At 39.2% G+C, this 144,179-nt stretch overlaps 6 protein-coding genes, 1 long non-coding RNA gene, 1 other non-coding gene and 1 pseudogene across 10 annotated transcripts; 2 read left to right on the forward strand and 7 right to left on the reverse strand.

Moving 5' to 3' along the window:
* Positions 1-4,739: 4,739 nt before the first annotated feature.
* Positions 4,740-8,359, reverse strand: LOC148367621 (protein phosphatase 1 regulatory subunit 3E). Its single transcript, XM_088334618.1, has one exon. It carries the CDS (start codon positions 8,189-8,191, stop codon positions 7,280-7,282), a length of 912 nt encoding a protein of 303 aa, XP_088190744.1. The 5' UTR covers positions 8,192-8,359; the 3' UTR covers positions 4,740-7,279.
* A 3,372-nt stretch (positions 8,360-11,731) lies between these two features.
* On the reverse strand, positions 11,732-22,775 carry LOC148367622 (uncharacterized). Its single transcript, XR_015850352.1, has 4 exons — positions 22,592-22,775; positions 17,850-17,919; positions 17,665-17,769; positions 11,732-12,350 (listed from the first exon to the last, which is right to left on the reverse strand). It is a non-coding gene; the product is annotated as an uncharacterized LOC148367622 (long non-coding RNA).
* Positions 22,776-22,954: 179 nt separating this feature from the next.
* Positions 22,955-25,499, forward strand: LOC148367623 (uncharacterized). Its single transcript, XM_088334620.1, has 3 exons — positions 22,955-23,123; positions 23,809-23,988; positions 24,077-25,499. Exons 2-3 carry the CDS (start codon positions 23,821-23,823, stop codon positions 24,515-24,517), a joined length of 609 nt encoding a protein of 202 aa, XP_088190746.1. The 5' UTR covers positions 22,955-23,123; positions 23,809-23,820; the 3' UTR covers positions 24,518-25,499.
* Positions 25,500-25,640: 141 nt separating this feature from the next.
* Positions 25,641-42,528, reverse strand: atmin (ATM interactor). Its single transcript, XM_088334619.1, has 4 exons — positions 42,226-42,528; positions 31,501-31,626; positions 29,266-29,465; positions 25,641-29,186 (listed from the first exon to the last, which is right to left on the reverse strand). The coding sequence occupies exons 1-4, from the start codon at positions 42,454-42,456 to the stop codon at positions 27,440-27,442; spliced, it is 2,304 nt and encodes a 767-aa protein (XP_088190745.1). The 5' UTR covers positions 42,457-42,528; the 3' UTR covers positions 25,641-27,439.
* On the forward strand, positions 42,420-61,296 carry cmc2 (C-x(9)-C motif containing 2). 2 transcript variants are annotated; one of them, XM_088334622.1, is made up of 4 exons: positions 42,420-42,551; positions 60,652-60,746; positions 60,818-60,889; positions 60,970-61,296. In XM_088334622.1, the coding sequence occupies exons 2-4, from the start codon at positions 60,666-60,668 to the stop codon at positions 61,051-61,053; spliced, it is 237 nt and encodes a 78-aa protein (XP_088190748.1). In that variant the 5' UTR covers positions 42,420-42,551; positions 60,652-60,665; the 3' UTR covers positions 61,054-61,296. The 2 variants fall into 2 exon arrangements, with proteins under 2 accessions (XP_088190748.1, XP_088190747.1); XM_088334621.1 differs by lacking the exon at positions 42,420-42,551 and adding an exon at positions 58,382-58,591.
* Positions 45,486-56,450, reverse strand: cenpn (centromere protein N). The gene is made up of 10 exons (XM_088333288.1): positions 56,128-56,450; positions 53,482-53,527; positions 53,335-53,394; positions 51,863-51,936; positions 51,209-51,382; positions 49,542-49,643; positions 49,393-49,447; positions 49,205-49,314; positions 47,298-47,421; positions 45,486-45,681 (listed from the first exon to the last, which is right to left on the reverse strand). Exons 1-10 carry the CDS (start codon positions 56,296-56,298, stop codon positions 45,560-45,562), a joined length of 1,038 nt encoding a protein of 345 aa, XP_088189414.1. The 5' UTR covers positions 56,299-56,450; the 3' UTR covers positions 45,486-45,559.
* A 6,993-nt stretch (positions 61,297-68,289) lies between the features above and the next one.
* LOC148367627 (chromodomain Y-like protein 2) lies at positions 68,290-94,125 on the reverse strand. 2 transcript variants are annotated; one of them, XM_088334625.1, is made up of 7 exons: positions 93,801-94,125; positions 81,482-82,040; positions 74,053-74,270; positions 72,733-72,905; positions 70,217-70,427; positions 70,001-70,144; positions 68,290-69,924 (listed from the first exon to the last, which is right to left on the reverse strand). In XM_088334625.1, exons 1-7 carry the CDS (start codon positions 93,822-93,824, stop codon positions 69,766-69,768), a joined length of 1,488 nt encoding a protein of 495 aa, XP_088190751.1. In that variant the 5' UTR covers positions 93,825-94,125; the 3' UTR covers positions 68,290-69,765. The 2 variants fall into 2 exon arrangements, with proteins under 2 accessions (XP_088190751.1, XP_088190749.1); XM_088334623.1 differs by lacking the exon at positions 93,801-94,125 and adding an exon at positions 93,429-93,726.
* A 6,194-nt stretch (positions 94,126-100,319) lies between these two features.
* On the reverse strand, positions 100,320-100,480 carry LOC148367628 (U2 spliceosomal RNA; annotated as a pseudogene).
* A 6,681-nt stretch (positions 100,481-107,161) lies between these two features.
* On the reverse strand, positions 107,162-107,349 carry LOC148367629 (U2 spliceosomal RNA). Its single transcript, XR_015850385.1, has one exon. It is a non-coding gene; the product is annotated as a U2 spliceosomal RNA (small nuclear RNA).
* Between the last annotated feature and the right edge of the window lie 36,830 nt (positions 107,350-144,179).

Below are 144,179 nucleotides of genomic sequence, written 5' to 3' on the forward strand. Positions count from 1 at the left end.
TTTTATTCTTTAAAATCTATTATTTTATCAATATTGAGTGATCGCGTGTCAAATGATTTCTTGTATACATCATGTTTATGGTTTATACTGGCTGAATAAATAAATACAAAACAATACAAAAATTTGGTTTTGAGAAAGTACTCTACAATGAACAAGGGAACATTGCCGAGAAGTCCAAATCACTGACAAAACACTGATTGTTAAGTAAATCCATCCATCCATTATATGCACCGCTTATCCTCAGTAGGGTTGCGGGAGTGCTGGAGCCCATCCCAGCTATCTGCTTATAATTTCATTGTTTCTGTGATATAAAACAGGGTAGTGATGGATAAATCATTTATTCTTTTACTATCTGATGCATGCAAAGAGGTTTGCCCAGGACTCCTGGGTTATTTGTTGTTCTATTATTATTGCCATTATTTACTTGTTATTTTGACTGATATGCACTATTTCGATAATTGCCATGATTTTCCATTCATGTTAATGTTCTTTTATTTCCACACACTTTAAGGCTGACCTGCTTCTTGCAACCTAGAAGATTTTATAAAAGCAAGGGCTCAGAGAGGAATTTCTTTATCTCAGGTTTGGGTTTTCTACCAAGTTTTACTTGCAAGTTAAAAAAAATCATTGATGTCTTCTCTTCTCAGTTTGAGTGTCTTATTTATACAGTCATCACAGATTTAGAAAAAACTAAAACTAAAAAAGGGCTATAGTTTGGGATGGAAATACGTACCATTTACCAAATAATGCTTGCATACGCCTTGAAAAAATGATTGAAATTCACCATAAATCAAAGAACTGAAACCCCTATAGACATTAAAATGAAGTCTTTGGTTTTGGGCATATTCTAAATGAGGGTGTTCTAAAAGCAGTGACTCCACACTATTAGATATGTTAATCATACCTAATCTACCAAAAGATGTCACAGTAAGGCAAATATCAAATTTTGGTATTTTGGTATCAATGGAAAGTATCAAAATTAAGCATTAAAATGATATCATAGTCAAAACTGTATGATGAACTGTTTTGAAGATACGGCAATTGTCATTATTACTGATGCGAGACACCTGTGCCCGTTCCTTGGTGCCAACAGTCCTGGGCGCTGATTGGCTCCCTGCCTCTTTTCAAACCCCCACCTTCCTGTCATCATTTGTCCGATTTTCTGTGAAACTACGCTACACGCTAGGCAAGCTTTTGTGACTCCCTGACTCTATCCTGCCCTGTTTTCCGTCTGATTCCTGTTGCCGACCTCTTTTCTTGACCCGTTTATGTTTTTGCTCCTCCGCCTCAGCCATCTCCCTGTTTTTCCTCGCTCTCGACTTCGTCTTCGCTTGATACAGAAGTGCCACTTCCGCGTTAACAGCGATCTGCTACCCGTGACCGACCATCACCGAATCGTGGGTGCAAGACCTTTCCTCATTCTAAATAAAGCTGAGTAAAACGAACGCAATTCGGTCCCGTCTCCATTCCTCGTCCGTGACAGCAATTTGAATTACGGCCTTCCATCCACCTTTTTCTGATCAAAGACCAGAGAAAATAACGTTCAGTTTTCTTTGCCTTTTGGGCGTGAACTCGATCGAATGTTTTTACAGTTAAAGGGATAGTCTAATTTTAAAGTTTAATTTTAACGGAGGCATTTGTACATTAGACCAGGCTGAAAGACATTTTTAGCACATATTTCTTTAAATACACTTTAAAATAACTTTCATTTTGTTTTCTGTTTTTGTTTGTGCAGTCCCTTCTCAAGGTTTCTTTATTTTCCTCATTTTCAGGTTTTTGAGTTTTTCCTTGCCCTCATGTAGGTTTTAGATCGGGGATGGTGTAATAGTGGTCTGTGGTTTGCAATAATCTGTGGTCAGTTCAGCCCTTTAAGACTCCTTGTGATTAAAGACTACACAAATGGAAATGGAAATATTGAACCTTAACTTTTTTGTTACTTTCCCTATCTATGCAGATTATCAAACTCGGGGAAAGTGTTTTCGAACGTCATGTCTTTCAAAATAGCGCAAAATCTAAAAAAATGTTTTTTTTTCATGATTTTCTTCGTTTTTCTCTCGGCCTGCAGCTAAAAATAGAACGTTGCGACTCTCAACTCAACTTTGGAAGAGCGGGTCACATTTGTCAAGTATTTAACAGAAAAAAACTTTGTCCATACACATACTGTTTTTTGTTTTGTTTATGTAAGGTTTCTGGGGTCCTTCTTGCTGGGAGCTCTCAAGGGTTTAACTTCTTTAAACACTCAGTACATGTCAAAACAGATAAAAAAGTAAATCAAAGGATAAAAAAATAAATGCAAAGCTTTGTAAAAAAAAAAAAAAGAGGAATATCTCAGATTTGTCAATCAGTGTTACAACAGTAAAACAATACGAAACCGAAGTAAGAAAACATAACAAATTCCTGTTGTGAGACTGTAAAAGATCAATTTGCAATGTAATCGTTCAGGTCCAGTGCTCACAACAAGGACGGGGCAGCTGCACGACAGGAAATTCGCTGGATGCCTCAAATGAACCATTTCGAGAGAAGTATAAGAGCTTGCGTGCAATAATTCTCAGGGGACAACATTAAAATTGAAGGACATATCGAAGATGAAGGGAGAAAAGTGGTGCAGGTTGGGTGTCAAAGAGCTTCATGCTTACAGACACACAACAGTGGATCCCCCTCAGGCAACCCTGCGACTAAAAACAGGGTTTGTGTATGCAGCTGTAGCCCTGCTGCATGGCAACACTACGGATTACGTATCACACTCACTTGACACAAATTTCCTCTCATCAATCGTGTTCGGTGTTTACATGGAAAAATGTGGATCCTTCATTATAATTTTTAAAAATGTTTGATAATGGAAAATGATATGGTCTCTTTAGGGGGATAAATAAGACGTAAACATTTTTAACCTTTTCCAATTAACACATATATATATCGGATAGATATAAACAGTGTGTGTGGTAACTTCCTTATACGTATAAAGCTTTTATTTTGGGGGGATAAAACCATGATTTTGCTTTTGGTCCAATGTGGCTCTTAAAAAATGTTGGCTAGCCAACTTCTAATATAGTGCAAAACCTTAGCGACTCAATGAGCTAAGTGATCAATTATTTGGTACAGCATAGCTTAACTCTCCCCCATTGTTCCCAAATGCAACCCAGCTTGGTCCCAAAACTAACATTGCATTTATTAATAGCCTTGTGTATTCTTAGTACAACAATATGCTATTTGACGGGTTTTTTTCAGTCATTTGTTGTTGGCCAACAAAATCATTTTAAGACCTTATTTGGAGTACCACATGAGATTCTCCTTCTACGTATTTTATTCATACGTATTTTATTCATAGGAGTTAAAATTATTTTGTTTTAAAATGTGTGTTGTGTTAAATAACTTTGCTATGTTTAAGGTGTTTTGTGTTTTAATGGGGTAAAAACAACTATTTCAAGTCAAGTCATGTTTATTTGTATAGCTCTTCGATCCGCAGGTAGGAGAGCGTTCTCCATTCAGGATCCGGTGCTGTGGAATGTTCATCACCCTGAGATTCGATCTGCAACCTTTGTGGAACTGTTTGAATCTAGGCTTAAAACACAATTCTATTCCATAGCACATGAATAACCTATATTTTATGTTAACAATATCTGTTTATTATTAGTTATTGTAACAACGATTGCAGCCTGGCCATCCCGGTGCAGTCCCTTCTCAAGGTTTCTTCATGTTCCCCATGTTGAGGTTTTTGAGTTTAATACAAAACTTCAACAAAATGAGTAACCAAAAAGCTACCTTCCCAAAAAATTAATTACATTCAAGACATTAATCACATGTCGACAAAATTGACGTTGATGTCAAAGTAATGGCCTGCGGGCAAGATCCGGCCTATGAGGTTTTCTGAGATCATTTGGATTCACTATTGTATTAAACACCAATAATTGTATGATTTTTTTTGTTTTTTTACTGTGTGTTACTTCTCCTAGAAGAAACTCCTGTTTTTTTATGGATTTTTGCATTTTTTGTTTCAATTCAATTCTAAAAAAATATTTCAGTTGAGTGAATGATTAAAAAAAATGCTATTACTTTTGTCTCTAAAATAAATCAATGCCACTTTTGCTAAAATAGAAAATAGAGGCTACTGGTGGTGCCTGAAAAATTTTTCACGTTATCGGGGCAATTTCTTTTTGCCTGTTGATGATTGAAGACGACTGAGAGATTTATTACTTTATTAATAGGATTTAGGTTCACTAAACAATATGCTATGTTTCAACATTCAATCAATCTGGCCCTCTGCCTGTAGCCAGTTTTTATTTGACTTTGGCACCCCCGCCCCTATGTATATAATTTACAAACTTTAACAAAATCAAATTTTATACGGCTACTATGTCTCAATTTTTAAATGAAAAAGATTGCCTCAGCTCAAAAATATTGAGTAACACTGAAGGCATTTTAGGTGGATATCAGCTTACTCTGTGTCCAGGACCAACTACTCTCCCCTTTTTCTTACCCCAAAAAGGGGGTCGGGGAGCAGCAGCGCGGCCTTATTTCCAGGACACGACTGAAGCAATGTCTGCAATGGCGACTCTATTCTGCGGCACAAGAGCAGCTTGACCGAACAGCCAGCAGGATGCTTGGGAAAATTAGGTACCGGGTACTCCAATGACCAAACATTCGCATACTAGACTGTTGCGCTATATCACACACTGAAAATATTTAAGACGATACCAAACGTAATAAATTCAGCAGCAAAAGAACAACTATCAAAAGAATTTCTTTCAACATTTTATTGATTATTTAATTATCAAAATAGTTGTTCTATTGATAAACTAACAGAAAAATAAAGGTTTCTGTTGTGCATGCACATGATTAACAATCAGAAGACACAGAACATGTAAAGTCATTGCAGGTGACAAAGTAAAAAGAATCAGTGACATACAATGTTTCATATGTGACCCAGAAACAATGTCAAGGCTTCAACTCCATGAGGGAACACAGCAGTGAACGAGGAAGGAAACCATTGCAGAACAGTGTTACGCGAAAAGCTATTTCCCTCTGCACATTTTATCAACCCTGTCTTGTAGTTCCTTGCCATCCTTCGAAAGTGCAATAAAGTGACACTGAATCAACTCGCCTACCTACAGCTACAATCATAAGTCGCTCACACTCAGTCTTTTAGCAATGGTCACCGGACATTCTTCCTACCATCTGCAATTATTTTTACTTTACAAGCACTTACAATCTTCCACCCCTTTCAAACCTTTACACCTACAACAATAAGGCGCACAGATTCGCATTTCTGACTTGGTTCTATTTCATATGAAATTTCTCGGAATTATTTCAAGATGATGTTATGTGCTTGTAGTATTAAGTGAAACTTCACAGGACAAGAGTGAACCAGATACAACTGAAATCTACTTTACAGATGCTTTGTACACACATTACATAATGAACACATTCAATATGAGACATTGACAATACAGTAAATATATATACACACACACACATCAGTGACGGCTGAGGAGACAAATTACATAAACTCTGAATCTGACAGCCCTTTATTAGGGATGCACCAATAACGACAGCTGGCAAGCATGAGTAATAATTTCCCATCCAGTATTGCAAATTACAGTCAGTGTTTTTACTTCTACTTAAAACCTGCTAATCGTATTTTCAATAACGATTCACCGCTGCAAGATAACAAACATACGGGAAATCTTCACCAGACAGTCTAGCTCTCAGTGTTGTAGGATTATTCCAAACCGTCAAACACTTCTCATTTCAGAGAGTGACTCGGCACTTGATAGTGAAAGTACTTCAAAGGTAAGTGCTTACTGGAAATGTTTTTGTTGTTTATGTGCACATCAGCCAGATTGCATCATTAAATGAAAGAATTCCCTTCTGAGACTGCTGCAATGTAAACAAAGCAGTGTTCATATTGCAGCCATAGAGAATTCCAAAGTGCTCCGACTTGTACTTACAACGATAGCATCATACCGAAACACAAACCAAAGGGAGCAACACATATATCAATAACAAGGTGAAAGCAATTTGGAAGACAACTCATGAGTGAATACAACTTTTCATTTTGTATCAAAGTTATGATTTTACTGAAGTGATTTGGACCTTACCATTTTTTGCAACCTATCCAGAACAAAATGTTGCTAGAAATTTGTAGCAGTCAGTTACTTGGAAAAATATATAATTCGCTGTGATAGTAAGAAAACTAAAATAACGCTGATTATCATAAGTTTGATAGCCAGTATCCATTTGGACGATAGAATTTAGCACACTTTCTTCACGGGAGGGGAGACATTTTAAATACGGAATGTAAACTGAAAAGTCCAAGATACAATTGTTAAAGCCCCAGTGTGTAATATTTGACCACTAGATGGTACTGTATTGTCTGATGCAAACGAAAACCAGTGCTACAGGGCACAGTGTAGCAGCAAGTTGCAAGACAAAAATGGCGGCGACCTTTCGGAGGGAGTCCACAATGTCAAAGGAGTACAAATTTCTCGATCTATGATTTAAAAAAAAAAAATCAACATTGTCATGATAGAAAAACATGTTTATTTCTACCACTAGGAGACACTAAATTTCACACACTGTCCCTTTAAGCTACAGTGCCGTGTCATGCTCTATTTCTTCCACAAGACCGGGGGTCAGCAACCGGCGGCTCTCAAGCTACATGTGGCTCTTTAGTGCCGCCCTTGCTGCTCCCCTGAGTATTTTTTCCCATAAATGCTTGGAAATCTGAACAACAGGGAGGGAAATATATACTTTTAAATCTGGTTCCTGTCCGAGGATACCATGAAGCTCTAGGCTCAAAACTAAACGCTTTGTTTCCCTCATTATGCTTTCTGGAGGCATTTAAGGCATCAAGTAATAGATACAAGAGTTAGTATATACTAAGTAGAAGCGATTTGGAAAACGTGTGAATCCATTTTAACTCAGCCCCATTAAAATAAACTATTTTTTGTTACTATTAAGATTAGTGCAAAAATATATATAAAGCAAGAATGTTGTTTTATGGAATGCAAAGAGCAATGCCGCTCGAGGTCAGAGTGGCCCCGGCACGTTTTCATCCCGTGACGTGTTTCCATGGTTACATAATGTGGAGGTCCCTTGCCAAAGGGCACGGAGCTGCACAGAGCCCTGAAATCAAGTCAAATAACACTCACCTCAGCGGGCACCTCACATGCTCACATTTTCTTAGTGTGTATTACTCCCTCAAGGCACAACTAAGAGGCCAATTCCTATAAGTTAGTCATGTTAAAAAGGTTTAAATACACGGACGCGGTAGCGGTGCCTATATAAAGTGGATCCATCCGTTTTCCCATTCCTTCGGCGGAGACATCTTGAAGCGGTGACGTCGCACTTTGTAGTTTTTCCCGTGATTATTGTCCCAAAACTCCTCGCCGTCCACGCTGTACTTGATGGCGAACTGCAGCGTCCCCCCGTTCTCCATGTAGGTGGGCATGACAACCTTAAAGGAGAAGCGATCGGTTGCGCCGTCGCTCGAATGGGGCACGTAGGTTGCCAAGCTGTCCATGAAGGTGATCCAGTTATTGAGAGAGTAGCGCAACGAGACGCTTTTCTCGAAGGCCAGGTTCAAGACGCGCACGAAGCCCGAAAGGCTGAACTCGTCCGTCTCCACATTCTCCAGCAGCACCTTCACCTCGCGGACACGCTCCTCGAAACCCGGGAGCGCTCCCGGGCTGGTGAACTGCAGCTCCATGAAGACAGACTGGCCGAGGGGGCGTGGGAATTTGGTGTCGAAGTCCGTGCATTTAGGCAACTTGGCCAAAATGCGCTCCGGCACATCAGGTTCGTCGGAGTCGTCGAAGTGTTTGACGGAGATGAGTTCAAGACCCAGCGAGTCGGCGAAGCGCACCTTTTTCTGACTTGTTGGACTTCGGCTGCGGCAGATTTCTAACTTGGTTCTGTCGGTGGGCGTGGGCAGGGACTTGCACCTGCGGCGCAGGTTGGGGCTCTGCGGGGGCTTGAGGAAGGTCTCCCGTCCCCGCGGCCTCTCCTCCACGACGGGACTCTCGACCGGCTCGCAGGTGCCGTTCATGATGTCCAAATCGTCGCCGTCATCGAGGCGAGGGTTGGCCGCCGCCAGGCTGCCGAACAGCCCGGCGATGCAGCTGTAATTCCTCGGCAGGCAAGTCTTCGGGGGAAGCATCTCCGCGGTATGGTGCACGCGCTCTGCTTCCATACACCGCCTCAGCCCCTGCACTGCAGCGACCGATTTGGTGGTCGTGAGGAGACCCGTGACCGGGGGGGTGGGGATTAGGGGGGAAACGGGCTTCCAGGTGTCAATATCCCGCTCGCGGATTGGCCAAGTGCTGAGTCCTGGACCAATTGTGACGGATGTTGTTGAGCGCCGCTCGCTTCATCAATAGGCGGCGGATGAGAAAAAAGAACTAAGTGTTTAGTTTTTCCGATTTAACGCATTTCAATGGCGGTGAGACTGCCCTCTCGCGTGGTATTGGTGTATGATTAGGGGCGTTTAGAACGATCCAAATATTGATATTACGTACCTGTCAACCCTCACGGCCCCATGCCTTTACAATATGTTGTATTTTCCCTTACAAAATAATCCTACACCATATTTTTTTCAAACGTGTTTATTTATGTAGTTTAACATCTTATATTGTACATGTGTTTCCTTACATCATATATATTGTTAATTAACATTTTGTTGTGAGATACGGAGTTGCTCGACATGAATGAGGTTTATTATAAAAAAGGTTAAAAATTAAGCAGCTTGGACGTTCACCGTAGAAGGAAAAAATACATGCAAATATAATTAAGTAGAATAATACATTTTCTTATTCAAATTATTAATTTGTTTTCTACATTAAATTATTGTTGGCAGTATACTGATTAAAGGGATAACCACAAACCTGTCTTTTTCATTTTCTCCTTTTATACATCTTTTTTTTCTTAATTTAAGTGAGCCGTGAGAGCCGGCTCTCTTTAATGAGTTGAGCCGAAAAAGCCGGTTCCCTAAAAGGAGACGGACTTCCTTTCACTACATAACTACTACATGAAATCCGAGGCTGCAGACGCTTGCGCACAGTACATTAAACCGCTCGCTTCGTTTGCAACGAAAAGAAACGATACCGAGATAGCGGCGAACTCGTTTGACTTGATTGATTTGATGTTTCGTGATAGTCAGTGTATACCGGATGGTACCCATAATTGACAAATTTGCGGTTTTCCGTACAGATTTTCTTTTACGTCGTACACGTTTTAAAATGCATAATAAACGTACTTTGTACGGCAAAAATGTACAGGTTGACAGGTATGATATTATCGATGCTGAGCATATACTTGGATCAGATCGATACGATTGCCCCGGGGTCGATACTTCGATCCTCCACCAAAGCACCTATTCACTACAGATAATAGGATACACTTAAAACTTTAACCATTCTGCCAATTATTGAATGATCATGTAATTTATAAGTAAAAAGTCTTGTATCAGAACGGTATTGATCGATACTACCCTGCATCTACTTTGCTCGGATCAATTCCAACATTCCCTGTAGCCCACTCATAGTATACTGTCCTTGGGATTGATACTTAACTCCACTAATTTTCTCAAAGCACCACTTCTCCATAGATGCCACAGCCTTTCCCTTTTTTCTCACTTAGCATCCTCCACCACTCTAATGCCGGAGTTATGACTGACAGGCGCACTTTTAGCAACTCTCCATACATAGCCTGCTGCTGCATCCTGCGTCCCAGGCAGGAGAGTGACCAATCTATGGGCAAACCTCTACCAGAAGCTAAAAATGACATAAGCAAACATGAAACGCAACACAGTGTGGATTATTTTTTCGGACCACAGAAAATGTCAATTCCAAGTTTAGTTTGTGTGGTAGTCTGCTCGTGTGGCAACACCAAAAATGTACATTAAATCGTGGGAAAAAAAGCTCTTCCTACGAAGAACAATGGGCTGCAAACATTATTGTAAATATGTTCCTGGCCCTGAGCAAAAACCTACAAATCTACTGTCACTATGGCAACAGAGCCAATGAGAGAAATTTGACACTTGATTTGCATAGTGAACTTTATTTTCAAAATATTGTGCATTGAAATGTAGTTTAGTTCTCTAGTTGATCGTTGTATAATATTTCTATTACATTGCTGATTCTTTATTTGACACTCTTGGCATTAGTTCTGAAACAGTTGCAATGGAAATAATTGTATTTTTTTTATACTGTTAAAAGTTTCCGATAAAATAATTTAATTGAAAAAAGGATAACATTTTAGTGTGTAAAACAATTGTGCTGTGTTTATTGTAATAATAGGCGAACTCAAGGGGCAGGGATTTAATTATTCAATTGTAATGAAATTTCTCATCAAAAAGTATTGGATCGGTATCGATCAATACCGACCCTGTATTAACGTGAATCGGGTAGATACCAACATTCCCTGTATCACCCACCCCTAGTGCATTTGACGTGGCTTGGATTCACCGAGGTCTACGTGCAGATCTGAACGTCGCGTCGCTGGAAAAAAAGAAAAAGAAAAAGCCGGATCACACGTTACCAGACGCAATTTTATGGTCTGCAAGCGTTCCGAGATTACAAATAAACAAAACAAAACTCAGTTATATTAAAGTTTTCACACGTATTGATGGCTTTTATAGTCAGCATTCTTCTGCAGGGAAGCCTCCGTCCCGCCCATTTCTCGACGTCACAGACTGCAAGAGAAGGGTTGCCATGGCGACAGAGTTTCTCCGGAGCGGAAGTCAATCTGCCGCACACTAGACTGAAACTGCACAACGAGCCGTTAAATAGACTTTAGTTTGACGCGAATATACATTTATTGCGAAGGAACTGCAATCCGCATGCTGCAGCGTTGTAGATTTGTGGCGACGTCATCCTGGTAAGAGGAAGTTGTGAAAGCTCTTGTAGTTTTCTCTCTGTATTTTACCCGAACTACAAATAAAAGGTATTCACATGTTCTGGGTGTCCCTGCTAGTCCAAACTTGATTGTCGTATTTGTAGGGGGAAAAAACACTTTGTGAAAATCGGCATCAGGAGGCAGCCATTTTGCCACTTGCTGAAAACCACACATCTAGACCAGGGGACTCCAACCTTTGTCAAGCTGAGAGCTACTTTTTGTTACAAATTAGCGCAAAGGGCATCTAGTTTGTCATGCATTTCTAAAATAACAACATATCTTGTCATTACTATGTTATTACCAGGGTAATTATTGAAAATAGGGTTGAAAAGACTCGACCACTAAAAATGTAATTTGACTAGAAAATCACAATGACCCAGCAATGGTGAGCTATTTAAAGAACAGGTCCGCAGGCACCTGAGCTGCCCCTGTGGGGGAACCCAGGTGCTCGCAGGTACCACGTTGGAGACCCATTGTAGACAATAGTTCCTCACCGCTTTTAGGGTTTGTTTATAAGACGGTTGCTGAACGAGATCAGATACTACAATGTTTTTTTTTATTCAAGAGAAACATGAATTGAAAGATGATTTGTGACTGAAACCAGCTACGAATAAGAAATTACATTCCAAATCACTACTGCAAAGCGTAGCGCAGTGAATAAATAAGATATAGCAATCTTTTGTTTTTCGTACATGACTTGATTTTTTTAAAAAAGTCCTGCAATCGTCAAAATCTGCAAAGTAGACAGATTTATTCATTTATTAGATATCAGTAACTTAATATATATGACTGTAAAATAATAACTACAGATCTACTAATAAAAACACAGAACACAGAATTACAGTTAAATGGATAGTCTTTATTGCCATGACATAATTGTACAAATTTATTGGGCTTCTCTTTTCAGTGCAAGAAAGTGATGTAGAGAGCTGCACGCTAGCATCGGGGATACTTAAATTGAGCCAGGTGTCTGTGATTATTAAAATACAATTGTCACGGATGTAGTGGTTTCCCACGAGTTGTAGCACCAGGTCATCCGTTTCATGGGTAATTGACCTGGGATTTGTGCGATACAGGCTTGGCAGGAGTGGCTTGAGTTGTTACGTAGCCAGAGCAGTCAGCCAGAGCAGTCAGCCAGAGCAGCATCGCTGTTGTATTACCTCCTGACGTTGCCTCGGTCTATTCCCCGACTATTTAACAATTCACAGAGCAATCGATGGTGTTTGGCATTTATCAATACAACGAACCCCTTAAATTCTAGCTTTCGCCCTGCTTTGCAGTTTGTTTTGGGTGGACCCATCGACTTGTGTGACCCACCCAGCTGTTTGACTGACAGCATACATCAGCCTATCACAGCGGTGCACACAGTCACACCCTCCCAATGCGCACACACAGCCCTCTTCCTTGGTGGTGGCATTTGCTGTCGTCTGCTGCAGATAACAATCCACGATGAAAATCTGTGAAGTATTGAAACCATGAAAAGTAAACTGCATTACAGCTAGGCGTATCTGTACTGCATGGTTTCTTTCCTATGTAAAATGATGGCTGGACATTCAAACAAAGTGAAGCCTGAAAATGATGAGCGAGTAACTTGCAGGGATAAAGTTAAGGTGTTAATTAGCAATCGCTTTTTAGAAGATGCGTATGTCCAAAACCTCGAATGGGGCGGCAGTGGCTTAGGAGGTAGAGCGCTCGTCTTGGGATCAAGAGATCGCAGTTCGAATCCCGGCTCCCGGATGTCGAAGTGTCCTTGGGTAAGACACTGAACCCAAAATGCCCCCAATAAGCAGATTAGCGCCTTACATGGCTGCACGACCGCTGTTGTGTGAGGCACATTGTAAAGCGCTTTAGGAAGTCTTGACTTGAAAAGCGCTATATAAATACGGATCATTTCATTTCAATTGGCTTTTGCAGATATGTTTTGGCCCAAATTGTTATATGCATTTTGTTTCGAGACATATTCTGTTAATGCAATAATAGAGTTAATGTAATCCGTTGGAAACCATTCTACATGTTTCTGGTTTCAGCAGAATGTTTGTATCCAATGCCTCACATAAACATTTAAGTATGAGTCAAAATAGTACTAATAAATAAAGATAGCTCTTATGTGTGTTTTGTTTAATAAAGCACATGTAATGTGTTTTAATTGTGCCAAATTATTCGTCAGAAAGTCTGCATATTGATTATTGGGAAAAAGACACCAGGGGTAGAAAAGATAGTGATTTTAAATCAGGTTGGAACACTAAAAAACAATTAATACTTTTTTCAGCTTCTAAAAAATAAATAAATTTTAAAAAGAAAAACAATGGACATTATATTTTTTGTTCGGTTTTGGGGGACATACACTCCAATATATTCGCTGTTTAACATATTTTTTTATCTATGGAAAAAAGGCAAGAACTGATCAATTTTTAGTGGGGATCCGCAATACTCCATTAATCATTCTGAAATATCGATACCGAAATATCGATATTGAGTAGTCAATAATAATACCAGGTACTTATACCCCTAATTTGTACTTCATAATTCTAAAACATCCACTTGAACTTTGCTCATGCTGGTATCAGCCAGTCTCACAAGCAAAGACTCCTTAAAAAGGGTGGCATCAGCACCAAAACCCCGTATCGGCACATGCCTATCTTGGGTTTTTAGTGAAGAGGTGGACTGTATTGTAGGGTGAGCTCAGGGGAACACAGGTGACTCATTTTAGCTTTTATTTAACCAGCCTAAAAACGAAAAACAAAACAAAAACTCTTAATAATATATGATACATCTATTTTACCCAAAGAGCCTTGGACTGCAATTTATATTTTATGTAACACCAAGACAATTAACTAGTCCTGCCTAGCCATGCATGTTTGAGAGGAAGCTTAATGTGTTAAAGAAAAAATATTCACACTTGTTAGTCTACTTAATATTACTGTTTCACTAAAGAAAGTTTTAATTTACCTATAACATGTTTCGTCATCTACAGGACTGTCTCAGAAAATTAGAATATTGTGATAAAGTTCTTTATTTTCTGTAATGCAATTAAAAAAACAAAAATGTCATACATTCTGGATTCATTACACATCAACTGAACTATTTCAAGCCTTTTATTATTTTAATATTGCTGAATTTGGCTTACAGCTTAAGAAAACTCAAAAATCCTATCTCAAAATATTACAAAACTCAATTCCAATGAAGTTGGGAAAGTGTGTTAATTGCAAATAAAAATTGATCCAAGTAAATTGCAAATTCTTTTCAACCCATATTTAAATGAATGCACAGCAAAGACAACATATTTATTGTCTTCACTCATAAACTTTATTGTTTTGGGAGAAAATCATCAACTCTGTAATTTGATGACAGCAACACGTGCCAAAATAGTTGGGACAGGTGTCAATAACTACTCAGAAAGTGGATGAATGGAAATCAACCAACTATTTGCAGGTGAACAGATGAATTAGGAACAGGTGAGAGTTGTTACTGGGTATAAAAAAGGGAGACCCGAACAAGCTAAGTCATTCACATGCAAGGATGGGGCGAGGTTCACCTCTTTGTGAACAACTGCGTGAGCAAATTGTTGAACAGTTTAAAAACAACATTCCTCAAAGTACAATTGCAAGGAATTTAGGGATATCATCATCTACAGTCCATAATATTGTGAAAAGGTTCAGGGAATCTGGAGAAATCACTGTGCGTAAACGGCATGGCCGTAAACCATTATTGAATGCCCGTGACCTCCGAGCCCTCAAGCGGCACTGCATTAAGAACCGACATCAATGTGTAAAGGACATCACCACATGGGCTCAGGAACACTTTGGAAAACCACTGTCAGTCAATACAGTTCGACGCTATATCCGTAAGTGTGGGTTAAAACTTTATGTTGCAAAGCGTAAGCCATTCATCAACAACATCCAGAAACGCCGCAGGGTTCTCTGGGCCCGAGCCCATCTAAAATGGACTGATACAAAGTGGAAAAGTGTTCTGTGGTCTGATGAGTCAGTTTTCCAAATTGTGTTTGGAAATTGTGGACGTCGTGTCCTCCGGTCCAAAGAAGAACAGAACCACCCAGACTGTTATGCACGCAAAGTGCAAAAGCCAGCATCTGTGATGGTATGGGGGTGCATGAGTGGCCAAGGAATGGGTAACCTGCACATCTGTGAAGGCACCATTAATGCAGAAAAGTACATTCAGGTTTTGGAACAAAGTATGTTGCCATCCAAACAGAATCTTTACCATGGGCGCCCTTGCTTCTTCCAGCAGGATAATGCCAAGCCACACACTGCACGTCTCACGACAGCGTGGCTTCGTAGTAAGAGGGTGCGGGTGCTTGACTGGCCTGCCTGCAGTCCTGACCTGTCTCCCATTGAAAATGTGTGGCGCATTATAAAGCGCAGAATAAGACAAAGGAGACCCCGGACTGTTGAACAGCTGAAGCTGTACATAAAGCAAGAATGGGAAAGGATTCCACTATCAACGATTCAACAACTAGTCTCCTCACTTCCTAAACGTTTATTGAGTGTTATTAAAAGGAAAGGTGATGTAACACAATGGTGAAGAAGCCCCTTTCCCAACTACTTTGGCACTTGTTGCAATTATAAAATTCTAAGTTTATCATTATTTGCTTATGGAAATAAAGTTTATGAGTTTGAACATGGATAATCTTGTCTTTGTGGTGTATTCATTTAAATATGGGTTAGAAAAGGTTTGCAAGTCATTCTATTCTAATTTTACTGACATTTTAAACTTTTTCCCAACTTCAATGGAATTGACTTTTGTAGAATATCATGAAAAAGTATCCAAGTAGGCTATTCAACTAATCACCTGAATCATCTAATTAACTCGAAACACCTTGCGAGGGTTTCCTGAGCCTTAAAAACACTCAGCTTGGTTCAGAAAACTAAATCACAAGTATGGGAAAGACTGCTGATCTGACTGCTGTCCAGAGGACCATCATTGATACCCTCCTGATGGAGGGTAAGACACAAAAAGAAATTTCTCAAAGAGCAGGCTGTTCACAGAGTGCAGTTTCAAAGCATATCCACAAAAAGTCTGTTGGAAGGGAAAAATGTGGCCGGAAACGCTGCACAACCAAGAGAGATGACCGCAGCCTTAACAAAATTGTGAAGAAGAGCCGCTTCCAGAATTTGGGGCAGCTTCAAAGACAGTGGGCTGAAGCTGGAGTCCAGGTATCAAAAGCCACAGTTCACAGACGTGTCCGGGAAATGGGCTACAATAGCCGTATTCCCATGGTCAAGCCACTTCTGAACTCAAGACAACGGAAGAGGCGTCTGACTTGGGCTATGGAGAAGAAGCACTGGACAGTTGCAGAGTGGTCCAAAGTCCTCTTTTCAGACGAAAGCAAGTTTTGCATTTCATTTGGAAGTCAAGGCGCCAGAGTCTGGAGAGGAGCAAAATCCAAGTTGCTTGAAATCCAGTGTGAAGTTCCCACAGTCAGCAATGGTTTGGGGAGCCATGTCAGCTGCTGGTGTTGGTCCACTGTGTTTCATCAAGTCCAGAGTAAATGCAACTGTGTACCAAGAGATTTTAGAGCACTACATGCTTCCATCTGCTGAAAAGCTCTATGGAGATGAGGATTTCATTTTCCAGCATGATCTGGCACCTGCCCACAGTGCCAAAACCACCAGTAACTGGTGCACTGACCATGGCATCACTGTCCTTGATTGGCCTGCTAATTCCCCTGACCTGAACCCCATCGAGAATTTGTGGGGTATAGTTAAGAAGAAGATGAAAGACACCAGACCTACAAATGCAAATGAGCTGAAGGCCGCTATCGAAGCATCCTGGGCATCAATAACACCTCAGCAATGCCACAGGCTGATTGCCTCCATGCCACGCCGGATTGATGCAGTAATCCGTGCAAAAGGATTCCCAACCAAGTACTGAGTGCATCAATGGACATTTTCAAATGTTTGATTTAGTTTTGCTGTTATAAAGTTATTTTTTTTACTTGGTCTGAGGAAGTATTCTAATATTTTGAGATAGGATTTTTGAGTTTTTTTCAGCTGTAAGCCAAAATCAGCAATATTCAAATAATAAAAGGCTTGAAATAGTTCAGTTGATGTGTAATGAATCCAGAATGTATGACATTTTTGTTTTTTTAATTGCATTACAGAAAATAAAGAACTTTATCACAATATTCTAATTTTCTGAGACAGTCCTGTAGTCTTTCCTTCAGAGCTCCATGTGACGCATCTTGTTGATCTGTTGAATGGCTTCATATGAATCTAGTAAAAGTTGCTGGAATATGTAAAGAAAATGCAACCTCTTAGTCATAACCAAATAACAAGAAAGACACTTAAGGACAGGGTCAGTTTTAGTCTTAATATGTTCATTTCCATAGGCTGTCAAAGCATCCCAAATCAAATTTCAAGTATTGTCTTTCAGTAGGGCCAAGTGTGTGAAAGGGTTAAAACGCGTCTCTACGGTGTCAGTTAAAGCAACGGTAAAAGTTTCACAACATGAAACATTGAACAGATGGGCAAAGTGCTAGTCAGGAAGAAAGATTAAAAGCCTCAGAAGAAAAAGAGTCAATAAAGCCATTCGGAACAAGATCAGCTCGTTTGAAAGAGGTAAAGCTTAGCATTGCGTGTTTACTATCTAGTTTTCTATTGAAGAAAAACTGAACCCCGTCCCCTAAACTAAAACATTTTTAACATGTTATGATCCGCCCACCTCAGGTCTTATCCTCACCAATTAAGGTTCTCTGGCAAAAATCCAGGGAAAAAAGTGACATTCTGTTTGATGTCATATCATGTTACATACCTGTGAAACCCTGCTCTTCTGCTGCCAACTGTGCTTGCACTCCATCTTCCAAAATGTCAGCGGTTTGGATTTATGTGTCATTACAGGCATTAAATTGTATTAATTCTGTAAGCAAATGGAAATCAGCGTAATGTTAAAAATAACACAACGCACATAGTGAAATAAAGTATGACCAATTGAACAACCTTCTCAGTTTTATGTGTAAAAGCTGGTTCACATGTCAAGATGTTTAAATTGCAAACTGACTGCGGAACTCTGCGAAACATGAGATGACACATCACATTAAATACAGTAATGAACCTGCAACACATTCAACAAACCACACACTAACAGATCGACCTCAGAGTCCCAAGATAATACCTCAGGTTAAAAAAGGCATGGTCTGGATGGTTGAAAAACAAATGTGGGTGTAATTCGTTCCGGATAAAAAGTAGCACTAAAAGAAACAACGACTATGTTTACATGCAGGCAATAGTCAGATTTGAATATTGGATTTCTGGAGTAATCTGGATAAATCATTTACATGCCCAGAAAGACACAAATAACAGCGTATACATGGTATTTGCAAATATTCAGATTACAAGGGTGAAGCACAAACGACATGACACAAATGAACATTGTTTCTACATTTAACTTTTGACATTAAACAAAGGATAGTTTTAAGACGATCGCCTAATCCAACTAAGTACTGTGTTTGTTTCCTCTGAGCTCCATTAGTAAGCTGCATCTCGTGTGTTTACAAGATGAGCTTGTATGTGGCTAGCCAAAATGGTAGACTTACATTATGTGTGGATACAACTGTGACATCCATTGTATTTTGATGGATGCAACCATCGCAATTTTGCCTTAGGGGCAGAAAATAAAATGGAAATATCCAATCGAAATCAATCAATACATATAAGGCTTTTTGGCATACAAGATGGAGTTTGCGTGCACCTTCCGTGTGTACTACGAGTCCCACAGTGCTTTGGCGCATAAAAATGTATTGGACAAGGGCAACGGCATGTGCACAATCAATGTGGTTACTCAAATGTGTATACATGCACAGGTATTGTCCTAGCGTGGTCCTTAATTGCAATCAGAATACTCGGAAGTTGGATTGAGACTTTTTAATTGATTATTGTACGCCTTTACATTGTTTTACCTAATCAGCATACGGGCAACATTCAGTTTCCAATCAGATTATTGCCTCCATGTAAATATAGTTATTCTTTTAGAATTAACATGGTCTTTATTGTCATTTAGAAGAAAATAATAAATATTGTTTATAACGTGATTCAATGTGGCACTTCAGAATAAACATGTAATAAAACACTGGGAGAAAATTTGATGTAAAATGTTGTTAGGATAAGTAGGCAAGTATTTACAAGGTAGTGCTTCTAGATTTGCCTAAATTGTTGGTTCATCAGAATAATACTGTGATTGAAATAGTGCAATGGCATTAGCAGTAACATATTTCCAAAACCAATGTATCTGGAAGCTCTGTGGGACACCAGTGGCAAATCAGAGGAGAATATCAAATGTAACCCCATTTTTTCTAAAAATGATAATTTGGTTCATTATAAATATATCACTTAATCCGCATGCATTAAATATGTATAAACAGCACAACATTTATATGGACACTGTAATATTGTGTAGTGCAACTAAAAACGAGTGCTACAAACTTCAGCGAAGAATACAAACTACAGAGACTCAAAGCGACCAAACCGCACCTTTTTTCTGAATTTTTTGCTCAGTGTTCCACAATGTTTTTGGTTTTGTGAGTACCCGTAGCAGCAAGATGGCAGACAATCATGTCAGCTCCTTACATAGCCTCAGGTTATGTAAGATAAATGCAATGTTTTAACCTACATGTATTTAAAAAAACAAACGTGTGTCATAGTTCATATGCAGTATTTTTTTTACGACCAGGAGACGCTAAATAATAGACAATATCCCCTTAAATGTACTTTCATTAATAGAGGTTGCACATGATGCCATTCATACAAGCAGGTCTGTTATAATTATGCTTAGAATTTTCGGGTTAAAACACATTATGGTTGGGGGTCCCTTTACCACTAGGGTTGTAGGAGCACCATTTCCTGTGGTGTGTTTTGGGCAAGCACACTCTGGTGGTGCCCATCCCTCTCCAGGCCAACAAATGTTTCCACCCTGGTCTCGAACCGGGAACCTGTTGCATGTGAAGTGAACCACTGCACTACAGAAATTTGGGAAAATGCCTTACTTTTTCATAAAAAACATTTTTTAACTAATGCCATTATAATACATGCCAACCTTTTGACTTTAAAAAGCGGTAGATGACATACTCTATTGTTATGTGCAAAACAATCCGTTTCAGGAATATTTAAAAAAACAACAACAAAAACCCCATCGCTTGGTTGAAAGCATCAGTGGTAAACTTTTTCCAAAACGTAGATCTAATGCGATCGTTGGATAGTGAGGTGTCGTGCGTGAATGACATGGCTCTATGTGCTGCCTCTTAGAAATGAACTCCAGGAGCAGGCCCCCTTCGAGATGTTTTTTTTCTGTTGGGATTAGTTAATATTTTTTTACAAGAATTCTATGTTGTTGACTTTAAATTTGTTGAGTAAATCAGGGTTATATAATTTACCATTGTAGGTCTGTAAATATTCAAATTGATATTTCCTATGTTTTTCAGGGATCCAATGTTTCACAATTAGCTTTATAAAATATAACACATTTCAAGTTAATTCTTGGATTTCATAGTGTATTTGTTGCTCTGCAGTCAAAAGTTTTATTTCCATTTTGTTGTGTCACATGTTTTTTAGGCATTCCGTGTTGCTTGACTTTAAAGTTGCTTTTTATAAAAAGTTAGTTAAAATGAACTAAAAGTTCACTGCAGGGTGAAGAAAATAAATTCTATTATAATTCAATAGAATTTTTGGGGGGGTTTATTGATTCATTTGATTATTATTAAAAAAACAACAACATTATTTTCCTTTTTGTCTTTTTTTACTTTTTTTTCACCGCTTTCTAAGTGATTTTGTGCATGTTACCTAAAAGAAAGTACTAAAGCAACTCAGGCAACAAAAACATTCTAAGAGGCCATTTGGGGGCTAAAAGAGCCGAGCTGTAAAAGCCGATTCTCTACAAAGCGCCCCAGATACCTCTCTAGTTAGAATGGTTTATTCATGCAAAACACCTATTCAAATTTCATTATAAGACAGCCATAAACTAAAATACGTGTTTAGAGTGAAGATTTGTTGTTGTCGTTTAAAATTGTAAAAGCGGTATGTTTTTCTTTCCAAGCTGTGTTTTTAAAGCGGTAGTGTTGGCAGTAGAGTTTCAACAAAAACATACGGAAACGGTGGTGTCAACATCAATTACTTGAACCCCAACTTTTGGAGCATTTTCTCGGGATGCGCCCAATAAAAAGACTACCTGCAAAATTTGCAGAGCAGACTTTGCATAAGATGGTGGTGGAGGCGTGAACATTTAAAGAGCGGACAAAAGGAGTTGAACAAAAGAGTCTGTCTCGCGTCGGTAAGATTCCAGCAAAATTTTGACGATGTGCATTTGACCTTTTATCCGCGTATATTTGGCTATAGAAGAGATCTCGAGCGGTATGGCAGACTGTGCCAGAGAAATGTAATCAAAATAGTCAGAGGAACATACGTCATTTGTTAAGAAGTTGAAAACTACAAATGTCAGTTATTTCTAACTGTTAAAAACTGTTTGGTACTTTCGTAAAAGACTTGGTGGTTGACCACAGTATGGGATTGTATTATTTTATATACTGTTCTACTGCAGCAAATGTACCTCTTCTTGGTATACAGCAACACTTCTCAATTATTATCTGTCAGCCCCCACCCCCAAAGATTCAGATTCAGATATACTTTATTGTCTTTCGTGTACACGTGTATACAGAACGAAATGTCGATACATCTGACCTGCACAGTTTCCTTGAGCGTCAGCCGGGATAGATAAGTTTAACCATGTCTTTGGCAGAATTTTAGCGCAGCAGTTCGTCATCTCGCGGTTCGGTGTTAGTTCCAGTTGTAAATGGTCCAGTTTATTGTCCAGAGAGCGAACGTTGGAGAGGAAAATGGATGGGAGAGGCGTTTTGAAGGGTTTAGACTAGCGCCCCCCCCTAAGATCAATCATTTTTTTGAGTGATCAAATAATATTGGTCTTTAAATGACAAGCATAATTTATCTGGCTTTGACTGTCCATATCCAACATTTTTAACATTACAAGCATACCAGTCTTTTCTAGTCTCCAGGCAAGGTCGCAGTGGAGGGGACTTTTGTTTATCTCTTTACCTCGTATCGCTTCACCTGTCTCGGCAACTGTGTCAAATTTTTTCATGGGGTCACTTAAAACACTGCGAGGGTGCTAAATGTAAACAGAACACTCTGCCACTGAGAACATTACTGCCCCCTAATGGAGTAGAGGTTCAATTGGACTTTTTTTCTGGGAAAGTTAAAAAGAAAAAGTCCCCTAAAGTCATACGCGCATGCGCCTCTCTTGGCAGATCTTCGTGCCTCCCCTTCTGGGCTCGCCCCACTACTTGAGAACCAGTGGTTTAGAAGGATAATAAGATTTCCCGGATTTCAATGTATTTCTTTATTTGACTGTCCCTAAAATATGGACAGAGAATTATTTATGTTTTTATGCCTAAACTGACCGAACACCTTTCCTAGTTGTTTTTTTATAGTGCATTTATATTTAATTTATGTACGGATCTGCAGTGTGTTTAATAAAAGATGTATTTTCCATTGTATCTGGTTCTTCTGTTTATTCTCATTTGCCACACAATTAAACCAACTTCATGCTAAATTTAATATAATAATTATTATCCGATTATTCGACCAATCACTTCAATAGTTGGTAACTAGTCGATAGTTAAAACAGTGGTTAGTTGACTTGCAGCCCTAGTTGGCAGGTATGCATTATTACTTACCGGGAAGAGAAAGAGAGAGACACGCTTTCAAAAGATGTGACATATCGTTTGAAGTCTGCCATATTATACAATATCAGATTTATCAGTTTTAAAGCAACATTAGCCCCTAAATGAATTCACCCTGCGGCCGATGTACCACCCTTGGAGAGATCCTCATGGAAAGTGATTTAACAACAGCTTCCTTGCTCACGTTTAAAGCTTTTCACGAGGCTTTCGTCATGCAGCCTCGGCTTCTGCTGACGCCATCTTTGGCGACTCCAACTCGCTAAGCGCCGCGCACATTTTCAGTTGTGACGTCACATGAAGTTTTACGGCGAGTTTAAAGCAAGGTGACGTCATTACGGTCGTCATTGCCCACGAACATTTTCCTGTATGTATTCATCCGCGTTGTCTTAACTGCTTATTGTCATCGATTTGTCAAGTGGATGCGATAACTTATTATCAGTTGCATGTAAATTCATGTTCGAGGTATAACTTTCAATGTTTGGAACCTGCACAGACTCGGGCGTGCTTCCCATCTGATCATGTCCACGTGAGCAGCCCATTAAAAATCTGTATTATTTGACATTAATTTCGATGGATTGAGTACCTTATTTGTTTTCAAATGCATGTAAACCTGAGGAAATGAGTTACAGGTACAGGTCATTCTTGACATTGGAGCATCGGAGGACAATTTAAGCATCCTTTTATAGATTATTTGAGATTGAGGCACACTGATGATAAATAAAAAGCACATTTAAGATATGTGAAACCATTTTCAAAATTTGACTAAATTAAACCTTTATGTTATGTATACTAAACAATGGATACATGTTTGTTAAATGCTGATAAAACAACAAAAACAAAGCAGGTTAGAAAGCAATGCTAATGAATCAAGTCATATTTGTATAGCTTTTAATCACAAAATCAAAGGGCTTGCATATGCCTACCATTTTAGTTGCTATACTAACCGCATAAGAACCAACTTTGTTACATATTAAACTTACTATTTTACATAATTGATCAAACATGGTTTAAAAACAATCCAAAAGAGGTCATTTTGTATTCTGGGATTAAAATAGACGCCACAGAAAGTTTTCTCCAATGCTAGAAAGTCAACAGAAAGTAAACAAAAATCTTAACTCCAAATCTTACAATTTTTGTTTTCGTTCGACATTACTTAAATTACCAGTGATAATTGTAGCAAATGTTTTATAACCTTTCTTCCCCACGAAAAGGTACCCGCAGCAATGGATGGAGCAGATGGTGACACCCTCGATCTGGAAAACCCTGTTGAGGAACAGCTTTACAAAGCGCAAAGGATTCATGTCGACTTTCTTCTTGAGATGAGCGAGGAGGCCTTTTCAAAAGAACAGGAGCCCCATGAGTATCATTGTTACTGTGGTTGGGAAGAGGCTGTAAGTATATTCCAATAATTACATTTTTTTTTAGAGTGTAGATTCTAAAAGTGATCTGCTAACTTTGAACTGTTTTGGCATGCGGTAGGTGCGTGGCTGGGACAGAGTTGCTCCTGTCAGTTGCATTCTTCTTCCCCAAAAGCGAGACAAAAAACCAAAGTCTCGAAAGGAGACAGACATTCCACCGTCATTGCATGCAGAGACATCATTTCATGGGGACATTTTAGCCATGAGCGGAGAGCAATGCAACGAGTCTCAGCCAAGCCCTCATTTCGCCAAAAAATCTACGTCGTCTAGCCACAGGGCCATGCTGGAGCAAGAACCCTCAGAACTGCATTCACTGGATGGAGCCGAAGAAGACTCGTCGCATCTGCTGCTTGAGGAGAGGGGGAATCTCAGTTCAATTCCTTTGCAACTACATTTACCGGGAAACATCTCAAAAGGAAGGCCGGCCAAAGCCGCTAAACGCCAAACGAAAAGCAAAGTTGTTCCCATCACAAACTTCACATTCTTACCTCCGTTAAAATGACACGAAAGCCAAGAGTCAGCTCCACTATGCCAAGAATTACCCTCGGACATTTTGGGAACATGGTCGCTGGCTGTGATATGACACCAAAGATAATGTTAGCAATACCTATTTATTTTGAAGCAGCCCACATACCATTTTTTTGTAGTTGTTATGTTACAAAACATGCTCCAATTCAGCACTGATAAATATTAATTTGCAGTGACAGTCATCTCTACTGTCGATTACTGCCTATGCAAATTGAACTACTGGTTTGGGATTGTAGTTAACTGCTACCCTGGTACATATATACAGGTTACCAAGCATCACCATAATTTTCCAAAATGAGTCTATTACAGGGGTAGGAGAACTGCATTGGGTTGAAACATTTTGACAGAAGAGCCATGCTAGGAAAAAATAGTTATTTTTTGGGGTAATTAATTTTTGGCCTTTTAGTTAAACATTACATCCATGCAAAAAGACAGAAATTAGAGCAGTATTTTTAGAATAGCAGTGACAATCACACAGACATAGAATCTTTAAATAAACAATTTCATCAAATGTTTTGACACACACAGAGTTTAAGCAAATTAATAAATTATGCCCCCTTTTTAAACACTCAAATTATAACATACATTGAAGAACTCAAAAGGCAACACGGCTAGCCCAAGGAAAAGTTTCTTGTTTTCAATATATAATGTAAAGAAAAATGTCGTCAACTATTTGAATGTTGGCGACACTGGGGACAAGAATGGAACCAAATCAACAACCCGGGTATTAAAGGGATCCCTTAGCGGTGTTTTTCTGAACCTTTAAACATTTGGCGGGCCGGATTAATAAACTTAACGGGTTGCGCGTAGCCTGCGGCCCGTAGTTGGTCTATTAGTTGAAAAAGGTCATTGGATGTCACAAAAGATGATCGCAAATAAGACTGATTTTGATTAGTATTTTGATGTTTTCTCAACAGGTACCACTGATGCAGATTAAAGATTGATTAGGGACTGTATTTAACAACTACATTGTTGTGCTTCTCACTTTAGTTGCCACACAACATAACGGCTTTCCAAAATAAGTCTGTTACTTGACATTGGTGTCATTGGATATTTTTCAACCTGCACGTTTCCTTAATCATAACCAGATGACACACTCATATTTCAGCAATTTATTAAGAATTGTTTGAAATAAGCTGCAACATGTAATCAAGGCAACATGTAATTCTACACTTATACTAGACAAAAAGCATGTGCCACTTAATCACACGCAATGCTTTATAGTTTAAGTTGAAAACAAATGATCACGAATGTTTCAGCAAGGAACAACATGAAAGTACTGTAAAGAAACATGTCATAACCGAATCAAGTGTCAAGGACATCGACCACCTTTGTTGTTGTTGAGATGTGAACAAACAAGACCATGTTTTCCTATCACAGTGAAAACAGTAAGAGCATTTGAGAACATAATCCGGCATAACGTACTTTTTCCGAGTGCCATAATACAAGCTTTCAAAAAGAAATGAGGATCTTCATGCGTCCATAATAAAAAATATATAATCATGCAACTATCATGACCTTGAATCTCCAAAACAGCAAGAGAAACGTACACATATTGTAACTGGAAGTACACGACACTTAAGGTTAAGGCACCAAAAAGTAAAAATAAATTACATTGAATCTTTCGGTTCCCTACAAGGAGCTTTAGCTGCTTGGTGTGCCTCAGCAATGAGGTAAGTCAGAGGTAACTCAGTGCAACCCAGTAAATAACAAAACAAAAATATTTCAGCCATCTTGGAGTTCCGGATTTTAAGCAGATGTCATCCAAAGGTTTTTTTTTATTTTTTACAGGGCCTAACTAGTCTAAACATGGTATTTGGTTTCATAAAATGTGCAGAGAATGAGTTCAAAAGCAAAATCTACTTTTGAAAAAAATATATTTGTTGGCAGCTACTTTGTGAATGCTGTGAGGCTTCGGCAAACAACCAAGCAGGCCTCACATTCTGTATGAATAAGAGCCTTGATTAGTCAATAGCTGACAAGCATGTGTGTTGTCATCTTCATTCAACAGCCTTCTCAAATTTGCTACCGCAGGGTTGGATGCAGGTAGATGTTGCTTCTCAACTTATTTTCTACAAATGCAAAATGTCATGTTTAGCCAAATAGAGGTCCATCAAACATACTTTTGTACTGAAGTAATGAAATGTATAACTTTCGTTAACACATGCGACAACTGTGTTCCATAACAGCAGCTAACGTTTATCAAATGTGCTTCTGTGCAGTGTACATTATGCAGTACAACTTGCGGTATCTTTTTCAGCGTATACCTTACACCAAGCTAATGAATAAGACAAAAGAAAACCTAATCCAAGTTTTTCTATAAAAAGAAACATACTTCATTTCAATCAAACGATACAACTGACACTTTTTCTTGTGCAACTTTTGTCTCATTCGTTTAATCTCTGCTGTTGTGTGTGTTAGACTTTAGACTGGCTCAGGCGCCGCACAGTGCTTGAAATTTGAACATTTACTGCTCACAAATTAAATGAACAAGTTCATTAAAAAAAGTTTCTCATGCAGCTGAATGAGTTTCTAGGTTTAAATATAGTACAGATACAAGATGAATCTGCGGGATTCAGCACAAAAATAAAACACTGAATAACACTTGGAATAAGAAATAACATTCCAGACAAGACACATCACGTTAGATGTGCAAATAAATATGTAAACTCTGGAGCTGAAACATAACGGCCATCAAGCTCATAAAGTGCACAAAGCAGTCTGCTATTTATCTGAAAATAATCAACACCCTCGAGGAATGATTCAAAGAAGTTTTCACAGAATTGTTCCCCCTTCATTGCAGTGCCACTGGCAAAATTCATTCACTCCAATCCAATGATTACTCAGACACCAGAAACGTGCCGTAAAATATCAGGCATCGTTGTGACAATCATGTTCAACTGTTTGGTTTCTCAGAGTGCTCAAAGAAAGCGCAGAGCTCTTGGCAGGTCTGCGTTTCCACCGAGCTGAAATGGGAATCCACGTTCCACAGCAAGTCAGCTGACAAGAAGTCATCCATGACTGTTTGCGTTTCATTGCTAGTGAGGAAGAGGTGTCCAAAGCCTTCCGCCTGGCTGGTCTGTGTCTCTGCGCTGTTTAAAAGCCTCAACTGCTCCCCCTGAGCGGCAGCAGTATGAACGGGTAGGCAGGGAGCAAATGAATGCAGCTCGGTTTGCGTTTCCGTGTCGAAGGACTCCGTGCTCATAGAAAAGCTAGAATGGCGCAGGATGCTGCTCAAGGGCATGTGGTTCCCAGCATTCAGAAGAAAATTCAAGTCCGTCTGAGTCTGAGTATCAAACAGCTCAGAGTCGCTGGCTTGGGTTCTATTTGGTACCTCACATTCGTCCATTTCATCCATCGGAAAGAAATCTGTCTGGGTTTGGATGTCCAAGGACTCCAAGGGTGTGTCACTGGTCAAGGCCTCCAGGTCACTTTCCTCTGTCTGTGTCTGAATGTGTACTGAACTGAGAAACTCTTCAAAGTCAAAGTCTATGGTGCTGTGTTGCTCTTGGACAGGATCATGGTTCGACGTCTGGTTGCCTGACATGTTGCCTGACATGCTGTCTGAGAGAATGTTTTCCAGGTCATTTAACAAAGTCATGGTTTGGGTTTGGTTGTCTGCAACATTGTTGGAGCTCAGTAAATCTGTTTGGCCTCCAAAACACATGCCCCCAGAGGCTACTTTTTCCGCATTGTATAAACTACTTACTGTAGCTGTGGGAGGTTTGTCAATGTGTAACGCTGTCTGAGTGGAAACACTGAGACCTTCCCCACTGAATAGGTCAGAATACATGATGACCTGATCCTGACTCTTGTTAGATTGAGGGATTGTGAAGAAGGTCTGCGTCTGCCGAGTTTTGCTCAGTGGCACAGATGGGGAAATGTTTTGGTTCAAAGATTGTCTGTCTGTCTGGGCAACAATTGTGGACGTGGCTCTGACTCCGGTGTTAAATGTCTGGGTTTGTACACTGACAGGTAGTAGGACTTGGGCACTGACACTGATATCCGTCTGGGAGCAAGAGGACACTGAGGATTCCCCTGCGGGACAGAGTCCGATTCCCTCAAAGACTCCAATGGACATTCTTGAGAGGTAGGACTTGTCTGTCTGGATGTTGGTAGATGTGCTTCTTCCTCGCTGTGCTCCCAAGATGCTGCTAGTGTCTTTGGTAACCAGGCTGTCAAATCCAACCTGTACACCTGTGCTCTTAGGCCTCAGGCTAGAGCGAGAGGTCGGCATGCTATCCTGGAACCCCAAGTTTGTAGAATCCAACTGGGGAACCATAGCACCTGAACCCTGCGGCAGAAGGTGAAGGGTGCTCACTGAGCCTTGGCTGTTGACCGCCAGAACCACAGACCCAAGAGCCCCATTTTCTGTGGACGAGAGGAGGACGGGCAAGTGTGCCAACTGCATTACAGGCACGCTGACCAGTGCCATGCTGGGTTTAGGTAGGAGCTGCTTTTGGAGGATCTTGGGGCCACTGTACTTTTGACTGGCCGAGTGTGAACTTTGGATAACGATGTCAGTAGACGAAGAATCTTCTATAAATTCATGTGTAGACGGGTTAATAACTGGGTCATTCATCTTAACCTTGTCAGAACTAGAGGAGTGCTTTTCCATCTTCCGTTTTTTTACTGGAGGAATTCTAAGGAAAGGAAAATACACAGAAAAATTAACAAATCTACTTTACTGGATATCTGTAATTAAGTTGAATAAACACATGCCTGTGCTCTGAAGGAATCTCATGTCCAGTCCTGAAGATGTGCGACAAAAGCGCAGCCCGGCTAGCATAAGGGCAACCACACGTACATTGGTACGTCTTTCCGCAGTCCTCCGTGTGTCTCCTTAGGTCCCACTCGGTACTGTAGCGATTGTTGCATTTGGAGCACTTGTGTTTCTTCTCTGCATGCATCTTCATGAAGTGCTGGAGAAAAAGTGATAATTGGATAATTACCGACATAAATTCTATGGCTTTCAAATATAGACAAATCAAACCCTGTTGGATTTTTTCCTAAAAAAAAGTACATTTCTAATTAGTTATAGGCATGTAGATAAAGGCAATACAATGAATGAAAACTTTATTCGAACAGTAAAATAAAAAAACTGAACAAAAACAATAACTCAACAACAAAATAATGTTACATAATATGTTCAAAAAGGGGTGGTAAGAAGAAAATGCTTATATTCCCTAGCCCCTTCATCTTCCCTATTAATTACAACAATGATATAACAACAATAGTAATAATATCAATAATAACAGTTACCATATAACAATAACACAAAGTTAACCATAGTTCTAGACCAGGCATGGGCAAACTACGGCCTGTTGATCTTTTTAATCCGGCCCGCCAAACATCTCCCAGTTACATCAAAAAATATACCAGCAAACTTTGTTCATTTACTTTCCCTTGTAATGCCCACATTTCCCCAATAGATGGCGCGCTTGAGTATTTGCCCCCTTTTCTTCGCGCTTAAGCTTTTCCCAGAAGAAGCACTCTCCTTTTCGGTTTCCTGCTAAAGCTTTCTCCCTTCTAAAAACAAACATGAGTTTATCAAAGAAAAGAAAAGTCGACAGTGAGTGCCGAGTGTTTAAAACAGAATGGACAACAAAATATTATTTTAAAGAAGTCCGATCAAAGGCTGTATGCTTGATATGTCAAGAAAGTGTCGCGTTTTTTAAGGAGTACAATATTAGCCGTCACTTTGCTACGAAGCATTCCAATTATGCCAGCAAGCTGTCGGCGCAAGAATGGGGAGCTACAGCTGAGAGAATGGCAGCCAATTTACTGTCCCAGCAACATTTTTTTCACCGACAAACTGTGCTTCAGGAGTCAACTACAAAAGCAAGCTTTTTGCTGGCATTCAAATTAGCAGCAGCTAGCAAGCCTTTTTCCGAAAGGGAGTTTTTGAAAGACTGCATGGTGGAGACTGCAGGTGTTCTGTGTCCGGAAAGTCGAGGCAATTTCGAAAAAATCAGTTTGTCACGTCGGACTGTGGCTCGTCGTGTGGAACTAATTGATGAACATATAGCTAGCCAGCTAAACAAAAAGGCAGAGTTCTTTCAGTTATATTCACTTGCACTGGAAGAAAGTAATGACATGAAATAATAGAGCCAGTAACGATCCATCCCCTAAACTTGAAAACATTGGAATTGTGTTTTCTTGGCTTATTTAATGAACCTTCTTGTCATTCATTTGAACCATCATTGAAATTCAAAGTGTATTACTGTGTAACTTATTCTGACACAAAATAGATTGATAATAAAAAATAAATAAAACATACATCCATCCATCCATTATCTGCATCGCTTATCTTCAGTAAGGTCGCGGGGGTGCTGGAGCCCATCCCAGCTGTCTCTGGGCAGTGGGCAGGGGACTCCCTGAACTGGTTGCCAGTTGCAGGGGACATAGAGACAGACAACTCACTCGCTCATTCACACCTAGGGACAATTTGGACCGGCCAATTGACCTGACATACATGTTTTTGGAATGTAGGAGGAAACCCACGCAACCCACGGGGAGAACATGCAAACTCCACACAGGAAGGTTCGATTACATGACGTCAGAATTGTGCCGCACACGCGCTAACCACTGCCCCGCCATGCTGCCCGAAATTAAACATATTTACCAAAATATATATTACCACTCCTCAAACCTAGAACAAGTCCAGTGGCTTTTCTTTCTTCTGTCTAACAGCATAGGAGCTACACTCAAGTATTGCTGAGGTTTGTATCAAGACTGTATCGCTATATAAAAAAATGTAATCAACATTTTTTTCTCCTCCTGGCCCTTTCAAAAAATGTTTAAGCCAATGCGGCCCGCGACTCAAAAAGTTTGCCCACCCCTGTTCTAGACGCACTATTCCCAATTAGAACACAACCCCAACAAAAGGTTGTAAATTAAAAAAAATCTTGAAAATATTTTCTTCCGTGAGCAGCTTTAGATTTAGCCGAGGCTTACTTGTTTGACCAGGGAGAATTGAGAGAAGGGTCTTCCGGGCCCTCTGGGACAGCCTTCTATGGGACAGCAGTAAAGCTTTTTTGATGCCTTTATGTCTTTTCTGATTGTGGGGTTGACAATACCATCCTGGAGAGAGGACACACATGAAACAACTGTTTAGTTTTCTTAAAATAAAGACACTCTCAACATTTATCTCTGAATTTGGACAACTAAACAGAATGGCACAAGCAAAACAAATATATCTGTTTACTTTGTCTATATTGTGATAAATGAGCCACACTTTGACATTCATTGCGACAGATTGATGATTATGTTGGCTTTTCGACACATAAAGCAGTTCCCAGTGTGTGGTCAAGGTCACCTTCATCTGATCCAACACCAGAGGGAGCAGGGGAGCTAAAGCTGAATCAAATGCTCAGGTTTAACAACAGGCAAGAGCAAAAATGCTTGTATACAATCAAAGTTGTGGTGGTTGCTTTGAAGGAAAAAGCAAAAATGTTGTTAAATAATGATTCTGTCACAGGAATAAGCAGATACATTGCTGGTAGGTAACAATCCAGTGGAGCAAAAACAGTATAAAAGAAATGAAGACACTTACGCACACAACATTTTATCCGTTGAACTTCATAAAAAATGTGCACGATGCATCTAAAAGCGCTCAGCAGCCTTGTCAGCCAGAAAATAATTACTGCATCTAACAGAACGGCCTTTTCATTGCGGATCAGAAGTAACACACTCAATATGTGCCCTTCATTTAGCGTGCTAATGGAATCCTCTTGTCTTTATTATCAGGCTTTTTTTGGTTCATGTTCATGGAACTGTCAAGATACGTACTCATCAAGACTTAGCAAACCCAATTTGAATCAGCATTGAATAGTGAACCCCCAGTCAAATCATTTTGAAATAAAGCACAATGAGATGCTCACCACTTAAAATATGAAGTGTAATTCTTAAGAAACAAATGTAAACTTGGGGCTGGATTCGCACTGCAGAGTTTAACGATCAGTAACAATTTTTTGAATACCATGTTCTGTGAGATCATTCAGATTTCCAACTAAACGTGACTTGTGTTTCACTTCATGATTGTGTCCCACTTATTGTTAATGCTTCACAAGAAATTACAGTTTTATAGCTTTATGTTTGAAGTCTAAAATGTGGCAAAGGTCCCAAAGTTCAAGGGGGCCAAATATTTTCGCAAACCACTGTAATGGAAGCAGCGCTGAATAGACTCAGTCAACCACTAAAAAAAATCATTTTACTATAAAATCACAATGACCCAGCAATGGTGAGCTACTTTCAAAACAGGTCAGCAGGCACCTCTGTCCTTAGATGGCACTCTGATGCCACGTTGGAGACCCCTGGGCTATTGGTTACTTTTATTTCGGAAGGAACTTCCTTCAGCGTTTAAAACCTAGCTCTTGAGGGACATTCCTTTCCCCGTGGAAGCAGTTTTAACAAAGAACTCTTTGGCGTGTTGGAGAAAATCAGACATCCTATGCAGGCAAAAGCCTTCTTTTCTCAGTGAGAAAACAGTGAATCACTCCCTCCTACAAATGAGCCTCTGACCATTGCTCCTGACTTTACTGCCTCCTCCACAAAGGTTTACAATAAGGGCGGGCGGAACGATCCAAATATTGATATTATCAATACTGAGGATGGGATACGATTGTCTTGGGATTGATTCAGTCTTTGCATTTTAACTGTCACTATAATGTTGTTAGTGGCTCATGAGATTATACATAGGTAAAAACGTTCACGTTTGAAACAATTGTGTTTACAATGTATTTGTTTTACTGATTTTATGTTGGAAATATGTTGCAATAAAAGGAATTTTAAATGTCTTGTAGACAGTCATTCAGTGTTTAAATTTCGTTACATCAATGCTTTTTTGTTGTTTGACTCTCGACTTTGGTTCTGTAATAGTGGTAATTAAAAATTATTTACATTTATTGTTTATACGAGCAGCACGGCAGCGCAGTGGTTAGCGCATGTGCTGCACAGTTCTGAGGTCATGTGTTCAAATCCAGCTATCAGCCTTCCTGTGCGGAGTTTAGATGTTCTCCGCGTGCTTGCGTGGGTTTCCTCCGGGCACTCCGGTTTCCTCCCACATTCCAAAAACATGTATGTCAGGTTAATTGGCCGATCTAAAGTGTCCCTAGGTGCGAGTGAGTTGTCTGCCTCTGTGTGCCCTGCGACTGGCTCAGGGTGTCCCCTGCCCACAGCCCGAAGATAGCTTGGATGGGCTCCAGCACCTCCGCGACCCTACTGAGGATAAGCAGTGCAGATAATGGGTGGGTATTGTTTATACTGGTCCAAGTTTGTATTTTGGTTATTTAAAAGGGACCATATTTATTATTTAGTGTATCCTAGTTGTAAAAACGTCATCAAAACAACAAGATCGATTTAAACAATGAGGAAAAATACATCAACTATGATATCAACATTTTTTTTAATTAACATATTTGGCTCATAAAAGGGTTCAACATTTGTTAATTATCCTTAGACAGCAACTTGACTCAAATGGTTCGCTCATTCTGCCCATGACTTTATGGTCCTTTTTGATAAAAAAGAAAGAAAGATTGATTTCATCTGGGAAGAAATTTAACCGAACATAGTGGAATTTCGTCCAACCTTAAACATTCGGAGCTTTAGGACTTGTTCGGGATGGAGGATGTTCTACAATTTTTCCAGTTTTAGTTATCTGTCACTTGATAATCTTAGACAGATGGTCGTTAGGCCCAAACGGACTTGCATGTTTGATCGGTTTCCAGCTTCACAGGTCTAATATCCATCTGGGATCTCAGTACCTTTGTTTTTAAATATTATTAATAGACCACTCTGTAGGGAAGCACGGCGGGGCGCCGGTTAGCGCGTGTGCGGCACAGTTCTGAGGTCACAAGTTCAAATCCAGCTACCACCGTTCCTGTGCGGAGCTTGCATGTTCTCCCTGTGCTTGTGTGGATTTCCTCCGGGCACTCCGGTTTCCTCCCACATTCCCAAAAACCATGCATGTCAGGTTAATTGGCCGGTCCAAATTGTCCCTAGGTGTGAATGAGCGAGCAAATTGTCTGTCCCTGTGTGCCCTGCGACTGGCTGGCAACCAGTTCAGGGTTGCCTGCTATCAAAATCGAGGAAGATGAATATTTAGAGAAGGAGAAGGACGTTTCGGTGTTTGATAATTGTAAAATTGAAGAGGATGGTGTTGAGCCCGTTGACATTAAAAAGGAGGAAGATTTGAGAGAGTTTCCTGTGACTGTGGCCAGTTTAGCATTCGAAGATCAACATCAAGAGAACAAGGAGAAGGTGTCTCCAAGCAAAAGCTCCCGGACAACGGATGATGACTACACGTCCGACTCTGCATGTGAATAGTGTGGCATTGGATGAGAGCTGTGACATACAAGACAAGCCTCAGTTGGCAATAGAGGGACTGAATTTTGTGACAAAAATTTGTTAACGATGAAAAGTAAGGCAGAAAAACAGTTGCATTTTTTCAAAAAATGTATGAAACACTCGGAGACCGTAACACTTGCATTGTATCAGTTAGGTTGGAACATAGCCCGGGCTAAAAAGCCATACAACGAAGGGGAATTCATAAAAAAAATGCCTCATTGACGGCTTTGAACAAACTAAAACAGCATATCAGAAGCCAAGTCAAGTCGTTCAACTGTCTCGCCACAGTATGGAACGAAGAATATATGATATTAACGCAACTGTTGAAACACAGTTGCACACTGACCTTCAAACATGTGAATAGTATGGCATTGGATGAGAGCTGTGACATACAAGACAAGCCTCAGTTGGCAATATTTGCGCGGTCTGTGTCAAATCAATGTGCTATCAAAGAAGAACTCCTTGATGTCGTGCCATTAAAAGACAGAACCCGTGGCGTAGATGTGAAAGAAGCGATGATGGCTGTGTTTGCAAAAGCAAATCTACCCATACCCAACTAACTGCAATAGCTATGGATGGAGCGCCAGTAGTGATCGGATCTGTGAACGGGCTTGTGGGGCTGTGCAAAGCTGATCAAACATTTCCAGACTTTTGGGATATCCACTGCATCATCCACAGGGAGCAACTTGTGTCGAAATCACAGAATTTTGACGTCATGTAACCTGCGATGGAAATCGTCAACTTCGTTCGCACACATGCGCTAAACCACAGGCAATTCAGGAATCTCATCGCTGAGCTGGACCAAGGGCTTCCAGGTGACCTGCCGCTGCACTGCACTGTGAGGTGGCTGTCAAAGCTTCTTTGAGCTTTTGGATGCAGATAAACTGTTCATGAAAGAGAAGGACAAGGACTATCCAGAGCTCTCAGACCTCAAGTGGATTATGGATATGGCAATTTTAGTCGACATCGTATGCCACTTGAACAAACTGAACCTTACCCTGGAGGGTAAGTCAAAAATGCTGCATGACCTGATGCAAAGTGTGTTTGCATTTGTTAATAAAATAAAGCGGTTTGAAGCAAATATTAAAAAGAGCGATTTAACACATTTTCAAACTCTGCTAAAAGCCAGTGAGCAAGTGACCAGCGGCCCCCTAAAACAATAAAAAAAGAGACAGCTACGCAACACTGATTGATAAACTGAAAGAAAGCTTTGTGACCCGGTTCTGTGATCTACAAAAGAAAAGACCACGGATTACGTTCCTCGTCGACCCATTTAATGCAAAGACAGACTGTTTGAAAGCCCCACTCGTAACAGATGAGGCTGCGGCTGATTTGGAGATGATTGACTTTTGTTAGGAAGATCGACTGAAAGCTGTTTTAAGAGAAGTTACAGTTGAGTTCTGGAAAAGTGTGCCAATTGAAAAATACCCCAACATCAAACGAGCAGCGCCCGTGTTTGGGTCAACGTATGTCTGTGAGTCTGTGTTATCGGTGCTGAAACATGTGATATCAAAGAATCAATCTCTACTGACTGACACTCATTTAAAAGAATTACTTAGAGTAGCAGTAACAGAATACAACCCAGATTTGAAGAAGATTGTTTAAGATAAGGATTGCCATAAGTCTCACTAAGCAGCAAAGTAAAGAAACATGTTATGCTTGAACTGAGAGTTTGTGTAGAACAGTGCTCACAATGTTAACCGTTGAAAATTATTGATATTATTGACTAAACAAAATGGCGGCGCCCTCTACGGCGGCGGCTGGATCTGCTCCCGACAGTTTCTCACATTCTAGTCAAAAACCCCAATCTTCGACTCAGTTTATGAGGGCGAACAAAGACAACTCTAACTGTAGATTAATATACGATCGCAGTTTTTTGCTGGATATGCGGACATCCAGAAATCCAGCGCAAATTTCGACGATCACTCTGGAGTGTTTACTTAGCCTCGGAGTGCTACGTCAACAGAACGCAGCGGCCGACAAAGCAGCGAGTAAAAGTGGCAAGCGGAAGCGCTGTGACCGGGGAAGGAAACGAGGTTGTCGGGCCGGGCTAACGGCTCGGATGAAGGCTAAACCCTTCAAAACGCCTCTACCATCCATTTTCCTATCCAACGTCCGCTCCCTGGACAACAAACTGGACCATTTACAAGTGGAATTTACATCGAACCCCGAATTGACGAACTGTTGTGCTTTAATTCTGACGGAGACATGGCTAAACTCATCTATCCCGAATGACGCTGTTAGCATTGTGGGGCTAACTGCTTTCCGCGCTGATAGAAGCGGCGAACTCACCGGCAAAAGCAAGGGGGGCGGTCTATGCATTTATACCAACAACAACTGGTGTAAAAATGCGAAGATAATATCGAAACACTGCTCACGAGACATTGAGCTTTTGACGGTGATCTGCAGACCTTTCTACCTACCGAGGGAGTTTAGCGCGACCATCATTACTGCCGTGTACGTGCCCCCCAGCGCTAATACGAAGGAGGCAATGGACGTTCTCTACCGAACTGTGAGTGAACTGCAGCATGCTTACTCCGAGTGCATTTTTATTGCGGCGGGGGACTTTAACCAGGCCAATATGAAAACAGTTCTCCCGCATTTCCATCAGCATGTAAACTTTGCTACAAGAGGTAGGAACACATTAGACCTGGCCTACACAAACATCAAAGGTGCATATAAAGCAGCCCCCCGCCCCCATCTTGGCTCATCAGATCACCTTTCTATTATGCTAATTCCAGCATACAAGCCCCTGCTGACCAGAGAAAAACCTACAGTGAAGCAGGTGAGGGTGTGGTCTGAGGGGGCAATGGAGGCACTACAGGACTGCTTTGATTGCACTGATTGGGACATGTTTAAATCGGCTGCCACTTACAACAACAAAATAAATATAGATGAGTACGCCATTTCTGTGTCAGCCTACATCAGTAAATGCGCAGAAGACGTCAGCAATAACAAAACTATATGCACCCGTGCCAATCAGAAGCCCTGGATGACTGCTGAAATACGAAAACAGCTAAAAGTACGGAACCTTGCCTTTAGATCTGGTGACAAGGAGGCGCTGTTATCAGCGAGGGCTAACCTGAACCGGGCTATCAGACTAGCAAAGCGAACGCACAGTCAAAAAATCCAGGAACGTTTCCTCAGCACAACCAACACCAGGGATATGTGGAAAGGCATTCAGGCCATCACCAGTTACAAGCCAACCACCGCCCCAGTGCAGAACACTAGCATGGACTTTCTGAATGACCTCAACAAATTCTTTGGAAGGTTCGAGGCACAAAACGGCACCCCTGCAGCGAAAGCGGTTCCAAATCAGGGCGAAAGAGCACTCCACCTGGACTCATCTGACGTGAGGAAGACCCTGAGAAGGGTCAACACAAGGAAGGCTCCAGGCCCGGACAACATTCCGGGCCGGGTACTTAGGGAGTGCGCCGATCAGCTGGCTTGTGTACTAACAGACATTTTCAACACCTCGCTAGACCAAGCCAAAGTACCATCATGCTTCAAATTTGCCAACATCATCCCAGTGCCAAAGAAACCCCAGATCTTATCACTCAACGATTACCGGCCCGTTGCACTGACTCCTATCATAATGAAGTGCTTTGAGAGACTGGTTAAAGAGCACATCACCTCCAGTCTCCCCTCCTCATTCGACCCCTTTCAGTTTGCCTACAGGACAAACCGCTCCACCAGGGATGCCATCTCCTCTGCGCTTCACCTGAGCCTGACACATCTAGAGGAGAAGAACACCCATGTGCGGATGCTGTTCCTGGACTTCAGTTCAGCATTCAACACCATCATCCCACAACATCTGGTGGACAAAATGAGACTCCTGGGTTTCAACACCCCCCTGCGGAACTGGCTGCTGGACTTCCTCTGTGACAGACCCCAATCAGTGCGGATAGGTCAGAACAGTTCAGATGTCATCTACCTCAGCACGGGCTCCCCCCAAGGCTGCGTCCTAAGCCCCTTGCTGTTCACCTTGATGACACACGACTGCGTCCCTAGGTCCGCCACAAACCACATCGTGAAGTATGCTGACGACACAACAGTGGTGGGCCTCATCAGGGATGACAACGACCTGGCCTACAGAGAGGAGGTGGAGCAGTTGGTGGGCTGGTGCAGGGACAACAGCCTGGTCCTGAATGTCGACAAAACTAAAGAGATCATTGTCGACTTTAGGAAAAACAAGCCCAACCATGCCCCACTTTGCATCAACAACAAGGCTGTGGAGGTTGTCAGCAGTATCAAGTTCCTAGGGGTGCACATTACAAACAAACTCACCTGGTCCGTAAACACTGCATCACTGGTTAAGAGGGCACAGCAGCGCCTGTACTTCCTGCGGAGGATGAGGAGAGCCCACCTGCCCCCACCCTCCCTCATTACATTCTACAGGGGCACCATAGAGAGTATCCTGACCAGCTGTATCTCTGTGTGGTGTGGAGGCTGCAGCGCTACCGACTGGGGTAGTGTGAGGAGGGTAACGAGGACAGCAGAGAAAATAATCGGGACTACACTTCCCTCCATTCAGGACATTGGCCAGAAGCACTGCCTATCCCATGCTAAAAACATTACCGGGGACCCCTCTCACCCCCATCATGGACTGTTCACTCTGCTAGCCTCTGGGAAGAGGTACTGCAGTGTGCGGTGCAGGACCACCAGGCTCCGCAATAGTCTAGTCCCCCTGGCCATTAGACTGTTAAATGGTCAATCTAACATATAGTTAACTTAAATCTAAACGGCTGCTAATCTGACTTTTGCACTACTGGCAGTTTTTTTTTTTTTTTTTTTTTTTTTTTTTTTTTTTTATAGCTTGCCACTCCTTGCACATTGCTCTCTGCACTATTGTAATTACAGCGTTATTGTTACAGTGTTAATGTTACTGTGTACCTGACTTGTTAACCTGACTGCCCATTTTGCGCATCTGGTTAGCTACTCTTCTTGCACTATCGGCACTATGGTAAAATACTATACGTAGCCAAAATACAATACAACATTATTTATATCTGTACATTCAAGGAAACTGTGGGGGTCAGATGCATCGACATTTCGTTCTGTATACACGTGTACTAGAATGACAATAAAGTAGATCTGAATCTGAATCTGAATCTGAATCTGAATGTTGGTGTGGTTATTTTCATCAAATCTAGCCGAGTAGAGATCTGTGTGCATACATGATTAAAAGACGATGTCTATGTGTACCCGTGTGTATAATGTGGCTTTTTAGTAACACAGAAAAAAAAACAATCGGCTCGCAGCCGTCGACACCTATGATGTGGCTCTTTGCAGTAACAGACGAAAAATTGGCTCTTAGTCGCTGAATGGTTGGCCACCCTTGTACTACACTATGGGTTGGGAACCTTTTTGACCCAAATGACTCGTTTTTTTTTATCTATTTTTAAGAGAGCCAGACCATTACATATCATATCTACATAGTTTTTTTTGCACATTTTATTTAACAGTCTAACGTTATAGGATTTTGAAATTTATGAAACAAGAATAATGTTGGAGCCTGTGTTCCTTATCAACAAATATACCACTTTAAACTTGTCACCCTCCCGCAATTACTGAAGATCGTTGAGGCTCATTTTCATTTTTTCTCTTTAATAATGGTTTCAAAACAGGGTGAAAGCAGAGTTCTTTTGTAAAAAAGGGCACAAATTACTGCAAACGAGGATACTGATGTACTGCATTTTCAATTTTAGGGATGGGCGAGTCAAGGTTCGTGCATCGCTGCTGACACCAGCCTTTAAGTTACCAGCAATCAATCAATACCAGTATCAGTTGCCTTCTAGTGCCTTTTATACTATTCAATAACCTGAAATCAAAGGAATAGTAAATTGCAAATAAATAAATGCAAAAATAATGGATTAGGGTTTGGAGGTACAGGTATTTCTTTAAAAAATATATCACTTGTTTTATAGAGAGAAATTGACATTTTACGTACAATTTGAATCAGGTATCAGTAATAATGACAACTTAAAATCTGAGTATTGGTATTTGGCTGAACAAATGGTAGTATTAAACAAGATAAAAATAATACTAATTGAAAATACATTCCTCAATATTGCACGATAAATACAAATTATGCTGAGACAATAACTGTTCGAATTATGTAGCGATGTCTTTTCAGATTCGTTATACATAATTGACGGGCAGCACGGGGACGCAGTGGCTAGCGTGTGTGCGGCACAGTTCTGAGGTCATGAGATCGAACCTTCCTGTGTGGAATTTGCATGTTCTCCCCATGGTTGCGTGGGTATCTTCCGGGCAATCCGGTTTCCTCCCACATTCCAAAAACATGCATTTCAGGTGAATTGGCCGGTCCAAATTGTCACTAGGTGTGATTGAGCGAGTGAGTTCTCTGTCTCTGTGTGCCCTGCGACTGGCTGGCAACCAATTCAGGGTGTCCCCTGCCCACTGCCCGAAAACAGCTGAGATGGGCTCCAGCACCCCCGCGACCCTACTGAAGATAAGCGGTGCAGATAATGAATGAATGAATGAATAAATTAAAACCTCACTTTCCATCCATCCATCCATTATCTACACCGCTTATCCTCAGTAGGGTTGCAGGGGTGCTGGAGCCCATCCCAGCAGTCTTCGGGCAGTGCGCACGGGACCCTCAATTGCTTGCCAGGCAGTCACAGGGCACACAGAGACAGACAACCATTCACTCGATAGGGACAATTATGACAGGCCAATTAACCTGAGAGCCCAGAGGAAACCCACGCAAACACGGGGAGAACATGCAAACTCCTGTAGTAGCTTGACTTGAACCCTGAACTTCTGGGGCTGTCCAACCACCCGCCGTACCGTCCCGTCCTCACCTAATTAATCCAAAAGAAAATTACATATATAATTCTTTGTTGACAGTGTTATGTAAATAAACAAATTTTATTGGTGCTGGTCGGGCACCATTTATCATTTGTGCTTTTTTTTGGTTTGAACAAAATTTATTGACACTAAAAACAGAAAACAATCATGAAAATCTTATCATTTGTGCTTAGGGCACCCAAATGGCGAGCAACGGCCCTGAATAGACTCATAGGACCAAGCACGTGCACCAAGCTTCTCACTCGGCCAGGGAACCAAAATTTGAATTCCAGAGAAGTTGCAAAGTTGCTAATCCAAGCGAACTTCTCGCAAAGGTGAACCAAAATGCTTCACGTCATTCTCTATAGCATCACTACATTTTAGCAACACGCCTAAGTTTGCAGGAGTGACTTGCGTTTTCTTGTTCATCGCAGTTTCTAGAACCCAGGCCAAATTTGCTAAATCAATCGGTTAACGAGACACTCAAAGAAAATTCAAGTGGAATGTAAATGACTTTACCTGGACTCTGTGCGATTTTACGAGGTGCATGTTCAACGCAGGTGTGTTGGGGAGGATCTTGCCACATCCTTCGACGGTGCACAAGATGTTTGTCCTCACTTCTTTGGTCAGTTCCAGGATTGACGGTTTAATTATGTCCCTCTGCGACACGGGCTCTTCGTGGCGACCGAGTGTGCTTGTGTGAGCGTTATCTGCGTTCCCGAGTGTGTGGCTCGCAGAAGAGGCAGCCATGTTCCTGTGTTGACAATCAATCCTGTGTCGACGCTGTGCAATGGGCGGCGACTGAATGTACGCCGCTTTGACTGGCAGCCATCTTGGCCAATTGGGTAAGGAGTACGTGACGTAGTAGACAAAACTTTTTCACAACCGGAAACTGATGAGAATCTTTCCTGTTTTCACAATAATTGTATTACATACCCAATCTTGATCCTATGTGTTAGGAAATTAATACATTACAATGTATCGTTTATCAAATTGTTTGAATCAGTTATCGGACTCCATTAACCAAACATAACCTTCATTCACCCAACAACGCATGCTCGTTTCTTTTCGGGAAAATATGGGCAAGAGACCGGGATTTCCTCACGGGGGCGGATTTAATTTCTTAAATAATAAACTAAGTGAATTCCATCGAATTAGCCGAATTATTGTCGCTCTTCGTCAAGCCTCTTTTCTCGATTCTCCCTCTTGATCGATCCTCTATCTTCCGTCTTCTGAAGTTCTTTTCACAAGCTGGGGTGTCGGCTCCTCCAATGGGGCGTGCTGACACCTCCCATGGGGCGGGCCAGAGACTCCCCACGTGGACTTCACTTAGTCGCCACGATGCCTGAGGAAACTCAAAACAACACCAAGTGTTTATCAAAACAAAGCCTAACGTCCTTCGTCAGTGCCCTGTTATCAAAATTCCCCAGCCAAAACACTTGAAACAGCGCGACCTGTCATCGAACTTAAGCCTTCTCTGTGAAAAATCTTCATTGCATTCAATAAATGTAATTTGTATAAAATCCTTTATAGTAAAATGTATAAAATCCTTCACATGAAACAAAGTAATTAATTTATACTATAAATACCGAATGTGAAAATAATGTTAGCACGAGAAATATCTAAAATAATACAATTTAGAGAAAGAGATCAAAAGATCCCTGTGCTACCCGAAGAAAGTGTATATAGTTAATTGATTTTTGCTATTCTTTATATTTTAATCCAATTATATATATTAAAAAATAAATCAAGCAAATGATATAAAACAATTTCATTTTCTTTTTACTTTATGCCCGCTTTTGCTAAAATAGGCTACCGATGTTGCCCAAATAACAGAGGCTGGCACCACTGAGGCAGGTTTTAGCTCATTAAAAAAAATGGATATTGAAAACGAATGCATATAATGCATCATAAAACATATCCTTTATAAAATAATCCTAAATTATCTTCCTCATTCATGAGGTTTTCACATATACATTAGAAGGAAACTGGAATTGTTTTTACCTTTTATGTGATGTGACTTTAGCGGGTAGAGTGGAGTTAGTGGGTGGATGCCAAAAAGACGAGGGCTGGTGGCGAATTAAGAAATAACTGATTTTCAAACTTTCATTTGCAAGGATATTCATGCCCTTAGATTTCCCAGCTTTGATCTTTTCTTTATTATTTGTCTGTTTTAATAATGGTCCTGATCGTCGATTGCTTATGGCCCTGCAGCTTAAAGAGGGTCACCATTTGTGTGCTTTCTTCATATTTATTGATGATTGTGAGCCTTATTTCCATTGTTATCATGATTTTGCTTAGTCCTTTAGCATCACTGCAAGCCTTGGGACCCATAACAATTAATTCAGTGAACCCTTGTTTATCACAGTGGTTAAGTTCCAAATAGAACCTATGTTATGCAAAATCCATGAAGAAGAAATCTGTTGTTTTTAATTTTTTTTATATAATTAAACACTGTGTTAAACATTGAAAACTAAGAACAAACCTTTGCAGACCCAAACATTAATTTAACAAATAAATGTAGTCCATACTGGACCTGTAAAAAATTACGGATGAATGTATTGTTTACCAATCCCTTATCTCTAAAGGACTGTTCAGCCAATCAAAACTCAGAAGACAATGCAAGAATCCGTGAAGCGAGAACGCAAAACATGAATCACATTATAGCGATGATTAGTTTTGCATTGCCAACACGCAGTCTTTACACAGCACTGAATGAAGAGAGAAAGACATTTTAAGGAGGTTGTTTAACCAATAGCCTGATGGTATTTTTATAGTGTCGTGACACAAACCAATAACAAACCATTTTGTTACATGACTGACAAATATCAGAGACATCTTAGGGTCATAACCAAAAACACAGCAAAACCTTTAGCCGCACAAACCTTTTGTCATTCGTGTCTTATAGTGGGGAAAATGCTGTAAAGAGGGGCCAAAGAGCATCTTATTCCAAAACATAAAGAGAAAACGTTGAAAGGCAGGGACCAATTCCTGAAGGGCTACTGTATTTGATTGTACAATAATTGTAAAAATAAAAGTTTCCACTTCAGTTTTTGCCTATCACAGGTTTATTTTTGAAATACAACTCCTGTAATAAACAAAAGTTTACTGTAAAGGATTTTGGCATTTGCATCATACAGTAATTAGCATACCATATACTTGATTCGTGAGAACCCCTTATCAGGAGTTAATATGATAATATGATGGTAGCACAGTGAGTTGCGGACTTCTTTTTTTAACGACAGTGAAGGACAATGCCAAGTGTCGGAAGTTTTCCGCCACTTTGGCAAATTTACATAAACCCATGAAATAAATTCACCCTTCACAAAGCAACAAGCTGCAACCAAAAAGCTAAGCATCGGAATGGTCCTGAACAAAAACCTGTAAATCCGTTGTCACTATGACAACAGAGCCAAAAGGGCTTCTTTTTTACATTGCTGATTTTTTTGGTTTGATTCTCTTGACCTTTGCTCTGTAACATTTGAGGTAAAACACTCATCTTGGGATCAAGAGGTCGCATGTTCGATTCCCAGCTACTCCGTGTAACATGTCGATGTGTCCTAAGGCAAGACACTGAATCCCTAATGTTCCCGATAAACAGGTAGTTGCCTTGCATGGCTGTCGCTGCTATCGGTGTGTGTAAATTGGTAAGTGTAAAGCACATTGTAGAGCGCTTTGGGAGGTCTTCAGTGACTTGAAGACACAATATAAATTCAGACCATTTACATTTACATTCCAAACTATTTGGGAACAGTTAATCAAAAAAGGAAATAAAAACATTTTTAAAAAATATGAGCTCTTTAATTTGTGACGGATTATAACATACAAGTCTTATTAGAACATCATTAAAAAATTAGTTAGTGGTTTGGTTGATTTGTGAATCAGACCCTGTGACTTTGTCTGTGATGACGAAATAATTTCTGCCTTTTTGGGGGATCGAAGAAAGCAGATGTGTTACAGGAGTGGATGCAATTCCTGTGGAAGATACAAGGAAACAATAAGAATCACTGATTATCAAAGTGGATTAAACTAAAATTAGGTTAACAATAATGATCTTTAATCAGTAAAAAACAAAAACAGTTATGTTCTTTGTCTGCTAAGCTCTTATATTTGTCAAAAGCAACACATCACATGCTTCTCTTGTACTTTACTTCGTAAATGGCCGCCCTCTTGTGGATGTACCAAAGCATTAACTTACAACCAGCGCGTATGAGTTTCTTGAAATGAAAACAAAAACAAACTATATACCAGGGGTGTAAATCTCGTTTTAGCTCGGGGGCCCACATGTTACAAAATACATTCTGACGGGGGCTGGACTAGATAATTAATGACATAAAAAGTGTGCCTCGACTGCAGGGCTTTCCAGGGGCTCACGTTTACATTATGATTCAGGGATCGAATATATAAATATAATAATATATTTTTGAATGTTTTTTCTTCAATATTGCATTCAACTCATCAAAATGTAATCTCTTGTAGTGTTTATTAACTGTTTGAGAAAAAAAAAAAAAGTAAAAGTCAAGTCAAGTCACATTTATTTATATAGCCCTTAATCACAAAAATGTTTCAAAGAACTGCACAGGATTACAATGACACAATTACCTAAACTTAAACCAGCATGCGGGCAAGGAACAACTCAAAAACCTCAGTGTGAGGAGAAAAGAGAAACCTTGAGAAAGGACCTCACATGTGGTAATCCCCCTTCCAGGATTGACCAGGGTGAATCATAATTAGCATTACTGTGAGCATGACACCAACGACGCCCCCAGCCTGTAAACTAGTCCAGAAAGTCCAAGATGGCCAAACAAAAAACAATTGAATTGATTTCCTCTAGTTTATTTAACTCGGGGGTAACTCCTGTAGAATGAAAAGTGAAAAAAATGGTATCCAAACACCAATTTAAACAACTTATTTAATAATTACAACGTCTTTCTGCTTTTCATTTTTTTATGAAAATGTTTCCCTAAATATGGGAACTTCATTGTTAGATTTCATACATATCAGAACATAGCTAAAGTTTCTTTATACTACAACAAAGACACCAAGGACTTTTTTCTATTTTAACATTTTAAATTTTTGTACTGCCTTAAACCTGGCATCCGCAAATTTTATTTTCAGTAAAACAACACAGGAATAAGTTTAATCAATGTTCTCCGTTCGATTACTGGTAGTCAGCAAATACAGCTAGTTTGTGCTTTGGCGACATCCAGTGAACATATTTAAAACAGCATGTCATTGACGTGAAACAGCTCAATTTTATCTTGCGCTTCTCTTAGCATTGACTTGTGAGCCACATGACACATCGGCTCGCTACAGTTTAACTGTACGGGTCAGGTGTATTGACATTTCGTTCTGTGTGCATGGTTACAAAGAATGACAATAAAAGTAAATTCTATTCTATTCTATTTGGCCCACAGAACAAGAGTTCTATGATAGACAATACAACTATTGAGAAGATTTTTTATCAGCATATGCAAGGGGGAAAAATAATCTTACCCATCACATTAAAATGTGGGAAACGTTTAGTATTTTTTATTGTCTCATTTCATGCTTTTACACATTAAAAAATACAAAATAAAAACTGTTATTACCTGATGAAGCGCAGTCTCGTAACGACTCTAACAGATTTTTACTTTTGAAGGCGACAACACACCGGAAGGGTCGCTCTTGTTCAGTCGTCATCTGGTTAGCTGCTTCTTTGAACTTTGTCTCCAGCTGCAAAATAATAATAACATTCACATTCAACTTCAAAAAGGACACCCAAAGTCGCTGTACATAGAATATGCAAACAACAAAAAAACAAGCAAGTAATAAATACAAAAAAAAAAAATCAAAAACAAAGTTAAAAGTTAAAGGGGACAGTATGTGAGGTAGATTATATTTAAAAGGCAAGTCTAAAGAGGTGGGTTTTGAGTCCGGATATTAAAGTGGACAGGATGGGTTCGGATTCCGAAGGTCAGGCAGCAATGAGTTCCAGAGCTGGGGGGCCGAGCGGCTGAAAGCTTTGCTTTCCACGTAGCTGAGACAGGCAGCAAGTAGAGTGAGATGGAGGGAGGATGATCTGAGACTGCGGGATGGCGAGGCAATGTGAAGGAAGTCAGAGAGGTAGAGAGGGGCAAGGTTGTGAATTGCCATGTAGTTAAAGAGGAGGATTTTCTTTAGGTGATGATGTGTGCAGCAGGGGTATGGACCGGCTGAAGTCTATGGAGGGACTTTGAGGTATACTGTAGAGGTGGGAATTGCAGTAATCTCAGCATAAATAATGAACAAACCACAAATACTGTCATCAAAAGATCGTCAAGATTCAAAATGATTTCACGAAAGATGAGCCCGAATTCCTATCCACACCAAGGGGCCATCTAACAACCATTTCAATAGTCCTCTGGGCCCCGAATATGGGGACAATAGATTGAATAACCGGTTAATTGATATGTTTTTTCCTTAAATTTAGCATGATGTTGATTTAATTATGCAGCAAACGATTATATACACAAGAAAATGGGTAACATGAAAAATAAATATTTTGTTGAACACATTTGTACAAAAATTAGATAAAAATAATTGACCTAAAACCAATAAGCACAGTGCTCGGCCAGTAAAGACACTTCAATCCATTAATAAACCTCTGTCCATTTTTTAGGGACAAGCAAATAAATAAGAAATTAAAATCGAGCAAACATTTAAGCTAAGAATTGGCACATTAGCAGCAGAATAACAGTAAATAAAATAAAATATGATGTCCATTTTGTAAAGTACAATCAATGGTCAACCGCAAAATCAAACAAAAGTGCTTAACGATTCTCAACAGTTTGAAATCAAACAGGTTTAACAATCAATAATTGTTCTTTGGACTGCATGCATTTAATTTCAAATAAGTTTGTCAGGCAGTCTGGCATAATGCTTAAGCTCATTTTAATAACGAAATATACCCATATAAAATGCACAATGCATGTCATCGAAACCGTATTGGCTTGAACAGTACTTGAATATTACCGAGGCGAGTCAGACTCCGTTTCGATTAACTATACAGTGTGCTCTTTAAATGTTCATGCATCACCAATCTACAGTCATGAAACGCTAGGTCAGCGTTGTAAATTTTGCGAGTACTTATTTTTTTCCACTGTATCCAGGCTTAAATGCTTACAAACTTTAGAAGTTTTGGTACGCGTAGTTGATGTTGACGCCACCATTTCTGTACATTTATGCTCCCTCTCAAACCAGACACGCTATTGCGCAAAAGCAACTCGGCAGAAATTATAGTCTTGCAGAGATGCCTCTTTTGAAAGAAAATCGTGTCTGGCGACAATAACCAAAATTTAATTAGTTGAGAATTTCTATTATTGTGTTTTGTCGACAAAGTGCATCCCCGATCCACACAAGCATTTTACACATCTCGGTTAAGTATTAAAAATCCTGATGGTTTTCCAAAATCCTTGCAGATGAGATACTTAAATTGCTACACGGTTTACAGATTTTATCAAAATCTATCCAAACTCACCTTATAAATTGCAGACTGCAACTCTGGTAACTGTCCGCCGCCAAAAGCTTCACAAGCCATCTGATATCGGTTGCCTTGTGCCTCAGTTTGCTCTCGCTCAATGTGAGGATCTGTGATAGGGATTAAAATGCAAAATATTTTAAGTTGTGTGAGGACGACAAAGAGCAACAATGTGAAAATGTACATACGTGAGGTTGTTTGAGTCTTTTCAACATGATGGCTGGGATACTTAACAGGGAAAACCTGTATAAGAAACAACAGCATTGGAAATGGCATGTCAGTTAGGCAGACTTTAAGAGTTAGGTGTATCTTCAAATGTGATGTGGACAATGATCACCTGTTCATACTGCTGCATGAGCAAGTCCCGAATGGCTGTGAGTTTCTGTCCACTCAGGTTAGCATCCTTAAGACCCTGATGCCGTGTTGCTATGATCAGAGCCTGAAAGATAAAGTTAGGTTTGGCGAAAAACACTGATACTTAGAACAGAGTTGCCAAACATTATTAGTCCCTGTTTTTGTTGCTGGTAATTGTTATTGCACTATTGTTAAGACGCACTGTTCTTTTTCATATCACTATAATAACTTAGGTCAGTCTCTAAGCACTACATTGTAAATTTTGTTTGTCTATTTATCATGGATCTTTTATCCTTTTTTTTCTCTTTAAAGTCTTTATTATGTGTTCACCCTGGACTGCCATGTATAATCTTATTATATGCAATGTTTCACAATCAAGACCATCTAGATAATTCAATTAATATTTCAGACTGTATGAAGGGACTTTCAAAATGTTAATGTTATTTCGTAGTATCATCGAAGCACCCTTTTCAAGTCGGAAAGTGGTTCTTAAAAAGGCCCAGGCCAAACCTGATGTTACTGGAAATGTCAATCAGTTGGCACTATTTACCCATAAAAATCAAGGGACAATCAACAGTATCAAAATGAGCAGTGCTTGATTAAGCCCACCACCCCCAATTTTACTGGTTTTCATACTATAATGCGCCTTTCGTAATCTGCTATAAGATGGCATAGTCGACTACAAAAGATTTCTAGTAATTTGTAGCACTGTTAAGTTGGACTTTAAAGGTACAATAAAGAGCTGTATCTTTAATCAAGCATTATTATACACAACGCTTCACTATTGAACCAAAAAAGGCAAAATTTTAAGACAAGGCATACAATAATTAACTTCACAAAAGTTTTACTTTTTTATGTTTATTTTGGGATCCAAAGGCATTATTAGTTTACCAGTTAAGAAAAGTGTCTTCAGAACAATCAGTACATAAGAACCAAGAAAAGCCAAATGTGCGTTTGTGTAAAAAAGTGTAAACTTAAAATAATTATGAGCGACAATTGCACGTGTGAATCATCATCTCCTACATTTAAAACAAGGTTTAAAAACTTCATTTTTACAAATGAAGTACCAGCATGAACTTGTTATTTACCGTACTTGATTAGGTTTTTCTCTTAACAATTGTAATGACCGAATAACCCCGGTATTAAGATAAAGTGTTGTAATTTAAAGGAAGGATTAAAAAAGTATTCAAACTTCTTCTTGCTCCATTGGAAATTGTAAACTGGAATGATTGCTCATCCTTTGTCGATCCTTTGAATTTTTGCGTGCACTGGCTCATGAGCAAATAAAGAGGTACCGTCAACCACCAACTGATATGGATGAATGTCACAATTACTGGGATGATTATTGGAATATACTGAAACATTGCATGCTGTTTTTGTAAAAAAGAAACTTGGACGATTTTCTGCAGCACACTGTTGTAACCTGGCACATTTGTATAAAAACACTGTTGTTACATATTGTTAAATCGGTAAAAACTCTCATGGAATGTTCACGGAGTAAATATGCCCAAAAATGAAAAAAAAAAAAAAAAAAAAAAAAAAAGACAAAAATTGGAAATAGGTTCTCCACATGACAATATGTTCAATACATTAGCACCCCATTCCTGCACACCAAACACGGGGAAAAAAAAAAAAAAAAAAAAAACCCACCTGCGTCAACAGAGGTTTGCGCTTGGTTGGCAGTCCAGTCACAAACACATAAGGAGTTTGAAGATAATGAACAGCATAAGTTGGTTTCATGTTGTTGGGCTGTGAGCTGCTGTCCCCCCACGCAATGCGGATCCAAACCGCTTCATCTACGTTTTTCTTCATCTTGACGGACACCTACAGGATGTCATGCATAATTTGCGTCACAAATCCATCAATTATCTGCAGAGCTCATCCTCAAGGGATCGCGGGGGTGCTGGAGCCCATCCCAGCTATTTTCGGGCATTGGGCAGAGGACACCCTGAACTGGTTGCCAGCCTGTCGCAGGGCACACAGAGACAGACAACTCACTCGCTCATTCACACCTAGGGACAATTCAGACTGGCCAATTAACCTTACATGCATGTTTTTGGAATGTGGGAGGAAACCGGAGTGCCCGGAGGAAACCCACGCAAGCACGGGGAGAACAGAAAAACTCCGCACAGGAAGGCTGGTAGCTGGATTTGAATGCATGACCTCACAACTGTGCTGCGGACGCGCTAACCACTCAGCTCCGTGCACCCTTACATTACCTAATTCATGTGAAAAATATCTAGGACGCAAAGAATGCAAAAAGATACAAATCCATCAAATTTCAAGTTCTGTGCTGATACTTACGTGCCTCGCGACTTCATTGAGGTGCGATTTGAATTGTTCCTTGAATTGCATCAACTCAACATCTGACGCTTCAGCTGAAGAAAGGAGACAAAAAAAAAAGATCAGCACCAACTCAAATGCAAACTGTCATTCCGTGTACAGTACTTTTATGTCAGATTTAGGGAATTAGGGAGTAATCACAATTCAATTTACTATGAACCCTTTCACAATAAAACTATAGGGACAAATATTTTATCAAACTTTTGATCCAATACTGATACATTTTCATATACAATTATTAAATCATTCAATAACACAAGGTATACATACGTTATCATAAGCATTGTCCCTCAAGTGCAAAAACTTTTTGGGTTTATTTTAAAAATATATTATAAAGGGTTTTCCCAGCTCATCAGTGAGTACCAAACTCCTGGAAATTCCTTCAGCATGAAAAATCCCCATTAAATGGCAGGGGAGGCTTTTGTCCACACATCGGGAAAGCCCCCATTTGCTTGTGTTCCTTCCTGTATCCAGCGAATGAAAGCGCGTAGGCCCTCCCAACCGCAGTACAGCAGTGTGGTGAGAAAAGTGCAAGATATAAGTATACGAAGTTAATGCTTCAAAGTTTTTCCTGACTAAAATAGATGACGAAACCACTTCATCATCATCGGGGCAGAGAGGGATGTTTTGTGCACGTCCGCTATCACCATGGTGACTAAAACCCTGTGATTACGTCACCAGAAAAATCTGAAAAGTTATTGAAACTTTCATGCATAAGTTCAATGTTTACCCTTGTGTTTATGGAAAGAATTGTTTGGATATTGGAGGTATCACAAATGCAAAAAGTAATAGCACCGATGTGAAAGTTTGAAATGCATCCTTTCACAAAAGGTTTTCTTGGAATCGAGTACTTAGAAAGTAGAAAGCTATTGTTTACTGAATAATGGTAAAAGCTAAAAAAAAAAAAAAAAATCTATAATAAATTGTGAGATTTCAAGGTTTCTTTTGATGTATTATTTGCCTAAATACAGTAGTTACAGAAATACATTTTCCGCTGGCCTTTAATAAGGAATCAAAACGGCAAAACCTGGTTGAGAGAAATGCCTGGCATTGAATGTGAGGTAATTATTTTGTTAGAGCGGATTCTCACGAGGTAGTTGAACTTGCTGTTGACAAAAAATGTACATAAATTATAATAATTACAAGGCGGTTACCGCTCTGCATTGGACTTTCGGTGGTTTAAAAAAAAACCAAAAAAATAAACAGACGAGCAAAAAACAAAAACAGGAATAAATAACTTTTATAGATTTAAAGAAAACATAAGTGATGTCTGGACGTTTTTTTTTCTGTAGTTATGTTCCAGATGATAAACATCTTTGCACTTGTTAATCCCCCCCTTTGTTTTAAAAATAAGCCTTACCTGATAAAACACAGTTTATATCACTATCACGGCTAAGAAAAACAAGTTCAGAGAAAGTTTTTAAGGTTCTTACGATCAGGGTCCAGAAGTCGCAAAGCATGCCACATCCTCTGGTTTGGATTGTCCATGACATCTGAGAAATGAAGATTTTTTTTTTCAATTTTGTTTTGTTTCTCCTGCATAGGTGGCGTTAAAAGTAAAGACCACAAATGTAACTCACGGATCATCTCCAACTCTGCTATATGACGAACAGTCCATCCGTTTTCCTAAAAAAGAATTCAATTCGTAAAATAACAACACAATAAAATTGGATCAGTTAATTCAGTGATTCTCAACCGTTTTTTCATTGAATTGCCCTTAATAGATTATGTATTAGCCAAAGTTAAACGTTTAATCATTGTACACTAAAAAACAGCCGATTTTCAAATATTATGGATGCGAACCACATTTTATTTTAAAAAAAAGCAAAAATATCTGCCATACAACTTATTTATTTTCAAATTTAGGGGTTGAATTTTTGTAGGTAAGTACAACCTTTTCAATGTTTTTTTTCAGAATACAAGAGAAAATGAAAGTGTGGAGTCCGCAGAACATATATTTATGCTATCTTAAATTGAGTCAATTTAAGTATTTTTTTCTCATTTTACAAAACGGGAAAATTATCTGTTGTACCTCCTTAAAATTAGCTAAATTATAAGACATTTTAAATAAATATTCTCATTCTAGGGCAGATTCTCTCATCAGTTTTTCTTCAAAGAATCTTAAAGCACACTGTCCTTCATAAATGTTATTAATTTCCAGCATCAGCATAACGTTATTTCCGTAAAGTTTATATTGTCATGTTGCCCTAATTGACAGTATGAAGTTTGTTTTATCATTTGTGGTCATCAGGGCTCAAGATGTAAACAGGTTTTTTACATAGGTTAATCTTGTTGCTGTAATTTGGGATTTTACTATATTTTTATCCTGTTTTTCCTAGAAAAAAAATAATACTGCCAGCGGATCATTTCCACGTTGTATTGATTTTTTAATTTTAATACTTTTGTATTTTAATTTTAAATTTAATTAATTTTAATTAATTTTAAATCGCCAAAATTAAGAACAAGATTTTTCCTTTTTTTCATTTATTATAATATTTTTGCAATGCTGTCTTAAACAGTTGCATCAAACAAAATGCATTTTAAAAAATACATTTCCCTGTACTACTTCATGAGCAGACAATCATTTTATGAAAAGAAAAGAAAACTAGTCTACTGCCAATTACTGATATGGATGAATGGTACATTTACACAGCTGATCAAAATACTGAACATTTTTGTTGTCGTTCAAAGATAAAGTTGTGCCACTTCCTGTGATACACTAGACAAGGTCTCGGCATAAAAGTAAAAAGCAAAGTGTTGTAGGATTACCATAAAAAAATCCTCGAAAAATAATTTTAACAATCAATTAAAAAAAAAATCTTTGAATCGGCAACCTTTTTTTTCATACTAAGGATCTGTTTCTCTTACTTTTCTGGGTAAACAAGGGTGACAAGAATACAGAAAAATATGACTTTGAATGATCTTTCAGTGGGAAAACATGTTTTAGTCGTTGTCCAAGAAGGAAAAGAAGGATTCTAACTTTTTGAGATGGTTAATAACTCAATTAACCCTTAAAATGTTCTTAAGTAGCATCAATCGATTAAAAAAAGAATAGTGGTGGGCCACGGGGGTCTTTAAATCACGCGCTGGTAATTAATATTTTGTCCATAACTACTAAATCTACCCAGAGGCTTTCACAGTCATTTTGGCAGGCCCGAAGGCATAAAATAAGCGACAATCAGCATATCAGATTTGTGCTTGGCGGAGCCAGGGCCTAGGGAAACTTTGGCGGTTTCACAAACTATGATTGGTTTAGGTGGCTGTAACAGAAGAATTACAATGAAAAGGTGAAGAAAAAGATGCCAATGTTCACTGCCTCAATCGAATGGACATTTTCAGCCCGTAAATCGGATAAAAAGCTATGCCAGAAATAGGACAGAACAGGCTCACCTTCCAGCATTAGCTTTGATAGCGCGAGAGAATAACTTCATGATGGAACTGAAATGCATGGATAATAACTATGACAGAGTAATTGAAATCCTCTTGAGGAAAGGTTGGTGGATTTTGTGTACAAAAATTATTTTTGGTGAGTAACATGTGGCTGTATTCCTAAATAATATTTCATGTTTACGAGACTTATTATTATAAAATTATGATTTATAGCCATAAAATAGTTGTATACAAGTCGAGTTGATGGAGTTTGGGGTTTAAATGGGTTGTGTGTTGGACAAAATAAATAAATACTTTATCTGTCAATATGCATTTAAAAGGACACACATTTGAACACTGAATGTCGCTGTATTGAGCGGTGCAACTAAAAATAATTGCTAGAAAAACACAAGAAGAAATATAAACTACTGGAGGGGGGTTACCTCATTAGCGGCCTCCTTCTCAAGGTTTCTTAATTTCCTCATTCTGGGGTGTTTTGAGTATTTTCTTGCACTCATGTAGGTTTTAGATCAGGCGGTTGTGTAATAATATTTTGTCGTCTATGCAACCATTTGAGACTTCTTGTGAATCAGGGCCGAACAAATAAACGTGACTTGACTGATCGAGGGTTGGATTGATTCAGACGTAGCAACACAGAAGGCCTAGGAATGAAATACACGGCCCACCACTGAGTAAAAATCACTTCGTGACTAAAGAATTATTGATAGCAGGGACAAAACAAAAAAAAACAAAAATACGATAGATTGTCAGTTTACATAATTTAACATAGAATTCGAATGCAAGTCACAGCGCAATTTACATTAGACAATTATTCTTTTTAATCGTATTGTTTGCACCTCACTCATTGTGATCAGTTGTTCCGCCAACGCCCATTTTGTCATAGTTGAATCGATGCTTTGTTGTTGAGCTTTCGTCAAACGTCCCCAAGTCTTTAGCTTTGCTTTCAGAACTTGAGTTGGAATCCGGCGAACGGTTCGACGCAGCAAACACTTCATCTGGTCCTCCATTGTCCAAACGTGTTTGATTCAAAGCTCATGCTTATGATAAAAACAAGCGTTTCCTGAAACTGATACGGATTTCGCTCACATCTATCCCGATCAACCACCATAACTCGCCGCTCACACACAAACAACCCGCTTTATTGAAGCAAACAAACTGACCAATCAGGCAAAGGCATAATAGTTAACGCAATTGATACAGTGCCCTCTATTGATCCGGAGTACAATAGGTCAGGAAACAAAAATATATATTTTTTCAATTTTTGTATTCGAAAAAATAAACGTACTCTAACGTCTTCTGCTATTTTTCACGAGTAAACACGTAAAGTTAATCTTTCATAACCATGAACAAGTTCCGGACGTAGAGCGGTTGTGGTGTGTGATTGGTGGACGAGTAGGAAGCCCAAACATGAACCGGCTCTTTCGGCTGGGCTCGCCAAAAAGTGCCGGCTCTTTCGGCTCTCAAAAGGCTCATCAACTGTTGTTGATGCTTAAATCCACATGATAACAATTATTGTGAAACATTATGGACAAAACGGCTTCAAGAAAGAAAGAAAGAAAGAAAGAAAGAAAGAAAGAAAGAAAGAAAGAAAGAAAGAAAGAAAGAAAGAAAGAAAGAAAGAAAGAAAGAAAGAACAAAGGAAAGAAAGAAAGAAAGAAAGACAGAAAGAAAAACAGAAAGAAAGAAAGACAGAAGGAAAAACAGAAAAAAAGAAAGAAAGAAAGAAAGACAAAAAGAAAAAAAGAAAGAAAGAAAGAAAGAAAGAAAGAAAGAGAGAAAGAAAGAAAGAAAGAAAGAAAGAAAGAAAGAAAGAAAGAAAGAAAGACAGGTCACTCCGGGGCCGCGCGACGGAGCGAGTTCGGCGGACGCGGCGTCACCCTAATAAGGATAAGCGGTGCAGATAATGAGATTTTTTTTTTCTTTCTTTTTGAAGGGTCGTCGCTACTTCGCAGATTTTCACTTTTTGCGGGTGGTTTTGTTCCCTATTAACCAGGTCTAAGAAAATAATAATTAAAAATAAATAAATAAATAAACCGTTTTTTTGTTTGTTTTTTGAAGGTGCACCGCTACTTTGCGGATTTTCACTTATCGCGGGTGGTTTTGGTCCCCATTAACCGCGATAACCGAGGTCTTACTGTATTACACACAGTCTCTCTAAGATTAAGTGAGATGGAAAAAAGAAAACAAAAAAAAAAAACGAGCCAGACACTCTCGGTGCCAACACCCCCAAAGCTCTGAACTTAAATTCCCCCCTGAGTCCAATTAGTGGGTATCTTACCAATAATAATGTAACATGATGCCCAAAAAGAAACAATAAAAAAATACAATTCTACTAAATTATAAAGGCATTTTTTTCACTCGACAGTGATTTTTTAGCTCCTTTAAACATGTAACCTTTTTATACCAAACAAGTTTAAAGTCAAGAAACTAAGAATATCTGGAAAAAAATACAAAAAGTAAATAAAACTTGATTTATTTACATTTTGCTGTGCCAATAAAGCTTTTATTATATTTTTTTGTGTGGTGTGTTTTTCAGGGATGATGTGTTGATTGACTTTAAAGTTGCTTGGTATATTGAATAAAACATTTGAATTAGTTAAATGTTCACGGTAGAGTGAAAAAAATGCTATAATAATTTTTAGGATATCCCAAAAAATAATAATTTATTCTGTGCATAATGTAATATACAGTTAAAAATAAAGACACCCTCAAACCCTTACCTAATTACATTTACTTCCCTCCCTCTTTCTTATGTCTTGCCATTGTCTTTTTCTTTTTTCTTCTTTTGGTTCTTCCACTTCCCCTCCTCCCACCACCCTTTGGCTTTTTTTTTTTGCTTCATTTCTCACCTTTTTAAGTCATTTCATGGATAATGTTACATAAGAATCGGTAATATAGGGCTATACGGGGTCCGAAAGAGCCGGTTTTTAGTGATCCTATTCGAAAATAAAACGTTTCTCTAAAAACAACCGACATTCCCATCAATGCCTACTCTCTTGCACCCGCTGAAGTGCTTTGTCAATGTAAGCCCCGCCTTGCTTGATAACAAACTAATTCCATTGGTGGATTGATGAGGAAGTGACCATGGGTTGTTTGCCTCCTGTTGTCAATCAAGTGCCCGTCCTTCGCGTCTGTTTCGTAAACCAGTGTCATGTCTCCTTGCCGTTAGCCCATTACTTTCATAAACATCGAGATAATCAACTGTGGATACGTGGAATTGTGTTTTGATTAGTGGTAGCACGTTTTGTCAGTAAACGAATAGAGGGACGACATCGGTGACAGGAAAGAAAAATATTTGAAGTAAGTTATAACTCAACATATTTATAGCTAGTTTGAAGCTAACAGCACTTTTTTTCAGAGTTTGTTCCGGAGATCTCATTGATCTAGATTTGTATCCTTGCGTGCAAGTGGAATGATTCGAATTCGTAAACTAATTTATTTAAAACACGTTGGGATTATCTCTTGTGTGCCCCCTTCTCAATGTTTCTTTTCCTCAGTGTTTGAGTTTCCATGCCGATGTGTCTGTTTTGATCAGGGGATGGTGTTATTGTGACCTGTGTTCGAGGCATTTTGTGATTAAAGGCTTTACAGTGGTACCTCTCTTACGAATTGGTTACAGAAGGAGTGCCTCCTGAAAACAGCACCAGCATTGCAGATGAGGGTAGACCCGGGAAGGAAATTACACTTTCCCCAGGTAGTCCACACTTCCTTAAGGCCAGAAATCGTGATTTGTCAGAAGAGGCCCAAAAGATCATCTTGATTGAGCTAATTGTACAGTGGGAAGATGGATGCAGCGAAGCCCATGAATGGAATAACGCCAAATATCAATAACTGGTCCAACAGTGCAGGGACAAGGGATGGCAGACCTGGCTATTCCCAGTGGAGGTCGGGTGCAGGGGCTTCCCAGCACAGTCTGCATGGGACACATGAACAGCTCTGGGAATAAGTGAAATGGAGAGGAAGCCGCGGAGAGAGCCTCTTGCTGGCTCTTGAGTAGGAAAGAGTTTAGCTGGGGACCAGGAGAACATGGGCAGTGACCGGCCATCACTGCCGGCCCGCCAACTTGAGGGCGTTGTGGTTTAGGGTCAAAACGCCCAGTGACAGTTGGACACCACCTGATGACATCTTCTCCTGGTTGAAGGCTACAGCCACTGTTTGAGTGACTGCAAACTTAGCACTGATTAGAAGGGTATGTAATAGTTTACAGCAGTGACTATGTGTAATATCCACGTTTACCTTCTGAAATGAATTAAATCGGGATTAATCTGTTTCAAGGTCATTAATTGCAACCAATCCCCATTAAATCATCTGCAACTGCCCTGCAGCTACATTAATATTCAGTCAATGTCCATAAATATTCCGCATAGTCTAAATAAAACAAGAAGTACGGCTAAATTAATGCAAAATATGAAGTTACTGAACAGTACAAAGCTTTATTAGCCAAGAACAGATTTAAAAAAAAAAGAACGGGATAAAATCTAAAAAGTCAGTTAAATGTCTTGGCATGCTTTTCCACTCACTGTGCCAGTTTGGTTGCTGGATGCATAAGATAGCGATCCAGCAATTGTTGTTCCTGTCTAGGTCTCAGAATGTTTTTTTACATGTTTCAGACTGTTTTCAAATATCTCCATAGACAATCCGCTTTCGGCTTGATCACGATGTCTTTTTGCGATAAAAGCCTGCAGTTTTTCCCAGCAGGCGAACTTTTCCTTCATTTCTGCCGTCAATAACTTGATTTTGTCCCCAGCGAGCTTTTTTTCTCATATCCAAATTATAAGAAGCTTTCCGTATCTTTTATTGCCATCCTCCGGCTTGATAAAAGAGTGGTTCCCGTCGCCACTGTTGCAGTCTTTAGGGATCTTTTTTTGCTTGTTTTTCATCATAAGTGGAACCCTGGCTCTCTCTCCTCTTTTTGCAGGACCCATGGCTGAAATCATAAACAATACAAAATGGTGGAAATGAACCAAGCCCTGCTGGCTGCAACCAATGAATTACAGACTAAAACATTTGGCAATTTAACGGTTGCCAGGGTCCCATCTCGCCTTTGGTGCGTACCTTTGCTAACCTTTAGTGGTAGCGTCACTGACTTCGGATACTGGGAAACTGATCGTATAACGAGGAAGAGTTTAGTCGGACGCGTACTTCGCATACTGAAACATTCTTAAGATGGGTCAGTGGTGAAAAGAGGTACCGCCTTAAGGATAAAGGTGACTTGATTTTCTGTGTGCAAGGTAGTGTCAACCAGATTCCGGCATCTCAATGACATCACAGGAGGGAGAGGGCTTTGGAGGCATGAGTATCCTTGTCAAATCAGAACATCGATTTAAATTCAACTGAGTGCTTCTGTTGTGTGCTGCCAGGACCTTAATTCAACATGCACCCTGACCTTTCGCCTCACCTGCACACAGATGAGTGCAACGAGCTTATAACGCACCTGAAGCAGTGCCACTCTGAGGTATGTCAGGAAATTTCCTCTTTATTATCCCTTGCAGGCAGATCTAATAAGGATTTTTTTTTCCTCCTCAGCATAACGTCATGAAGTTCTTTGGGACTTGTAATGATTTTGACCGTGCTGTGCGTCACTGCCTAAAGAATGAGGTGAGGGCAAACTTTGAGCGTGTACTTGGAAACAATTAGACATGTTATTCTTACATGTTCATTACATTACTATCTGACAGAGACTGGAAAAGCGGGAGCGCAGCAGACAACATGCACAAGCCATGAAAAAGAGGATAAAAGAAGGACCTAAGGAGGAACTCTAAAATATATTATTTGTGCTAAAGGTTTCAGATGAGACACCAAACATTGTGCATATCAAAGAAATATGTACAACCTCATCAATGTCATTTTTATTACGAAGACTTTATCAAGTGCAGATGCTGCAAAATATTAGTCCTACCTCTTTGTGTGATGCATCTATTTTTTGGGGGGGAGATGGTTCATTTGTGAATCACATTGATTTTCTTGATTCACTTTCAATAAAGTGTGTGTTCACATTTAAAAAATCACAGTGAAATGTTTTATGCATGAACATCTCCTACATTTTGGACAAGTTTACAGTTATGAAGTCAAAAGGGTGACCACTTGAATTGTGTTGGTCCAAGGGGAAAATGTTTGAAGGAAGCACGTGGGGGAGGGGGGATTGGTCATAATACCCATTAATTTTTCAAAAGCAAGACAGTAGAAGTGCCAGATGTAGCTCCGAGCATAATCTTAGCCCAGTCCTTAGCCTGTCCAGGAGCAAGCTAGCTGCAGTAAATAAATCACCATAGTATCTGAGCCGAGCTAAATGTAACCTGCTTTTATGCAACCGACTTTAGGTTGAATTAAGCCAACTCATCAATATTTTTTTGGGTTGTACAGTCTACTGCTGAGGTGGGCAATCCGGTCATTGAGGACCACATTGTCCTGCATGATTTTGGAGGTTTTTTTTAAACATATAACATATCTTCTCCACTCTCCTCTCACCTTTTTAACCACGGACCCATTTTCACGTCTGATTTTTGGTACTTGATCATGCTTCACCTGTTGACATTAAGTCTTATGAAACAGTTTTTCCATCCCTGATCATTGTCAAGATTTTATTTTTTTAATTCATTGGTTATACAGATAGGCAATATCAGTCAATTATATTTTATAGCAGACAAACATTGATGTTTGAGAAGTGAAATGAAGTACTGGATATAGGATTTAAAAAAGACCTATAATTGTAATCAATGCTGTAATTACTTAGGCAGCTGCATACATTTAGGCACCCCAACAGAAAAAAATACTTCAATGTTTAATAAGTGCTCCCTTTGCAAAGATAACATCCCCTAAACACTTCATATAGCTTGCAATAAGGGTCTGGAATCATGTTGAAGATTTTTTTTTGACCATTCTTATTCAGAAATCCTCAGTTAAATCAGGTGTAAGGGTTTCTGAGCATGGACCAAATATTTTGAATAACAATACAGGTCTGGGGGCCAAGATGACCATTCTATAAAGGTGTATCGGTACTTGTTCCTCTGAACTTGAGCAGTGTTTAGGGTCATTGTCTTGTTGAAATATACAGCCCTAGTAGAACTTCGATTTTGTCACTGATTCTCAAACGTTGTGTGTAAGTATCTGCTAATACTGACTAGAATCAGAGGGACCTCGAACTTTAACAAGATTGCCAGTACCTGCATAGGCTACACACCCCAACAACATGATGAAATCACACCCACATTTTATTGTGGGTAGTGTTTGTCTTGGAATCCTGTATTCTTCTGCCATCATTTATTCCGCTCCTTATGTCCAAATATCTCAATTTTCATTCACTTCTCAAATATCACATATTTTCTTGAAATTGCTGATTTGAATATACATTGATTAATGAAGGAAAATCTTGATAATGATCGGCGTGCAGTATATAGGGAGCCCTGGGACTGGCTGGCAATCAGTTCATGGGTCTCCCCTACCCACTGCCCGAAGATGACTGGAATGGGCTCCAGCACCCTAGTGAGGATAAGCGGTGGTGACAATGGATGTATATAAGGAAGCAACCTTAGTGTACAGTAAATTGACATAATTGTCATCTTGCAGGTATGGGTACCCCAAAACAAATTCCACAAGGAAAGTATGAGCAAAAAAAATCAAGGTAAAATGGTGTGCTTTGGTCACTTTGAGTCTCTGTAGTTTACATTCTTTCTTTTGCTTTTATCAGTAGAACTACCACTACACAATACAGCGGTAGCCAGTAGTCAAATAATACACGCTATCCCTTTAATGAAGTAGGTGTATTAATGTATCTGTCCAAATATTCTATATGTATTTTAATTAAACATTTTTTTTACGGTGGAATAGTAAAAAAATACTTACAAATTAAAAATGTGATGTTTTTTGTTTATTTCTTTTTAATCGGAACTTTTCGTACAAACCTAATAGTGTGAAAAAGGCTACATCTCCTTAAATGATGAAGTCAAATGATTGGTATTATCTTGTAACTAGATCTATAATATATTGGAAAATAAATTTCTTGCTCCACATGACGGGGTCCTAATATATTGTCATTCATTTGGGACATTTGTTGTCAGGGAAACAGATTATTTGATACTGAACTGTTCCGGTAGTGAAATGTTTTAAATAACCACAATATTTCACCAAACATGACTAATTCAAATTTAAACAATGTTCACTACGTTGTTATCAATTCCAATTCAGACAATTCTGATTCGAAGGTCAAGCACATTTCAAAATAAGGAATGGTTACAGAAACACTGAAAACACATATTTACCATTTTCTTTCATTTAAAGGAATTATATGGAATTGTAAACTTTTTTTACACGCTGCCATTGTCTCCTGGCTTGTGTCGTCTTTGCAGCCTCTGTTAGCTTGTTCATGATGCGAGTGCAAGTACGAGCATTTCTTACATGCGCTCAAATTACCTCTTTTTTCATCTTCAGGTTAGGGTTGGCGTTTGAATTGTACTTCCTACTTTCACCATTTTCATGCTCAACTCACAAACAGGGGAACAAAACAACCTGTAAGTACATGCATGACACCACTCTCAAACACTCTCCCTATCCCCCATTCTTCCTACCTAATGTATTCCGACCCAAACAGCTTCCTTCCACCTGAAGTAAGATAAAATCATACTTTATAGGTGTATTAGGATATAAATTACAAGGGCTTTTGAACTCAGTTGGGCATTGTCAGCACATACTCAAAAGAGAAAATCTTAAACTTTCAACTTTTTAGGTACACCTCAAACGATGCACCCCACCTTTAAAGTGCACCTTGTTATATTTATTTATTGCGCATGACATCTTTATAACATTAAACTTCAATTCTTTGCTTGAAATTTCAGTAAACACAACATTGACAATAAAGGGATTGACAGGCCTTGACGACTTCTCAACTTGATTGTAAATGTGGCGCAACAAGGGTTGCTGACTGGTTAGAATGTTATATTTTGGGATTCATGGTGTGTAATCCGTATTTGACTGTTGGGGGAAGTTGATTATTCTTTATTTGCGTTTTGTATAGCAGAAAGGGTAAGAGAAGTACCAGTATATCACCATTAGATGGCCAAGTCTCACAGATCAGAGAGGGTGCTTGGGCCAAGTCTCTCGGGACCTCACGTGGTTTAGTGAGACTGGCTCAATAGATGAACCTTAATGCCGACAATTAAATTGTGTCGTGTGAGACTGACATTTATCATCTATTTTGCAGGTGAGATATATATACTGGGAACACACTTACTTTGGGGATGATAATATGTGAAAATATGTGTGTGAAGATTGTGTGTGATGTCTGTAAACTTTACAAAAAGTGAAGTAGTAAGAGTGAGTCACCCATTAGCACAAGCAACAAATAGGGCCTTGGGTGAGAAATGAAATGAAATGATCTGCATTTATATAGCGCTCTTCAAGTCAAGACTTCCCAAAGCTTCCCAAGATTTCCCAATAGCGGCCGTGCAGCCATGTAAGGCGAAAACCTGCTTATTAGGGGCGTTAGGGGTTCAGTGTCTGACCCAAGGACACTTCGACATGTAACACGGAGGAGCCGGAATTCGAACTGCGATCTCTTGATCCCAAGACGAGTGTTTTACCTCCTGAGCCACTGCCACCCCTGTGAGGTATGCTAAGTTATGATGGGCTGGGTTAAGAGTGTAATTTGTATATTTTGATACCAAATAACACGAGGTGAGTTGTTTTGGAAGGTACAGTTTTGGTGATTTGTTAATTGATTTTTGAATAGTACCAATTGATGGCAATGCTATTATATACTGAGATGTTAAAGAGATCTCACGTGATCTAGTGAGACTCGCTTAAAAAAATGAACCTTAATGCCGACAATTAAATTGTGTCGTGTGACACTGACATTTATAATCTATTTTGCAGATGAGATAAAACAAAAAACAAAATCATATAAAACAAATGTGTATCATAAAGGATTTTATACATTTGACTATAGAGGATTTTACATGATTGACTACAAATTACATTTAATGCAAAATATATTGCTGTAGGGCTGTAGTTCAATGTCAGGGCAGGCTGTTCGAAAAGCATAATATTTTGTCTAGGAAATTTTGATAAACAGGACTCGTGGATTTGCTAACGCAGGGCGGCAGGCGATGTTGTTTTGGGAAACGAGACATCAAGGCGCTGTCTTGTGAGAACGTTGGGCGCAAAACAATTGCTTGGCCCGCCCATGGGAAGAGCCGAGACGCCATCTTGTGGGGAGACGTGGGCCAATAAGAGAAAGCTAAAGGACTTCAGAAGAAGGCTTTCCACACACACTCCAACGTCACTTCAGCCGTCTCCTGTTTTACACTTAGTTCTGATGTTGTGAATAAATCCGCCCCCATGTGAAATGTCGGCTTTCCTGATCATTTTTCAAGAAACGAGCGCGCATAAATTGTTCGATGACTGTAGGTTGTGTTTGGTTAATGGAGTCAGATAACTAATTCGAACCATTTGGTTAACGGTACATTTTGATAATTAATTCCCAACAAACACCAGCTGGAGTTAGCCCATCCACCTGGGTCCCGTTACATACAAATTTCAGAAATCGCACCGACGTGCAGTAAGGTTCTTGTCTGGTAAGACTGTCAGGTTAGAAAAAAAATGAACCTACATTATATTTATCATTTGATTGGTAGAGCAAGAACACAATACCATATATAAACTAACATAGTATTTCTTATTGTCCTAACTTCTAAATTAAGTTTACTGTATGTGCTCTTCCTTTTGATGAAAAGTATTAATATATTGGTAATCATCCATTATGAAAACAAAAAAAAAATACTTGATGGCTTGAATTGCTGTTAGCTTACTGCATCACTAAATCTATTGCTTGGGGGTGAAGTGCGCACCAAATCAGAATTCCCAGTCTCACTATCGCCCTCTGCCATGAGACAAGAGAATTGTGTGCTTCACTTTGCATCTGCAGACACTCAGCACAGTCAAACTTTACATACTAATCAAAATAATAATATCCATAATGTGAAAATTCAGATATTTTGAACGAGAAAATCAAAATTGTTGAGTTAAGCAAGAAATAACTTTAACACTGAATCAATAAAACCATTTAATACATTCTTAAATTTATGCTTTCATAATCAAAGGTGAGGTACAACCTCCCCTGCCTCCCCTGACTGTGGATCACTGATAAGTTGCACAATAGAATTTGCTCTCAGAAATTAGATCTAAAACAAATACCCCAAATAATGAATGTTATGGCCACTTTTCAAACCCTTACATTTCATTTTAGATGATCAAGTTTATGTTCAGGTCATATGAGGAATAAAACACATTTTCTTGAATGATTACAAAAATAAACATCAAGGAGCTCCTCCTAATGTTACTTGCGACAAAAATACAAAATATACCCAGAAAACAGGTCAGACATTCACAATATTTACATGATTTCACATGCGACAAGGTACGAGTACAACAGTCTACACCAGGGGTTACCAACCTATTGGCGTGAAGAGCCTTTAGTTTAATATGTATCTCTAAAAGAACAAGTTATCATGTTATTACGATGTCATTATCAGATTATCATCATTAGATATAGGGTTAAGTACGCTCAGTCAACCACTAAATCATCATGTGACTTCAAAAATAGAATTCCATAGACAATCACAATGTCCCATCACTTGTAAGCTATTTACAGAATAAGCCCGCGGGCAACTCAGGTGTTCTAAGGAGACTACGTAGTGGCCGCGGGCACCACATTGGTGACCCCTGGTCTAGGTGATCTTGATACATAGTACTGCACTTCATTTTACTTTCACATATTTTATATTTTTGGTAAACATAATCAATCCTAAACATGACACATAAAATTAAGTCTATATTCAGTCAACGGGTGCTGATGTTAGAATTCCTGACATCTCTATCAACACTGAGCAATAGGCATGGTTTTTTAAAGGGGGGAGAATGCATTACATTACTACTACCGGTAAAGAGTTTTTATTTATAAACTGTGGTATTGATTCATAAGACTAAATCCTTTATTTGAATTTTTCAATAAATTCACGAGAATTTATTTTCTTCAAAGGGCCTATTGTATATTATTTTTTGTCTTTTTAAAATATATATTATTCTTGAAATTTTACTTCTTGAACTTCAGGAACATTTTAAAACGTCCAAAGTATTGTTATCTCAATTAACAAATAATGATGTAAAAATAGCATTTAATAACAACTAATTTAAATGTTTTACCAATTATTCCCTGCACAACTTAATAAGTATTTAATCACGACCTTGAGAGTAGATAATATTTTGTACATACATCTTCATATTAATGGACATTAGATCAAAGTGAACTGAATCTTATTTTTTAAACGCAATAGAATCTAATTAAATGCTTGTGAATAAAATCAGTTGCTACAGGAAATTAATTTTGACACTCAGCCTGCCTAGGCACCGACAATTATCTGCAAAGAACTGCAAATAGAGTATTTTACAATCAGCTGACAATAAGACAGTTATTACATATGATGGTTATACATACGTCATACGTCACACGCCTCTGTTTAAACCTTGAAATCGGTCATGTGGACAAGTTTACTTCGAATCCAGTGATTCAACTGTCACTCTTCAAATACAGACTTAGCATTCATTATGACGAAGCAACCATGCAGTAATAGAAACTTTCATTAGTTTCCCAGTGTTTTTTTTTTTTATAAGCAAGGAACAGAAATAAATACTTTAAAAGCAGAACAAATTCAGGCATGAATCAACTTGTTTTGTTGAGGTAAAACAATAAGAATAATAACAACGATGATACCGCATTATGTGGGGCAAAATGGCTTAAATAACTACACAAAAATGAAATTTGATACGTCCGTTACCGTCAGATTTTAAACATTTTGAGTCGGGGGCTGCATTGAGTTACAAAAATTGGCAGTTGGAAGAAAAAATATATTGATGGATTTGATTTTTTTGTATATGCCAATACAGAGTCTTGAATCCTACACATCAGCAATACATTAGGAACAATGAAGGGACACTGGGGACATGAGTGGCACCTAAACACATTTTTATTAGTAGTACTTTATTTGTCAATATATGTATTGTTGGTATAATTACCTTAAGTTTGCGGGGCCAGATTAATGAACCTGAAGGGCCTAAAGTGGCCCATAGGCTGTAGTTTGCCCACCCCTGCGCTAAGGTCTTCTGTTAGTTACCCCAAAAATTCATGTGGGGAGGGCTGAGCTGATCAAAAATGATTGGTTGGTCTAATTTGGTTGCGTGTCGTTACTCGGGAAAACCACCGGAATTACTCTATACATTTCGCAGAGATGAAAATTGGACCAATAAGCACAGCAATATGTCCTCAAAACGCGCGTCCCTTAGCGAGGCAGAGAGACATAGAAGAACAATGACCGGTGCTCGAGAGAAGCCTGGCATGACCCGAATGTAATGATGGACATTTTAGGAGAATCAGCCAAAATTTGGGTCGGGCTCAAGCTGAAAATCTTACTTCTGCTGAGAACATAGGTGTAAGATGCACAGGTTGCCACAGGCAAAGATTAAAATTTACCCCCCTCTTTTGAGGCATTGGCCATCTTGTATTGTTGAGTGTTATTCATGAAAAAATAACAACAAGGATCATTAAAATTAAGAGAATGGAATATCAATCTATCCCATAGCAGAATTATTTTTTTATCGATAAACGTATTACTTTGTCTGCGAAAACTTAGATTTAGTAAACACTTGAGTTTTCTTGTCTTTTCCTGTTGCCTCGCTGTTGGATGAGTGGGGGAGAAGGAGTAGCCCAGATGCTACACATTGCGTGGATTCTGAGTCAGCGGACTGGCATCTGGACCTGATGCTAGCTGTCAACTGGAGCTTTCTAGGTCGGTTTATATGGGAAGCTTTGTCGTGGGTGTCTTGGACTTTACACAATTTTAGTTACTACTTATGCTTGATGATAAAATTGACTATGTTTTGTCTATTGGGTTCCACGCAATATCCATTGCAACCTGGTTGTCCTGGGAGGGGGATTACTATCCTGAGTTTTTCCTTGCACTCTGTGATTTGACAAAAAAAAAAACATGTAGGTAGCCTGAGAGGAAAGTTTAAAGATAAAATTTAACAAATAGTGCCTTCATGCAAACTTTGGTTTCCACTTAAAACCAGAAAAGTAAAAGAAATATTTTATATATCATATGCATATTACATACAATGTTTATATTATCATTCTACCATGTACAAGCAGATATCAATCCTCTTAACTCTACATCCATTATCACTTGTGTACAGCAACACATTGCACTTCCCTTGAAAATCCTACTCATGTAAAACTGATGCACATTCGGTCAGACCTCTTGAATAGAGACTCAACATCTGGACAATCAGATTTTAAAATGGCTTTTAAAAACCTGGTCAAAAAAAAGTGGTTCGAGCAAACTCATTAACGGGCGTCTTCTCTGCTGATGGACTGAAACAAAGGCCAACGTTTAAACTCCTTTTGCTTTGATTTTGTTAGATTGAGGTCATTTTTCACTGGCTTTGTTGTGTAGGTAGCTGAAGAGTGCCTCCAGTCCTTTGGTGGAACACCACAGCTGCTTGAGCATCTGGCATTCCTTTTCGTTGACTTCCTCCAGAACACGTATGAGAATGCTTCTTACCAGGCATTTTGATTCTTCGAGAACCTAATGTGGAAAGAAAATGGGTTCATTTGTTGTTTTCAAGAAAACAAAGCCCTGTTTTTTCCGTCTTTACACACACCATAGCATTGCACAATGCCATCTCCTTCACACGTAGCATCACTTCCTGATTAAAAGTTGTTGGCCAGAAAACCTGCGACACCAGTCCTCGACTACATGCTTCTTGCGCTGTCAACTTTCTACCACAGAACAGCATTTCGTTGGCCTGCCGTTCAGACAAGAATACACAATTTGAGGAAGGTTTGAAGGAAAAGTAATAAAATCTGCTTGGACTCACCAAAGCCACACCAAGGATTTGGGGGAAAGTGTAAGAAGAGCAGCCTGAAGGGGTAAGGTGGAGAGCTGCACAAGGAGTCTGGAACCAGGCTCTCTCACTGGCCCACACCAGATCACAAAGGGGAAGGATGGAAGCTCCTAAACCCAGGGCGGGTCCATTGATTGCCACAACAATGGGCTTTTTGAAGCGGATGAACGCCAACACAAAGTCTCTGGATGAGGTACAGAACAGTCAAACCTGAGGTCACCTTAAAAAATTAATGACAGTCTTGATCCTGCATGGATTTTTCATTAGTGACTGACAGGCTACTATGAAGATTATTTAATATCAATATCACACAAATCCATCGTACTGTATACGTAAATTTAAAGCCCCTTTTGAGTTCCTTCAAAATCTATAATGAATGATTGTCAAGGATGTATAGCAGCTCTAAAAATAGTGCAGATCATAATATCATAGGATCATAATATATTTTTTAGAGTGTACCTGTACTGGCTAAGGAGAGGATTTAGTAGACATTTTGTAAAGGATCCTGTAACGAATTGGTGGAAACGCTATGACACTTACTGTCCATAGCCATATTAACAGGCCATGAGCAAAAAAAACACACAAGTATGGTGGGGATACACTTCTTAACTCATCCAATGCCAGACTTATCTCAAATGCCAATTTTGCCATTTTGACTCATGTTTGAAAGTCCACAGAACATTTAGTTCTGAAGCTATATAGGCACAAAACATTCCATCGAGTGGTGATTTTTTTATTAAATAAAATTATTCTCAGAGGCCTGATACTTACTGATCAGCAGTGCCAACACCTTTAGAACAGTTTCTTAAGATAAAAAAAAAAAAAAATTTTTTTTTTTACATTTTGGCACCTACTTACAATGCTGAAAACATATTTAGACTGTATGGATATGCAGGGATCAGAATGGAGATTTTCATTTTCAGCTGAAATAGCCAGGGTCCAGGAATAAAGCAGGGCGGAGCACCCCCCCCCCCCGCCCCGGCCAATTTTTCTAACGGCCGCCAGGATGCGCCAGAGCAATAAAGGAAAGAGTGAGACTGTCGGATTTTGAATTTGTTTGCTACGCAAGAGAAAAAGTGAAAAAGTAGGAATGCCTTTGGGGTTCAAAAACAGCGGAAATCCGCGGATCCGCGGAAAATTCTGATCCCTGGATATGAATGGGTTAAAGATATAAATCAAAAATGCTTTAACGTCCTCAGAATCAGTTGACCATTTGACTAATGGAATTGAACTTTAAACTATTTAGTTTTAGTTCCTGTATATATACCAATGTTGAAAACTTCAATTAAATACAATAGATAATCAAGGCAGGTCACATTTATTTTTATAGCCCTAAATAACAAAAACTTATAGGACTGCACATGCCACAATTACAACATCCCCTCATCTGAAAACTGCATTCGTGCAAGCGAAAACTCAAAAACCTCAGGATAAGGAAAATAAGAAACCTTAAGAAGGGGCCACCTAAGAAGTCATCCAAATAGTTAATAGTCATCCCATTTGTGTGTGAAACTATGTAAAACATGTGAAGCACTAATTTTCGAATCTACCTCTAAATTGGTTGCTTTTAATAAAACCCCATGATGTAATGTTTGTTCAAACATTAACATTTCCACATACACACTTTTGGTTTAGATACATTTTGTAAGAGGAGAACTAATAACAGTATGTTTAAAAAAAGAAAACACTCCACATTTTTCCCTATCCCAAAAACGGCACATGACCCAAACTTTGAAGGGCCATTATTCAGAAAAAAAACATTCTCTATGCAAGACACAGTATTTGAATTTTCACTGTCAGAATTAAAATCTGGTAAATTGATGAGGTGTAAACAGAAATAATGTGTGATTTAATACATTGTACTTGTAGCTTCTCAACATGCAATTTATTTCATAGAAAGCCTGTTGTGGTTATAAACTTAAGAAATTAGTGCGAAACAACAGTCCTTTGAAAATTGCCTCAAGTAAATGCCAAATATGGGAAATTTACCAATTGAAATGGGATTGATCAAAAGATAAAAAAATGGATAGAAAAAGACGATATGCTATAAAATGTGAAAGCTAGTACTATAGGATACATGCTAAATCAAAGATGTTATGACCGCCTGTATTTGCGACCACGGCCAGTAAATTCCTTTACTCTCCCCATCTTATGTTAATTCTTTTTTATCTAATGTCTACAACCGCAGTCCAGCATCACGTAGGACAATTTTGTCAGCCAGCCGGGATAGAAATCTAATTTTATTCTCAATAAGTAGATACATTCTCGACAGCACATCGCGCTATTGTGATGGATTTTGATTTACGTCCAGTTGGTCGAAACCAATCACAATAGTAAGTTGGATGTTACTTTTACAACACATTAAAGCTAATCTAGGGATGGAAGGACATTTTTTTGAATGGCGCATTCTTACTTAGAATGACTCATACCAGGCCTGAGTCTAAGAGCAAGTGAGAAGACCTGTGGTTATGGGAGCAGTTTCAACTTACCGTACAGCATCTGCAATACGACTGCTCTCTTTCCTGCGGTCAGTGGACAGACGGCCTATCAGGTAGGACGGCTCTATTCCGCTGCAGAAAATAGTCCCCACTGAGCTGAGCAATAACAGTTTACTGTCATCGGCCGCTGCGTTACCCAGAGCCCGGCACACCTCCTTCATGATCTAAAAAGTAACATGAAGACAGGTATGACGTAAACCATTACCGGACCACAAAAGAGCTTACTAATCATCTCTTACATGAGCTGTAGTTACTAACACATTTTTAAAGGCCAAATTCAAGCACTTTTTAATGAATTTCAAAACCAATTTTGCAATTTCTCCATGACCATTAAAATTAAAAATCATTTGAATCATGTATTCTGCTGAGCCACAAATATATCTGCGTTTTACATATGCGAATTGTAATCTTGCAAAGTGCATTTATCAATGCTTAATTTTAAGATATTGAGCAAATCGCAAATATATTAGTTTTTGAGACAAAGCGATCCCCATAAGTGGGTTAGAAGGACAATAATATGAAGCTTACATTTTTTCTTGCAGGAAGTTCTTCCCATTAAAATTTACCACTGGGAAACGCTACATCAAATTTTTGCATGGTCCATACTTTTTATAAGTAATCCTAGCATTAATACACATTTCATAGTTTCTCCATTTAAGTGTAGAATGCACCTTTCCTCTTGGGCGCGAGCCAAAGACGATGATGACGCTTCATATTAAACTGTTGCACAAATTTATGCCAGCTGAAGTCGTCATAAAGGACGAAGAAATGCGACGGTAAAGCGAAGCCACCAGAGAGCAGTGTCGCTATCATTTTTAAACAGACTTGTTAAAAAACATGGCAACAGGTATTTACAAGCACTTCACCCGTTATTAAAGCAAATTTCAATCTTTGAAAACAAAACAATAAACTTAAAGCATTTTAAGGCCTGTACAAGTAAAAGGTTCAGATAGGATCAGCTCTTTTAACTTTGTGAACTTTAATAATTAATGATAGTAAATTTCAAAGTGTTACTAAACCAAAGAACATTTTATCAATTCCCTTTATACTTTTAACTCCGTATCCGGGCTCAATATCAAAAATAATTCCAATGTATTCCCCTTTAAATTTTTAAGACAGACCAAACGCTTAATGACATGAATTGGCCTCCCTGTCTAAAAGTATTAGTAGAGACCTATAAAACATAACACAACACACCTCTGACTTAACCCCCCAAAAGTTATTATTATAAAAATGTGATGAAAAGGTCAAAGCTAAGATTAAATATAAGATTAATGTCACCACTGCGGGATTAGACATTGCAGTTCCCACCTCTGGCGTCAGAGCGTTGTTATCAGTCGTTCGGCTCGAGAGGAGAACATGCGTGAAGCCGTCCTCCTTCCGGACGACGATGTCCCGAAATCGACAATTGCTCTCGTTCTGTCGCACGTTGTACCGGAGCCGCTTGTCAAACACGTAGCACTTCTCCTCCGTCAGCTTACGTTTAGCTGAGCTGTGCAGATGCATCTTGCCATTACCCAGAGGGGAGCCTGACAGAGGAAGGTCAACAAAATTGTAAACGTGGGAATTTCCTAAACGTACAAAGGTACTGGTATAGCAATTAAATATTTCACAAGTTTATTTACAAGAGTATTTGCAAAATTGCCCAAGCAGAGATGATGAAAACATTTGGGGCATATCCAGAGCCCCACCCTCAAAAATCTTGCTGCTTGTCAAGATGACCTTAAGAGAAGCTGAAGTGTGTTCCCTGGGCAATGGGATGCTTTCCCGATTCACGCTAAACATTCTACTGTGTCAGTGAACCAGCCTAATATATAGCTTAAAACAAATGCCCTCAAACTTTTAAAGTTAATTGGAGTTCGAGCAGCAAAGTTGACTCTGCAGTTAAAGAACCCAACTCTTGAGCTGGTTGATCGAACTCAAGCTAAAGCTTTAACTTTGACAGACGTAGGTAAAAAGAAGCAATTTGCGGAAAGACAGACTGGGAAAAAAATGAAATAATTTTTAGATGACGTACATTTCCCTTCAAATAGAAAAACTGTTTCTCTTTCGTTTCATAGTGGAAGACTAGACAAAACAACATTTCTAATAGAATTCTTCTTTCTTTCAGGCAAACTCAATTTTACTTTCATTGATAACTCTGCGACCTCACGTTTGACAATTAATGATCTCATGTGTAAGATACAACACCTTTCCCTCTTATTTAATAATCTACTCCTCCACTGTCTAAAAAAGGGGTCTCACATATGAGGTGCCCGCGTACCTGATATTGAAAATAGCTCACCAGTCATTGGGCCATTGTTATTTTTTTTTGTGGTTAACTGTGCTTATTTAACCCTAGTTCCAATAATTGACCTGGTAATAACATAGAAATAACATGTTAGTTGTTATTTTAGAAATGCATATGAAACTGGGTAGCCTTTGCGTTAATTAGTCACAAAAAGTAGCTTTTGGGTAGAAAAAGTACGGAGATCTCATGGTTTAAAACAACTAACACATATATTAATTTCATATTAAATTATAATCAAGAAAGCAACAAGTTTATGCCAAATAAAAATGTATTTCAGCAAATCCATCCATCCGTCCATTGAATTCCCCTTATCCGGGGTTTGGTCGCGGGGGGAAGCAGCCTTAAAAGGGAAGCCGGGAAGTCCCTATCCCCAGCCACCTCCTCCAGCTCATCCGACGGGATCCAGAAGCGTTCCCAGGCCAGCCTAGAGACATAGTCTCTTCAGCATGTCCTGGGTCGCCCCCGGGGCCTCCTGCTGGTGGGACATGCCCGGAACACCTCCCGAGGGAGGCGTCCAGGAGGCATTCTTATCAGATACCCGAGCCACCTCAACTGGCTCTTCTCAATGTGGAGGAGCAGTGGCTCTACACAGAGTCCCTCCTGGATGACTGCGCTTCTCACCTTATCTCTAAGGGAGAACCTAGACTCCCTGCGGAGGAAACTAATTTCAGCAACTTGTATCCGGGATCGTGTTCTTTCGGTCATAATCCACAGTTCATGACCATAGGTGAGGGTAGGAACGTAGATCGACCCGTAGATCGAGAGCTTTGCCTTTCGGCTCAGCTCCCTCTTCACCACAACGGACTGGTACAGGGTCCGAATCATGGCAGACACTGCACCGACCCGTCTGTCGATCTCCTGTTCCATCCTACCCTCACTCGTGAACAAGACCCCGAAATACTTGAACTCCTCCACTTGGGGCAAGATCTCATCCCCAACCCGGAGGGAGCATGCCACCCTTTTCCGGCTGAGTACCATGGTCTCTGACTTAGAGGTGCTGATCCTCATTTCAGCAAATGAAAATTGTATTTATTTTCCAAGAACACATTTAGATAAACAAAGATGTAATGTGCCAGTATATTCTTTTGAACAAGGGGAGTAAATAAGCTATACATTTAAAAAAAATGTGTTGTACATGTAATTTATATGGATGTAATCAACTAGATTTTGCCTCAAAAATGTTTGACTAGAAGGTGAATTAGCAGTGCAATAAAGAACTTCATATTTCTTCAGGAAATGTGCATACACTTAAGTGTAAAAAAACGTTTTTTTTTTGTTACAGGGCTTTGAATTATATAAAATCATTTCATGTCAAAGTGGATTGTTCTGAAAATGGTCAACTATTGCTGGCATTTCAGAGCCTGTGAATGATCGTAGACTTAGCAAGCCTTGCTTAACGCGACATATTTGTGTCCCCTTCAGAAAAACCCGAAATGGTGCAACATATAGGCATCAGAAAAAATTCTGCGTCCCTGCCGAAATGTTCTGGGCAAGAATCTGGTGACAATTCCTGGTTGTATGATCAACATGTGCTTGCGTGGGTGTTTCATGGAGTACAAGATCAATAATATCATTACTTACGAATCATAATTTGCCAAATGGAACACAAAGACAGTAAAGTATATCTGAATCTGAACTAGTCTTTGCACATTTGTGTGAATCCTAGTTTATCTTTTAATAACCTATTTTCCTTCAATCACAGCATATCGTTTAGCTCCTCAGTGGCTTTGCTTTGCCATTGCATTTTTGCTTGCATTAGTTTGGTCTAGATCAGGGGATGGTGTCATAAGAGACGGCTCAGCTAAAAAGTCTCTGTAGTGCGAAGTGGAAGGAGAAGAGGACGACGAGGTGAGCGGAGAAGATGAGGTAAAATTTTGGACTATTTGATAAAGTTTCAGGAGCGAGCAGAGAGAGTGGGAAAGGTGAGATGGCACAACATTCATTTGGACAGGTAACTTAAAATTAGTTTTACCTGGTTATATCAGTATCAGAAATTATTTTCCCCCCATTTTATTAACACTCCACTTATTGAAACATAAATATTTTGTTTGTTTGTTGTACATGATTCAATTGTTTGTTTGTTTGTACATGATTCAGATTGAATCGTTTCTTGTACATGATTCAATTGTTTGTTTGTTTGTACATGATTCAAATTGAATCGTTTCTCCGGCGCCGTCACGAATGGCAGCCACTCCAGCAGCTCCCGTGTTATTTTCGATTGTTCTCAGTTATTTTCGATTGTTCTCAGCTTAGGGATGCTGCTGGAAAAGTGAATTTCCCTTCGGGGATGAATAAAGTATCTATCTATCTATCTATCTATCTATCTAATTTAAAAATGTAACAAGTTCAACAAAATTGAATCAGCCTCAATGAAGTTTAGTAATGAATGATTCAGATGTTAAAAAAAACAGCAATTGGACTTAAAAAAATATTAGAAAAGGCAATTGTATTGAACAACCAAGAAAATAAATATAATGCATTTTTTCATGTGGTCCAAGTGACCATGACGATCAGTATTGTTTGTAAGTGCACGATCTAAGACACTCTTGGTTCCCGCAATGGTTACATCACTGAGATAATGGATGGCACTGTGAGAACTAAGTAAGGTGAGGTGAGAGTCTTTCGAGGATTAGAAGATTAGCATCGATAATAGCTGCCTGTGCGGTTGCCACCAGCTTAAAAATGCTATTTGGGTATTCTTAAACATTGCTGATTTCTGTTTAGGTTTTAGCATTGTTCTGCACTGATTAATTCCTTTGATGTTTTACATTTTTAAACAATAAAACTATTAATAGACAAAATCAACACCAATGATGCTAATGCTACTACCACAATCTCATTGGTTAGCACCTGCTGATGAATAGTTACATAACAATACAGCTGAAAAAGACAATGACAATGTCAAGTCAAAGACAAAGAGCAACAAAGAATTCTCATATTTTAACTCAACAATACTGTCTAATGAACTTGGTTGTAATGTCTGATGAAATATTTCCTCTTTGCCTGGAACTGCTGTTTTGGTTAGCAAAATGAACATGAACGATGCCTTTTCTGGCAGAGGAGCTCATCTTTTCGGTAAAATGTGAGGTTAGGAAGACCAGGTATGGTTCTAACACTGGGACAGTTGGAACAGTCAAAACGTGTCTGTCCAGCATACAACCCTTGAGGGTGAGGTAATTTTATGATCTGGTGCGCTACCATCCTTTATAGGGGGCCAACCCGGTTTGCAACTGCACACACCTGGGTTCAATTATGACACACCTGTCCCTATATCTATCGAAACCTTTATCTTGACTGTTGGGACCGTTCTGATATTTGGGTCATTGCCATTTCAATGCCACTCTCATCCTTCTGTTACCATGTCATGTTTTTTGTTGTTTCCCAGTTTATATGTTACTTTGTTACTGATTGCATTTTCCAGTTCAAGGTTTGGTTTTTGTTTCTGGCTACTTGTAAGGGCATTTTTAGTTGCTTTGTGTCCACTTATTTGTTTGGTACTTTGGTCCTAGTTTTGTTAATAAATAGCGTCCTTGTTTTTTGCACCCCTGCTTCTCCCACATGTGGCCATCACCTTCAAAATGTGAGGCTCTCCCACGCTTAATGCTAAAGTCAAATAAACTAGAATTGTGGTTCTCAAATGGGTATATAAGGACACCTCACGGGGTATATGAGGGTAAAATAAAAATCCTTGCTGATAATTTTACAAATTTTCATTTTCTTATACAAAAAATAATACTTTATCTGGTAATTTCGCTGCGGCCAAGTATACTTCCAAGTTTACAGAAAATGATCATTAAAGAAAATTAAAAATGAAACATTTCAAAATAAGCTAAATTATCTTGAAAAACATTTTACTTGGATATATGTTTTTATATTTCCTTCCAAATTTAAGATTGATTGTCATTGTTCAAAGAAATAGCATTTAAAAGTTCCAACGTTTAGTGGTCGTTTCTAGTTAAAATACTGTACCAACAAACTGATGGATAAAAGTTAATAATTAAATACATAAATACTGTGTCGTGAAAAGGTATTTCCCCTCATCCCGATCTGTGTTTTTTGCATATTTATCACTCATAAAAGGTTTCAATTCATCAAACCAATTTTAACATCCTACGGAGTAGCCCAAGGAAATATAAAATGTTAAAATGTTGATTCCGTTTATTAAGACACAACAAAAATCAAAACCTATCTGGCCCTATGTGAAAATGTTAATTGCCCTCTGTATCTAGATGCTGTGGTGTGATCTTAAACCTGCAGTTCATTCTAAAAAAACCTCAAATGGCAGATTTCAAATAATTTTGCAAAGAACAGTGGGTCAAAATTCCTCAACAGCGTTGTGAAAGACTTATTACTAATTATTGTAAACGTTTAATTTTTGTTATCGCTGCCAATGGTGGCCAAACTTGCTATTTTGTTCAGGGGGCAACTACATGCTTTGATTTTTTTTGTGTGTTTTAATAAATGGAATCAATATTTCAAAAGTAAATTTTGCACTTCATTGGGTTGTCTCTCTGTGATATTAAAATTGGTTTGATGATAGGATTTGAAGGGGACACTGTACATGGATACTGCACTGATTTTAAATAAATTATTTTTTTTTATACTATATCCAACAAAATATGTTTTAGGGGTATTTGGCTGAAAAAAAAATGCTCAAGGGGTTCATTACAAAGAAAATGGTGAATAACCGATTCCCCTCAAAGTAAATGTTTGTTCATTTGGGGAATACACTTTTAACAAGCACCCAATATTAATGTTGTGAGTTAAATTATTTATTTTTTGGACTTCCTTGTGTTGTGATGAACCACAAGTTCTTCACATAGACTCAATTCAACTTTGTGGATATTCCATTATGAAGTGATATACTGTAAATGATTAATCAAAGCACTGTGGGCTCTGGACTGTGACCTGATAGTCCCCTGCAAAGGTGTTAAGAATTCAGCAGTAAAGAACCATGGTGGATTAAAAAAAAAAAGTCTACACATGGCTGTCCAATGCCAGGATTGCAATGTTAATAAGATTAATTACTTTTACATTTTACGGCATCACTATGATCTATACCTTGTAATGAACCTGTTTGAATTGTATTAAATAGGGATGTAAAAGGGATTATCTGATAACATCATGTAATCTGATAGTATTGACATTTGACCGATCAAACTAATGTATTACTTGAGTCAGATAACAACAGCCATTACTTAACATTTGACTGAACTTGGAATAAACTTGGATGCTCAAGTAATCCTTAGCTGGCATTTTCTGCTTTAGATAGGTGTAAAGAATGTGCTTTAACATTGACTACTTTTAATAAAGACAAAGTTTTACATGAAGAAAACCTGCTGCCATAACAAAACTTGATTGTCATGGTGTTGTTTTGGTGAACTGCAATGTTGCACTACACATACTGTATGGAATTAATTACAGTGTCAATGGACCATGCTGAAATTCGGTGCTTGTGTCTGCTCAATTGACCTATTGAACTGTTGGGTAGAAGTCAGCAGATGTGAATGGCTTTTGTGAGCTAAAAGACAGAGACCCTGATAAATCAAGATATCGTTGCAACACAGTTTCAAACTCAGTGACCTGCACAAAATGTCATTAATCCAATTCTCAAATTATGCTTAAAACCTCTGCAAAAAAATACATAAAAAAATTTAAACTTAGCAAGTCAAGATAAAGAAAGTGGAGGAGAAAAAAAAAACCAATTGCATCCGCTGAAAGATGGGTGTCGATAACTAGTAGTAGCCTGGAATACATTGGCTTTTTCATTTGAGGATGGCTGTAGTTCTTATTTTGTTTTTAGAGGTGGGGTGCGTCATTAGGTATGCAATAACAATACCCATGGGAGCTCAAAGAGCCCTTATGCCTTATTTTTCATTGCACCTATCTGCTTTTATCTCACTTTTATTAGCGTCGTTTGGGGCAAAACACATTAGGTTCGAGGAAAGAGGGTTGGGGGGCGTGCTGGAGAGTGACACCATGAAAAAGCTGTCCAAGACTGCAATCGTGACTTTGAGACAGGGGATGGCGGCAGACAGTAACACAGTTTCAAATTCTTCACCCCACCTTTAACAAAAAAAATAATAATAATTTTGCCTAAACGATAATGGTCTCAAACCCAAACATAAGGCCTACAGAAGAGAGGAATCTTGCATAAAATGGCTTATTAACACTTTCATTGGACTGTATAAACTATAAACCATGAATCAGTATAGTATTTAAGACCTTGTCTGCTGGACCAAACATAATGACAAACACATTCCAATGTGTACATCTTACATGAACATGTCTTTAGGGCTTATTTCCTAGTTTGGCTAGGCTGCAGAACTTCAATTTATTTGCAAGATAATTATTTTTCCGTCTAAACAGATGTCATCTTCCATACATTGCCATTTAAATGGTTTGCTAAAAACATGTTTTCCATTCTTACAAGTTTCTAATCATTCTTACCCAATTCTGTTTTTTCCATTTCATCTCCACCTCCTTCCAATGTGTTTGTGGAAGCTCTGTGTGACCTTGAAGTTGTCTTGTAAATGTGAGGCTGAGCATCTCCATTTATGAGTACATTATGAGGTTCTCTCGTTTGGGTTACAAAGCGTGAGGCACCTAGCGGAGGACTTTGAAATGGCAAACCTTTGCCAATTTTGTCCGTCAGGCCATGCTTGCCCACATTGGCTGCGTGTTGAATGTGTCCTGTCCCTCTACTTCCAACCCTCAGAACAGTTGCTCCTAGAACCCCGAGACATGTCCGACTTTTCTTTTTCCGCACTTCAGAGCGAGCCCTGGGGTTTTCAGGGGCGCTTGGATGTCCGTTGGTCGCACATCTGGGGACTTTGGTCTGTTTGTGCGAATGTAGTCGCAAGCTGTTGAAGTGATCAATGAACTCTTCACAATGCAGGAGATGGTGTTCTGGCTCCCAAGTGTCCTCTTTACTTCCGTAACCCTTCCACCTGATTAGATACTCCCATTTTCCTTTCTTATTCCGCCGCTTGTCTACAATATTCTGGACCTGGAAAACAACAATTGATAGAACATTACTCTCTGTTTCTGCTTAAAGACGTTTGGATGTAGCTATTGACTCATAATGCCATGTTAAGTTTGAAGTGAAATTGTGTAATAATTCAGGTCACTGCCTAATGGAGCTGAAGTAAAAATACTGTATTCCAAAATCCTCGTTACAGAGGGAGAAAAAGGAAAACACTTCACAAAATTTGCATTTCTGCTTCCAGACCGTATTTTGTGTAAACAAAGAAACATGTCAGCGAGCGACATATCACGAAAGCAAGCGTGAACTCTCCTCAGCGACAATAAAAGTGAACTGGATGAGCCAGTATCCGCCCAAAAAAGTGGCAAAACAATCTTTGCTTAAAGCTTATTTTAACCCTACTTCTAATATTCACAACTTTGTAATAACATAATAAAAACCTGGTAATAAAATAGTAATAACATATGTTGCTCATTTTAAATGCATTTCAAACTGGTAGCCCCTCGCACGAATAAGTAACAAAAAAGGAGCACTCAGGTTTAAAAAGGTTGGCGAACCCTGTGTAGAGTTGCAACAAAGATAATTTCAAAACATGTGTGAAATATGGGGAAAACGTATAAACAGACAGGTATGTAATTATGTGCTCAGCTAAAATAATGCAATTCGAGAAAAATGATTAATGCATTTTCTTTACCGAGGCATGTGCACAATTCCTTATTTTTTCTATACATGTATAAACACATATATACCTCTATGCAATTATTATGGTTCTATTATTAACGCCTTGATTTTGTAGTCCTTATAGTTATTACTGATAAAGAAAGTAAGTATTGGTAGATTGATCAATTGACACTACTTTTTGAAGATATGTTTAACGGAGATGTAAATGTTGTAATTGTAGACAAAATAATGTTATTCTTTTGTGTGTATGTTTTCATTCTTATTTACTACAAATGTCCCGCAGCAAGAGAATACAAAGTTGGGGTTACTGGTATCAAGAAACAAAACAGCTGTAGTTATTTTCACAACTGTTGAAACACAAGAAAATTTAAAATATTTTTAATACTTACAGTTTATCATGACATTTTATAATTTCCATTGCTATTGAGAAACAAAATTCAAAAACATTAACCTATCTATTTTTGCTGAAGGTGCTTCTTTGCATGTAATTATGTTATACTATATTTAATTAATTCAAGTTTAAATTCTTCAGACCATACATATGCATATCCATACATTCTTCTGCTGTAAAACAAAACAAAAGAGAAACAAATATCAATGACTCATCAATAGCTAGCTTCATCTGACTATTCAGGGTATGTGTCACTGCTTCTGGCAGATAAACGTTATCTACTTCAACAGGCATACTGGATCAAGAAGCTTGTTTCTGATGTGCATGGCATTTTTAGCTGCTTCTACTTCAAAATTCCTTAACTATTTTTTTAAGTATCATCAGTAGTGCATCTCCTTTAGCCACTGCCTTGATGAGTATTATGTCACGGAACAGAGCAGCCATCAATAGCACATACAATGGGAGGTGTGTCATACCGAGAGTTTGACATGGTTTCGCAGGGACGTTTAACTAGAAAAGGATTTCATTTATGTCTCCAGCCAAAGTACTATTTATATTAAAACACTAACAGCAGTTTCTTTTACAAGCCCACTGAAACCTACATGCAATAAAATAGCAGTTCCTTTGACAATACCTACGCCATGAATTTAGTATTCATTGATCGTTTCAACACAATAAACTGAAGTATATCTGGGCATTTTATCAGAGATAACATGCTGAGTTACTGCGGAAATGATGGCGGCAAAAAGAAATACAAGTGTTGATCATGAATTAGTTAAATGAATAAAAGTCTATGAACTCAGTAATATTAAGCTTTGTACTGAATAAACTGTTGTATGAAATGTAAAACTAAAGAAAATGATTACAAGGATTACATTTGCTACATATTTTCTATATAACATGCTTCGTATTTAAAACATCATTCAATGATGAGGTCCAACAAAGAAGAAAGAAGAAGACAGGAGAAAATGTTGACAGTAAAATAACACCACTCAAGTTAACAAACTATTCATTATCTTTTAAAATATAGCTATATTATTACACTTTGATCACAACTTTATTTTGTTCCAAAATTATCATTAAATCAAATGTTCAAGTAGACATTTATTAACGAAAAATAATCTTTTTTTTATCATCAAGTTGTATTACTTTGCAACATAAATGGACATTTTGTCAGCTCTGATATTAGCAGTTACAGCAAAATGCTTGACCATGCACGGACTTGCTCTTCCATCCAAACAATTTGATTTAGATGAAGGTATCTGGTCACACCAACTATGTATTTCTAAAAGTTACTTTGCACCTTTTCTGTGGAAAAAAAGAACAGTAAAAATGTACCAAGTAAACTGAGAGGTAATGGTGGCAATTTTACGCACGTTTGGCACCAAATCACATTCTTTAATGGAAAAGGGCGAATGAATACCTTGAAATGAATATTAATTTCTGACGAAGACATGGTTAATCTGATCTATCCCGGCTGACGCTCAAGGAAACTGTGCGGGTCAGATGTATCGACATTTCGTTCTGTATACACGTGTACACGAATGACAATAAAGTAAATCTGAATCTGAATCTAATTTAATAGTGGAATTAGTAGTTTATTTTAATATTTTGAAAAGCGTACAAACAGAAACGGGAGAAATATGGGGCACTCTCATCTGTTTGCCCTGAGGTAAGACAACCTCCGCAGATGAAAATGGATGTGTGAGTAGAATGCTGAAAATACTTTCTCCAGCATGGATAAGTAAGGGGTCAGAGCCTTCTCCGTGCTCCTTATCAGCATCAATAACACTAATCTTGAATGTAACGCCAATACACTTAACCCACCAGTTGCCTACTTGATGTCTTGTGGCTCATGACTAATAACAAATAAATTCCCATCGGTCCAGAGACTGCGTTGGAATAGCTTGAACAATATATAAATCCCAGAATAAGTCCGCTTAGCATTATTACATTACCGAATACATATGTAGAAAATCACATCACACAAATTAACTTTACATCCTAAATATCAAAACCATTTGAATAAAGCATTTTCTGAAGAATTGTTCACCATGTGCCAGTTTTGGAGTGAGTTCCGTTCATTACCACAACTATTTACTTTACTGTGTGAAATAACTGTATTTACTACTTCACTTTAACACAATTCCTAACTATTTAAATATATGATGGGGGAATACAAATACACTAGATCCCCAGGATAAAGGAACCCTGCCTTACATTTTCACTCAACGGAATAGAATAGGATGCTTTTGAGCCCCTCCTTGTGGTATTCCCCCCACTATATGACATCAACAAGTTATTTTGGGTGTCCAAAAATGTATAAAATTTAACATTTTCGGTTCTTTGTAAAAGTTATTTTCAAGTCGACAACACGATACTGTTGTTTTTGTGTTGTATTCATTGGCTTTGGTCCCAAAGCTTGCAGTGATGCTAAAGCAAAAATCATAATCATGGGCGTGAGGCTTGCAATTAACAAGATATACGAAGGAGCCACACACATCGTTACCTATACTAAGTTGCACGGCGGTGACCAATCGACGATTGTAACTATTATTAATTTCAGGGGTTTTCTAAGGGCATGACCCTCTTTAAGTAAAAGTTTTATAATTAGTTTAATTTTTAATCCGGCATCTCCTTACCTCTGTATCCACCTGCAGCACACTACGAATAGCTCAACTCACATCAAAGGTAAATACAATTTCATTTTTCATTCACAAATATATATACTGGACTGTCTCAGAAAATTAGAATATTGTGATAAAGTTCTTTATTTTCTGTAATGCAATTAAAAAAACAAAAATGTCATACATTCTGGATTCATTACACATCAACTGAACTATTTCAAGCCTTTTATTATTTGAATATTGCTGAATTTGGCTTACAGCTTAAGAAAACTCAAAAACCCTATCTCAAAATATTAGAATATCATGAAAAAGTATACAAGTAGGCTATTCAACTAATCACCTGAATCATCTAATTAACTCGAAACACCTTGCGAGGGTTTCCTTAGCCTTAAAAACACTCAGCTTGGTTCACTGCTGATCTGACTGCTGTCCAGAGGACCATCATTGATACCCTCTATCAGGAGGGTAAGACGCAAAAAGAAATTTCTCAAAGAGCACGCTGTTCACAGAGTGCAGTTTCAAAGCATATCCACAAAAAGTCTGTTGGAAGGGAAAAATGTGGCCGGAAACGCTGCACAACCAAGAGAGATGACCGCAGCCTTAACAAAATTGTGAAGAAGAGCCGCTTCCAGAATTTGAGGGAGCTTCAAAGACAGTGGGCTGAAGCTGGAGTCCAGGTATCAAAAGCCACAGTTTACAGACGTGTCCGGGAAATGGGCTACAATAGCCGTATTCCCATGGTCAAGCCACTTCTGAACTCAAGACAACGGAAGAAGCGTCTGACTTGGGCTATGGAGAAGAAGCACTTGACAGTTGCAGAGTGGTCCAAAGTCCTCTTTTCAGACGAAAGCAAGTTTTGCATTTCATTTGGAAGTCAAGGCGCCAGAGTCTGGAGAAAGGCTGGAGAAGAGCAAAATCCAAGTTGCTTGAAATCCAGTGTGAAGTTCCCACAGTCAGCAATGGTTTGGGGAGCCATGTCAGCTGCTGGTGTTGGTCCACTGTGTTTCATCAAGTCCAGAGTAAATGCAACTGTGTACCAAGAGATTTTAGAGCACTACATGCTTCCATCTGCTGAAAAGCTCTATGGAGATGAGGATTTCATTTTCCAGCATGATCTGGCACCTGCCCACAGTGCCAAAACCACCAGTAACTGGTGCACTGACCATGGCATCACTGTCCTTGATTGGCCTGCTAATTCCCCTGACCTGAACCCCATCGAGAATTTGTGGGGTATAGTTAAGAAAAAGATGAAAGACACCAGACCTACAAATGCAAATGAGCTGAAGGCCGCTATCGAAGCATCCTGGGCATCAATAACACCTCAGCAATGCCACAGGCTGATTGCCTCCATGCCACGCCGGATTGATGCAGTAATCCGTGCAAAAGGATTCCCAACCAAGTACTGAGTGCATCAATGGACATTTTCAAATGTTTGATTTAGTTTTGCTGTTATAAAATTATTTTTTTTACTTGGTCTGAGGAAGTATTCTAATATTTTGAGATAGGATTTTTGAGTTTTTTTCAGCTGTAAGCCAAAATCAGCAATATTCAAATAATAAAAGGCTTGAAATAGTTCAGTTGATGTGTAATGAATCCAGAATGTATGACATTTTTGTTTTTTTAATTGCATTACAGAAAATAAAGAACTTTATCACAATATTCTAATTTTCTGAGACAGTCCAGTATATACATATATATATATATATATATATATATATATATATATATATATATATATATATATATATATATATATCATTATATATATATTTATACATTGCATTTAATATCCATTTTTATTATGAATAAGTATTACTTACTATATAGTACTTTGTCGTTTTAATATTTTATCCTGAGTACCAAGGGTTCCGAAAGCATTAGCTATGAGTTACCAAAATGTTCCTGTTCTCCACTAGGTGGCAGTTTCCAGTCCCTTCCTTGGATTGGATTAATTCCCTATCCCAGGGGTCTAGTTTTGGACTCCAATCTCAACATTATTTTAAGGTAGCTGTACTTGCAATTATTGCAAATTACAGTATTGTGTGCCTTCTAGTGTTTGTTTAGAGATCAGAAACTATATAATAGAAATGAAAATAACATTGAAATTAACTGTATGCAATTTCAAGGGTTTGAATGCACACATATTTATTTAAAAGGACCCCTCATTATTTGATTCAGGGATTGTATGTACAAGTGGTATCGATATCTGATATCAAACACCTATGTCATGATTACCCATTGCCCTCACCTGTGCCCGGTTGTTTGGTGCCAGCTGCTGCTCGTTGCCATATTGGTTCCCCTCCTATTTAAACTCAGTGCTCTCACTCACTCGTCAGTCCGTCAACGAACCTCTGCACTTGCAAGGCAAGCATTTTGACTCTGGCTCCCGTTCTTTTCCTAAACTATCCTGTATGCTCTATCCGGTATCAACCCCGTCTGTCCCGTATCCTGTATCGAGCCCTGATCCAAGCCCCATAATCCTGTATCCGGGTATCGATCCCGTCTGTCCCGTCCTGTCCGGTATCCTGCTCATTATCGATCCCGTCGGTCCCGTATCCTGTATCGATCCCTGATCCAAGCCCCGTCATTCTGTATCCGGTATCGATCACATCTGTCCCGTTCTGTCCGGTATCTTGCTCGTTATCGATCCCGTCTGTCCCATATCCTGTATCGTGTATCGATCCCTGATCCAAGCCCCGTTATCCTGTATCCAATATCAGGTATCGATCCCGTCTATCCCGTCCTGTTCGTTATCCTGCTTGTCTACCCCTGGCTTCCTGTTTTTCCGCGCCTGACTTCTCTGCCCTGCTTCTTCTGCCCAGCGATCGCGGAATCGCTGGCGTTTGTGTTCCCGCGCATGACTGCCCCTCTTCCGTGAATAAAGCTTGGTGTGAAAACATTACGCGTTTGTGTCGACCGTCCGTTCGGGTTCTGACAACCTATGTTTTTATAATGAAACTACAATCATGAATAAAGTATCTAAAAAAAATCCCTACATAATTCTAACAGTTATTGTTTCCGCATAATTTCCATTTATCATGTAATAATGAAGAATGTACTTTCCATTAGACTTATTTTTATCATGTTTAATACCACCATTTCTTCACCCAAATACCAATACTCTGATCTTAAGTTGTCATTATTACTGATACCACATACTGATTCAAATCGTACGTAAAATGTCCATTTCTCTGTATAAAACAAGTGATATTTTTTTAAAGAAATACCTGTACCTCAAAACCCTAATCCAATATATTTGCATTTATTTATTTGCAATTTACTATTCCTTTGATTTCAGCTTCTTGAATGTTATAAAAGCCACTAGAAGGCAACTGATACTGGTATTGATTGCTGGTAACTTAAAGGCTGGTGTCAGCAGCGATGCACGAACCTTGACTTGTCCATCCCTAAAATTGAATTTTTTCTAAAGTAAATTCTGTGCGGACTTTAAATTATTTTTGGATTTGTAATGTCGATATTTCATGTCATTTTTGCAGGTTGGACCGTTATTCATTCATTTGCGTTGTCTCTTTCAAATACCCGAGAAATTAAATGGAAGCAAATGGTTCGCCTCAGTCCGATCAAAGTACATGTCATAGTCAAGGCCTGCGAGCCACATCTGGCCCCTGGGAAGGTTTTTTTCGGCCCCTGAGATGATCTTGATTGACAATTGCAGGGGTGGCGAACAAGTTTGACACACAGAGCGAAATTTTTAACTTAGAGTCAAAGAGCCACACCACGCACTGAACATTTGAGACTCTTTTTACCTGGCTTTTCAAGGTGCTCAATTTTTGCCTACGTAGTTCAGAACCTTTGGAGAATTCCGTGTGAATATTAGCATGGGCTGTGCTAAAATGACACTGAAGTCTTGAAATGGGATATCTTGGTACTGCATAATAAACAGAGTGATTTGCCATTCCATTCAACAAAAAAGTAAGCATTTTCCCATTCTTCCTGAAATGCCCCGTGTTCATCTTCATATTTCCATTTTGCTTTGCATTTTGCCATTTTGACCATGAGGTTAACAGTCTGCACGCTCATGAAATGTTTACTTAATTTCCCGGCATTAGACGTAACCTACGCAGATGATTGGCAGTCCTTTATGTGTCCGGAGCAGCATAAAAAAAAAACAAATCTGCCAAATTAATTTCAAAATGTTATTTATTATTTGTTATTAACTCAGATGGATTCAAGTGTGTTTTAAGAGGGGAAAAAACTAAACATGAAACAAGGCAAAGAGCCACAGTATATAGAAAATATGACCAGGCAAAGAGCCGCATTCTTATTGGCGCGTGTTCGCCATCCCTGCTCTATTGTATCAGACACCAGAAATCTTTGAGCATTTGTTTTCACTATACATTACTTCTCGTTAAACATTAATTTACAGTAGTTAAATAATTGATAGAAACATGCTTATTTTTGTTTGAAGTAATTTTAGCCCACTTTTTGTATAAAATGTAATACATGGGCTACAAATGATGCCGCAATAATACCGGCTTCTTTCATTTATGTATTCATGTATATAGATTCTTTTCAGGTGATGGGGATTTTTAGTTCATGGAAATGTGTCTTTTGCCCGAGGTTTATTTGTCCCTGTTCAAAATTTAACATTATTGACAGAGCCATAAGAAAATATTGTTTTTCTCCCAAAATTTGCCGGGGTTATTGAAAAAATGGGGATTATTTATATCTTGTTTACTGACGTATTTGTTTTTTATCTGCTAAATGTTATTGCACTATTGTTGCACTATATTTAATAACACTATTGTTATGATGCAAATCTCACTGACCACAATCGCAAAACATTAGTTGCAACAGGAATTAAACCATAGTCGCGGTGGAGTGAGTGCCGAATTGTAACCACTGCCACCATTAGTAGCCTATATTTTGCATTTTAGCTAAAGTGGGCTAAAATCACTATAAACTACAAAAAAAAAAAAAAAAAACAGAATGTTTCTATAATTTACCTAACTACAATAAAATAATTTTGAAAGAGAAGTAAAGTACAGTGAAAACAACAGATGACATGCAAAAAAGCATTCGATTTTATTTCATTATCACACTATTTTTATAGTGCTAATGGTCTGGTACCGTAAAAATATTATTTTAGAGTACTATCCGTCTCTGGTACCATAAAAATTGTGTGTTGATGGGATAGCATCTGATGCCGTTCATGTGTCATGTATATCAGTGGTTGGAAACCACCCGCCTGCTGACCGAATTAAAAAAAAAAATGATTTTTTGGGATTCATATATGCAAGCATTTTTTTCCACCCCCAAAAAACTCAAACCTTGGATGCACATTTATGCTCACGGTAATTGTGCAATGATTGATCCATCAGTCGCCAATTATTGCTGACCTCATTTGCTCATCATTGGATGCAACGGGAATCGAACTCAAAGCGCAGCTGACACAGCGCCGAATCCTAACCACAAGGCCACCAAGATTGTAGGTGACAAAGGAAAAGGCGTTGGATATAATCTCATCATCACACTATTTTTACTCACAGTGCCACATTGTACAACTTTGTAATGGAGTGTTATGGTAAAGAGTTTAGCCAAAACAATGTAGTACAACGTGGTGCTGTGAGTAAAAATAGAGTGACAATGAGATAAAATTGAATGCATTTTAATATGTCAATCTAGATCCCAATTAATGATGACAAGATTTGTATCTGATCATATCATTATTAATATTATAAAAAATATTAATATTGTGAATACTATTGTTCTTATTACTTATGCTATTGTTGGGCCGGGTATAAACCCCTTTTATCGTTCTGACTGTGATTGACATATTGGTTGGCCGATGAAATTCTGAACAATTCTGAATCCAAGTGCGCAATGCCACTTGTGATCCAATTTTATGTACCATTATTACATGCAAGTGTGCACAATCGTTGATTGACTTTTGGAAAGAGAAGTCAAACATCTACAACTCTTTCAAAATGTCTAGAAATTTGGCCGGAGTAAAATACACAGTTGCAAAACTTTTTGTGCTGTTATTAACCCCATAACGTTCCTGCACATTTTGTATAAAATCCCAATCGAAGACGTACCGAATGTAAATTTAATGCTGTTCTTCAAACATATGGAAAATATGGTTTTGGTCTCTTTTAAAAGGTAACACTTTGAAGTTTTGTCCCAACTCAATTAATCACTGCAAGTACTACTAACATTAAGCAATCTTAGTTGGAAGACACAGAAATGGAAGGTTTTTGTTCTCATCTCATCTCATTAGCTGCACCGCTTATCCTCAGTAGGGTCGCGGGGGTGCTGGAGCCCATCCCAGAAATCATCGAGCAGTGGGCAGGGGACACCCTGAACTGGTAGCCAGCCAATCGTAGGGCACACAGGGACAGACAACTCGCTCGCCCATTCACACCTAGGGACAATTTGGACCGGGAAATCCACCTGAAATGCATGTCTTTGGAATGTGGGAGGAAACCGGAGAGCCCGGAGGAAACCCACGCAAGCACGGGGAGAACATACAAACTCCACACAGAAGGTCCGGTAGCTGGATTTGAACCCACACAGGAGGTTCCCAAGACCTTAGAACTGTGCCGCCGTGCTGCCCAGGTTTTTGTTTTATTTATGTATTTATCTATTTATTTATGAGAGCGACATTAGCTCAAGAGGTCGCAGGTTTGAATCCTGGCTACTCCGTGTTATAAGTCAAAGTGTCCTTGGGCAAGACACTGAATCTCTAATGCCCCCAATAAGCAGGTAGGCGCTGACTCCCTATTGGTGTGTGAGTGTGTGCGTGGGTGAATATGTAAGTGTGAAGCACATTGTAAAGCGCTTTGGGAGGCCTTCATTGACTTGAAAGGCGCTACATAAATGCAGACCATTTACCATTTTATTCTCGCCTGATTTTTTTTTTGCAATTAAATGACTAATCTCTCCCCATAAAGGTGTTGGGTAAAAACCATAGTAATATGTAGCTAACATTTTCAGTTGAATCCATTACAGCTTACCACAGGGAAAGATTATCGTTTTTATTTTGTACGGCCCATAATAACTAACTAACACACATTTCATAGTGCACGGTTTAGGTGTAGCATGCCCCTGTCCTCTTGGGTGCAACCTGTATAGGGTGATGACACTTCATAGGACAATATTATACAAACTAATGCCAGCTGCAGTTTATTACGAGGGAAGAAGAAATGCAATGGCAAAGCAAAGGCACCAAAGAGCAGCGCCGGCATCATTCTTAAGCAGACGTGTAAGAAACATGACAACAATTTTAAGCATTTCCAAACACTTAACCCAAAACTCAAGCAATCTTCAACCCCTTAAAACACAACAATAAAATTCAAGCATTTTCAAGGATTTCAAGCACCTGTACGAACCCTGTCGATTCACATCGAACCCAACTGCAAATTTCTAGCTAAGGAAAAGTCAAACAGAATATTGAATTGATTATTTATCATAAATAAAGGGGTGAGGACCACACATGACAAATACAGTGAGTAAAATAAAACATAATTTAGTTTTCCTCGTTAGCTTTATCATATGCTTTTGCAATTATGACAAGTGTTTTCATAGAAAAATAAAATAAAATACGAGGTAAAATGAGCACAGGTGTGTTATGAAACTGAACTACTGTAGTGCAAAACTTGGAAACGTACTGGTGTTCCACATTTATGTTATCAACCATGGTATTAAGACAAGTTTCTATCTCGACCCAATAGAATTAAGAAAATAAATAACCTCATCCAACACTCCAGCTGACGAGTGGCCTGCGACTGCGGTGATGAGGAGCTCATTCCCGGGGTTCATGTGCGCGCACCTCGGCGACCATCCCTCCTGTCAGCAGCTGTCACTTAACCACCACTTCCAACTCGATGACACCCCGATCACTTCGGCCCGTCCATTACACCACACTTACTCCGAACAACCTCTACAAAACGACCCAAACTGTTTCGAGAGCAACATAAAGTCGAGCCAAGATCGACTTTCGCCTCTTTAAAGGACTGGGGAAATTTGGAGAGCCACACTAACGTGACGCCCTCCCCTTTACTTCCTAATTCCAATATTCGTCGAAATGACACCGAACGTGGCACGGACGAGATTCGGACCTACCTCGTAAAGGTTTCCCGAAGCCATGGCGGGGTGTTGACACCGTGACGCCTTCTTCTCGCCTGCCCTGTGGGCTTTTTTGGAGGCTCTTCGCTCGGGGAATTAGCGAGCAGCCTTGTTATTGCGAGCGATGGGCAGTCGGCACGCAGATCGGCAGGCAGTGTCAATCGAGCCCGGCGCGTTGCGACTGATCGTTCAAGCAGCACAAATAAACAAACAAAACACCGTTTGGGGCTTGTTCACTCGTTTATTAGGCGAGTCGACGCCGAGAAGGAGTTGAGAGACGAGGCGATCGAGGATGGCCGACGGTGGCGCACCTCCTCCTTGCCTCGCTGGAGGGACCGAGAGGTGTCTTGTGACGACGCCGAGCCACGTCGAGATACACTCCACCTGTTCACGGGACCTCATTTTGGGGATATGAGTTCCAAAAAACACCCCCATTATGCTCAGTATATTCACGCTATATTCCAATTAAATTTAGTGAGAAGACAAACAGATTCATCCAAATAGGGTCAATCTTTTGCACAGGGGTGGTTTTAGGTTCAGAGGTTTGGGGGTGCAGAGCACTCAGAGTGTCTGGCTGGTAATGTTTTTCCCCATTTCACTTAAAGTGATTTAAGATCATTCAACACTGTTCAGGAGTGTCACTTCCCATTCATGAACATCACATTGTGGTTAGCAAAAACACTATTACTTCGCAGTGCCTAGTTTTTACTCATTTATTTTTAATAGAGTACAGACATACACACACACACATACAGAAGGAGAAGCATGTAACTTATTTGAGTCTGATTAGTTCTTTATCTATCTCCCTTTCCACTGACAACTACATACTAACATATTTCACTCATTAATCTATTAATTCAGTCATTTGAATAAGTAATAAATAATAATATCATAGATGGCACAGCGGCTGAGGGGTTTGCGCCTCCGTGGCGGTTCTGAGGTCATGGGATCTAATCCAGCTTCCTGCCTTCCTGTGTGGAGTTTGCACGTTCTCCCCGTGCTCATGTGGGTTTTCTCCGGGCATTCCAAAGACATGCATGTCAGGTAAATTGGCTGGTTCAAATTGTCACTAGGTGTGATTGAGCGAGTGGGTTCTCTGTCTCTGTGTGCCCTGCGACTGGCTGTCAACCAGTTCAGGGTGTCTCCTGCCCACTGCCCAAAGACACTTGGGATGGGCTCCATCACCCCCGCGACCCTAGGATTAGCGGTGCGGATAATGAATAGATGTATAATAACATGATTAATAAATAATCACCCTCTGTGTTCTTAAACACAAGGTAAAGATAAGACTTCAGTAAAAATCAGAATCAATTCCTAACTTTTTTATGTTTGGATAGTAAACCGATTATAGCCCATTCATCAAAATGTGATGATAATGTGGTCAACTAATGAAGAAAAATACATAATTATCAGAGTACATCTTACATTTTATTCTGGATGAGACGTTTTTAACTGTTCATATTTTGCTTCTCCATGAGTGTGTTACCTGTGGTCTCCTCTCTTTTGATCCCTCTCCCTCTTAGCGCTGACAACCATATATTATATTCAATTCAATTCAAAGTGTTTATTGTCATATGCACAGTGAAGAACCACGTTTCCCTGCACAATTAAATTCTTACTTTGTCCACACAGTTGCCAACGTAATAAAACTAAGAATCTATATACGTGAACACATAAAATAATATTAGGAATATTCAAAGGATAAAAATACAAGATTAACTCAAGATGACTTAAGGCAATAAGATGAAAATAACGATAAAACACAATTGAAAGGGACTGTAGTGCAGAGAATAGTCCAAGTGGGGGGGAGGGATTTTTAAGGGTTATTTTTCTATCTTCTTTATTCATTATTCATTATCCGTTGTCGGTCAGTTCATAATACGCTACAAAGCCTAGGAGCCGGGATTCTTACACTCAGCCAAAAGAATAGTCCAAGTATGGTCCAGTTTTAAGTGTCTGTAGTGTAATAAAGAATCTGTTGTGTGCTGAACATGTCTCTACTGTATTTAGTGTACAAAACAATTAAGAGGAGGTTTTGTGTATTTCTTAGTTACTGTGGGTAAGAGACTCTTTCCTGAACATGGTGCTTTTTTGCAGAAAAAACATGATGATGCTGGGAGGATGACCACACACATGGCCCCGCTACAACTGTATTAAGTTGAACTTTGAAAGTTTATTTAAGTATGTCCACCAGTTGTAATGGGCAGATCAAGGGTTGTAAGTGACAATATGAGTGATGCAGAATTCTCTAGCAATCGGAGTACAGCGCGATATTTTCAATCTGCATTAATGGGCAACGCAGTAACGTTCCATGTAGTAACGACATTTGAATTAATAAAATTGTAATGATAACGCTTTACAGTACTGTATCTGTTACAGAGAAAAGTAATTACTTTGCATAACACATTCCTTTGTGACACGCTAGTCCCAACACTGGTTATTATTACTGTTGTAATATTAAAATATGTCACTGCATATATTGTCATGATCGTATACGTTTTCTATTGATATCATTTTGGATCTTTTAAATCGTCACTTTAAAATTCTGAACAAAATCATAATTTAGTGGTAATGAATGCACCTTAGGATTATCCATATTTTCGTATATAATTATTAACTTATTTACTTCCCATTTTATTCGCTTGGTGCCACAATATATTCATTCATCTAGTCATTAAATAGTAGAGGGAAAGAGTAAGAAAAAAAAGAGAACATTTTAAATGATTTTCTAAAAATCAACAGGATGTGAAACACAATCATGACTTGGAATCAAATTATTTCAACATTTTATTTTATATTTACAATGAAAAACCTAGAAAGTAAGTATTAATAAAACATTGCCCCCCTGTTCTCTTAGCTTAGCCAACTGACTCCAGAAAATCCCAGATGACTTTTGAATGATCTAATGTCAACCTAGATGACTAACAATGACAAATAGAGTGCATTAAGTCTCAGTTTGAATGCACCTGCTCTGTAATGGGCTTTGTGAAAACAGAAATTGGAGAACTGACAGCAATATGAAGACCAAGGAACAACAGACAGGTCAGGGATTAAGTTAAACAAAAATTCAAAGCAGGAATAGGATACAAGACTTCACAAAATTTACACATCTCCCAAAGCACCGTGTGAGCAATATTATAAAAATGAAGAGATCATAAAATCACTAAAAACCTGCCAAGACCTGGCGGTTCCTCTAAGTGTTTGGCCCGAACAAGGAGAAAACTAATCAGAGAAGCAACCAAGTGACCCAGGATCAGGTTAGATGACCTGCAGGAATACAAAGCTGAGGTCGGACAATCTGTGCATAAAACAACTATTAGTCGTATTCTGCATTAATCCGCTCTTTAAAGAAGAAAAGCCCTATCTTAAAATGCCATAAAAAGGCCTGTGAAGCCACATGAACTTTTTGAGATGAATGCAAAGTGTTACATTTGGCGTAAGAGGAACACTGCACATAAGCACCAAAAACACCACCCCCAATGCCAAACAGGGTGGTGGTAACATCATGCTCGGCGTGGGTTGTTTTTCTTCAGCAAGGACTTGAAAGATTCTTAGAGTAGGATGATGGAAGAAGCCAAATGCACTGCGATTCTAGGAGAAAAACTGTTTGGAGTCTGCAAGAGACCTGAAAATGGGGCGCAGGTTCACCTTCAAACTGGATAACAACCATAAACATAAAGCAAAATATACAATGGAATGGTTTAAAACTTAGAATATAAAGGTATAAGAATTGCCAAGCCAAAGTCTAGACCTCAAAATCATAGAGCATTGCGGAAAGATCTGAAGGATGCTGTCCACAAATGATCACCATCAAGCCTTAATTAACTTGAGCTATTTTGTAAGGAATGATGGGAAAACATTTCTGCTTCAGAAGGTGCAAAATTTATAGAGACATACTCCAAAAGACTGGTGTCTGTGATGGGAGCAAAAAGAGGCTGTAAAAAGTATTAATTCAAAGGACGCCAACATTTTTTGCAACGTCTACTTTCATATATTCTTATAGATAGCAAAATATAAAATGTTGAATAAATTTGTTTTCTTTTCGCAATTTTGTCTCACGTGTTGTTGATTTTTGTTGAGTATAGTATCAATAAGTTTGATTCCTGAAATATGGAAATTTGTCAAAAAGCTCTTGGGGGCAATACTTTTGCAAGGCACTGTATATAATAGTTAATATATTTGGAGCTCATTTTTAAAATCCAAATAGTTTTTATAACGAATAAGGAGATGCTAAGTAATACTCACTGTCACTGCTAGTAAGTGGACACAGGTCTGCATCATACGTCTCATGTGAAATTTTACCCACCATCAATTTTATGACAAAGACTTTAAAGGTGCGTTATGTAACATATTGACCACTTGGTGTCACTCTTTTGTATTTTGCCACAGGAAATGAGTCCAACAAAGCAGAATAAAGAAGAATGAACTATGGTGAGTCAAACAGTTGCCTTATCCCTTTAATTTATAAGGCCAGCCTTGTTAGCTTAGCCTTGTAGTCTAATGTCAACTCACACGACCAGTTTTCCCTGAAGTATTGAAGTAAGTCCGCACATTCATTCAGTACTCATTCATCCCTAAAGAGGGTGAGTGATGTACGTTAAGACCAGTTAGATTTTTTTTGTAAAAAACAAAACACTATAAAAAATGTGTTTTTGCCCACTTATACATTAGAAAGCATTTACTCTGGTGCATATTTTTAAAACAACTTGTCATCATTTTGAACAATTTGTTTTTAAGTGCTCTCCAAACTAAAACACCAAGTTAACAACGTTGTTCGATTTTTAAGCAAACTTACGTTTTTGTTGAAAAAGGCAAAAACTTCATTCGTGATTTATTTTATAGTGTTTATATATGGCTATTAAATATTTTGTATTTCCCTTAGTGTTGTCTTTTACTGATGTTTTCTATGTTTTTGTACTGTTATCCAATGCTAAATCTATTCCACCATGGTCATCCTGGAAGGGGGATTACCACTTGTGAGGCCCTTTCTCAAGGTTTCTCTTTTCCTCACGCTGAGGTTTTTAGTTTTTTCCTTGCCCGCCTGTTGGTTTGAGATCAGGTGATGGTGTAATTGTAATCCTGTGAAGTCCTTTGAGACATTTTTTGTGATTAAGGGCTATACAAATAAATGTGACTTGACTTGACCCCTTGTTATAGGCTTAGGTTTGTTTGCTAAATCTTTGTACAATTAACTAGTAACTCCACCGTTTCACTAAGTTTTTAAGAAAAAAGTTTCACTTTTATAAATGCAGCAATGTTTGGATTGGCGTGGTTATGTGACTCTCCACCAGCGATTTTTAATGTCCACCAAAGGCCAAGTAGGGATGCGATGACTCCATGATTTCAGGTGCACATTCAGCTAATCCCGTGAACGAAAAATATAATTTGTTCATGTAAACATTCTGCATTGACTGGATTTCCCAATTTCCAAAATCTTATATTGAATGTTATATTTCATATGTAAGGTCTTTTATATTTTTTTGAATAGACTACACAGCCACGCGCTATTTTTTCGAGTATACAGTTAATGTAAATTGAGCTTCAAATGCTAGTTCTTGTGGACAGCTCCTCACTCTGCTCCAACTTTTTATTTGGAACCTCCCTACTAACTAGTCAAGTCAAGTCAAGTCATGTATATTTGTATAGCCCTTTATCACAAAGAGTCTCAAAGGGCTGCACCGATCAAAGACTATTGCAAACTACCGACTATTATGAGACCATCCCCTTATATTGTCAGCATAGAATATTGGTTATTCATATGCCATAGATTAGAAGTGTGTTTTAAGCTTAGATTTAAACATTTCCACTGAGGTTGCGGATCGAATCTTAGGGGGAAGAGCATTCCACAGCACCGGGAATGGAGAACGCTCTCGAACCTGCGGATCTCTTCTTGGCTTTTGGGATCACTAGTAGACCAGCATTTTCAGAGAGAAGGCTCCGGACCGGAACATAGGGGGAAATTGAATCTGAAAGATATGAGGGAGCAAGTCCATGCATGATTTTGTGTACTACCAATAGAACCTTAAATCACATCTTAACCTAACAGGGAGCCAATGCAGGTTAGCTAAAATCGGGGTAATGTGGTCAAACTTTCTTGTTTTAGTTAAAAGCCTCGCTGCAGCATTTTATACTAGCTGAAGACTCTTGATTTTGGACTTCGAAGACTGGAGAGTAGTGCAATCGAGACGGAAGGTAACAAACGCATGAATTGTAATTCCCGCATCCGACTGAGACAGAATTTTAGCGATGTTGCGAAGATGGAAAAAAGCTGTTCTAGTAATATTCTTAATGTGTGTTTGAAAGGACAGATCGGGGTCAAATATGACACCTACATTTTTGACCGAGTCACTCTGGGTGATGGGGTTTTTAAGGGTTATTGTTCTATCTTCGTTATTCATTATCCATTATCCGTTATCGGTCAGTTCATAATACGCTACAAAGCCTAGGAGCCGGGACACTTACTCTCAGCCAAAAGGCCAAGCTAAGGTCCTAGCCCTAAAGCCTTGCTGCGATCATTGCGAATGCACCGTTCTCGGAGGTACTGCAATACCGGGCCGATGCGTGGAGTGGACAGAGCAAGCTCTTATTCCATCTCCGGATTGCAAAAATCAAAGATCATGGCAAGAGGTAAAGGCCAAGCTAAGGACCTAGCATCAAAGCCTTGCTAGGTGAAATATAAATTCAGAACCGCGGTTAATGGGTGATATTACATTTGTCAATGTTCAGAGCTGTTTCTGAGAACAAGTCACGGCATTTAGATGGACCAAGAACTAACATTTTGGTCTTTTCAGAGTTAAGGTGCAAGAAGTTGAGTGACATCCATTCTTTTATCTCAGTGAGGCAGGCTTCTAAATTTCCACAGTTGCGCACTGCTCGCACATTCTCAGCGCACAAGAAAATCTAGCCAGCGCACAAAAATGAGGGCTCAAAATTACTAATTAAGAAGCGACTTAGGTCAAAGTTACAGTGCATGAAGGTAAAAATACATGGGTTCCCCTGATGTTGTGTCCTAAATGCGATATTTTGAAGTCGTGTCAAAGTAGAACGAAGATAAGTAAAGTTTGTAGAGTTTGTCGAGAACCGGCTTCTTCGGCTCGGCTCACTAAAAGAAACTGGCTCTTTTTGGTCCTAAACGGCTCTTCAGGTTGTTTGTGCTTCTTTAATCCCAACATGACCAAATATTATGTAAAGTTATTCACAAAATGATTTAAAAGAAGGGGGGAACAGAACAAAAAAAGAAAAAAATACCAAAATGAAAAAGTAGTAGTGAAAAGCTGAGAAAAAAAGAAACAAAAGGAAGAGAAAAAAAGAAGGAAAAAAAGAAAACAAAGAAATGTAGGCAAAAAGTAAATGGAGAACAAAAAGAAAAAAGTTACAGCTCGGAAAAAATAAACACAATGAGATTTTTTTTTAAAAGGAATTAAAAAAAAAGTAGAAAAAAACACGGAAAAAAGAAGAAAAAGTTTGTGTTGCATTCAAATAATTTCCAAATATATCAAGTGAATCTTGATGCCATTGTACTTCCACTAAAAATGTGATGAAGTACAGTTCTGTATCTTGCAACCAACCAAATAAGCCTCCAAAAATGTTAATCTTATGCGACAAAATATTTTAGGAAATAAAAAGAAATGGATATCTTGTGAAAAAATTGCAAGAACAATTGATGTATGTAGGCCGTACAACCTTTGCAATAGTACATGAGTCAATTAATTCAATAGAGAAAAATATTTTTGCATCGCCGGAAACTTAATGTCAACTTTTGGACATGTTTGATAATTAATTATCTTGCCACACTTGGGATTATGGTTGCTTAATGTTGTTTCAAGCTTTGCTCACCGTCTATGTGTGAACGCTCAGACTCGTGGAAAATTAGAGGGAACATTGGGGCCATATACTGAACCCTGCGGAACACCACAGGTAGCCCCAAAGGGTTCAGATGTCATTTCACCATATTTAATACAGTGTGTCCTATCTGAGAGGTAGGATCTGAACCATAAGAGGACAGTTCCTGAGAGACCAATCCATTTTTCCAACCGTTCTAGTAAAATATTATGGTCCACAGTGTCAAAGGCAGCACTAAGGTCCAGCAGCAACAAGAGTGATAAAGTGGCAGAGTCCATTGCCAGTAGAAGATCATTGGTTACCTTAATCAGGGCTGTCTCATTAGAGTGGTTAGCCCTGAATCCTGATTGCATGGATTCGAAAAGATTGTTTTCGGATATAAAATCATTCAGCTGCAGGGCACAACTTTTACAAGTACTTTGGAAAGAAACGGTAGGTTTGACACAGGTCTATACTTACATAAGCTTTCTGGATCAAGGTTGGGTCGTTTCAGTGTAGGTTTGTTAACAGCGGACTTAAAAGCCGCTGGAACTACACATGAGGAGAGTGATATGTTTATAATATTTAGAACTGATGGTCCAAGGACCCCAAACAGACCTTTATTCAGCAAACCCGGAAGCGGTCAAACAGGCAAGTAGTCGGTCACTTTGGCCGTATTCACCACCTGTTTAAGATTACCAAGTGACAGGTCACTAAATCGTGAAAAAGTCCCTGGACAGCCACCATGTCGCGCATCTATAGATTTTAGACCTTAAATAAGAGATGTATTAACATTGTCTTTAGAAATTTCTTCCCGTATGCGTTGCATTTTCTTATTAGAGAAGACCTTAAAGTCATGGGCTGAATGGGTAGAACGATCTGAAATAATCTGTTGCCTCGTTAGCGATGCTACAATGTTGAAAAGGATTTTGGGGTTATTCTTTTGTGCCGCAATCATCTTCGGAAAATAGGCTGATTTTGCAGAGGCAAGGGCTGCTTTATACTTTAACAAGTCGTCACACCAGGTTTGACGGAAAACTTCAAGCTTGGTAGTGCGCCATTTTCTTTCAGATTTCTTGCAGTCTTGTTTAAGCGATCTAGTTTAATCAGTTAACCGAGGGGTGCGTCTTTTATGTCGCGATTTAAGCCGTAGGGGCGCTACTGAATCCAGGACACTAGCCAGGGTAGCATTAAACTCATTCGTGAGTGAGTCAATAGAGCCTTTATATAAAGGAAACGACGCAACTACTCTTGAAAGAAGATCAGAGAGCTCAGAAACTGTACGAGTGCAAATGTTGCAGCCGCTAAATCCTTTAATTTCTTTAATACAACATTTAGCCAGCACCTCAAATGTAACTAAATAATGATCAGAAATAACGGTAGTACACGGTAACACTTTCACATTTGAGGTTGAAACTCCACGAGTCCAAACAAAGTCTAGTGTGTTTCCATCTTTATGAGTCGGCGAATCAATTAGTTGACTAAAACCAAATGTGTCAATTAGAGACCAAAACGCAACAATAGGTAAACTGAGTGGGGAGTTAATATGACTGTTAAAGTCCCCCATAATTATTATTTTGTCTGCATAGGTTACTAGGTCAGACAACAGTTCAGAGAATTCATCTAAGTAAACTGAGTATTGTCCTGGTGCACGATAAATAGTTAGTACATAAATTGACATTAAAGAGGACCACATGACCAGAGCCTCAAACGCCTTATAATTATTAGAGGTACAGGGAGTACGCTTGAGTATTTTTTCAGAAATTAGCGAAACACCGCCAACCTTTTTCAAAGAGCATGCTACATGACAGCTTACGTAGTCTTGAGGAGAAGCCTCATTTAATGGTAAAAACTCATCCGGTCTCAACCAAGTTTCACACAGGTTAAGTTTGTAATCACGAATAAGATCACCTACAAGAAGAGCTTTAGGAGCAAGCGATATAATATTTAAAAGACCAAATTTTAGCTTTGCTTAATCTTTGAATTTAGCTGAAGTCTTTGAAGAAAACTAAATAATCCAAAGTAGTGTTGTGCTCCAACTGCAGGCTAGCTAGCCACCTAGTAACATTTTCTTTCTTTGTCGTCCCGTGTCCTTTTCTACTGTAAAATTTGGGCTATACTGTAGAACGCACCTGATTATAAGCCGAACCCATTACATTTGTAAAGAAAAACATTTTGTACATACTTAAGTCGCTCTGACTAAAAGTCGCATGTGCCCACATTAAAACATGAGTTATTTACAAAGAAAGACGGTACATAGAAAGGGTTTTAATCATAAGCGTACATTAACCCTTTAATAATCCGCCGGCCCGCCAGTGGATCACCAGACTTTTGATAAACATATATGTGTCTATACTAGTCACTGAAATACGTCATGTCTCATATCATTGGAAATCTTAAACTCTTGGGATTCTAAATATGATGACCATTCACAAATATATTCATCAGAGAAACTTCATGATCAATCTGAAATAAGATACCTTAACATTTTAGAGCCATGGTAACTCACCATTACATCCCCTGGCCGTCTTTAACTTCTATGAATTTCCGTGAAAATGGCTGTTACATCAACGACAATCCTTAGAATCCAACAGAGTAAAATATTTACTACAAAACACATGAAAATGCGAACAGATCAATCGAATCTGGCTGAAACATGTCTGCTTCGATGGAAGTAGGTTCTTGTAATCCCTTCGCTTCGCCACATTATTTCCCATTATTAGCCTTTCTCTTTTGATTGACACCTTTTCCATGATGAGGGTCTTTTTATGCTAAATTTATGCATGCACGAAGCACAAAGTTACATTAAACTTGCAACCTCCTCGATACATACAGTATATTCCACCTTTCTCACTCACACCTTGACTGCTCGGGCGCCCCTGGCGGCTGTTCATAAAGAATGCACAAATTAGCCGTATCATTGAGTAGGCCGCAGAGTTAAAAGCTTGGCAAAAAAGTCGCGGCTCATAATCTGAATTTTACAGTATTTGTAAAACACAAGGGGTAATTGTCAATCCGATGATAGATTTCAAGGCTCAAGTATGTGAAGCTTGATCATTATCAAAAAATAAATAAACAAATTGTTGACAAAAGGTTATAGAAATAAGCTACAGTCTCATTGATGTTTTTTTTCTTCTTGCAGTAATGTGATGTACTTTTTAAATTTACCTTCTATGGATACAGAGTTTATATCATATCTTAAATTAAAAACATTCAACATTCAAACACATACTGTGAGTTCTCATTGTGTTTGCTACCCTTAGCGAGACACTGAATATACATTTTTTTTAATACCAGGAGGCACTAAATATTACATACTGTCACTTTAAAATGACTCAAAAACTTTAAAGTGTTTTTGGTTCCCAGTTTGTGGTATTTTACGATTTAGCTTTATAATGTAGACACATAGCGTGAACTATCTACTGGTGATCCCAAGAGCCAAGAAGAGAACCGCAGGTACGAGAACGTTATGCATTCTGGCCCCGGTGTTTTGAAATGCTGTGATCCATGAGATTCGATCGTCAACCTCAGTGGAACTGTTAATACTTGTGCTTAAAACACTCATGAATTAACTAGATTTCATGTTGACAATATCTGTGTATTATTTCCCTTCTCAAGGTTTCTTTATTTTCCTCATGTTGAGGTTTGTGAGTTTTTCCTTGCCCTCATGTAGGTTTTAGATCAGGGGATGGTGTCATAATAGTCTGTGGTTTGCAATAATCTGTGGTCTGTGCAGCCCTTTAGGACTCCTTGTGATTAAGGGCTATACAAATAAACATGACTTGACTTGACTATTTTAGGGAACTATTTGTGGCAAGGCTTGATTTATTATCCACCCCCACACAAGTATGCACAGTATGTGTATATGCAGTATACAACCAGGTTTTTTTGTTTTTGTTTTTCTTGGGGCATTTGAATTTCCAGCGAGTGAGAATAAAACCTGTAGCTGCTTCACCATGATGACATGCTAGTTCGCAGTGCCCTGAGCCCCTTAAAGTTCCTGACCAAGAAGAACATTGACACACTGCAGCAACTCTGCCACTGACTTGACCTGATTCAGGATGATTTATATTTCCACGGGTACAATGCATTAAAAACACCGTTATTCCTTGATTGGGAAGGGAACAGTTGTGAAACACTTCTGAAACCCAATTGTTGTATACACATGCATATAAATATTATTTCTGGAGGTAGTTACTCCATGTTGATTTGAAAATCAATACATTGCATTTGAATTAGAGCTGTAAGCACAATTTGCATTATTGTTTTATAATATAACCAGGTTATTTATTTAATTTGAAAACAACCTTTATATTAACTGATATCTGAGGAGGCTGTTTTCTCCTTGCTGTAGACTGAAAAGTTATTCATGGCTCGAATAGAGGACAAACACAGCTCAGCTTGTAAACGTTAAATGCTATCTTCACCCGTGACATGTGAGCCTTGCGTGATTGGTCATGACCTGAGCACTTAGCAACTATGATGTCATTTTCTCCTGACAGCAGATGACAAAATGGCTAACCCTCGAGCTGATTTCAAAGAAAAATTATAATAAACCACCCCTCTCCCCAAACCTCCCTCCCTGACCCTCTCTGTCACCAGGCTTCACACTTGGGCTGTGGTATTCCTCCCACGTGTACTGACTTCTATGGAGAATACAGATTGAATTCCTGTGGCTATATTGCTAGGCATTACCTTTCAAACTAGCTAGCTTGTGAAATGATTTACAAATATTGTTCACAAAGTCTGGGTGTGTCATTCATTAGCAGAGCCAGCTCAAGGCATAAGCGAAATAGGTGGTTTCTAAGGGCCCCACGACCAATTGGGGGCCCTCAAATATAATTATGGTCATAGGCATGTCTACATTGCTATTGCTATTTTTGCAACTGTTGTGGCGTGCCAATCATTGAATATCGTCAAGGAGAATTTCAATCAGTTCTCATTGGGTCAGTTACACTTCGGGATCTATACATGTATGCACCTTTGATTCTAGGAGTAGCATATATTGGAAATCCATTTCAAGTAAAAGAATAAAAAATGGCAATCATTACATCAGTGTGCAATGGTTGAAAATATTCTGGAAGGAAAATGTAAGTCAATGTGTCCTAAAAACAATGAAAAGGGACACAATCCAATAAAGAATGCAATCCTAGTCTCTCAATTTTATTTTTAAGAAAGTAACACACTTTATAATGGTTGATCGGGTCCCTTGATCACCAGGGTAGTAGGGGCACCATTTCTTATGGTGTGTCCTCAGTAAGTACAGCCTGGCCAACATATATTTCCACCCAGTCTCGGACCAGGGACCATTTTTGGAGTAGGTGAATGTGGTAACCACTGCACTACGGAAACACGACTATATGACACTTGGGGGGTTTTTGGGGTTTTTAAGGGTTATTGATCTATCTTCGTTATTCATTATCCATTATCCGTTATCGGTCAGTTCATTATATGCTACAAAGCCTAGGAGCCGGGACACTTACTCTCAGCCAAAAGGCTAAGCTAAGGTCCTAGCCCTAAAGCCTTGTTGCGATCATTGCGAATGCACCGTTCCCGGAGGTACTGCAATACCGGGCCGATGCGTGGAGTGGACAGAGCAAGCTCTTATTCCATCTCCGGAATGCAAAAATCAAAAGGCCAAGCTAAGGATCTAGTATCTAAGGCCAAGCTAAGGCCAAGCTAAGGACCTAGCATCAAAGCCTTGCTAAAAGGCCAAGCTAAGGACCTAGCTTCAAAGCCTTGCTAAGGCCAAGCTAAGGACCTAGCATCAAAGCCTTTCCGTGAATTCAACAATTGCGTGGGGGGTTTTTGGGGTTTTTAAGGGTTATTGATCTATCTTCGTTATTCATTATCCATTATCCGTTATCGGTCAGTTCATAATACGCTACAAAGCCTAGGAGCCGGGACACTTACTCTCAGCCAAGAGAAACAAAAAATATGACAAAAAAGTGTGAAATCTTTCTGACACATGACTGTTGTGTATGTAGTAGGGTTGTAGTAGGATTCAGAGACGGTGCATTCATATAGTGTTTACTTAACTTCTTCTTCGGTAGTTCTCAAGCACAAGTACAAGGCTGCACATTAGTATACAGCGACACCGCAGGAAGGGGAGTGTATTACACGACACCACATATTCCCTTTTTGTTAGAATAGGACACAAACAGTAGCATTAATCTAAAATACGCAATAACTCTTCGGTAAGTATGAGCTTATAGAAAACATACATTTCAATATTCATTACCAGATTAGAGGTAAATATTTATCAAAGGTAAGCAATATTGTAAGGAACTATACTCTCAATATCGGTAAGCAAAAGTGTGTAAACCTTGTAAACTTAAGCAGACTGTACGAAGATCACATCATAAACAAACATGACAATTTTTTTAAACAATGAATATTCATCATGTCTTTTTTTTTTTTTTAAACATCACCACATCTTTTCTGTATCTTTTTTTTTTTTTTTTTAAGTCACATAATCTTGAAGCCATGCAGGAGCATGTCGTATTCTCGGTGCACTCGGAGAGGGATGTGGTGAGGGCACAGTTTCAGTTTCAGGTTCAGGTGGCTCAGCACCTTGGTTGCTTGGCAGGAGGCAAGCATCAGCATCAGCAGGCTGTTGCGCTGAAGCAGCAGCACAGGTGGAAGAATGGGCAAGGTGGAAAGCATAGTTTCAGGTTCAGGTGGCTCAGCACCTTGGTTGCTTGGCAGGAGGCAAGCATCAGCATCAGCAGCAGGACAAGGAACGCAACCTCCACGTGGTGTCCTGTGGACGGCCTCATGGCCGACGAATGCGTCTCCCACCCGCTACACGAACGCTTCGGTACAAGTTACCCAAAGCTGACCTCATCTGCTGTCGGAGCGGCCAATTCGCGGAACTCGTAACACAACCGAAGCGTTCCATGTCGTTCCTAAAGATCATCTTTAGACGACTTGAAGCGATCTAACAACAACAACAACAATCAGCATCAGCAGGCTGTTGCGCTGAAGCAGCAGCACAGGTGGAAGAATGGGCAAGGTGGAAAGCATTCCACACCTTTCCATCAGACAGCAGATAAGTGGCTGGACCCTTTTGGGCTACCACTGTCAGTGGCTCGGTGAACTTTGAGTGTCCTTTGGCAATGATTCCAGGTTTGCGGATGCGAACCGCAGAGCCAATCTGGAAGCTGGGTGATTTTGCACCGCGACGTTTGTCAATGTATCGTTTGGACTTCCGTTGTTTGTTTTGTATGTTTTGTAGCATGTTGCCTTTATCAGCAGTGGGACGCATGGAGTGAAGACCTGTGATGTGAAGCTTTGTATTCAGTGGTCTACCATGCAACAGTTCAGCGGGGGATACTGAAGTCATGGCATGTGGTGTAGCTCTGTAAGTCTGTAAAAACTCAGTGAAGAAGGTTTTCAGTGGTTTACCTTCGATGTTGGCTGTTTGTAGACAATCCTTGAAGACTCTGTTGAAACGCTCAATTTCACCGTTGGCCTGTGGGTAGTACACAGAGCTGCGACGGTGTGTGATGTTCCTGTCACTAAGGAATGCTTCAAACTCAGTCGACACGAACTGAGGGCCATTGTCAGTAACAATTTCCTGTGGATTACCTTCTCTGCTAAACACAATGGAAAGAAAAGTCATAACAGAGGCTGAAGTAACATTTGAGCAGAAGGCAATCTCAGGCCATCGGCTGTAATAGTCAATGAGGGTGATGGCGAAGCGGCAATCGGCAGGCGCAGAGTGAATAGGACCAACAATGTCCACAGCAACCTTTTCCCAGGCAGCAGTTGGGGTAGGCACAGGCTGTAATGGAGCAGTACGTGTGGTTACTGTTTTGTCATGCTGCAAGCAGGTGGTGCATGATTTGATGGTGAGCTCAACGTGAGAATCCATTCCAGGCCACCAGTACAAGTCTCTCAGTCTTTGTTTTGTGCGGACGATCCCTTGGTGTGTAACATGAGCAAGTTGGATCATTTTTTTCCTGTAGCCGTTGTGGTATCACAACACGATGAGTGCCACGCACAATGACACTGTTCTGCAAGGCAAGCTCATTTTGCACACGGAAGTATGGCACGATGAGGGGGTCAAGGCCTTTTGCAGTACGAGGCCATCCCTTCTGCATGTAGTGTCGCACCTTCTGTAGCACTGGACATTCCTCACACGCACTGGAGAGCTCATCAGCAGTGAATGCAGCAAAATCAGGAGACACAGCAGCCACCATCTCCATGATGCCATCATTTTCCAGTTTCGTCAGCTCCTCCGACACCTTGTCACGCACGGCATATGGGAGTCTGTGTAGCTTTTGCTGGACTGGAAAGACGTCTGCACGCACTTTAACTTTGTGTATAAAACCTGTAGCAACGCCTAGAGCATTTGGAGTGTTGACAGTGTGACTCATCTCCGATGTGGCAGGTGTTGCAATCTGCCCATCTTGTATGTGGAGGCGAAGTGCAGTGAACAGGTCCATTCCCAGTAGTGGAGTACCGTCAGGAACTATGTAGAAGTCAGTATGTGCACTCTGGTTGCAGTATGTAGCAGTAAGTTGAAGACAGCCCAACACTGGAATTGGCTTCTTCATGTAGGTCACCAGACGTACAGTAGGCTTTGAGAGAGGCAAGTGCATGAATGATTGTCTGTAAATTCTCTCTGGCAGAATTGAGACTGCTGAACCAGTGTCCACAAGCAGGTCAGTAGTAATAGACTGTTCATCATTCGCATGGAGAGCAACTGTACACGTAAGGCGCTTTGGGACTGCAGCTGTAGGGGCTACATGACACACAGTAAGTTCTGGGACAGTAACTTCTCTCACTGATCGAGTAGGAATTTCGCTGCGGCACACTTTACTAAAATGTCCAATTTTTTCACATTGGTTGCATTTTGCATTTTTAGCAGGGCATTTGGGGTCATTTGCTGGATGAGAGTTTGAGCCACAACGGTAGCAGGTCTTGTGTTGATTCCTTTTATCTCTCGAGTGCTGTGTATGCGTACTACTCTGATTCCTTTTATCTCTTTGCTTCACAGGAACGTCGGGCATCTGCACAGGAGCAATAGCATTAGCTTCTGACATAGCGGATTCGATTTGTGTAGCAATAGCATTTGTTCTCAGCTCAGGGATGCTGCTGGAAATGTGAATTTCCCTTCGGGGATGAACAAAGTATCTATCTATCTATCTATCTATCTAGCGATCGCTTTGTCAAGTTTTAAGTCCGTTTCCAACAGCAAGCGTTCCCTGATTCTCGAAGAGGACATCTTCTCAATGAATTGATCCCTAATCATATCATCAGCAAACGTGCCAAAGTCACAGTTCGCAATTAATTCCCTCAATGCGGCAATGAACTGAGCAGTGGTCTCGTCCGGTCTCTGAGCACGCCGGCGGAACTTGGTACGCTGAGCAACGACATTAATCTTCGGTACAAAGAAAGTTTCTAGCGCATCACAGGCGGATTTGTAAGAAGTGCCAGTGTCGGGAAGGGAAAGAAAAATTCTCTGCCCTTCTGTGCCTAAACAGTGCAGCAGTAGTGCGCGTTTTCGTTTGTCCGGCATTTCGTTAGCAGTCAATGCCAGCAGGTAATTTTCGAACATCTGAATCCACGTGATGTACAACATCGTAGGCTCACCCGGGGTTTCAAGCAAAGCAAGGGGTTGTGAGATTCCTATCCAAGTCATCCTCGTCGCCAATATGTTGTGTATGTAGTAGGGTTGTAGTAGGATTCAGAGAAGGGCACGGACGGTGCATTCATATAGTGTTCACTTAACTTCTTCTTCGGTAGTTCTCAAGCACAAGTACAAGGCTGCACATTAGTATACAGCGACACCGCAGGAAGGGGAGTGTATTACACGACACCACAATGACTGTGTCACAGTTGCCCATTTTCCCCAATTGGCGCCGCCCGTTTTGCGCCAGCTGCGGCTCATTGACTGATTGGCTTCCCTCCTCTTTAAGCTCAGTGCTCTGACTCACCCTTTGTCAGTCTGTCAACAAACCTCTGCACCCGCAAGAGGTGTGTTTTGACTCTTTCCGGTATCCTGCTTGTGTATCCTGTTTGGTATCGATCCCATCTGTCTCGTCCTGTCTGATACTTTGCTACAATCTCCAGTATTGGGTATCGTTCCTGTCTATCTCGTCCTGTTTTATATCGGTCTCCAGTGTCTGGTAACGTTCCAGTCTATCTCGTCCTGTTTATATAGGTCTCCAGTGTCTGGTATCGTTCCAGTCTATCTTGTCCTGCTGGATATCGGATTCCAGTCTCCAGTGTCTGGTTTCGATCCTGTCTGTCTCGCCCTGTCTGATACCTTGTTACAATCTCCAGTATCGGGTATCGCCCCCGTCCATCTGGCCCTGTTTGATATCGGACTCAAGTCTCCAGTGTCTGGTATCGATCCCATCTGTCTTGTCCTGTTTGATATCTGTCTCCAGTCTCCTGTATCTGATATCAATCCTGTCTCTCCCGTCCTGTCCAATATCGACCTCATCTGTCCGGTATCTGCTCGTGAAACTAGTATCGATCTCGTCGGCCTTTGGCTTCCTCTTATTCCACGCCAGACTTCTGTCTTGCTTCTTCCGCCCAGCGATCGCCGAATCACTGGCATTTGTGTTAACGTGCATGACTGCCCCATTCCCGTAAAATAAAGCTTGTGTGAGAAACGTTACGCATCTGGGTCCTCCTCCTGTTCTGGTTCTGACAGACTGACTGAAAATGTTATCTTTTTTATGTTTTTCTATTGGCCCGTCATTGTTTCCCCTTATCGCTCCGATCTGCCTAAAAATGATCATGCATCGTTATACATAAAAGCATTGTGGCAGTCAATAAACCCCGTCACAAAGTATTACCTGCTCGACTAGCAGTTAAAAGGCTATTTTACCTACAAGGTAAAGTACAAGCACCTTTGGCTAAAGCCAACTTGTAGTGAAGTTAAAATCCATGCATTAATATTTTCCAAAACATATCATGTCATGAAAATACAGGATTTTACTTGCTTTGCAAATAATTAAATTATGTGAAACTGTTGTAAATTTAAAAACTGTGAATGACTTCTACCCCAAAATGCAATAAGATACTATAATGTAATAATGTAAAAGAAAGTTGTAAAATTATTTATTTTGTGTACTGTAATAGATTTTCAAAGAAATATTTGCACAAATTAACCGGCAAAATGTTCTTATAAATTCTACAATCACTCTGTCATAGTGTATTTTTTTCTATTTGAGTCCAAACATATATCACTACACAATTATTCAAGTCCTCTATACTATCATATCACGGAGGAATGTTTGAATAGTGACACTCATGTGCAAAATTATGTGTGATGTATGTAGAACGAGGGGAATTTGTAAAACATCCTTGGAAGCTTTTACACATGGAAGTGAATGTTTAGACAGAACAATACACTCCTAGGCAATGTGGTAGTGATTCAATTTAGTATAGTTATTACCACAAACTTGAATACAGAACTTTAGAAAAAGTTATGTATTTACCTTTAATGCCCACTTAACATTTGAGCATGAACACGTACTGTATGTCAGTTTTGTTATTGTTGAAAGACCTCACAGTTTTTGTTTCCTTTTGAACACAATCCCCTCTTTGGTCATCGAAGTAGTTCTTACAACATAATCTTACAAATGTTCTTGACAAGAAGACTGAAAAACCTCACATGCATCATATAGCAGTTTCACTGTTGAAATTACATTGTAGTTTATCATCTACAGTGTCCAGTAGAGGGCACGCACGTACAATTTACTTTCCTCATATGAGTGATTCAACCCTACACAAATTGAGTAAAAAATAATCTACACCGGCAAAGTAAATGAGCTTGCTTTCCAAATGATTCACTTATACTGTGCAATGCAGTACGTGGGTATTTTAATTGATAAGCTGTATTTTTTCCTAATACTGTACGGATAAAATATTTTTCATTTTTTGCCCGTTTTAATCTCCTCCATTTATTGGCCAGTCTCAGATATGGCTTTTTCTTGGTCTCCAACGTGGTGCCCAGGCGGGGGGCTCCCAACGGACAGCTCTAGTGCCCGTAGACCTGTTCTAAAAATAGCTCACTATTGCTGCGTCTTTTTGTTTTTCTAGCAAAAATGTTTTTTAGTGGTTGACTGAGTCTGTTCAAGGCTAATTTTAATATTTAACCTTGTAATAACACATTAACAACATATTAACAACACGTTGTTATAAATGCATAACAAACTAGATGCCCTTTATGCTAATTAATAATAAACAGTACCTCTCAGCTTGAAAAAGATTGGAGACCCCTAAACTAGATTCTCTAATGTATTTATCCTATTGCTTTGTTATCCTACTTCTTCAGTTTCTCTGCAATTCCTTGGATGGAACAGCCTTCATTTCTTAGAACAAGAACAGACTGTAGAGTTTCACATGCAAGCTCTGTTTCTCTGGCCATTCTAAAATTTAAATCACACCCTGAAATGCAATGGTCCAGATACGCAACAAGCTCAAAAGAATGTCAGTTTTATAGTTTCTCCAACCAGCTAAACTGTTTCCGTGCTATCATCATTTCACGAAAGTTTTCTAATTATATTTTAGCTTTCAAACACAATCTCATCTCATCTCATCTCATCTCATCTCATCTCATTAGCAGCACCGCTTATCCTCAGTAGGGTCGCGGGGGTGCTGGAGCCCATCCCAGCAATCATCGGGCAGTGGGCAGGGGACACCCTGAACTGGTTGCCAGCCAATCGCTGGGCACACAGGGACAGACAACTCGCTCGCTCATTCGCACCTAGGGACAATTTGGACCAGCCAATCCACCTGAAATGCATGTCTTTGGAATGTGGGAGGAAACCGGAGTGCCCGGAGGAAACCCACGCAAGCACGGGGAGAAAATACAAACTCCGCACAGGAAGTCCGGTAGCTGGATTTGAACCAACTCAGGAGGTTCCCAAGACCTTAGAACTGTGCCGCTCACACGCTTACCACTGCTCCGCCGTGCTGCCCCTCAAAAACAATCAGCAAAGATAATTTACTATTATTTACCCTCATGTAGGTTTCAGATGAGGAGATGGTTTCATAACAGTCTGTAGTTTGCAATAGTCTTTGATCAGTGCGGCCTTTTGAGACTCTGTGATTAAGGGCTACATACAAAGGGTGACCCAAAAAGATGCGTACCCATATTTTATTCGATAAAAAAAAATCCATTTTTTTAACGAATGTCTTTTCTGTTGCAGGACGTGAAAGGTGAACCTATGGATGATCATTTGCAGCTGTCGTTGCCCTGAAAATGTATTGGACAAATCAGCTGAAGATATTGTCCCTGGAGACATGTTTTGCGACCAAATCATACCAGAGTGTACAGATTCAGTTTCGAAAGTGTTTCCATTGACGCATCTTTCCATCAAAATCAATGATTGTTAGTTGGATTAAGAAGTTCAGAGAGCATGGAACTGTAGTGGACCTATGTTCTAAAACCGCAGGGGGAACTTATTCAGGCGGGAAGAAGAGTGCAAGGACAGAAGAAAACATTGCTGCAGTGAGGAACTCAGTAGGACGCAGCCCTAGGAAATCAGTGCGTAGACGCAGCCAAGACTCGGAATGACAAGGGAGTCACTGCGGCATGTTCTTACGTCTGATCTGCACCTATACCCATACAAGATCCAAATAAAGCAAAAAATAACTGATGCTGACAAGGATAAGCGAGTAACAATGCGTGAATGATTCTGTAATGTGCTTGAAAATAATGAAAACCTTGAGAACGTTTGGTTCTCAGATGAAGCTAAGTGATGGGATACATATTCTATTCACATTCTACCAGTTGATGCACAAACATGTCTGGGCTTTCACTTTTTTTCCACTAGGTAGCGTCATTGTCTTAAAAATCCGCAGAAAATTGAGTGGCGACATTGGCTAATATCAAGCGCGTAGTTTTGACATGGACAGAGGGGACATGTTCCGACTCCCGACCTATATCGAGAAGTCATTGCTTTTGCAATGCAGAGACCAAACCTATGCCCTGGGCCAGTATTGAGAAAATGTGAAACAACTAGTCACGTTATAAAAATTAATTTCAATGCAAAATGCACACATTTACATGTATAACCTCGATTTACAGAAGGGTTTAAAATATAAAGTAAATCAGTATAATGTCTTTAGAGCAGGGGTGGGCAAACTACAGCCCATGGGCCACATGACACAGGCTTTTTCATCCGGCCTGCCAAACGAAAACGGTCTAAATATAATGACATATATAATAGTAAATAAATAACTACTATTAAAACACTATTGCCGTTGTGCGTCTGCAAACATTAGTGCACCACTACAAAAAAACTACAAACAACTAGAAAATGTCTACAAAATTAAATATCAGATATAGTGCTTAAAAACAGGGACCGAATATATTATTTTGGATCATTCTGAAAAGGAAAAATACCATAGAAATTCAACAAAAATACTACCACAGTAATACACTGATACAAAAATACTCAAGGAGTATTATTACAACAGGAATACCACAAAATACAACTAGAGTAATATCACAAAATCCTACTATAGAATATTACAAAATACTAATATGGAATCATTCAAAATAGTACAAAACACTGCAGAAATACCATAAAAATACTACTATGGAAATATTTCAAAATAATTCTATAGATATACTACAAAGTCAAGTCAAGTCAAGTCATTTTTATTTGTATAGCCCTAAATCACGAAGAGTCTCAAAGGGCTTCACAGATTGTTACACTATATTACACAAACTATTTTCAACCGACAAGAGGAGTAGGTTATTCGTATGCAATGGAGTAGAAGTGAGTTTTAAGTTTAGATTTACCAGTCATACTATAATACTACTAAAGTAATAGAATTCAATAAATATTAAACAAATACTACTTCAAAACTATTACACCATGAATACTACATAAACTAATACTAGTCAAGTCAAGTCAAGTCATCTTTATTTGTATAGCCCTTAATCACAAAAAGTCTCAAAGGGCTGCACAGATCAAAGACTATTGCAAACTACAGACTATTGTGACTCCATCCTGTCATCTTACAGGAGGGCAGATAATACACATATTATCAACATAAAATATAGGTTATTCATATGCTATAGAGTAGATGTGTGTTTTAAGCTTAGATTTAAACATTTCAACTGAGGTTGCAGATCGAATTTCAGGGGAAAGAGCATTCCTCAGCACCGGGGCCTCGGAAGGATAACGCTCTCGAACCTGGGGATCTCTTCTTGACTCTTGGGATCACTAGTAGACCAGCGTTTTCAGAGCGAAGGCTCCGGACCGGAACATAGGGGGGAAATTAAATCTGAAAATAAATCTGAAAGAGGACTACAGTAATACTACACAAATACTACAGATATACGACATAATTTTTACAATGGATGTACTAAAAAAGTCCTAGAGAAATATTACAAAAATACTGATATAAAAATAACATAACACTACAACTACAGATATATTACGGCATAAGTACTACAAAAATACAACTATAGTACTACTACAAAAATACCAAACACATACCTCAAAAGTATACTATGAAAATACTACAAAACAAACACAAAATTCTACTATTGATGCTACAAAAAAAGTACTGCTATGGAAATAGTATAAAAATGCCACAAAAACCTACAGTAATGCTACAGAAATACTACAAAAATCTGACTGCAGGAATCCTATAAAAATACTAAAAAATAAAACTACCGTAATTTCATAAAACTAGATATCATATTTTGTGCTTAAAACAGGGACCATATATATAATTTGCTGTAATTATGAGCGTTCCTAAACCAATTTAATTAGACTACCCATTTTAAAAAGGGATAAAACATGTAGATATATTCATATAAATGTATTCCTACATAAAAAAAATATGGTTTTCCAGGATCGGCTCATTGGACACATTTTTTAATTCAATGCCACTCCAAATGCCCATCTCTACTTTGAAGGACCAGGCGAAAGTAGCCTAACACACTGTCCAGTAGAGGCCACACAAGTACTGTAAATATGATAAGAAGCATTACAAAACTCACCCACTATGTTACACTGGTCAATACATGCAGCCCTCTACGCTGATTACTTTCCTTTGTGTTAAATTCAAATTGTTATTGTTATTCATCAGTATTCTGCTGTCTTGACAGCCTAATTGCACCAACTGCGTCTCTGAATATGTGACCCGAATAGAAATAGGCGATTAATGTCCAATAATAATAAAAGTAAGGGATCCTTACCAGTTTGTCTGGAGTTCAACTTGCCACATTGAGCTCATTTTAATGGTGTAACTACACATGAATAATTCAGCTGTAATTAGTGTGTCAACAGCACTTCCTCCCAGTGCAATGATGGTCTGACATTGAGAAGGCCTGTGGTGAGACTGACACCACCCTCATGTTTAAATTGGCATTTTGAAGTAACACACATTCTGCGTGTTTGCTGGATTTTTCTGTCACTCTGGGTTATTCGAGTGTTTTTATAGTCAATCGAAATTAGACCAATCTGGAAATTTTCCACAATCATAGTAGACGGACAGGCATTTCTTTCTAAATCCGTTGAACTCAAATATAAAGGATATCATGACGTAAATGTCATTTTTTTATATACCAACGCTGAACCTTTTTAAAATAATAAAAAAAAAAAACAGTTACGATGTCTTTGTCAGTTATTTATGTTATTGATATTTACCTTCATTTGTCATGATTACTCATTACACTCACCTGTGCCTGCTCGTTTGGCGCCAGCTGCTGCTAATTACCTGATTGGTCCCCCCTCCTGTTTTAGCTCAGTGCTGTCACTCGCCCTTTGTCAGTCCATCAGCGAACCTCTGTTTACACAAGGCAAACATTTTGACTCTGATTCCCGTCGGTCCCGTTTTGTCACCCGTATCCCACTCGCCTGTTCCTGATTCCCCCGTTTGTCTCCGGCTGCGACCCGTTTTTTGACCCTGACCACGTTCTGATCTCCCGTTCCGGCCAACGACCCGTTTTTTGACCCTGACCACGTTCTGATCTTCCTTCCCAGCTAACGACCTGTTTTTCCCGTCTAACCACGCTACAATCTCCGGAAGGTCCACTTCTGCATTTTGAACACGCTCCGATCCCGCGAGCGGCTTGCTACCCCCGTCCAGCGAGCACCGGATCACTGCCGCTGATTTTTCCTCTATATCTCAATAAACCTGTGAGTAACGTTACGCATCTGGGTCTTCTCCTGTTTTGGTCTTGACATATTTTCCATGAAAGACACATTCTGTGTGTTGGCTGGCTTTTTTTTTGTTACTTTGCCTTATTTGACTGTTTTTAAACTAAATTTAAATTAGACCAATCCGAACATTTTACACAATCGTAGTAAAGAGACGGGCATTTCATTCCAAATGCATTGAATTTAAATTTCAAGTCGGAGTTAAGAACATCTTAATGGAAATGTTTATTTTTTTTTTTATTGCTATTAAACACTTAACTTTCGTATATTAAAAAAAGTTACAATTTATTTGTCAGTTATTTATGTTATTGATATCTAAATATAAAATAATGAAACAAATATTTCCATGTAACGTGAAAAAGCCCATATTTTATTTTTATTGTTATGTTAATAGATATCTAAAATTGTATTCTTGTTTTGTATTTTGAAAAAGCAAATAAGTAACAACACAATGGCATTTTTTTGTCAGTTTTTTGTACATTGTACTTAACTACAGTACACTTTAAAGGTACTGTCGGGAATTTGTTACCTCCGCTGCCTTCTCCTGGAAAGACATGATTGCACCTCATGCATCAAATATGCGCATTATTCAGACTCTCTCTATTTAACTCTTCTTTTTTGGCGTTTGGGATGGCGTATAGACTTTATCTGTAATAGGTCTTATATACTTTCAACATTTTTATGCTACACAAAAAATAAATAATTAAAAGAAAAATGAAAAACTGCAATGACAGTCACTCTCCACCCCCCTCCTACTTCATAAAGTGTTGCAAGTCCCAAACGGCTCTGATAAAAGTAAGATAAAAACATAGGTGCAGGGAATTTTTTTTATAAAGGTGCCTTTATATGGGCATTGTTAACCCAAACTTAATATAGAAAAGATTCTACTTTAAAAATTTTTAACGACACCCCACTTTTAATAATTAGTAGGTTAAAAACAAATCGTTCAATTTTGATAATTCAATTCCTAAGCATGCATTTATTTCTACTTATGAATCCTTATATATATGGATTGTGTGTGATAGGAATTGTTCCTCCGGATTTTTGGGTCATACAGCAAATCGGGAGAAACTGATGCCAAAAAGTACATAAGTACACACAAGATGAACGCTCTTCTTTACAGGAAGCATGGACAGTTCATTTGAAGAAATAACCCTCACAGAATGTGTGCTCAAAATGTAAGACATCATATTTTATATTGGAAAACAGTATTGATGGTTGTGATAAAGACAAGCAATAAAGTCACGGAGCAGGAGAATTGGCGTATCCAGTGATCAGTCTGTCGGCTGACAAATGGCAAGTCTTGTGGGGGAAGACAGAAATGTGAAATAAAACACAAGAGTATGAAGAGAAAAAGAGGGCACAGGGATTTGGAGGTGACTTCCCTGCCACCCCAAGAGAGGCCAGCATGTCGCATTTCCTGATTACAACCAATAAGTCTCAATTTCACACAGCAACGCCGACTACTCATCTGGGGCGGTGTCTGTATTATAAAGCTTGCAGGAGAGATTGAGTTGGTAGCCTTCGTGTCCCACTGGGTGCGGGAGACTTCTCCCACTCGTCTTGAATTAAAATTTTCATCCTCTAATACAGGGGTCGGCAACCTGTGGCTGGTGAGCCGTATACAGTATGGCTCTTTCCATCAGTACATCTATTTTAGAGATAAAATACAGCTTGTGGAAATATTTACTGTACCGCTACATGTAGAGCCAATTTCAGCAAGTGCAGAACATTAAATCAGTATTGGGTCCAGTATACAGTGGAGATCAAAATTAGAGAACAACTTGTACAAATTGAATAATTTTGAAATAATATCATATTCACGGCTCAACAGGGGACATTCTAAGGACATTTGGTTGTGTCTATACCATGCCACTATAGCACTAAGGCATAACCAAAAACCTGTATTTTGCCAAACACGCACTGAACAAAATTAGAGAACACTTTCAAATGCCTCACACTAAATCTTGCACATGGTGCTAATTTCCTTGATTATCTGTCAACCCATATTTAACTGGCATTCTAACTGCCAGTTTCACTGACTTTACAAGATGGTGGCCCGGTTTAAAGTGACTGAAAGCCTCCGGCAGCAGGTGTATGTTATGAAATCTAAAGGGATGACCCTATCAGCCATAGCAAGAGAAGTTGATCGTTCCAATCTATGGTTTCAAGACTATCGAATCTTTACAAAACTACAAACACATTCAAGTCACCAAGAAGGCTGGTCATCCATGGACGACAAATGCAAGAGAGGACAGGTCAATGCGGAGGTTGTCAATGGGTAATTGCTTCCACACTGCAGCAGAAATTTCTCAACAGTTCAGTGCTGAACATTGTAAGGATATTTTAAACGCCCCGACCAAGTTCTCTGTCCTTTCTCCTTCTCCTGGGCCAGCCTTCAACTTCGACCAGCACAGGTGGAGAGAATGGCCTTCAGCGCAGGTGCAGCTACCTTCAATCAAGGCAGCAGCCTTTAAAATGGGTTGGAGACAAGCAACTGGTGCTGGAACGTTGACAATTGTGGTTTGTAGCAGCCAATCCAAGTTTTTATGCTCACGTTTTGAACTTCAATCTTGGAATTACTTGCTTGATTATTGCATATGCCTCCTGTTAAAACATTGCTTCTCTTCATTGTTTCTAAACTGCCTCCACTTCAAAAACAGGGTATCAGTGTCCTGATCTCAAACCCAATAGAGAACCTCTGGAAAATCCTTTGTGGGAAAGTTCTGGTCAGGAAACCCACTACAATCACTGAACTGTGGAGGAGGCTGGTAGAAGAATGGACCAAAATCACAACAGAGCAGTGTGAGACTCATACCATCCTGTGGCCGCAGATGTGCTGAAGTAATTCAAAGCAGAGGCCTGCACACTTCTTACTAATCACTGACTGTTGTAACCCTCAGATATAATTTATTATGCCAGAGTCATTGTGTAATTTTGATCAATGTGTTCTCTAATTTTGACCCATGAGTTTTCTGAAAAATATTTTTGTAAAATAGGGTATTTTAGTCATTCTGTGAAAACAGTGTTGTAGTAACATAATAGAGACGCAATACATTGTAATTTAACTGTGGAACAATGAAGATAGTATCATTTCAAAATAATTCAAATTTGTATAGGTTGTTCTATAATTTTGATCTCCAGTGTATACAGGGCACATTCTGAACTAGAGTTTACAGTCAAGGTGTCACACTAACAGACCCAGTTTTGGCTGTACACCGCTAAAGAATCCTGTATAATGAAGCTCATTAAACAATTTATGTTCACAGTTGAGACATTTTGTGATGAAAACTCACACAACAAACTTTAAACGCTCTTAAACTCAAGCAAAGCCCCCAGAGCAATCTCATTGGGTGAGCGGTAGGAATGGTCGGCGCTCACTCCTTCTACTTTCCCAGCGCTGTCTGCACTGAGGGTAAATACCTTTCACTATGTTGTGACGTTTTTACACAAGAACTTTGCTCACACCTGGTTTTGAAACCATAATTGGGACAAAAATGACAGTCAGCATGGGCCTCAACATTCTTAAGTAACTGCAAGAGGGAGACAAATATTAAGTGGGGCAGCACGGCGGCGCAGTGGTTAGCGCTTGTGCGGCACAGTTCATGTCAAGGGAACCTGTCGTGGGTTCAAATCCAGCTCCAGACTTCCTGTGCGGAGTTTGTATGTTCTCCCCGTGCTTGCGTGGGCTTCCTCCGGGCACTCCGGTTTCCTCCCACGTTCCAAAAACATGCATTTCAGGTGAATTGCCCGGTCCTAATTGTCCCTAGGTGTGAATGAGCGAATGAGTTGTCTGTCCCTGTGTGCCCTGCGATTGGTTGGCAACCAGTTCAGGGTGTCCCCTGCCCACTGCCTGGAGATGGCTGGGATGGGCTCCAGCCCCCCCACGACCCTAATGAGGATAAGCGGTACGGCTAATGAGATGAGATGAGATATTTGTATTGATATGGCACACATATTCTTGCATTATTATTATTTCATAGATTTGATCAAATCATTAAAATCCACACAGTGAAATAAAAAATAATTTTCTTTTGTTGGGAGAGTGGGACAGTTGGCTGTTTTGTTGATTTCTTTAAAAAAAATATATGATGTGGCTCTCTTTTAAAAGAAAATAAAAATATTCAACATATTTGTATTCTTATTTTATTTGTTTGTATGGCTCTTTGGGTCAAAAAGGTTCCCAACCCCTGCTCTAAACCAATTTGGCCTACTCTTAAAGGAGAAATGAAAATTCTGTGTGTTAACAAGAACGCCACAAAAAGAATCAACCGCATTGCGTGCAATTAATGTATTTCAACATTTGGCAAGTATTTGTGTGGACAGTTTATTTTCTTTCATAATTTTTGGGGTGAATCTAATGCAGGCATGTCAAACATTTTTTTTTTATCTTGGTTTGCTTTACATTTCTAAGTATGTCAAAACGAAGTGATTTCCTTGGCCATTTCTATCAAAAGTTCTTAAAACAAATGCTTAACAAATAATCCCTCTGGCAACTAAAGGCAGTAAAGAATTTACCTTGAGCTTTAGGAGGCCCAGCCTTGTAGGTTTATCTGATGTAGTCTTATTGCCTGTGCTCTGCTAAAACTTTCAAGTTGTATTTCATTTTTATTCATTTCGAACCAATATAATTTCTTTTCATTGAATTTTTATAGCTTGGTGAGTTGTTTCAGGTATAAAACTGCATTCACTCAAAAGTTAAAATGAAACAGCTAACATATTCAACGCCAAATGTGCAAATATTTTGTTTTTCCCTTATATAAGTTAAAGAAGCCTGGGAACAGACGGGAGCAAAAAAAGGGACCGGTAAGGGTCAGGGTCTAAAAAGGTTTGCCTAGTGTTAACTGCGGTTCGCAGACGGACGGCCGATAGGGGACAGACAAGAGTGGGTACAAGTATTGATCGGGAGCAAATCAGAGGCAGTTGGCACGAAAGGAGCTGGCACAGTCACATCAGTAATCATGACACTTAATGACAATATGCCCGATTTGGTGAAATATAATTATTCTAACGATTTTGAATATTTTGCTCCAATCAATATGATTTTAATGTTACATTCAATGTTGTCCATTATTTGTGTCGACTGATACGTTTTCACTGTACTTTATATGCTTTTTGATCATTTTAAATTGTATACACCGTATTACAATTTTTTTTAACAAAAAAAATATTATAATTATCTTGCCCATTTTGGCTCTAATCACTGCTACGTAAAACAGGCGAAACTAAATTTACTGCAAATGGAAATAAACTATGAACGATTTAAAAAAATAAACAAAACATGACAGGTACTGAAATAATTGTTTGCATTGGTTATTTGGAAAATAAATAAACCTGTTTACACAAATTATGTCACAACCAGAACAGAAGGAGGACCCAGATGCGTAACATTACTCACAACTTTGAAATATAGAGGAAAGGCAGCGCCAGCGATCTGGTGCTCGCTGGATGCGGGACGCAAGCCGCCCACGAGATCTGAGCGTGTTCTAAATGCGCAAGTGGATCTTCCGGAGCGGGAGATCGAAGCGTAGTTGGATGGAAAAGCAGGTTTTTGGCCGGGACAGGACATCAGAACGTGGTCGGTGTCAAAAACGGGCCCTTGGCCTGGACGGGAAATCAAAACGTGGTCGGGGTCAAAAAACGGGTCGTAGCAGGAGACAAACGGGGAAATCAGGAACGGATGAGTGTAAAACGGATGAAAAAACGGGACCGACGGGAGTCAGAGTCAAAAATGCTTGCTTTGTGAAAACAGGGGTTCGCTGACGGACTGACAACAGGCGAGTGAAAGGCCTGAGTTTAGATAGGACGGGGAACCGGCAGCAGCTGGCGCCTAACGAGCGGGAACAGGTGAGTGTAATGAATAATCATGACAAATTATCTATGTTTATACCTTACATAGCCCATCATGCTGTGAGTAAATAGGTGCCACGTTCTGTTTGCAGGGTTTGTTATCACCTAATAAGGAGACTTATCATCATTATTAAGGGGATAAGTTGGTTGTAGCTGGGTTGTAGGTGTACTGATCCCTGGTATTTGAATCGTACTGATAGACTGATTTGATGACATGCTAAAAATCTGAAAACAGTAAATCATTTAATAAGAAAAACGGTCAAATTGGGAAATGTTTTTCCAGCCAAAAACAAGTACAGCAGTGTTGCACATTCCAACTGTATTGTGGTGAGCAGTGACACGTTTTCGTTGAATAAAGACAGCAACCATATTGTGTATATTGTTCACCTTAACTGTCAACCCAATGAAGACTTATGCTTAGTCCTCTTATTGAAATACTGTACACCTGCTTTTAATTTATCTCTAGAGGCTATTTAACAACTTTCTCCACCCAATCCCTACCCCTTCTGACTGGCCAAGTTTTATGCAGATAAGAGTAAACGCTTTCTCGTCCCGCAATTGGCGGGTGCCCACAGTATGCGGGAGTTTATCTGGCACGCTTGTCCTTCCCTCCATATTTCACTTCTGGTTGGGCTCTCTCTTACTGATAGCTTTATCACTGCGGAGGGGTCAGATGCTGACACCAGCATAAGGGCCGCTTAAATCGTTCTAAACAACATCTATCATGGACACTATAAAATAAACTTCACAGCATGCACAATACGGCGGCCTCGTGCAAAGAAGTGCTCGTCTATCATAAGCCTGCTTGACTTGAGGAAGCCCATTTTTTCTAGATGATGCACACTTTATTGAGGAGTGGAATGGACTGTTTTTGTTTTTTCCCTACAAGAAGGCTTTATGAGTAATTTTGGACCGCTGAGTGGTCGAGAAATCTTCCACTCAAAATGAAGGTAGTAGAGTAGTTTATGTCCAACTTAAAAAACACAAAGCCTCCTTTGAATCCATAAATATTGCATATATATTTCTTTAAGAATCAATCGATCCATCCATCCATTATCTGCACCACTTATCCTCAGTAGGGTCGCGGTGGTGCTCGAGCCCATCCCAGCCATCCTCAGGTAGTGGACAGGGGACACCCTGAACTGGTTGCCAGCCGGTCGCAGGGCACACGGGGACAGACAATTCGCTCGCTCATTCCCACCTAGGGACAATTTGGAGCAGCCAATCAACCTGACATTCATGTCGTTGGAATGTGGGAGGAAACCGGAGTGCCCGGAAGCACGGGGAGAGCATGCAAACTCCACACAGGAGGTCCGATCTCATTACCTCAGAACTGTGCCGCACACGCGCTAACCACTGCCCCGCCGTGCTGCCCTCTTTAAGAATCAAAAGACGAAAACCTCTTATACGAAGGGAAGCCGAGTCAAGCTCTTGCCAAGGTCTGATCACCAGCAAATTGTACACATATAAAAATACAATTTCCAACAGGGGCTAATATATATTACACATTGAGTAATAAATTAATCCTTGTTGTTTCAAAAATAAATGTTTTTTTATTTGGCTCACATCCTGCACGTCGCAACAGACTTTTGGATATATTTAGTTGGTAGGTTTTGCTCAAACTCTTCCAAAAAACACATTTTGGACTTCTTAGTTACGATTTTTTATATTGTAAACTTTATAACTATGTATACCAGTTGCTGGCCGTGCAGTTGACACCTTGGTCTTCAGCTCAAAAATTATTGATGCGTCGTTCGTGAACAAACCGGCTTTATGAAAGGAATTTCCCAGTTTTATTTGTGAGGTCTTAAATAGAATAGAGGTGATTGGGACCAACCCTGGACCCCGCCCCATGCCCGGGATTCTGAGACCAATGGTCGCGGCGGCTGCCGCCAACAAGCGCGCTCCACTAGGACAGCTGGCAAAGTGGACTGTGTAAGAGGGGGGTCTGAGGGGACTGATATTAAGGTACACCACCTTTCAGGACATTTTGTTGTCCGACAACAACCTATGGCTGAAATGTGATTTGTTAAATGCTTAAACATGAAAGCATACATCTGGAAGCAGTTTTTTTCTTTTGTATGGTGCATTGGTGAATTGTGTCCTTGGGTCCATGGCATCCGTTTTTAAGCCGCCCATAAAGGCTACTAAAACACAAACAAATACATAAACATATTCAAAATTTGAATAAGGATTTCTCTTTATTACCATATTATGAACAAACAATACGCTCTTAGTTAATGTTGAAATTATGAACACATCCTATAACTGATTGAAAAGCCTATTAAGCTTTCGACATTGCTCCTGGCTTTGTTTTGATTGATGTGATGGGTTTCTCGTGTAGTTCAAAATAAAAGGGTGACAGTTTTGGGTAAGTTTCAGGCTCTCAACTGTACCAAAGTTTAGTAAAATCCTGGAAAATTTGAAATCCTTACCCTAACGCATCTATTGTATACATACAATACATGAAATTCTAAAAGTCAAAATGGCCTTCTGTCAGAACCAGTACAAATGGTAGACCCAAATGCGTAACGTTTTACACAAAGGTTTACTGGGATATCGAGGGAATCAGGTGCGAGGAAACAAACACCAGCGATCCGGGGCTCGCTGGACAGGAGGAGCCTGCAGCTCACGAGATCGGAGCGTGATCGGAATGCGGAAGGGAGTCAGATGGGCAAAACGGGTCGATAGCTAGAGCGGGAGAACAGAATGTGGTTGGTGGGCAAAAACGGGTCGATAGCCGTAGCGGGAGATCAGAATGTGGTCGGTGGGCAAAAACAGGTCAACAGCCGGAGGCCTTCGGGAAATCAGGAGCAGACAAGTAGGATACGGATGAAGACAGGACAGATGGGAGCCAGAGTCAAAGTGCTTGCCTTGTGTATGTGGAGGTTCACTGACGGACTGACAAGGAGGGACTGGAGTACTGAGTTTAAAAAGGAGGGGAATCAATCAGGCAATGAGCATCAGCTGGTGCCATCAAGCGGGCACAGGTGAGGGCAATGAGTAATCATGACACCTTTAAATCCTGCAGTTGTTCAGTGCTTGGCCAACAGAGAAAAAGTTTGGATATGCCGGATATAAGAAAATAAAAAATAAAACTTACGTGTTGTCCACTGAAGTTATCAAGTGAGTTTTAGAGCGAATTACTGTTTTAGAAACAAAGCTAGCGAGTGTTTCAACGTGATTAAAGTACGGATTGGCTAAGGAGGAGGCCGAAGAAAAAGAGCTGTGGCATTGGATGAGCGAAATGATCCGGAAAAGAGTAATTATTGTCTGGATCCATCCCTTAATTTCTTTAAAAGCCAATTGAGAAGTCAGAGCAGCTCAATGCACATCCACTAAACTTAACACTAGACTATGCCATGCAATTTAATTATCGGGACATGATTCATTCGCTGAGTGGTCACTCATTCGATGGGACCATTTATTGGCCTTGCCTATTCGGCGCAGTTCAAAAAGCCGCCTTGGTCAGTAATCATTGAACTGTACAAATGTAATTTAGATACTTGATGGGAGAAGCGCTTGCTAATTAAGGGGTTTTGTAATGTAGTGCACGGTCATTTTGCCTGGCTGTTCATCAGATACCATGTGTAGATTAGTTCTTTATAGAGAGTCTGCTTGAACACGGGAACAAAATTATTTATCTAAACATTTAAAGTACATTATTTTGGATGAATGATGCTTGAATCAAAATAATAGAACAATTTTGTGCAATTTTACACAGAACTGGAACCACGATAACAGGTTATATTTGCTTACTTTGGCAATGAAATAAAAACAAGAAATAATTTGATTTCCATTAAATTAAAATCATTAGGGATATCAGGTATTTTGCTAAAACTTTGCCTCATTTATTTAATCAGATTATTGGCAGTTAGCATCTTTGGTACTTGACACATAATTATGTACTCGAAATTACAAACTAGAAGAGTGGAAAATAGATTGTTTCTGAAAATCATAATAGGCATGGAATGCTATTTCCTTCCTGAGATGTATCTCTCAGCACTACAAAAAAAAAGGCTTAGGAAATACCTTTAATATAACAAGTAAAATACTCTTATTTTAATTCAAAATAATCTCAACCCACTGGTAGATTATGTTGATCTTTAAATTATTGCTTTGGTTATTTTAAAATGTATCTTTTTTGTGAAGTTAAAAAAATACATAGAAATGAGCATTATCATCGTAATTTAAAAAAACTCTTCTTTTAAAAACAATTTTAATAAATATTGTTAATAAAAAGTAATCCTAAATTAGGCACAGTGATGTGCTAATCAGACACATTTGCATATCTTAATCAGAGCTTTGTACAGTAGCAAAACATTTTTATTATGTAAAAGTACTGTGACTTTGGGATAGTATGACTCATGTAAAAGTAAAAAAGTAGTAATCTAATAATAACTTGAGTTAAAGTAAAAAAGTACTTGGTGAAAACATTATTCAAGTACTGAGTAACTGTCTTATTTATTCATTCTTTTTAAAAACAGCCATTCAATCAGAACATCAAATCATCAAAGTCCATTAAATAGAATTACATTTAATCTAAAAATACATTTAAATCATCAAGGTGAATTCAAGTACATTCATACACAAAAAAGTAATAATAGTAGAAATAAAATCGATGAATTAAGCACAAGTCGCTCATTTAAATCCCCAGTACTTTTTTTAAGAGGCTTTGCAGGCAGAATAACAATTTAGCTGTGGGGTTGGCAACCCAAAATGTAGAAAGGGCCAAATTGGGCCGATAAAAACTAACAACAAACTATTTGGTCAGGAGCCGCAAACGATTAAAAGCCTTATATAAACCACATGATGAACACAAAACATGCAGTATGCATCTATATTAGCCTACTATCAAAATGACATAGTTGGCACTTGGGTCGTTCAGCTCCTCTACCGGGGACAGCCGAGAGAGAGAAAACAAGCAGGGGAAGATGCGCATACCTTTGTAGAGGGAATGTAAGTAACAGCTTCAATATAGCCTAATGAAGCCGAGAAAGAGTAGTCAAGTCAAGTCAAGTCATTTTTATTTGTATAGCCCTAAATCACGAAGAGTCTCAAAGGGCTTCACAGATTATTACACTATATTACACAGACTATTTTTCAGCCGACAAGAATAGTAGGTTATTCATATGCTATGGAGTAGAAGTGAGTTTTAAGCTTAGATTTAAACATATCCATTGAGGTTGCAGATCGGATCTCAGGGGGAAGAGCATTCCACAGCATCGGTGCCCGGATGGAGAACGCTCTCGAACCAGCAGAACACTTCTTTGCTCTTGGGATCACCAGAAGACCGGCACTCTCAGATCGTAGGCTTCGGACCGGGACATAGGGGGAAATCAGATCTGAAAGATAAGAGGGAGCAACTCCATGTATGATTTTGTATAATATTAAGAGAACCTTGAAATCACATCTAAGGCTGACTGGGAGCCAATGCAGGTTAGCCAAAATCGGTGTTATGTGATAGTACTTTTTTGTCCTAGTTAAAAGCCTCGCTGTGGCATTTTGTACCAGATGAAGAGACTTGATTCTAGACTTCGGGAGACCAGAGAGTAGTGCATTACAGTAATCGAGACGGGAGGTAACAAATGCATGAATTATAATTTCCGCATCCGACTGAGACAGTATTGAACGGATTTTAGCAATGTTACGAAGATGGAAGAAAGCGGTTCTAGTAATTTTCTTTACATGCGTTTCAAAGGATAGATCAGGGTCAAATATGACACCTACTTTTTTAACTGAGTCACTCTGTGTGATGTGACATTTGTCAATGTTCACAGCAGTTTTTGAGAATAAGTCACGGCATTTAGATGGACCGATGACTAACATTTCGGTCTTTTCAGAGTTAAGACGCAAGAAATTGAGTGACATCCACTCTTTTATCTCAATGAGGCAGGCCTCCAAATTTCCACAGTTTAGTGTGGGAAATTCCTCCAACGGAAGATATAATTGAGTGTCGTCTGCGTAGCAGTGGAAGCTGATATTGTACTTGCGAATAATATCACCTAATGGAAGCATGTAAATGCTGAAAAGAAGGCGGCCAAGCACTAAACCCTGCGGAAGACCACAGGTAACATTAAAGGGCTCAGATGTCATTTCGCCATATTTAACACAGTGTGTCCTATCTGAGAGGTAGGATCTGAACCACGAGAGGACGGTTCCTGAGAGACCAATCCATTTTTCCAACCGTTCTAGTAGGATATTGTGGTGCACTATGTCAAAAGCAGCACTAAGATCCAGCAGCAGCAAAAGTGATAAAGCGCCAGAATCCATTGCCAGTAGGAGATCATTTGTTACCTTGATCAGAGCTGTCTCAGTAGAGTGGTTAGCCCTGAATCCTGATTGCATAGACCCAAAAAGGTTATTCTCGCATATGAAATCATTCAGCTGCTGTGCCACTACTTTTTCAAGTACTTTAGAAAGGAAAGGTAGGTTTGACACAGGTCAATAATTACTTAAGATTTCTGGATCAAGGTTGGGTCGTTTCAGTGTGGGTTTAATAACGGCGGATTTAAAAGCTGCTGGAACTACACCTGAGGAGAGTGATATGTTTATAATATTTAGAACTGAAAGTCCAAGGACGGCAAAAAGACTTTTAACAAGTGAACCTGGGAGCGGGTCGAACTGGCAAGTTGTCGGTTTGGCCGCATTCACCACCTGTTTGAGATCATCAAGTGACAGTTCACTAAAACTGGACTATTTCCCTGGACAGCCACCCTGTCGTGCATCTGTAGATCTCAGCCCTTTAATATGTGTGGTATTAATAATGTCTTTAGCAATTTCTTCCTGTATGCATTGAATCTTCTTAGTAAAGAAGACTATTAAGTAATGAGCAGAGTGCGTCGAACTATCTGCGATAGTCTGTTGCCTTGTACGCGATGCTACAGTGTCAAAAAGGACTTTGGGATTGTTCTTTTGAGACGCAATCACCTTCGAAAGGTAGGCCGATTTTGCAGAGTTATACTTTAACAAGCTGTCACACCAGGTTTGATGGAAAACCTCAAGCTTGGTAACGCGCCATTTTCTTTCCAATTTCCTGCATTCTTGTTTAAGGGTTCTAGTTTCATCAGTAAACCAAGGCGTGCGTCTTTTAGGACGTGATTTAGGCTTTATGGGCGCTATTGAATCCAGGACACTAGTCAGGGTAGTATTGAACTCATTCATGAGTGAGTCAATCGAGCCATTGTATGAAGGAAAGGACGCAACTGCTCCAGGAAGGAGTTCAAAGAGCTCAGAAACTGTGCCAGTGCTTATATTGCGTCCGCTAAATCCTTTGGCTTTTTTAGCACTACATTTAGCTAGCACCTCAAATGTAACTAAATAATGATCCGAGATAAGGGTAGTACACGGTAACACCATAATGTTTGAGGTTAAAACTCCTCGAGTCAGAACCAAGTCTAGCGTGTTTCAATCTTTATGGGTTGGCAAATCAACCAGTTGATTAAAACCAAATGCATCAATTAGAGACCGAAACGCAATAGTAAGTGAACTGAGTGGGGAGTTCATATGAATGTTAAAGTCCCCCATAATTGTAATTTGGTCTGCATAGGTTACTAGTTCAGACAAAAGTTCAGCAAATTCGTCTAAAAAAGTTGTGTATGGCCCAGGTGCGCGATAGATAGTTATTACATAAATTGACAATAGAGAGGACCGCATCACAAGAGCCTCAAACGCCTTGTAATTATTAGAGGTACGAGGATTAAATTTGAGCGTTTTTTTTTCAGAAATGAGCGCGACACCGCCACCCTTTTTCAACGTGCGTGCTACATGGCTATTCGCGTAGTCTGGGGGTGAAGCATAATTTAGCGCTAAATACTCATCCGGGCGTAACCAAGTTTCACAAAGACCGATACAGTTAAGTTTATAATCATGAATAATGTTATCAACAAGTAAAGCTTTAGGAGCAAGCGATCTAATATTTAAAAGACCAAATTTTAGCTTTGCTGAATCATTTGACTTAGCTGAAGTCTTTGTAGTCTTTGTAGAGATCGTCACAAGATGTCGCAGTTGTCGCTGTTCGTGAGCGTTGAGTTTAAAGCGTCGGTTGTCCGGCGAGGAATGAATGGTGGAATTAGTCACATCCTCGCGTCCTTCTTGCTCCTTCGACTTTGCACGCTTCACACATTTACCCGCACGGCAACCACGCTTCGGTTTTCTGTCTTTACGGCGCCGTTGTCGTCGTTTGTTAGGAGGAATAGTTGTCCACAAGGATGCCGGATCTCTTTGAAGTTCGTTCGGTATATCATAAGCGGTGTAAAAAGTGCCCGAAAAGTCGAAATTTAGACGCCCACCCAACCGAATAAGTTCGTCCCTACTGTAAGTATTTTTGGCCACGCATGTGTCCAAAAAGAAAGCAAAAAAGACAAGAGAACGGTAATAAATAGAAGATTAGCTGGAGAGCAACTAGCCGCAGCATCCATGCGCGCCGCCATGTTGCAGTGAGCAGTTCTAAGTCAAGTCAAGTCATCTTTATTTGTATAGCCCTAAATCACGAAGAGTCTCAAAGGGCTTCACATATAAGAGTACCATTTCCTCTTCACAAATCTACTCAAGTAATTGAAATAAGCATATTGATTTAAATATACTCCCAGATGTACAGAATGTACCAAAACATACTCAAGTGACTGTAACGAAGTAAATGTAACTTTTTACCTCCCACATCTGATCTTCCATCCATCCATTTTTTTGTGCCGCTTGTCCTCACTAGGTGCTGAAGCCCATTGCAGCCATCAGGCATTGGGGAGGGGACTGGTTGCTAGCCAGTCGCAGGGCACACAGAGACATACAATTCACTCACTCATTCACACCTAGGGACAATTAGGATTGGCCAGTTAACCTAACATGCTTGTTTTTGGAATGTGGGAGGAAACTTAAGAGCCGGAGGACACCCACAAGGCACAGAAAGGAGATGCAAACTCCACACGGGGAGGCTGCGGTAGCTGGAATTGAACCCTAAACCTCTGCATTTTTTATTTATTTTTCATTTATAATTTAAGTTGAAAATGTAGTACAATAACATAAATAATACCTACAAGTAGCAAACAAAATATGCCAGTAGAATAAGAAGTTATTTCTTCAAGTGTGTTAAAAAAATCACTTTGTATTTGTGTATATTCCCAAGTGGAAATGTTTGTTTAGGTCCAATTCCATGCAACTGTGTTCTTAATTAAAAAAAAGAGATTTTAAGTCCAGTTGCCCATACACCACAATTAGTGTTATCTAGACAGTCCTGGAGGTATTTGTAGCATGGACACTGTATCATTGACATTCAGAAATAATAATGAACATCCTTAAATATTGTGCATAATTATTCTTAATAAAAATCAACAGGTAATTTAAAACATTTGCTCCAGGACACCATAAGTGGATAATCAAGTTTTTTATCTGTTACTTTTTAAAGAATACCACTATAGACACAATAAACACAAATCACACACAATAAAGCAGACCAAAATGAAGACGGTGAAATAGAGCAATAGTGAATTTGGTCTCGCCACCGCACTTTGATTCTATTTACGGCTATTAACAGAAATCTTATTAACGGAGGCATTTTAAGCAGACCTGGAGGAGGAGGCGTGAGGGATGGCGGCGGAGACGAAGGACCGAACGCTTTCATTAAATCAGCAATCGATGCTGGCGCTCCTCTGAGAGCGGCTCATACCAATAAAGAAATAAAACAAAATGAAATAAAGGAGCCATTTCATGTTTATCTACACCGCTCGAGGGTTAAGTGCACTGTCGATGGAACATCGCTTTACAAAGTGGGAATTTTGCTGCCTTCTTCACCTCTCTTGTCTGTTGTAGTAAACTCATAGATGAATTACAGGATAACCATTCATTTTACCCCACTAGAATTAGAGATTGGTTTTAAGGATCTAAATCCATGTGGTAAAATCCGAGTTGTCATATCAGTAGCAATAAGGACATCATCCTGTAGCTCAAAAATGTAAAACGTGTGGAAATTATGCAACCCGTCTTCCCAAATAAACCCGAGGCTATGGCCTGAGGGCACGCGGAGGGGGCCTTCATCTCCCCCCCAACAGATAGAGCCAATCAAGCCTGCATTATAGCCCCATTAGACACGGCTATTGCACTGAATGATTCGCCTACCACCAACACGGTCTCGCATCACGGCTGTGCAAAAGCAATAAACATAATTAATTCCGAAATTAGGGTTCAATATACGAGGACATCCCAAATAAATGTCGAGGTTAGAGCTGCGCTTGCAAGGTACATGTATTTTTAGGGGCAATATTGCGGTCCGGGTGGTCATAAAAGGTAACCGGGGGGGTTGCGGATTCGGCCGAGTAGCACTATTGACGGATGCGCCAGAGGACCGTGAAGTTCTGCGTAGTAATTCACCTGCTTCAGCACTTTTGCTGAGGAGGGTGATGATAATGCTGCTGATTAAATAATACACAAGTGGCTCCAAAATTGCCAAATCTCAGAGGGAGGAAGGAAGCTGTACTGTACGTTGTAATGTGATTGTTTTTTTTTTGCTTCATATGTCCCATGACGCCACCTTCTAATTCGTCCCACTGTCCTCTTCCAAAGTAGCATTGAGAAATAACTTTTTTTACCCTACTATGTCCAGACCCCTCCGACTGCTGGGAAGTTTATTGCTAAGCCATTGTGAAGAACACTGTTTTAAGGACACACAGAACTGACGATATGGTATATATATTTTTTTGAGTGGAGTTTTTTGGTATTTGCGAATACATTTCAACATATCCAAATACCTTCAAATACCTTCGAACGTTTCTTTGAATACAAGTTTACATCCACGTATATGTAGTTGCAATTTAATTAAAATGTAATATTATGAGCCAAGAAGACATCCGCAAGTTCGAGAGCGTTCTCCATTCGGGCCCGGTGCTGTGGAATGCTCTTCCCCCTGAGATTTGATCTGCAATCTCAGTGGTAATGTTTAAATCTAAGCTTAAAACACACTTCTGTTCTATAACATATGAATAACCTATATTTTATGTTGACAATATCTGTGTATTATTTGCCCTCGTTAAGGTTTTAGATCAGGGGATGGTGTCATAATAGTCTATAGTTTGTAATAGTCTCTGATCTGTGCAGTCCTTTGAGACTTTGTGATTAAGGGCTATACAAATAAATATGACTTGACTTTACTTTTTGCAGGACTATATGAAGAGCAAACAAATACACTCAAATTCTTAGTTTAACGTATTTCATGGGCCAAGTACACATTTGAAAATTATTACTACTTCTTTGTCAATGATCTGCGCAGAGTGCAACACCTTCTGTTAGAACAACTGTTATATTATTACTACGCGCCTCGGCCGAGTCATACCTAAGACTTATAACATTGGTAAAATGGCGGCGCCCTCTGTTGGCTGCGGCTGCATCGGCTCGCTACAACGGGTCAGGTGTATCGACATTTCGTTCTGTGTACATTGTTACAAAGAATGACAATACAAAGGAAATTATTATTATTATTATTATTAGTTTGTTGTTGATATTGTCGCCAAGGCTAAAATAATCTCAGTCAACCACAAAAATCATCTTCCTCATTGAATAGCCATAGGAGAATTGCATACAACATTTATGTGCCAATTTTATATAGTATAGTTTTTGTATCATTATTAGCAATTGATTATGGACCTTGAAGTAGGACAGACTTGTTTTTCTCCACATGTTCGTTTAACCTTCTGGCTGCGAGAAGCTGCGGGTATAACAGACGCTGGAGTGAAGCGGTTCCATTGAGGTTTTATTACAATGAAAACAAATAAAACTGAATATTCTGGGCTTGTGAATACAGAACGAGGCTGGGATGGTTTTACAAGTTAGCTGTCAAAATGAGTCGCAATTATTTATATACCAGAGGGGTGGATCACGGCGGGCTATGACAAAAACAAAACCAAAGTTAGTGGAAAATTCCCCAAATCCCAGCTTTACACTACAGTGGGACCTCGGTTATCGCGGTTAATGGGGACCAAAACCACCCGCGATAAGTGAAAATCTGCGAAGTAGCGGCGCACCTTTTTAATTATTATTATTTTTTAGACCCGGTTAATGGGGACCAAAACCACCGTCGAAAAGTGAAAATCTGCTAAGTAGTGATGCCCCTTCAAAATGCTTAAAAAAAAAAAAAAAACATATATATATTTTTTTAAAATTATTTTATTTTATCATTATTATTTTTTAGACCTGCAAAGCTCTGAACCCGCGGACATGGAATCACGAAGTAGCGACGCCTCTTCAAAAATGCTTAAAAAAAAAAAAAAAAGTTTTTTAAAAGAATTATTTTATTTTATTATTATTATTATTTTTTAGGCACGCGAAGTAGCGAGGTCCCACTGTAGTCCTTTGTCCAGACTGATTGCAGTTGGTTTGAAAAGAATCAAGGCAAAACTGGGGACCTACCACCAACAGTTTATTAGAACACCACTTAGAACAATGTAGAGACTATATAACGACTAGATCAAAGGTCTCCAATGTGGTGCCTGTGGGCCCAAAGTAGCTTCCCAAGAATACCTGAGTAGCCCACGGACAGTTTCTGAAAATAGATGACCAGTGATGGGTCATTGTGATTTTCCAAAACATTTGATTGCTAACTGGCATATTGTTTTAGTGGTTGACTGAGCCTATTTGAGCCCAACTGGGAATAACATAGTAGCAACATAGTTATAACATGACAAGTTGTCATTTTAGAAATGCATATTAACTGGTTGTGACAATCAGAAACAAAAAGTAGCTCTCATCTTAAAAAGGTTGGTGACCCCTAGACTACATTAATGTTCACATTGAGACATCAAGTGAATAAAACAAGAAATTAACTACATTTAAACATATGGATAATCATAAGGTGTATAGATTGCCACAAATATATTAACATGAGTCAAATGTCGATCTAATGATTAAAATAATAAAAGGGAAATAACTGGCAAAACTCGAACAATTATGGCGATCTATCCGGTGACAACAATCTAAGGACACTGATCATGATAAAAATTGTCTGGAACATTGTATTGATTGTCGATGATGAACAATTAAGATTGTCAGATCACACCTCTATGACCACAACAGTAGTACCACCTTTGCCAAGGAGTATAATTTCCTGCTAATTCCTTAATCACGTCATGGTTTGCACATTGTAAATTACAATCCAATTATTTACTTGATATGTGCTGTAAAAAATGAAAAAGAAAGGGGCACATGCACGAATCAAGCTACTTTGAAAAACACCACACACAAAAAAAAGACTACTGCACTTCCATGCGTGTTACACAAGATATCATAGCAGATATTCCTGCGGGAAGACAATCGCTTGAGAATTATCTCACGATTTCTATGAGTGTTTTAGGAAATCTGCCACAAGGGACGGGAGGCTATGTAGGAATCACTCATTCACTTCTGACAGGGATGATGTAGCCGTCGGCTCATCAAATAGCGTACGAAGTGAAGCGTCACCTCGACAGTGCAAAGCCGATTAATTGGAAGAGAGCTCATTTGCGACAAGCTAATCATATTATATGTGTGCATAATTTGTAATCTTAAATAGTTTATTTGACTAAGGAAAAAAAGAATGAAACACATTTATTTTATTTTAAGAGTCTTTAAAAAATTGTTTTTTCCTTTTGCAGAAAGCAATCATGAGCATCAAATACAACAATAAAAAATAGACAAACGAGAAAAGCAGTTTAAATGTTTTGTAAAGGGCAGTACGGCGTCACAGTACTTAGGTCATGAGATCAAACCTTCCTGTGTAGGGTTTGCATGTCCTCCCTGTGCTTGCACGTCCACAGCACAGTTATGAGGTATTGGGATCAAAATTAGCTACCAGCCCTCCTGTGCAGAGTTTGCATGTTCTCCCCGTGCTTGCGCAGCCATGGCACAGTTCTGAGGTAATGAGATCAAATTTAGCTAATGCCTTCCTGTGCGGGATTTGCATGTTCTCCCCGTGCTTGCATGGGTTTCTTCCAGGGACTCCGATTTCCTCCCATATTTCAAAAACATGCACGTCAGGTTAATTGGCAGGTTCAAATTGTCCCTAGGTGTGAATGAGCGAGTGATTTGTCCGTCTCCATGTGCCCTGCGATTGGCTTGCAACCAGTTCAGGGTGTCCACTGCCCGAAGATAGCTGGGATAAACTCCAGCACCCCTGTGAACCTACTGAGGATAAGTGGTGCGGATAATGGATGGATGGATGGTAAGACACATTGGGCCTGTTCAATAAATGTAAATTTTTGACATTGAATGATCCATAGTTTTTTTTAAACTTAAATTATCATGTTGCCCATATTGAGAGTATGACATTTTTTCATCATTTAACAGCTCAAGAGCTAATACAGGTTATTTATGAATCCTGTATATGGAAACTCAATAAACAGTTTATGTTCACCGTTGGGACACTAAAAAACCTACAAAACAAACCATTAACACCCAAAACCGCCAGCCAGAGAAATTTGTTGGGTGAGCGATAGGGATGGGTGGATCTCTGCACACATAGCGCTCTCCGCTCAATAGATCCGTATCCTTCTCGTTTGTTGTATTTTTTGACATTACTACAAAGATCTCTGCTTGTTTTTAAACCATTATTAAAGGCAAAGATGACAAATAAGCCTCAGCTATGTTAAGTAATTGCAAGAAAGAGACACATTTTAAGTGGTATATTTGTTGATATGAGATTCAGGCTTTGGCGTTGTTATTATTTCATGGATTTTATCGAATCCTCAAACGTCTCTCAGTGAAGTAAAATGTACCAAAGATAATTCTTTGTCTGGAGTGCAGGTTTGGTGGTTATGTTGAATTTTGTCTTAAAATATATTGTGTGGCTCTCAAAAAAGAAATCAAAATTTTTGGCTTTTATGTCTCTTTGAGTCAAAAAGGTTCCTGATGCCTGGGTTAAATAATAGCCATCCATAACTCTTCTTGACACCCCCAAAGATGATTCAAACTAGCCCTTTAAAATTGGTACATTGCAATAACATCTTTTTTACAAGTCAATATACAAATTCCATGCCAGTTCTTTATCATTTCATGAAAAAAAAAATCAACTTCTTTGAATAAAAACAGTGAACCTTTGATTTCAAAGGTGTCACAGTTTGATTTACAGGAGAGATCAATCAAACAGTGTACCTCAGCAGAGCAGAAAACATCATCAAGGACTTTTCCCACCCCGGCCACCACCTCTTCGACCTGCTGCCTTCCGGCAAGCGCTACAGGTCACACAAAGCAAAAACAAACAGACTCAGAGAAAGTTTCTTCCCCACAGCCATTACCACCCTAAACAGACACCGCACAAAAAACTGAAAACTCTTGCAAAAAACTACCTCACACGAATGCAAAATGGTACTCACGTACATGCTGACTGCACTATGTTTGTTCACTGCTCAAAACAGACACCGCACAAAAAAACTGAAAACTCGTGCCAACACTACCTCATACAATATAATGGTACTCATGTCTATGTTCTTGCACATGTCGATTGCACTACGTTTACTGCTCACCTTGCACAATGTCTGACCATTTCTTTTTTCTGCACTATGATGTCTATGTTTGCACCAATGCATATGCTGACTATGTTTTTTGCACTATGATGACTTTTGCACCAAATGCAACATTGTAATAATTCAAAAATAGGCCAGATTCCTTGTCAAATGTGTATCAGAGGTTATGTTTTCATTTATGACCATAATTCCCCTGGCTGTGTCCAATTTACCCACTTCTCCTCCCCCTTGTTGAATATTCTCAAAGAATGCAAATTAACCACTTAGTCACCACATAAATTGCCTCCCCGACCTCTTATCAACCCCTTTATTTTGTTTGCAAAACACTCGTTGAGGAGTACTGTTAAAAAAAAAAATCAGGGCGAAAAGATTTAGGTGGTATGTGTGTTATGGTTCGCTCTGGAACCAATTAGTACTCAATGCCCATCTTCCTCTGGGAACAGTTAAGAGAGCAGGAGGCCGAGATTTAATACAATAACCAGACAGCATTTACATGCCTGTGTTAGTATAATATTAATCAGGGAGCTCGCTCAGCCCTGCTCAAACTCATCGTAAACACAAAATATAATGCATGGATGAACTCTTGTGCTTATGGGTTCTACATAACAAGATAAAAAAAGCATCATAAGTTCAAATCAAAATGATACAAAATGAGAGAATATGCAAATGAAAAGGGACAGTATGAATCATCTTATTAGTGCCTTACAACAGTCAAATAATGGAGTACACAAGATATCAGTGCCACATGGTATGCATTGGATCTTTTTATGTCCGTGTCTTGTACAGAGTATAAAATCCACAACTGTTCAATATATTTGAAGCGACTTGTGGTTTGAGCTTCTCATCTTAAAAACACACTGTTTTCTACGATAAGAAATGTTTGTCGTGTGATTTCAAGGTTCTCTTAGTATTGTACAAAATCATACATGGACTTGCTCCCTCTTATCTTTCAGATCTGATTTGCCCCTACGTCCCGGTCCGAAGCCTACGATCTGAGAGTGCCGGTCTTCTGGTGATCCCAAGAGCAAAGAAGTGTTCTGCTGGTTCGAGAGCGTTCTCCATCCGGGCACCGGTGCTGTGGAATGCTCTTCCCCCTGAGAACCGATCTGCAACCTCAGTGGAAATGTTTAAATCTAAACTTAAAACTCACTTCTACTCCATAGCATATAAATAACCTACTCTTCTCGTTGGCTGAAAAATAGTCTGTGTAATATAGTGTAATAATTTGTGAAGCCCTTTGAGACTCTTCGTGATTTAGGGCTATACAAATAAAAATGACTTGACTTGACTTGACTTGACTTTTATAGTTACTGGAAAATCCTTTGATAACTGCTGCACACTGCCCAACAGACTACAGAGAGAAACCACAGGCAAAGTACACCTTAAATTTTGTATATACTTAAAAAAATAATTCTAATATCTATCTATTTTACGCACAGCCTATCTCGGGTCGCTGGGATGCTGGAACCTGCCCTAGCTGTCTTTGGGCAGTGGTTAGGGGACACACTCATACAAATGTTCTCCTTTTCACTGACACCCATTGACATTTTGGAATTGGCAATCAACCTGCCAAGCATGTTTTTGGAATGTGCCCAGAGGAAACCCATCCAGAAACGGGGAGAACATGCAAACTTCGCATGGGATTGTTGGCAGCTGGATTTGAAGCCTCTACGTCTGCACTGTGGTGCTGACACGCAAACCACTCTGCGCTGTGGCGCCAATTCAAGTAATTGGTTGTTTAACCACTAAGTTCATAGGGGCACCATTTCATGTGGTGTGTCTTGGGCAAGTATACTTAAAAAAACAATTCAATTAGTTATTTAAAATCTGAAAAGTTCTTAACACTGATCCTAAATAGAAGCTTACTTTGATATGTTACATAAAATATTTAGGTAAGCTGATTTGTGAGTTCCAGAGACAAAAATGTTGAAGCAGCATTGAGCAGTTATGCTGCATAGTATTAGCAGACAAAATAGTACAGTTGAATGTGAATGATTTAAAAGGGACTCTGTAATATTTGACATCTAGCTGTCGCTGTATTGTCTAGTGCGTGGGTCTGCAACTGGAGGATTTGGAGCTGCATTTGGCTCTTTGGCTCCGAGGTGCTTTTTCAAAGACAGAACGTCAACCAATGTAGATATAAGTACACACAGTGTATATGCTGTGTATACGCAGTATATGTTGCCTTTCTTATAAGGCTTAAAGTATTTTCAGTTTTTTGCGGTCCCAAAAATATGTTATTTATTTCTTTTTCTGTCCTCCATGGGTCTTTCAACATGTTTGTCCGCCAACCTCTGGTGATGTGTAACCAAACAATGAGTGCTAGAAAGCAAAATGAAAAGTACCAATCACGGACACTCAAAGTGACCATTTTCTTTTTATTTACTTTACCATGTGCAACTTCTCTAGCAGGCAAACATAAGGTTTTTGGTCTTTGGGTACCCGTAGCATGAAGATCACGTACAATCATGTTAGCTCTCTTTAGCCTCATGTTATATAAAATTAATACAGCTTTATCAACCTCAGGGTATTTAAAGAAATGCATGTTTTTATGTTATTATTGCTTTTTTTCAAATATTTTTTGTCATTTTTCTAAACTATGAGTTTTTAAGCACTAGAATATACACAATGTCCCTACTATATCAATAATAAGTGAATAAAGTAAACATCCCTGTGTCTGTACTTATTCTAGAGTGTTTTAAAAGTTATACAATTCCAAAATGTTTTTCTAGCATTGTTAATCCGTTTATTAGATTTTTGATAACACTTTTTTCCCAAAATGATACCAATACGAAGAGCCCAGTCTGAATAACTCAAGATACTAGCTAACGATAGCAGAAGAACTGTAAAGTTGACTGTTTTTGGTTGTGTATTTCTCAGACTTCCATGCTATGAAATTAACCTGTTTTTATATTACTAATATAAAAACAATCATCACACACATACACATAGTCACGTTTCAAAGATCAGTCTAATGCCATTATTTGTAAATTCGTTTTTCAATTTTATTTCATTTTATTGTGAAGTCGTGCTTATGTGTGACTTCATTTCCTGTTCAATAAAATCCTGTAAAATTCACCCGAAAATCCCAAATCAAGACGTACCCAATACAATTCAGATGACATTAATAATATGTCTGTATAATCATTAGTTTAAACACACTTTAAAAAGTACTAATAAAACTGTTTTATTAGCTACAAACCAGTTTAAATCCTTTGCAGCGTTTGCGTTTTTCTCATCCATATGTCTGTACGTTTTAACATTTACAACCAAGAGATGTAATGGCAACAGAAAAAGGAAACAAAAATAGGAAACATGGTTAAAGTAACTGAGTGAATGCTATTTTGTTGCTGCTCCAAACTGCGTTGGCAGCTAAACTGTTTTTCCCCCTTTTCTTTATTCTCTTGGCTTGTTATAACAGTAAAGAATGGGGGGGTGGGGTGGGGTGGTTTAACCCGCTACTGTACATTCCCTTTTTTAAAATTCCTTGCTGCACCTAAACATCCCAAATCACCCGCCATTCGCCAGTACCCTTTCTACTTTCAGCTTCAAATACATTTCAAAGGCGGCGCCATATGTATACTTCTCTCACTTTGGAACATGTCATATATTTATTTCGCTGGTAATCACTCACACGCGACAAACTACTGACTGAGGAAACGGGGGATGTTTTAAAACGTATGGATGATTAATTACCTGCGACTGCTGAAGGAAAATAACGAACGCACAGACAACCAAAACGAGTGTTTCCTCGCCACCGTAGGAATAATTGCAATTTGATTAAAAGGGAAACAGAACATTTTTTTGTGCCTTGTCAGCAGTTACATCTTGGAGTGAAATGCAAAAATATCCCACCGCTCCTTGAATATTGTAAAGTGTCCATCAGAGCTTTTAAAAGGGGCCGTTTTGCCAGGGTCATTTGCCAAAGGACACGGAGGAAAGTCATTACTGCTGTTCCCTTTACCTGTAACCTCCAATAAATGCATATTACATCGAGTGAGGGCCAGTCAATCAATTGCCGGCGCACAATTACAATCTATCAACAAGCCTGTCAAGTCGAGCAGATCCCCAGGCTG

This window comes from Urocampus carinirostris, chromosome 4 (assembly GCF_059441175.1).
Source record: "Urocampus carinirostris isolate Australia breed hairy pipefish chromosome 4, RoL_Ucar_1.0, whole genome shotgun sequence".
Classification (NCBI taxonomy): Eukaryota; Metazoa; Chordata; class Actinopteri; order Syngnathiformes; family Syngnathidae; genus Urocampus; species Urocampus carinirostris.

Excerpts from the sequence above, each read along its gene's own strand:
- cenpn (XM_088333288.1), bottom strand. The coding sequence starts at position 56,298 with ATGGAGGACCAGATGAAGTGTTTGCTGCGTCGAACCGTTCGCCGGATT. Across the intron at positions 51,383-51,862 it reads TCAATGAAGTCGCGAGGCAC|GTGTCCGTCAAGATGAAGAA; the intron begins GTAAGTATCAGC and ends GACATCCTGTAG. Across the intron at positions 49,315-49,392 it reads AAAGACTCAAACAACCTCAC|ATCCTCACATTGAGCGAGAG; the intron begins GTATGTACATTT and ends TCCCTATCACAG.
- cmc2 (XM_088334622.1), top strand. The coding sequence starts at position 60,666 with ATGCACCCTGACCTTTCGCCTCACCTGCACACAGATGAGTGCAACGAG. Across the intron at positions 60,747-60,817 it reads TGAAGCAGTGCCACTCTGAG|CATAACGTCATGAAGTTCTT; the intron begins GTATGTCAGGAA and ends TTTCCTCCTCAG. Across the intron at positions 60,890-60,969 it reads GTCACTGCCTAAAGAATGAG|AGACTGGAAAAGCGGGAGCG; the intron begins GTGAGGGCAAAC and ends ACTATCTGACAG.
- LOC148367623 (XM_088334620.1), top strand. The coding sequence starts at position 23,821 with ATGGATGGAGCAGATGGTGACACCCTCGATCTGGAAAACCCTGTTGAG. Across the intron at positions 23,989-24,076 it reads ACTGTGGTTGGGAAGAGGCT|GTGCGTGGCTGGGACAGAGT; the intron begins GTAAGTATATTC and ends GGCATGCGGTAG.
- LOC148367621 (XM_088334618.1), bottom strand. The coding sequence starts at position 8,191 with ATGGAAGCAGAGCGCGTGCACCATACCGCGGAGATGCTTCCCCCGAAG.
- atmin (XM_088334619.1), bottom strand. The coding sequence starts at position 42,456 with ATGGCTGCCTCTTCTGCGAGCCACACACTCGGGAACGCAGATAACGCT. Across the intron at positions 31,627-42,225 it reads TAAAATCGCACAGAGTCCAG|GATGGTATTGTCAACCCCAC; the intron begins GTAAAGTCATTT and ends TCCTCTCTCCAG. Across the intron at positions 29,466-31,500 it reads AATTCTCCCTGGTCAAACAA|CACTTCATGAAGATGCATGC; the intron begins GTAAGCCTCGGC and ends CTTTTTCTCCAG.
- LOC148367627 (XM_088334623.1), bottom strand. The coding sequence starts at position 93,497 with ATGAACCCCGGGAATGAGCTCCTCATCACCGCAGTCGCAGGCCACTCG. Across the intron at positions 70,428-72,732 it reads CGTATTGCAGATGCTGTACG|AGACTTTGTGTTGGCGTTCA; the intron begins GTAAGTTGAAAC and ends TACCTCATCCAG. Across the intron at positions 70,145-70,216 it reads AAATCCTTGGTGTGGCTTTG|GCCAACGAAATGCTGTTCTG; the intron begins GTGAGTCCAAGC and ends TCTGAACGGCAG.